General features: G+C 40.7%; 1 long non-coding RNA gene across 1 annotated transcript; it reads left to right on the forward strand.

Annotated features, from left to right (window-relative positions):
* Positions 1–22777: 22777 nt before the first annotated feature.
* LOC137258036 (uncharacterized) lies at positions 22778–99204 on the forward strand. The gene is made up of 3 exons (XR_010954611.1): positions 22778–23050; positions 76405–76515; positions 99117–99204. It is a non-coding gene; the product is annotated as an uncharacterized lncRNA (long non-coding RNA).
* Positions 99205–122761: the final 23557 nt, after the last annotated feature.

Here is a 122761-nt window from a genome sequence, read left to right on the forward strand (position 1 = left end):
TCTGGTCTATTTTAATACACGATTACACTGAAATACAAAACAAGATGCGTCCACCCATTGTATTTAGTTTCAGGCGTGTTTAGCCTGGAACCAGGTATGTCTGGTCTATTTTAATACACGATTACACTGAAATACAAAACAAGATGCGTCCACCCATTGTATTTAGTTTCAGGCGTGTTTAGCCTGGAACCAGGTATGTCTGGTCTATTTTAATACACGATTACACTGAAATACAAAACAAGATGCGTCCACCCATTGTATTTAGTTTCAGGCGTGTTTAGCCTGGAACCAGGTATGTCTGGTCTATTTTAATACACGATTACACTGAAATACAAAACAAGATGCGTCCACCCATTGTATTTAGTTTCAGGCGTGTTTAGCCTGGAACCAGGTATGTCTGGTCTATTTTAATACACGATTACACTGAAATACAAAACAAGATGCGTCCACCCATTGTATTTAGTTTCAGGCGTGTTTAGCCTGGAACCAGGTATGTCTGGTCTATTTTAATACACGATTACACTGAAATACAAAACAAGATGCGTCCACCCATTGTATTTAGTTTCAGGCGTGTTTAGCCTGGAACCAGGTATGTCTGGTCTATTTTAATACACGATTACAATGAAATACAAAACAAGATGCGTCCACCCATTGTATTTAGTTTCAGGCGTGTTTAGCCTGGAACCAGGTATGTCTGGTCTATTTTAATACACGATTACACTGAAATACAAAACAAGATGCGTCCACCCATTGTATTTAGTTTCAGGCGTGTTTAGCCTGGAACCAGGTATGTCTGGTCTATTTTAATACACGATTACAATGAAATACAAAACAAGATGCGTCCACCTATTGTATTTAGTTTCAGGCGTGTTTAGCCTGGAACCAGGTATGTCTGGTCTATTTTAATACACGATTACAATGAAATACAAAACAAGATGCGTCCACCCATTGTATTTAGTTTCAGGCGTGTTTAGCCTGGAACCAGGTATGTCTGGTCTATTTTAATACACGATTACACTGAAATACAAAACAAGATGCGTCCACCCATTGTATTTAGTTTCAGGCGTGTTTAGCCTGGAACCAGGTATGTCTGGTCTATTTTAATACACGATTACACTGAAATACAAAACAAGATGCGTCCACCCATTGTATTTAGTTTCAGGCGTGTTTAGCCTGGAACCAGGTATGTCTGGTCTATTTTAATACACGATTACACTGAAATACAAAACAAGATGCGTCCACCTATTGTATTTAGTTTCAGGCGTGTTTAGCCTGGAACCAGGTATGTCTGGTCTATTTTAATACACGATTACACTGAAATACAAAACAAGATGCGTCCACCCATTGTATTTAGTTTCAGGCGTGTTTAGCCTGGAACCAGGTATGTCTGGTCTATTTTAATACACGATTACAATGAAATACAAAACAAGATGCGTCCACCCATTGTATTTAGTTTCAGGCGTGTTTAGACCACAATGCGTGTTATTGTTCAAACGAAGAATCTTCCTCAGACACACTTGATATCAAAGATCAGTTCCAGCCTAAAGAAATCATTATTATTCAAACATATTTTCGTCCACAAGAAACTGTATTATTCCATTACGACACTTCAGTGCCCACAACTATTTCTGTGTAAGAAAACACTCCATCAAACCTGCTTTCCTCATTTTCTTCAATATCTAGGAACTATTTTGCTGAATTTATTTCTCATTAGACGTAAGCCCACAAAGTGTGAGGTCGTGATAAGACAAGGTTGATGGATGTAGTCCAGGTTGATATCGGTCCGCAGCTAAGACATGATCGAGAAAAAAGACGTGTTTTGGGAGAAGGAGAAAAATGTTCACATGTTAGATGTACAGTACATATGGAATGTTAGCCATGAGAGATAATCACGTGTTTATTCTGCAGATGTTTTTGTGAACCTAATGCTGTGTTATCAGAGTTGTGTCCCATGTTCTGTGTATCACGTGATAATCTCCATGGCCTGACGTGGCCCTGCTGTTGGTTTAATTCACTGAAAGTGAATTCACACCCCTTTTCCGCTGGGAGTGGTGTTTCAGTGATGTGGTTCTTTTGAAAGGAACACTAGGGAAATGAACGTCTTCTTTTATGCATTATTCTTGGATTTTTAAATTTTTTGTCAGATGTGAATAAAGAGAAAATGAGATGAAATTTAATTGTAGGTAGCCGTGTAATAAAGTACAATAATGTGCATTAATGCAGACTGAGGATCAGACATTACAAAGAGACACAGACACAGGAACAGACACACATTCAAACTTACGTACTGGCTAGAGACCAGTTATCAGCGCGTACCACATGTCGCCAACACCTGCCTGTAGCGTTTGCACAGTCACCCTGATTTTACCTGATTTTAGGCAGTGAGGAACATAGTGTGGTTCGGGGAATGTGAGACAGACTACATTGCAGGGAGGGATAGGCGGCAGGGAAAATAATGAGGGACTGTGAGACAGACTAAGACAGTGACAGATGGAGACAGTGTATATGGATACGGACACAGACACAGACATGACACAGTGACACAAACACAGACATGACACAATCAGAGGAACAGACACAAACATGATACAGTCACGAACAGACACAGACATGACACTGTCAAACAAATATACACAAACACGATACAGTCACACGAACAGACACAGACATGATACAGTCACACGAACAGACACAGACATAAAACAGTTACACAAACAGACACAGACATGATACAGTCACACAAGCCGACCCAGACATGTCACAGTCACACAAACAGACACAGATATGATACAGTCACACAAGCCGACCCAGACATGTCACAGTCACACAAACAGACACAGATATGATACAGTCACACAAGCCGACCCAGACATGTCACAGTCACACAAACAGACACAGACATGATACAGTCACACAAGCCGACCCAGACATGTCACAGTCACACAAACAGATATGATACAGTCACACAAGCCGACCCAGACATGTCACAGTCACACAAACAGACACAGATATGATACAGTCACACAAGCCGACCCAGACATAAAACAGACACACAAACAGACACAGGCATGCAGAGACAATCATGTATACATACCCTTCATCCACGAATTTTCAAATAAGCGCATTTCGCCTGGCAAAGGCAGATAAATACAATTATAGAGCACAGGCGCAAACTAATCATATTACGATACACATCATCACTTATGATAGCATCGCCAATTCCTTATTTGCACTAATGAGTCTGGACATGTAAAAAAAATCAAATAGGTCAGGTTCGCAATTCTTCCTATTACATTACGACGCATATTTATCTGCACGTGTTGTCGCACATTATCACCATCAACATTACACCATTGCTGAATGCCCGCCAACGTCACACGAGTTCCTCGTTAAGGGGAGGTTACTGTTCTGTCTTAATGAATCTTGATGTGGACGAAATGGCCCCCTAGCGGCGAGAACTGTCAACATTGACGTTACTGACATACTTCTTCACAGTTGGTTGTCTGTGAAACTTTGGCATGAAGATTCATTTCGAGGGTATGTGTTCGTTTGGTGTGTAAGCATCGTGTGTATGAATTAGCCTGAACATTCTTATCCCCGGGCGTCTTGGTGGGGGTGGGGTGGGGTTGGGGGGGTTGAAAACTGGATACCGTCTACATGTACTAAGTAGTGATGCGCCGTCAACCGCAACACCGGTCTAGCGAGTTACATGGTAATTCATTAGTCTCAAAACTCGCAATAATATTAAGGGAGTGACTAAATTTCATTTTACGCCCTCTTAGCAATATTCTATCACGGCGGGGAAATAGAAATATATCCAGAAATAGGCTTCATAAATTGTACCCATGTGGGGAATCGCACCCGGATCTTCGGCGTAACGAGCGAACACTTTAGTCACGCAAAGAGTCCGATCTACTAAGCGTAGCAAGTACCTTTAGACAACAACAACAACAACACACACACTCATACACACACACACACACACACACACACACACACACACACACACACACACACACACACACACATATATACACATGAAATGATTGGGGTTTGTGACCATTTCACGCTCAAACGGTTTCGACCATATATTCAGGACTTTATTTCTGTACTCGTACAAAACCTACCGCGAACATTTATAATCGGTTCCCGATTGCGCACATTAGTGCTCACGCTGTTGATCACTGGATTGCATGTTCCACACTCGACAATTTACAGACCGCCGCCATATAGCTGGAATCCTTGTTAACCGCAACCACATTCTGGTTCACCGAAAGAACCTGAAAAGAATTATTAAAATGAAAAACTCAAAATGATGTATGGATTCCCGAAGCTAGATATGATCCAAGATTCATTTCAACATCATTTGGCGTCCTACAGTGAAACGAGCCCGTTTGATACTGGCTCATATAACACCACCACGCTATAATAACCACTGACACCTTAATTAAGAAAACAGAGAGTGTTATGTCCAAGATCTGACTTGCTACAGTCTCAAGACAGTCAGGAACTCTGTAAAACTGACTGACATCTAAGGAAATAGCATATAGTTACACAACTAGCTATCTCCGTTGGGTTTGTTTCCCATGATTAATGTTGGTCATATTCAATCACAAATTCAACTCGGTCTTTGAAACATAAGCGGATGTATAATTGTAATCTATTTATAGGCCTTCCTCTAGTCCCAGGGACATGAACACAATCTGTATGTGCTATGTTACACAGGAATAAGAGAGGGTTTATAAGGAAACTTAAACCACCCAACTGGGAATAATACACCTTTGTCATTATAAAGTTATAAATCGTCACGACGAAGATATGTGCAGTCTAAGTAAACTTAGTCTCAGTACTTTTCGTTCCACGCCAAAACTGAGTCGAGGAAAACTAGTAGGAGGTCACGTCAGGTAACCTTTGAGATTGACCAATCAGAACACAGCTTACCAAATCGCGAAATGGGACATTCGCACATACCTTTTGAACACTTTTACACCGGACTGAACGATTTCGAATGCTATTTTCCATACGATCGCCATCGGGTGATAAACATGGAGCACGCTACAATACTGTCAGCAGTGAGTAAACAGTCGCTGAAAATAGCGTTTTTGTCAATATTCAAGGATGTCATCTTGTAGAATTGTTCCCTACTGGTAACCATGCCATCAGAAAGCCATAAGCATATATGTATTATATAAATACTATTGGTCAGATACCTGTGTTTTATGCGGATTTTCGTTTATTGAGGGATCAGTGTCAGTGACTGGCGATTTTCAAGTCCCGTCGAACCCTAAACAGTAGCCGTTGTCTGATTGGTTAAATCCGTTCGGCCTTCTCGCGTTTGATATGAGGGTTACAGGTCGCACTAAGATTTACCTGACGCGACCTCCTACTCGGTTTTGTTAGTAGTGGAGAGTAACGAAAAGTACTGAGACTAAGTTTACTTAGACTGACGATATGTGAAACTGTTTTCTGGTGTCCCCCGTCGTGATATTACTGGAATGTTGCTAAAAGCGGCGTAAAACTAACTTACTCATTGTGTCAGGTGCCTGTGTTCTGATTTCCATAAAGTAATACATATTTCACAGTTTAACCCCAGCTATTTGTTTTCAAACATAATATGGGTTATTATTACTGGTTTTTATGGGATATTCAAATATCCACACAGCTAGTACATGCTCAAGGCGCTGTTTTTGTCCCTCGGTCATTGGACGTCAATCTCACCGGCACATCGTATCATCAATCTCCACTCCCTGGGGACGATACAACTCTTGCCGCCAGTGAACACACCATTCTGTTTTATTTACTCACAGTTTTATTTCAAATTAATATTTAAAGTTGTATAAATTTTGAATTATGAATTACTGCGATATATACGTGCATGTATTGTCATAAAATTCTTGTGAGTAATGTTCGTGCACTACTTTAAGTTTTGTTATCGGCGATACCCATATTATCGCAAACGTTCACAAAAATATTGTCACCAGTTCCATTTATTTATTTATTTATTTATTTATTTATTTATTTATTTATTTATTTATTATAGCTTTTTTGTTTATATATATGGGGAAGGGGAGGTGGTTCTGTCGTGATAAAAGTATTTAATAATTATTTTACGTAATTTATAATACATGCAGCTCATTGACAGTGTAGCCCTGTCCGCATATCCGATAGTTTTGAAGCCACATGAAACAGATGTGCACCAGAGAAATAAACATAAAAATAACCATAATGCGTCATTACAAAGTACATGAACATTAAAATAACCTGTCTCCATCACTAATCTCGATGGTGTTTATTTTTTGTTTGATCGACCTTCAACCACAATCTCTCGGTCCTACATCCTATCATTCAATAGATTATCAAATAATCCAATACTTCATTCTGTATTTAAACTTTTACGTACTGACTATTCAGGCTATAAGTCCATTTGTTCAATAGGTACACCTATTGGACAAATTTCCCATCAAACATTCAAATGTCTCTTAACGATTCGTCATAATCTCGGAGATCGTGGCTCCTTCACGAACTCTCGAGCGCGTCCGGTTAAGATGTTGGAGACGTATGGTCCGGTTTTTTAACTCTTCTACATTATGAGAAGCATAAATAATGTGTCTTTGAAGACACAAGGAGCCAAATGGAGGAGTATTTGCCGCAAATACGACACACGCTATGTCAATTAGATTTGTTCTAATAGAGATTCGTATTTATTGCTTCAGGTATGTTACATCAATCACATAATCGCAACAGACATAATTCTTTGTTGATCTTCATCTTTTACTGCCTTTGAAATAATTGTATTGAATCTTAGTGTCGAGAGGAATATATTTTCTCTATGACACATAAAGTGGGAATATGCATTAGTTGTACATCATGAATACTCCAGGGTATTACGATTGCTGAGTGCCGCCTGGAATAGCGTCCAGTTCTGAAGATACAGAAACAAGTAAATTGAAAAGGAGCACGTGTGAGCTCAGAGAACCAGCGGAAATCTAGACTTGCCTCTAACATTGAATAAAAAATGTTATTTTTATATCGGAGGAAGTGGTTCAAGGATCACGAGACAGACTAGGTGCCCTTCTCAGATTCAAATGTACACTTACAGTCAGTTATTTCCACAGTTTAGCCAGTCAACGATCACGTGTTTGGTTTATTCCGACTAATCCATTATTCACTGGCTTCACTGGTCATATTTTGCTTCCAGCGTAGCGGATGTGCCGTTACACGTTACCTTTACACGTTACCTTTAGAATGCAGAGTTGTGGTTTGACTTTCCAGCCGGAAAGTCGCAGTCAAAGGTTCGAATCCCTGTTTGTTTGTCAGCATGGTAGGTTTCACCATCGCTTTGGGCTTTCACCAGTGAAGATCCGGTCTTTTGGTAACCGGGTCTTTTTGACAATTGGTCTTCAGTAACCCATTATTGTCTTGAGAGGTTGGGGTTCGGCTGGTCAGGCTCGCTGACGTGGATGACACGTCATCGCGTACCATATACGTAGATCGATGTTTTTGTTCACTGGAGTGTCTGGCACAGACTCGCTTATTTACAGACCGCCTCAAAATAGCTGGAATAGTTGTTCCCAGGGAAGCTGACATGCCTTGACACGACAACAGAAATACCATTAAAAAGCACCTGTCTGTCTTTTTTTTTTTTTTTTGGTTATTTAGGTTTATGGCGAACATACTGGATGCAATATAAATCCAGCGCCTTAGGGTCTGTCATCTGTGACAGGCAAACTCATCTGGGTGTATAAACTGTACTGTAACAGTAAACGTCCGCTTTTCGCAACCTCGTCAATCCAGAAACCTTATAATCAGGACAATGATGTTATACCAATGCCTGTCCAATTTTGCGTCTGATGGTGACACACTTGCAAAAGTTAAATAACTCATGTGCACAATTCAGTAATCGGGAGACTACATAATCAGGACATTGCTATATGGATCGTCCGGTATAATGAGGTTTCACTGTATGTAGTTGTTTTTCATTAGAACGTAAACCTGTTTTATTTACTTCGTCAAATTCAGTCATCGTCTCTAGAATGGGAGGTTACCAAATCTCACCATGGCAGACATAACAAGACAACTATTTGCCAATAGTTTTTAATTAACCCAAGTCATAAATCATGGGTGATCGGAGGAACAAGTTACATCGAAATTGAAGGCCATATAAATTCAAAAATCTTTCGATATTACTGAAATGTACAAATATGTTTTTGATTGATGACCGGAAAATTGGACTCACCCAATCCTGAGAACCTCCGGAAAAAGTTTAATACGTCAAAAATTGAGGCAATTGCCAAACTGGTTTCAAAGGTTTATCCGTTGTATTCAGCAAGCAAATAAAAACTATTAACCCGGCACAAGAACTCTGACGTTTTGTCCATCACTCATATCGAAGTTCTGAACACTTTCTAAACTAGGACTATTCTCTGATAGATATGACTGCCCAACAACGATGAATTTCGGCGTTCCTTTTCGTCGGCTTTGACACGTACAGATTAGGTAGATCCCGCATCTTTACTGGGGCGTTTATGTAATATCGTACTTGATAGATTGGCCTGCCAAAGACCCAATAATTGACTTGCTTGATACACCATTCTGAGGACTATAATACCAGGTTTGTCTATCAGTTTTTCTTTGCCCAAACTTCGCCATCGATCTACAGTAACAGCGGTCGGAGTCAAGACAGGAAGACGCGATTGTTGAAGACGGGACGGGAAGCGATTTGAGCGTTCCGTATTAGACATTTACCATTATTGGAGTAGAAAGGGGTTTCAATGGATGGCTGTGTCGCGCGATAAGTGAGCTCAGGCGGTGCTTATATATCGGGAAGTTGGGCACTAAAGTCGGCCATTATCTTACTAAGGGGACATAACCTCTTTTCCCAATCTTCATAGCTCTTTAAATGTGTCTCGAGTTTAGGCCAAAGATTTTAAGATCGACAAAAATATGTCTAGTGCAGTGAATGGGCACAATGAAGTGCTGTAACATTTGTCCGAAGATTTATAAAAGTGGTTCTTGACTGTACCAACACGTTACCTCTCATTGAGCTTACGTTCATGATGCTTGCATTGTTTATTGTTATGTCTTCACAAACATACTCTGAAGAGAAATTTGTCTGACATCGCAGGTTTTCGGTTGAAGTATAATTCATTTTGTTGAATGTGTATTCGGCGTCGCTAATATTTCGTCGTTCAGGGCTCTGATTATGTAGTACAAAAGATCACCTTTCTGTAAAACCGGCATAACCAAGGACAGCAACTTCAAGAGTTAAACGATCAACCAGTATGATTATTTATGGAAAAAGGTTTGTTTCAATTAATAAGACTGGTTAAAAGATTGTGTGACAGTTCAGTGTTTTTTATCATTCGTTTAAGATCTTGAAGGACCAGGTTACATTCCGTGAGGTGTGGGGTCAAATGTTGGATGTAGGAACACACACACACACACACACACACACACACACACACACACACACACACACACACACACACACACACACACACACACACACACACACACACACACACACACACACACACACACACACACACACACACACACACACACACTCACACACACTCACACACACACACACACACACACACACACACACACACACACACACACACACACACACACACACACACTCCTCTCGCAACACATCTCCTAACTTTCACAATCCTTGAAACAGTGAGTGAGTTAAGATCTGACTCACATCGGCAATATTTCAGGCATATCTAATTAACACAAGTTATAGATTTATCATGATTACAGAATAATTATAAAAACACGTCAACAAAAGGACATCTATCAACAAAACAACTAGACTACCACAGATATATATTTAAAACCAGTAATTAAATCCAAAACACCTTGAAACAACACATGTAATGGTATTTAAACATTCAAATACCTCCGTAAAATTGCAACCTGTGTTGTAATTATGTACTTGTAAGTGCTTTCAAACAAGGATCTGGACGTTTTCGCCAGTCTTTAATACTGAACAAAAAAAACCCGATATTATGAGCTGTTAGCGATTTGAATTGCCACTTAAATGTCAAAACAAAGTTTACTTTTCACAGAAACGCACGCACGCACGCACGCACGCACACAGACACACGCACGTTTACATGATTACCTGGCAAATTTCTTCCATCCTGACTTTCTGCTTGGACCTCATTTTAAACTTTAAAAGACCGAAACCCCCCGCCGTGAGACTGTCTGCACGTGAGTGTACATTTCCACATGCTTAAATAATTCCGGTTAAAAATATATTTATGAGAGTAAAGTTAAATGAGCGTAATTCAGTTAAAAGACATTTTCACTGAAAATACCAGCTGAGTTTAGTAAACACTTACTCATATACTCCATGTTAAATACTTCTTCATTATGACTGTGTATGTTATAGATATCGCTCCCGATGCTGATGGTGTAATCACAGTGATGGAGGCGGGAGGAGTGTTCGCCATCCACGTTCTCTATCAGTATGGATGTAGTCCATACCAGTCAACTGTATATAATTGCTATCCGATTCATATTAACCAACGTGAACTTCTGCATGAGAAATCCACAAGATCATTTTTTGTAGTTACGCCCCTTACCTGCGTTTGGATCCGCTGACTGTGAGTTCGAATTCGTACCCATTATAATTACACTGCTGGCGTAGCGGGGTTGATCTAGTGATGTTCATGTGTGAAATTATCAGGTGATGATCTGGTGATGATCTGGTGATGACAACCGCGGAAGCTGCTTCGGGACTGAAAGAGGATGATGGATGGTTAGGAAGAGCGAGGTGGCATGTTAATGACCAGAAAAAAATTCTTTTCAGGGGAAACGTTTCAAAGTTAATTGTTAATCTTTTTTTCTCAATTGAAACAAATACAGAGACGCACCTGTCTAATATACGCCAGGTGTTTACTGTTCCTTCGCAAAGACTCGATTGGACTTTTTGTATTTTTTTTTAAATTACATTATTTTCGTTTGTTTAGACTCCCGAAAAATGAAGGAATAAAGCTGTTGAGGCTGTTTTAATTAGCTTCAGTCGTTACAGTGATGGGGCTCTGGTAACCTGCTTGGCACGCTTCACCATCTATTTCTCTCTGAATGACGACACGAATACTAGCAGATCAGGGACTTGACAAAAAATGAAGAAATACACATGAGTTTCATTTTGCAGAGAAACATCTCAGTCAGCCCATATGTTTGGACATCTAAGAAATACATGCAGATTCGAAATCAATGTAATGGTATTGAAGATTGGACCTTTTCAGTTACCTGGAAAACAAAAACGACTACGAGTTATACAACCAGGATCGTGAAAAAAAGCGTTCACCTGCCCTTACACAAAATGTCGGTACCGAACAGCAAAAGAAACGAAACGCAGCAAGTTTGAAATAAAAGACATAAACATTTACTTTCATGAGATTTCGAAACTTGCGTTGAACGTCTTTTGCTATTCGGTATACCAACAACTATTTTATACAAGGAACTATAAAAATGAAACGTTTCGTAGGTTGGGGTTTCGGTTTCGTGTTGGGAATACTTCAAATGTGCGCGAATTGTGTAAATTACATCTGAATTCGAATCTGGAAAGGGCGGTGGGATAGCCTAGTGGTTAAAGCGTTCGCCCGTCACGCCGAAGACCCGGGTTCGATTCCCCACATGGGTACCATGTGTAAAGCCCATTTTCTGGTGTCCCCGGCCGTGATATTGCTGGAATATTGCTAAAAAGCGGCGTAGAACTACACTCACTCACTCGAATCTGGAAAACGCATATGAACATGGACGTCCCATTACCAGAACCCGCGGTAGTTATTGTTAGGAATTTGTTAGGAATTCCTGTATGGACGTCCATGAGCGTTATGACTTCTATTCCTTTATAAATGATGATGTGAAATGGGACTTCACGTCGCACTTAGGATATTTCGCTCAAATGACGACGCGCATGCGTGTGGCTGCTTGTACTAGCCCGGACCTAAGCTTGCACATTACCAGTATTAATAACTCAGACACATTATACTGACTCCGAGCTGACCAGTGCTTGTCGTACCCATTACTGTCACGAACCAGGCAGGGAGTAGGAAGTGCCATATTTTAACGTCTTTTGGTATAACGAGGTCGGGAATCGAACCCGCCATCTTCCGCTCTCCGGGCCAGAGGATGTTTCTTAGGGGTCTCTTTGGGTGGGATTTCACCTCAGTAGAGGTGGTACAGAAATTATGCCGATTTGTTGTAAAACGTAGACACCTGATTCGCTCAAGAACCCATCCTTCATGCTTCTCTCGCGGCCCTGAATCAAATGTGAGTGAAAGTGAGTGAGTGAGTGAGTATGGTTTTACGCCGCTCTTAGCAATACTCCAGCAATATCACGGGTGGTGTGTGTGTGTGTGTGTGTGTGTGTGTGTGTGTGTGTGTGTGTGTGTGTGTGTGTGTGTGTGTGTGTGTGTGTGTGTGTGTGTGTGTGTGTGTGTGTGTGTGTGTGTCAGTACACAATGCAACCACGTAGGGAATCGCCCCTCGTATTGTTTGTGGCGAGCAAACACTTAAACCACTAGGCTACCTCACCACTCCTGGACCTAGATTTTCGAAGCTCTCTTAGTCGTAAGTTGATGTTAATGTATGGCACTTACGACTATCTTTGCGCTAAAAGATCTTCGAAAATCTAGGCCCTGGTGTGAAGGACGTAAGAAACGCTCTCTAAACAATAGTCCGCGTTTCGGGGGTCCGCACTTAATTTATGCGGATTAATAAAGTTCCCTGTGCATCGTGCCAATTTGCGTTTTTCATCAAACATTAACTCTTGAATATTCAACTTTTCTCTGATATATATAAGAGATTAATATTTTCACATTACCGAAACGTCCGATTACTTCATTGATATCACTTTCAAAAATCACAATGCACAGTTGAAATGTTCAAATATTACTAAAACCATACTATAATGTAAGTAACAACATTCTGAAATGTTAATTGTATTTGAAGTTTTAGTCGGCATTGCCGTCTTACTTGCAGGGACCAGTGCTTATTAGGTTTCGCGTTTTTGGTGTGATTGGAGATTATTTCCAGGCATATTACCAAGTTTTTCCGCTCTCGTCGTCATCTACATAATAGAAACTCGCTTTTATCAGTTGAATTGGGGTATGATTAAAAAGAATGCCCCTTGCAAATTGTATATCCGTTAAATTCAGTTTCTCTTATAAGTTTGTAATAGATTTATTTGAATGTTCAATGTTTTTGTTATGAGAACCAAGCAATGTCCTTTTTTCATTCACTGGCATTATTTAACAGTTGTGAAAACAGCCTTTAAATCAATTCTCTGCGAACACAATCGTAAAAGCCATGTTTGTTGGACCTCAACGATAATGCCTCGTTCTCCTTACCAGAGAATCTCACAATGGCGAACATCCAGCAAACTCCCTCGTCATTCAGCCAGTCTTCACTGCGAACTCGCCTCGAGCTAACCATTATGATATGAATGCTTCTTCACGAACGATTCCCACTTTTATCTAAATCCAATGTTATCTGGAACGCAAACCGTCCGCAATTGCTATTCATATTCAAAAGAATCCGCATAAGTGTATTTGCTATCTTTCCAAATCATTCTATCGTAATTCCTCCCTCAATTCACAATGCTACGATTTACCCCACGAGGAACATGCATGTGTCGTTACGGAAATAGCATGTGCATGTCCGAGCGACACCTACTTCCGGTTTGGGGCGTTGATCCACCCAAAAGAAAATGACGGTATAAATTAGCATTTTACCAGCGCTCGTGTGCCATCACTTAGCAAACGCAAGAGTCCACTTAAACCCCCAGTTGTCAGCTGTAATTATAGAATGAAGAAGTTCAGAAACTTGAGAGCTCTAACAGCCTGAGCGGGGAGAATAGGACGATACATTCAAATCAATATCGCTGCTAAACGACAGTCGAAATTCGGTGTTTTTACGACATCATCGCTTGTAGAAAACCCTTGTGAATGACAATAACTAGAAGCGGTTTATTAAAATGGAAAATCCATTGGTGTTTTCAACACTGAAGAGCAAAGAAAATATTCCCTGTTTCAATTCATGAAAATAACTGTTGTCGAAAGGATCTTGAAATATTCCGTTTCAGGCTTCGAAGGTTTTGAGACAAAACGCAGGTCGTTTTTTTCTTTGAAATCGAGCGAGAAATGCAGAAATCCATTTTACAGTGATCCTCAAGTTGCGGTATGCTTTATTTCACCGTCAGTGAATATTCTTTACTAATGTCAGATTTACGAGAAACTCTAAGATTTTCTTAAACATAACTGTTATCGAATTTTCGGCCATATTTAATAAAGGAACGATTTACTGTCAAATGTAATTATTCCTTATACTCGTTACATTGTCCATTTTCATATTTCCCCCTTAAATACCATGTAAGATGGATTTAACATTAAGTACTTTTCGTATCTGACATGTGAGTAGCGGTATGAAATAATCGTCTTATTTACAAGCCTCGTTATCAGTTTAATACCCTCAGTGAACAAGCAACATTTTATGAGTCCATGCCTTATTTAGCAACAGTAATTTCATCTTGTGAAGGATAATTCATTATGTGAACGTACTAACTGGGTGTTTTTTATTGTTCGGAGATTTTTTAGGTTTTGTGGGAATTGAATGCGAGTGAAATTGTGCACTGGCGTGGTGAGTAATCTTTCGATAAGGCATCAGTCTTAAAGGGACATAACTCAGTATCAACACTTGTGATAGTTCTCGGGGCCGGTTCAATATTGATTTTATCAACTGCTTTGTTGCACGAGGCGTGTGAAATCGCTGATTTGATTTCCTGAAATCAAATAATGCATCAATGTATGTACATATAGACAGGGACATGCATGTAGATGGACCATTACATGCATATTTGGATGAATGCACTTTATGTTTCTCATATTGCACGCAATATATTATATGGGACTCTCTTAATCAATCCTCCACGTTTTAATCAGTCGAATTTGCAAAGTCGTGTGACCTGAAATCTGCGGAAAATATATAAAGATTTAAAGTACTGTTTGTCTTTTTAATATGTGTCCAGATGACTCATCTCTTTCTCTGCGTGCATGTGCCTGTGTGCTTGTGCGTGCGTGCGCGTGCGTGTCTGTGTGTGAGTGTGGGATCGTCGAAGGCAGAATCCGTGAATATTTAGAAACACCAACAGGATGGTTGAAACTAAAGACTAAATATTCTTTTTAAAATAATAATGAATAATGGTAACCCATCTATCATGTGCATGTCTCCATTCATGCCCGAAGCCCCCAAACAATCTGATTATTATTACTCCGGGTAACTCAAGCTGTGGGTCGCTAGAAGTTTAGTGATTACACAACTTATCTTACCACGTACCCATTTTCTGATAGATAAACAGAGGCAATTTTGAACACAATTTGGACCATACGTCTCATGAGCTTCGTTGTGGGGCATGATTAAAGTCATAGGATTTCTCGGAAGTTAAGCTACAAGACACGGTCGCCCATCCAAGAACTATCCGAGCCTAACAAAGTTGCCTAACTTGACCTGACTGTGACATGAGTTCTATGCACAGGACCACACCGCCACCATACTTCATGTTCTTCCACAAATTACAAAGAATGCCAGAAATCAACCCAGGAATATCGGATGATCGACCCGTTTACAGAGACCGGTGGTTTACAGACACCGGTGGTTTACAGAGGCCTGTGGTTTACAGAGACCGGTGGTTTACAGACACCGGTGGTTTACAGAGGCCTGTGGTTTACAGAGACCGGTGGTTTACAGAGACCGGTGGTTTACAGACACCGGTGGTTTACAGACACCGGTGGTTTACAGAGGCCTGTGGTTTACAGAGACCGGTGGTTTACAGAGGCCGGTGGTTTACAGAGACCGGTGGTTTACAGACACCGGTGGTTTACAGAGGCCGGTGGTTTACAGAGACCGGTGGTTTACAGACACCGGTGGTTTACAGAGGCCGGTGGTTTACAGAGACCGGTGGTTTACAGAGGCCGGTGGTTTACAGAGACCGGTGGTTTACAGAGACCGGTGGTTTACAGAGACCGGTGGTTTACAGACACCGGTGGTTTACAGACACCGGTGGTTTACAGAGGCCTGTGGTTTACAGAGACCGGTGGTTTACAGAGACCGGTGGTTTACAGACACCGGTGGTTTACAGACACCGGTGGTTTACAGAGGCCTGTGGTTTACAGAGACCGGTGGTTTACAGAGGCCGGTGGTTTACAGAGACCGGTGGTTTACAGACACCGGTGGTTTACAGAGGCCGGTGGTTTACAGAGACCGGTGGTTTACAGACACCGGTGGTTTACAGAGGCCGGTGGTTTACAGAGGCCGGTGGTTTACAGAGACCGGTGGTTTACAGACACCGGTGGTTTACAGAGGCCGGTGGTTTACAGAGACCGGTGGTTTACAGACACCGGTGGTTTACAGAGGCCGGTGGTTTACAGAGGCCGGTGGTTTACAGAGGCCGGTGGTTTACAGAGGCCGGTGGTTTACAGAGACCGGTGGTTTACAGACACCGGTGGTTTACAGAGGCCGGTGGTTTACAGAGACCGGTGGTTTACAGACACCGGTGGTTTACAGAGGCCGGTGGTTTACAGAGGCCGGTGGTTTACAGAGACCGGTGGTTTACAGACACCGGTGGTTTACAGAGGCCGGTGGTTTACAGAGACCGGTGGTTTACAGACACCGGTGGTTTACAGAGGCCGGTGGTTTACAGAGGCCGGTGGTTTACAGAGACCGGTGGTTTACAGACACCGGTGGTTTACAGAGGCCGGTGGTTTACAGAGGCCGGTGGTTTACAGAGACCGGTGGTTTACAGAGGCCGGTGGTTTACAGACACCGGTGGTTTACAGAGGCCGGTGGTTTACAGAGACCGGTGGTTTACAGAGACCGGTGGTTTACAGACACCGGTGGTTTACAGAGACCGGTGGTTTACAGAGACCGGTGGTTTACAGAGACCGGTGGTTTACAGAGACCGGTGGTTTACAGAGACCGGTGGTTTACAGAGACCGGTGGTTTACAGAGGCCTGTGGTTTACAGAGACCGGTGGTTTACAGAGGCCGGTGGTTTACAGAGGCCGGTGGTTTACAGAGACCGGTGGTTTACAGAGACCGGTGGTTTACAGAGGCCGGTGGTTTACAGAGACCGGTGGTTTACAGACACCGGTGGTTTACAGAGGCCGGTGGTTTACAGAGGCCGGTGGTTTACAGAGACCGGTGGTTTACAGAGACCGGTGGTTTACAGAGACCGGTGGTTTACAGACACCGGTGGTTTACAGACACCGGTGGTTTACAGAGACCGGTGGTTTACAGACACCGGTGGTTTACAGACACCGGTGGTTTACAGAGGCCTGTGGTTTACAGAGACCGGTGGTTTACAGAGGCCGGTGGTTTACAGAGACCGGTGGTTTACAGAGACCGGTGGTTTACAGAGGCCGGTGGTTTACAGAGGCCGGTGCGTATGGCAGACTACAACAGTACAAGTCTCATCATTCAGAACATGGATATACAAGTGTACATGCTTCATCAGTAAGCATAAGATATAAGCTGTATAATTTTATGAATTGTACTATCCACGATATTCTTTCTCAGAACTGAATGTTTTGCATACATTTGATGAAAACTGACCATATCTTCAATTTTATGCCATATATATATACAATGTTAAATTTCAATTACGCATTACTAGGGGCTGAATAAACTACTTCCCTTAAGAATTTTTAGGTAGATATAATATTTTCAAGGTGCCGGCCATTTGTAAATGGATGACCACGGGAGCGCTATAGACGTTCACAGAGTAACGTTGACAGAAAGGATTGACCAGCTCGCTACTCCACCCTTAATCCAATCGAACACGCATAAGGACTGAAAACAGGTTAATCCTGCGAGTCAGCCTTACGCCTTTTGACCCAAATAACGTAGGTTACCCATGGTGCCATGAATGGTTTATACGTTTCACGATATATACGTGTATTACCCTATTTTGTGTCTTGATGCATGGATGACTTGACCAAAGTAATGACAAACGTTACCAAAATGGCACCAGGTTGTAATCCATCGCTGAAACACTGAAAACGTAGAACAACTGAAACACGTAACAAAAACATTTCCATGAGATATAACGTTTCCCAGGTATAATCTGATTCATTATTTTTGGATAATGATAAAAAACTGTGACACGTGTATGACACATATTACCATGAGATAGCTTTTCCCGGGAATCATCTGATTCTTTACTTGGTGATGATAATAAACATGAGTTCATGATATAGACAGAATTGTACACTCTACACTGCTTTTAGCAGGATGTCTGGTAGTTATGGAAATAGATTCTTGTTTTTGGTATCTCACCACTGGAACCTATCTTTTGTCAGGCAGTACATGTTTTGAGAGTTTGAAAACCGTTCGATCAGCTGTTTTTCAGTTCATTATGTATGTATCTTACCGACTTTCACTGCCTTATTTAAACTATTTCATGCATTGTATTGTTGGCACACTCAACTTAAACATACTTAACCGTTTTATAGCAGATTTGGGATTGTCAGAATAAGTTTCACTGATTTTAAAAATCCAGTCGGGAGACAGACGCAATTTAGTTTAATTGCCATATAGTCAGTAGTGAGCTTATGGATCTTCAAAACAAAGTCAATCGATACTTTGTACATTTAACGTAGCGGTAAGATGGATACGTTGTGAACTTGAACCTCGGCTAATACGGCCTGACGTACGCCTCTCTCTAGCAGTGTACAAAGACGCGTACGTCACACCCTATAATCCCTGAGAGAAGCATGCAGCGCGTACATCAGACCGTGCAACCACTAAGAGAAGCATGCAACTTATATAGTATGGCCAAAATATTATTTAGTGTGGCACTAGAGTCTGGATCAGACAAACCAGTGATCAACAGCACGAGCATCGATCTACATAATTGAGATACGATGACATGTGTCAACTAAGTCAGCGAGCCTCTTTCGACAAGCATGGGTTACTGAAGATCAATTGTAACCCGGATCTGAACGCTTTACCCACGAAATTAACAAAGGAATCTAGATGTATAACACAAAAAGGTAAACAATAACTATTGTCTGCTTTAAAACAATAGTTTTTGCTAATCGTTATTACACTTATGAATAAAACCAAATCACAAATTGTTCCCTGCACGACTGAGAATCATGGCGCGTGCTCAGCGACACGCAAATACGGCTCACTTGCTATTCATAGTTTCATGTGTCTTTGCTGCTATGCAAACACGTCAAACAATGTCTGTAGTTTAAAGTTTAAAATATTTTATATTGCCCTCCGAGATAACAGAATATTTCAAAGACTGTATGTTTCAGGGTGCTGCTCATCGACATCTCCAGGGTAAACGTTCCGATCAGTCTCCAATATTCCCTGGATGTAGCAAGTCCACACCATTTTTAGATCAACGGTTCAGATTTTTAAAACTATTTTTCCAAGGTTTGTTGATACATCAGCATTGCAACAAACTTTACCTGATTAAATTCTGTCCATCCGTTCTTGATCAACAAGGTGATCAAGTCAACTACTGTCAACTCTGCGAAATGTCCACATTTCCATTTTTGTGAAAAAAACGTCACACCTATTTATTTCAAGTACCAAACTATTTTAAGTAAATGTTGTTGAACCACAAATATATTAATAGTCTTTTCTATCAGCACAGTGCTTTACAGAGGAAAAATGTTTCATCTGGAATTATACGTCTTCTTTGAACATCCTAGAACTTCGAATCAACATATGTTTCAGGTCTGCAGAATAAGAAAGAAACGGTTCATTAAACATCATGACTGATGTACAATGTCAATGTTGGCACAATCAGTATCTTAACACTAAATTATTGAAACAGATTCAAGTTAGAGAGTCAAGATTATGAAGTGCTACCTTTGTTTTGCATCAATTAAGATGAACTTAAGATTGTAACATGTTTTCATATATTCTAATCTTAAACCTGTATCACCAGTGTTGAAGATTCAATTTAGACAGTGCTTTTAAAGACAGTGCTGAAGATACCATGTTTCAAACCTGAAGCAAATCTGATCCTGAATTGTATCAGTGTATGTTGCGCTTATGTTGTGATGCTGTAATGTGCAAAAAATACTTACTCTCTACCCAAATCTACATCATGTGTTTATGTAAGTGCTATGACATCCACAAATGAATAATGCTGAATTCTGCTTAAATTAAAAGATCAGTAAAATATTGTCAGTTTTCAAATATTACTATTATTAGCCACAATTTTGTGTTCTATGGCTGTCACTTCTGGATACAGACAGAAAATACATGTAAATCTGAAAATAACATACATATTGCACAAGGTATTTGAAACATAAATAATGCTTTCCTACCTGTGTAATAATCAAAGTACACACATTTGAACACTTTAAAACATATTAAGCATGTTAAATAAAATTACTCAATGAATGAGTTAATGACACGATCATTGTTAGCTGGATTCACACATGGAGTTGTCTGCCCCTGGCAATACACCCCTCCCTCACACAAATCTATCTGAAATGTGCATCCCTGGTTACATTAAGTTAAAATTTGTTTTATAATGGAGAGGATTGATGTGTGCTTATGATAGAAATAATCTAAAGTGTGCCATCGATTGATAAAACAAATTTCAATGTTCAGCAATATTTTAAAGGGTTGGAAAACTATGAAAGAACAGAGCAGACCAACCTTTTTCGCCAATGGCGCCAACTCGGGAATATCTTCTGAAGGGACCAGTCGTTGTTTTTCACCCAAATACATCTTGGAAAAAGCCAGAACGCGTAAAACAAGGACCCCCAAAATTGGACCAGGTTTTCATGAGTACTACAGAGTTACGTCCCTTGGCAACTCACTTAGTGTGGACTTGCTACTGGATGCATCGTCATATAATTTTATTACCTCCCTTTGCTGGCTCCGCATTCTCACACTAGCTATAGCCAATCAGCTTGCCACTTTCAACAAAGAAAGCGGTCGAAACTACGAAGGTTTGTTCACAGTGCGACTCAGATTTTGGGGAAATACGCTGCCTTCCTGCTTTAAAAGAAAACTGTGTTTAAGTTAAATAGTATGTTATGAAATTATAACCTGCACATAGTAAATCCTGGTTACAGTCTCGGTGGTTTTGTGAATTGTGTGTCACTCCCGGGGCGTTCAGTGTTCCTCGCTGTTAGCCCACAATATCAAATCTGGCGGGGGACACCATAAACAGGCTTGTGGGGAATCGAACCCGGGTCTTCAGCATAACGAGCGATCGCATTAAACTAGATGTTACCCCACCGCCCCCAATATTGTTTAGACCAGGGACGAACCCTCACATGAGTGGGTATGATTTTACGCCGCTTTCAGCAATAGTCAATCAGTATCACTCCGTTGATCGCCCGAAATGGGGTTCATGTACCCATATGAGGAATCGAACCCGTTATGTTTAGCGTGACCACTAAGCTACCCAACCCATTAACCCCAGAATAACCCAGAATGTTTGTGTGATGTCAATACTCGGTAAGCATGATGTCAACAAAGGTTTTGGTTTTCTACACACCGCTGAAAAATAACGATGACTGAATATTGTTTTACGTAGCTTTTGTCACATCTCTGCAGATAACACTGTGACTGCATCCATGCTGGAATCTCACGCGTAACGTACTGAACCACGAAGCTACGCAAACAATAATAGTAACGCTGAACTCTCATTCACTCAATTTTATTGTAATCCGTTTCGTTATATTTACTCCCAGGAAGACTCATGCTTTATTAAAATGTATTAAAACAAAATTAAGTCTTTGAATGTCATTTAGAAGTGTAAATACATAAGAATGAAGATTTTATGGATATCAACTTCTTTATGAGAGAACACAACGTTTCGGAGTTAATGCTTACTCCTTCATCAGGTGATATCCATAAAATCTTCATTCTTAAAACAAAATTGTTCAATATTTTATCAAATGTGATTCAAAAACATACGTAAATCCACTGACTGTGGTAATTCAAACAAACTTGATGACATTCCAAAAATGCGATTTAGACACAGCAAAGTAATCAAATTCATTTAAGGGAAATAACGGCTTAAACGAACTGCCACGGGTCATGGCCCTTGCAGATAGCTGCCAATCGTCTTCCTCTATCAGAGTGATAGGCTGAGACAGCGATGGCGCGAGGTGAAGCAATTATTTGGCGGCAAACACTACATCAAGCCTGCCTTTCAACTTCCACAACTTGTGGGACCCTTTGCCGCCAAATATTCACTGCATCAGTTTGAATCGATTAAATGGGTCCGACTAGCCATCGGGACATCTTGGCGAAAATCTGGCACTGGAGCAGAAAGTCCCCTCTTGAAAAGACTAGATTACGGCACTTGAGTCGGGGTCCCCCTCCTTCGCCCCATAACACTTTCTATGGATAGGAAATTGAAAACTAATGCAAATGCCAATCGCTCGCTTCCCTAGCTAATTACTTTATAAGAGGATCAATCGAGAACTTGTGGTTGTATGAAAATAACGGTAATGAAATGTCAGCTGTTTGTGCGGGTCCCTTCATTGTCTTGCGACCTAAACAACGAAGATTCCCGAATTCTTCCGATTCAGATCGAAACTTCCCGGGTTTTCCCGAACCCTCTCTTGACTGAGTGTTTGTTGAACTTGAATAACGTATTGATAATTCATTATCACCCCTGACGCGCGTGTTGCGTAATGGCTGTGGGTGATGGAAGGGAGGTAACTAGTGCGAGGCCAAGCGCTGTATTACCCACACTGCATGTCGTCTGCATAATGGTCTTGGGCTCTGTACAATGGAATTGCATTACCTTAAACGTTTGGACATGAGCGAGGAGGAAAATCAATAGCCAGTTGCCGGACTCGCCAGTGTGCTAAACAGGCAGTAGTAGATGAGAATCAAATTTTCTTAATTTGATATAAACAGCGAGAGGTTCGAGTGAGCACTGTTTCGGCCAGCTCTTTAACAAGGCTGAACAAGCCCCGAGTCGCGGGATTCTAGCTTCAGAAGCGTGCCTCCCGCTATCATCTCGCTGTATACCGAAGGTAAGTTCGTATTTTCTCTCTGCTTATGTTTTGTGAGCGGCTGTAACACGAGCGTGGCGCGTGTGGGCTGTGATTACTGGTATCCTGCGTGCTCCGGACAAGTCGCCCATATGGGGTTCTTGTCGTTGTCTGATAATGATACATTGAACCGCTTCATCCAAGCCAGTATCATTTGCCTCTATTTGTTTTCGCCCCAGTGCTGCGCCATACCAACAAACAACCAGTCTAAATATTATAGAATCACGTTATGGCTATCATTGTTTATGTTACAAGATCTTTCCCAAGATACTGTTCTGGTTACCTTGCTAACAACCTGTCCAACCATCATCTTCCTAATTGGAAGAATGTTATGAAATTCTCATTGGCAGGTCGTTCTCATACGCGCCATTCCTCGTTAAGTCCTAACAATGCAAACATGCAGTGTTTGATTTGATAATACAGGCTCTCTGTCCTCGATGGCACCGCGATTCTATCAACAATATCCAAGACTGGATGCTTTGACTCCAAATCCTTGCCGACTGACAATGGTCAGCCGTGTCTCTACTGACCAACTGGCCACTCTCGTTCAAAAGCATCAGCAGTAGCAAAGAGATGGGATTTTTTCTTTTTATCTCCGGACTCAAATGTCGGAGCATAATGCTCTGTAGCAGATGTTGAAATAACGATTTTTGAAACACAGGAACTGGGTCGCAGAATGGCCTCTGCCCTGGTATTCAGGTCGCTGGTGGTAAACGTAATTCCACGCCATTCCGTGTAATTGTAGCCCCTTCCAGGGAGGTTCTTCATTTTAGGGAATTACATCAATTTAGTCGTACATGATCACCAAGAGACAGAGCCTTGTTTATACAGCATGCGAGTGTAAAGGGCAAAATATCAATTATTCAATGAAAGACTGAGTCGAGAGGGAGCTAATGTCACGCAAAGACTTTTGTTCAGATTTGTAGTTTAGCTTTTCGTGTTCCAAGGGTGGGATGCAATACGCGTTAAAATCCTGACTCGTCTTCAAAAAACGGTTTCCGTTTGTAAGACCTGGATGCGTTCTCTGTTTCATCCATCTAACTCATGGTTGTTGTATTGTCTCAACTGAAAACAAAGATGCTATTTTCAGCAGAATTGATAACATCGTACTTAATGGCTGAGCGAGCTCGCATCATGTGTTGTGTACGCTGAGTTTAACCTGCACGTTAACGGTATATTCTGTGCGGGTAGTCGTTGACCAGATGACCCGTTGTGTCTTTAGTTAACCCAGTGCATCTTTGTGGGTTCCCTGTTTGCAGACATGATGACTTACATTGGAAGTTTGTTCTTTGGATGATTGTCATGGTAACTAAAAGTTTGTTTAAAACGATCCTTTACCAAGGTGATTTTATGTTGCTCGCGTTATCTATCACTGGTTTGCAAGAGCTAAGCCACGAAGGTAATCGTGTAATGAACAGATGGCATAGTGTAACGCGTCATTAAACACTCACTCACCCACGCACTCACGCACCCACGCACTCACGCACTCACGCACTCACGCACTTACGCACAGGTGGTAAGTGTGTTGTTCCATTGTGGTACCTAGGGCTTACTTTGGTCGAAACTTCTGTGTTTCACATGGAAAGATGTCATAAATATTGCTGCATCCTCATCCACCCGGGATACTGCTTCGCGACTAATGTAGCCAAAGATTCAAACATACGCGTCAGCCTAATGCAGTTGAAAAAACCCAGAATATGTCGGTCCTAGACGTACACCACAGTGGAGAGACCACGACCGCATACATGGTGCATACAAACTTGGAAATATAGACTGGATCTGGATTCGAATTTGGATTCGACCATTGGTTTCTGGCATTTCCAATGCCCACAGCAACACAGCGATCCGCGGCGTTTTAGACGACAGGTCCACTACTAGTCTGTCGTACAGACCCTGAAGTATAAATATTCAGAGACTAGCTGTTAGTCCAGGCCACTACTGTCCCCCACAAATGTAGTTGCTGATACCCACAACAAATACATTATTGTAAGACCTGAGTTCGATTCCTCACATGGGTACAGTACGTGAAGCCCATTTGTGGTGTCCCCCTCCGTGGTGTTGTTGAAATATTGCTGAGCATAGTGAACATGTATCATTTTCATACCTCATGTTTTCACTACACATATACCTGACACGTCGTTATGAGTCATCTAATCCCGTGGACATCCGGGTTGGAATTAGTCTTCAGTAATCCATGTTTCTTCTAAGAGGAGATGCTCATGCTGTTGATCACTGGATTGACTCGTCCATATTCGATTACAAACAAATTATGATTCAACACAGACCCCACTCACTCACTCACTCAGTTATCATAAACGGCCCCTTCATTCCTTAAATCGATATATAATCCATATGTATTTTTTTAAACTTGAATAATTTGCATAAAGAGTTAAGTATCGTACAGCATGTTCAGGTTGACCTGAGCTTGTCTACATATGCATGACCCGGTAGTTAAGTTGGCACAGACGGCAGGTTGAGTTAACGTCATTAAATAGGGGAGCAGAGAATGTTAACCGGCGACCTTGTCTCAGCTGTTCGGACATGCTGACAATCAACTGACAGATGTGCATCCCTTCACGATAATATATATAAGTAGTTGCGACATGATCACACAATGCACTAGTATTCACTTGATCAGGTTAAGCCGAAAACCTGTAAGTCTACATATCTCATGGGAGGGTTGGGTAGCCAAGTGGGTAAAGTTATGATTATAACGAGTCATCTTTAGAATTCGTTACAACAGTTGTTTATTGAAGTCCATTAGACATTCAGCTGTAGTTCTCGGATAATGGTTATACATTCCAGCACCCTTCTTCTCTTTACATTTTAAATTGTGTAGAGAAAGGTTACATTCAAATGTCACCGCCGACTCTTTTCATCGATTTCATCTTAAATCATACACCGCACTGCTGGCGTCACGTTTGTCTAAAATCTGCTACTCATCCATAGCCTGGGCTTGTCAGATTTCAACCAAGGCCCCTACTGAGAGTAATCATCGCAAGATCTTTGCCGTGTCTCCGGTTTCTCAGTGCAACATATAAGAAAATAAAACAAATCTTTTATTCATAGGGCGCTTTGAAAGTGAAATATAAAATACTATCGGTAAACAAAAACGATACTGACGATACCAATGGCAGTTGTTGTTTTGGGACACAAGGTATACAAGCGGAACATGACGCAATCAGAGCTCTATCAGCTCCCCGATGCTACGGATGATTGGTGTCATCATCGGATACTTGAGACTTGTTATTTCTGGCTTTGACGTTTTAAGTTACTTATATATCTGCATTTACACCACCAATAATCATACTTTATATCGCAAACAATTACTTGACGAAGTTGCCTGTTTGATTTGTTGTTGCTTAACGCCGTACTCATCAATATGTTGTCTATATTCCAGCGGTCTGTAAATATTCGAGTCTGGATTAGTCAATCCAGTGATCAACAGGGTGAGCATCGATCAACGGAATTTATCATACGATATCATGTCTCACCCAAGTCAGTAAGCCTGGCCATATCATGATATCCATATTGCGTAGATCGATGCTCATACTGTTGATCACGGGATTGTCTGGTGCTGAGAGCGGCGTTAAACAGCAAACCAACATACAAACGATTACCATTTTCTTTGTATTATATTATCAACCATGAAATATAAGTGGGTACTTTAGTTTGTCCGGTAGTTAAGTTCATATTGATAAAAACTACGCTTTGAAATCAACAGTATCGATCTCCTAATGTACCATATTGACATTACTGATGCTGCGGCGAAACCAACACTTACGTCAATGTGTACACAACCTCTACATCAGCGGCACGGCAGAATGCATTATGATGTAAGTGTTTACTGGTTAGGGGTGGGGCCTGGGGTGGAGGGGTGAATATATAGTGGTCGCACTCCCATAACGATCAAAACCAGCATTTGCATGCCTATAGACTATAACCAGTCGGCAGAGGAGCTGACTTCAAGAGATTGGTTTAAATGAATGCAGTTTGTTTGGTGCCACGTTGGATATAGATTTAATCACTGGGAATATATATTACAGCATTTTTATTTATCCGAACTGGGTTGTGTTTTGTAGTGAACAGACATATCGAAAATGGAATATTAACCTGATACAGTTGAAGTGTCGAGATTCGAGATTGACAGATTCGTTATATGCGAGACAGAAGGCTTTTCAAATTCCAAGCATTCTGCAGTGTAGGCCTGGGATGCCAGATATATGGATACTGTGACACTTTCATAGCGGGATGTAGATGTACGGCTCTTTGAAAGAGAAAGATAAGTGTGACTCAATATTAAATTCAAAACAAACTAAACGTCTTGAAGGTAGCCTGATCTGTCTCAACAAGATGTCTGTTGTTGATCGGTTTAAAAAGCAATGAAGGCCTATGGAGCTGCATTCTGTATACTGTTTTAGTTATCAATAAATCTATGTGTTGACTGAAGCACAAAAGTTTTCTTCATTGTGCACACTAAAGTTTGTCCATCTTCTGCAAATAATATTTTCGGATAGATCGGTCTCAGTTCTCCTGAATCCTTATGAGAGGTGAACAGCCTCTCTGGTCACCAGACTCGGTAATTTGTTAGGGTTGCGTGTCATGGTGACCCGACGGAGGAGGCACTGCTCATTACTTCAATCACTGGTTTGTCCAAAACCAGGTTATATACATTCCGTCGCCGTACAGCAAAAATGGTGTATAGTGACTTTATACAAAAATCTTTTGAAGGTTACCAACACTCTATAAACTCTGGTTAAAAGGCATTAGCAGATTGCGAACAACAAATATTAGCAGATTCAAAGGAACAAATAAAAAATGTTGTAGGACACCAGGTGCTCCTAACCGAGCATCGGGTAAAAGGATTAGCCGATTATAAAGACCAAATCCTAAACGATTTGGTGCACCAGGTGTACAGAGTTGAGAATAGAGCTGGAAAGGATCAACAGATTCTAAAGACAATGTGCTAAATGTACGGAACGTCATATTTTAATAGCTGACACGACACCCGGTGTTCAGCGATCTATCATCTTCAGTAGTGGCACATGTCAATGTAATTGAAGACAAATCAGTGCTTCTGTATTGATGGCACGGAGCCATGTTGATGTTGATTCGGGATACTCCACCACTTCCGGGACTCTTTTCCAGCGTGTATCTATCTAAGTTACCGTAAGCTGTGGGGCTTTACAGGGAGTAGGAGTAACATTCGCCGAGATCCATGCAACACAGCTATATCCGGATCGACTTCAACCAATATTCTCCTTCATTGAGGAGAGCAACGTTCTCGTAACTATACACGTCCGCGGTCAGGGCGTGTAAGCTTAAAGGTTGAGCCCCAGTTTGGTTAAACACCATCGACGATAAAAGTGTATGTTTTTGTAGTCGACCTTCCTAGAATATACATGAGACATTGCAAATTAGTTCCAATTTGTATTTTGACAACCTTTATGAGCATCCCAGTTTTGTATTATCAATCATGTGCATGAAATATAAAACATCAATACCAGAGGATCATACTTCTCGATAACAGTTATGATTTCAAAAGCAGAATAAATGAATATATATAATAATAATTATTATACAATATTATATTTGTACCGCCCATATATCCATGCCTAAGCATGCTTTAAACGCTCAGTCACAGTTTCAATATTATTACCCTGCATTACCCAAGATGTCTGTGAAGCTCTGGAAGGTTAGTAGTGATATGGCTGATCCCACCGGGTACCCAGTTTCGGTTTTGACAAACCAATTGGCCTAAGGCGAGACCGCAATTCACTTGTGTTTCGTTGTGGGACAGCACTGAAGTCTTAGAAACTAGAAACCAATCGGAGTCACAATGCCAAACACAGTTACCCATCCAAGGACTCTCCGTGCCCATCGCTGCTTAACTTCAACTTATTTGTGACCTGTGCTCTATGCACAGGACCACACACCACACATACGTCTGTGGTTTACTACAAATTACTGATAACAACGAATGCCCTCATAAACGCTGGCATCAATAATAACTCAACAAACATATATCTTGTAGTCAAACGTCAACAACGGTCCTTGTAGTCTAAGGGCAACAAAGTTTCCAGTTTCCAAAGAGTACACCTATATATTCGGTATGTCGTTTCTACTGTATAGGTTCGGCATACTGCATTGACGCGCAATGTCAGCATTGGTACTACGTTTGTCACGAAATGTGGATTCTGTAGTTCATGTCACCAAGATTTTCCTTCCTGCGCACACAGACAGTAGGGTAGCCTAGTAGTAGCGATAGCTCTTCACGCCGAAATCCGGGTTCGATTCTCCACATGGGTAGAATTTGTGAAGCCCATTTCTATTGTCCCCCTCCATGATATTACTGGAATGTTGCTAAAACGTCGTAAAACCATGCTCACTCACTCACTCACTCCTGCGCACACAAACTATTTTATCATGTGTATAAGTGTTTCACATCAAACACTCAAATAACCTTCCACCATTACGTTTTGTCTGTGTGGGGTGCGGACTTAATGGACGAGATGACGTAATGGACCCAGGCCATAACTTCCCTGTTGAGTATAAATGAGCATAAACGAGAAACGTCGTTAAGAAATTGAACATCTAAAATCACTCATCGTTTGATTAACTGATAAACCATGGAGCATCTCCTTCCCGCATCACCCAAACCGCATCAGCAAACATATTGAAAACACCCAGTGAAGCAACTCATCAGCCAGAGATGCCCACGCCTAAAAACTACCCAAAGACTAGAAGCACAATATGCATTACGCCACAGAGAAATCCGAAGCGAAAACCATCTATGGTCGTTTTGCGATAATGTTAGTTAATGTAGCTAATTAACTAAAGTCGGTCCTGCGTTGTGGAAAGGAAATTAAACCAACGAGGGCAAGACCCCCTTCACAGAATTCCTCGATCCAGAATTACGGGGCATGGCGGATTAGGAAAACAAACTGCTGCATCTCAAAAATCGCCATTCAATGCATTCATGGATGACATTAAAGGATGACATTAAATGATGACCTGTCAGGTACTACTGGCTTGTGAGATTAATTAAACCCGGCCACCACCGTACTGCTAGTGTGTTCTTGGCCTGGGCAATGGCGTGATGTATATCGATGTGTTCGAGGTTTTTTCTTTACAAATCAATATAGCTTTATCCTAGTGTAATACTACCAACTGCAAAGCCACCTGAGCAAGTGCACATGGGTGCGTGTTCCACTGCACAGGAGTGTGCAAATTAAGGCCATTTGCAATAACGGTTTTGCATTTCAATGGTGTCCCAGCTGATTAGAACCTTTGTGGGTCTAGCTGGATGTTGTTTGTGCCAATATTGCATGTGCTCTGTACGCTGGCTTAGTTTGTATAGGGTCATTATGTACACTTTATATTACAATTCTGATATGTTTTGTTATCTCGTTGCTGTTGCCAGGATTTCTCTTTGTAGTATCATAGTAAACCAATGTCGGGTATGCATGTGTGTATGTATGTATGTATGTGTGTGTGTGTGTGTGTGTGTGTGTGTGTGTGTGTGTGTGTGTGTGTGTGTGTGTATGTAAGCATGCACGCATGGGTGGATGTGTGTGTGTGTGTGTGTGTGTGTGTGTGTGTGTGTATGTATGTATGTATGTGTGTGCGTGGGTGAGTGCGTGCGTCCGTGCTCGTACGTGCAGAGGTTTCCTTTTCATTATGTAAGGTTTTTAATAATTTGCCCTGTGGTGGTACCCAAAACAGTTAATATTTATGATAATATCCAGCTGGGTAACCGGATAGGTTAGCTCCTCATGACACCCATGGACTATGTTCAATATCCTCATAGTCAATATCCTAGGTGCCAGACCCATCCACTCACTAAGTTCTGCATAAACCACCATTGGCAGTCGAAGACGCAGTCAGCCGGAGGGTGTATCTCACCATTGTTCGTATCCTGCATGTGTTCCTTCAGCATCCGTAATTGCGCCATTCATTTACTTGCTGTTATAAGTGAGTCGTGTTTTACGCCGCTTCGAACTGTATTCCAGTTATATCACTGAATCCGTTATCATAAGATCCCGGACGACTGGGTGACAAATGTCTCCCTTTCTGAGTGAGTGAGCGACTTTAGTGTCACGCCGCACTCTCCACCATTCCAGCTATATGGCGGCGGTCTGTAAATAATCCAGACGGGACCAGACCATTCCGTGATCAACATCATGAGCATCGATCTACGCAGTTGGGCTACGATGACATGTATCAACCAAGTCAACGAGTCTGACAACCCGGGTCCGTTAGTCTCTCCTGCTCTGACCATTCCGGAGCGCTATGACGTCATAATGTGTACCGGCTGAGAGGCAAACTGGTTGTATCACAAACGAAAAGATTACTTAAGTGATATTTTAACTCTTCACTGAAACCGGAAAAGAATTGGTTTTCATGGTTTTCACATGCCAGGCATTTTCTCAGATGCGAAGTGTGTAATATTTCAGCAATATTTCAGCAATATTTCAGCAATATTTCACAATATCACAGAAATGGACTTCACACATTGTACCCATGTGCAGAATTGAACCCGGGTATACGGTTTGACGAGCCAGCGCTATAATCACTAGGCTACCCCACCGCCCCACGTGACTGAAGGAAACTGGTTGATGCAAATACGCACTCCACCTCTTGTTCTGAAATGTTGTTCAATGACCATCGAGACTCGTCTAAAAACGAAATGTGCTGGTCCCCCTCCCCTTTTTCTCAATAGTGTGCACCCCCAACACACACCCTTTCGCAAAAAACTGTATCCGCCCCTGCTGATGCATGTCACGGTATACCAGTTTCGATGATCCATAATGAAGCTGTCAGTCACTAGATTTTCTGGTCCAGAATGGATTCTACATATGGCCGTTATATAATGGGATGTTTGCTGAATGTGTAGTTAAATACCCAACAAACGCACCTCATTGACTATCCTGTAAAGTGTCTTAAAGATTTTCGATTTTTATGGAGCCCAAATGTCTGGAATGAAGTGATAAACCATAACCATTATAAACTTGAGTCAACATACTAAAGACGTAACAGTCTCAGCATCTTTGCAGGGTACCTTGCATTGAAACCCTCCCAACCTACTTTAAGAGGATTTCCCAACATATTCAATAAAATAATTGTGTAACCTTTGATCCTGATTACCCCTGACGAGGAGGTGTTGAGGTTGTCAATAGTCAGATATTACACAATCTAGCGCTGCCGGCGTATATTGTCGCCCAGTTTCAATCTCGATAATCATGTTCCACGATTTGATATCTTCTGTGAAGTCACCCATCAACTCTGCTGCAGCGTGTCTCTGAATAATGTAATAGAGGCGTAGGTTTTCTGTGAGTGGAGATTACCATTTTCCTGGCAGCGTTCTATGGCCTGGGTGTAAACGTGGTCATGCTATTGCTGGCGCAGTCGGGAGTCTGTACGATGCATTATTAACAACCATGCTGGCTTACTGCAAGCATATATGCAATTTTCCTTCTTACCTGATGCCGTTTTTATCCATATTTTGAATTAATGGTACTTTGTCAGAGTAGAAAAATTGCAATCCAGCACAATGAACCGCCTGTGAACCAACACCCAACTGACCTAAAAATGTTGGTGCACCTGCTAGTCTGCATGCCATTTCATAAACAGACCATTTTGTATGCCAAAATGTTTAAGTAGCGTTTTAGATAGGTTTTCATACTTTTCAGTTTAACATAGACATTTAACATTAAGACAGATGGACATATGTTGAAGTGTATCAATTACGACAGGAGAAGATTTAGCCACTTTTTGGTACGGTGCCAAGATGTTTGAGAATAGATCACCAGCTGACCATTGCGATTGTCTGGGAAGCGTTGATGGTTTATGTCAAATTCTGAAATTGTTCTGTGAAGTAGCATAAATGATATTAACTACGTATATCGCTAACAATCAATAGCAACCATACTATTTTGACCATTTCGTATCTCCTATAACAACGATTCAGGCTTTATTTTCAAAACATTATGAGAAACGATAATACACATATGCAGCCTAGCATCATTTTGAGGCTTTGCAAGAACCTTAAATCTGTCTTCCTACAATGCTTTACTTTTTGTCGGACAGTGGCGGATAGTGATGTATGGCCTCATTTATAGAGATATGAACGTATATCGCGTCCGTGGCATTTCAGCCAGAAGTATACTCAATCAGAATTGTACAGTCGTAAATCTGTTTCTTTCTGCCCGCAATGTTAGATTGGCTCTGTCCAAACCAGACACTCCCGTCCCTAGGGAGCTCGTGCTTGTGGCTCGCGTCTGTTAATACTGAAGTGGCCAGCACCGGAAGTGGCCAATATAATGGCCGTGTTTCCCCTATAGGCGATAACCAGGGCACGGTTGGGGCAAGGAAGAGTCAATCTCTCCCATATCACCGACGTTTCTTTCGTTACCCTGTCAATGGCGCAGACGTGACAATAGGACGATGTTCCGCCATTTGCCGACAACCGCCAACTTCCGCTATTGAGACGAACGTGATTTTCCTTGAGCGGAGCAGACGACCAAACTGACACAGGCCTCCGATGCTATCTAAGAGAATAACTGTACCTATCTGGATGTAATTGGCTCCGCTGAGGGCGATCTCCTTCTGTTCTGAAAGAGTCGGTAAAGTCGACTTCTTAAAGTGGATTCCGCAAAGAGAGTCCAGTCTACGTGATGAGTTCGTGTATTTTACCACATACCGCCTATTCGGATTGTTTGAGTATCACTCAATACATTAATATTTACAAGCAGACGTGAATTGTAACGTGTTGAGATTTGTTATGCAATTCCTGGAATTAACACGTTGTGGAAGGGTTTCAAACTGATTGTATCGGGTCATATTGATCGTATTGCGTGTACTTTTTGTAGTCATCCAGATGAAGTGGATAGAATGGTGTTACGGGAGACTTAGGGGGCAGAATTCACAATACAGAGTTGCGTCCCATGTCATAATATGTCGTCATGGTAACGAAAGCCATATTGTCATGTTCGTTTTGTCTCAATTAACAATGGTGTTTGTGCGTTTCCTTTTTTCACGAAACTGTGGTGTCATCACCGGATTTATTCATTGTCATTCTTTCATATAGCTTTCATCATTATTTGGCTTTTCGTCCTTGACATTTGTTGCAACGAAGGAACCGTTGGGACAATCTAGTGGTTAAAACGTTCACTCGGCCTGGGTTTGATTTCACACATGGTTATAAAGTGTGAAGCCCATTTCTGGTATTCCCCGAAGTGATATTGCTGAAATATTGCTTAAAGCGGGGTAAAACGTAACTCACTCACTGTTGCAGCAGCTAGCAGAGATTGGTTGTTATCTGATGTCTTTTTGCATTTAAAACAGTTGTTCAGTTTCACTTTTGTACCAAGTTTCAAGCTTGTACCTGAAATCCTTCTCAAACAAGTATTAACTCTACTAATTTACCCAACCTCTCAATAATAAGGGTTATTAACATTTTCAGTTTTCTAAGAAATGTGACGAAACACAAGACAGACATTTTTTTCTCCGAAAGGGAGTCAACCTTTTTTCACCTATACAATAAATGAAAACGTTAACAGAATTGACCAAGATCTTTCATAGATAAACCTTCTTTTAATCTTTTTCACACAACATTTCCAGTCTTGTCAGATCCCTTCATCGGGTGAACTGCCTTCAACAGGGTTTTGAAATGACCGCGAAACGTTGTGTGTAAAAGATTGAAAGAAGATTTATCCATACAAGATCGTGGTCATCTATAACAACTTATAAATTTCGCTATAAGACATCGTTAATAGAATTATCGGTCTTCTGTATGTGAGTGATAATGTGAGTGAGTTGATAATGTGTAAGGCACACATTTTTTAGATGCACTCACACAATGCTGTAAAATATTCTCAAGGATGACAATATCTTAATGGGGTACCAGTTTTGGCTTACCTTTTGCAAACCGGAAGCATTTTATAGATACTCGAAGACCTTCTTTAAGAAGTCGATGCAGAGATTCAAGTCGTGGAAGTGTTCACCGATGACTCCGATAACCCTATCAGTAAAAGAGGTTGTGTTGATATTTGAATAAACAGATCACTTGCACTTCGTGAACGCTGTCTATCCCCATACCCCTATTTAATATAATCACGGCAAGCAATTAACTATAATTGAGTCATCAATGTCATTTTCAAATCTTTGAGGAGGCAGAGCATCACGTAATTTCTCATTCACAGATTCCATGGTGTAACACAGGAAATCTACAAAGCCTATTCCGGCTTCCCGGAAATATGATCTGTCTGAATGAAATCGGTTTGTATTGAGTGTTATATCATACACACCCTCGTATAATGGGTTATTCCATGGTGCACGGGAGTCACTATAGTTTATCTCGTGTAGGATACGGACAACGATCAACATTTCTGTTAAAACATAGTTGATGCCAGAGTGTTTAGGTAGAAAGATAGATATATTTGTTTCCTGTTTCCGTTTTCTCGTTTTTAACGAGTGGCAAGCATCCTATTTTTCACCTTCCTAGTATTTTGAAATTGTGGCGCCTCATTATGGAGAGACCAGTCAATATTATTATTATGAAAGGAAAACATCGCATAAACCTGCGTGGCCTTGAGTTGGATACGTTGGATATATCTGTTTATTTTTGTTGTATGTTTGTTTGTTTTATTTTGTAAACATCACAACTATTAATGATCAAACTGATTAATGCGCTTATCACCAATGATTTGTTAATCATATTTTGTGCAGAAAATTCAAACGGTTTTCGTAATGATAAGGATCGATACAGAACGCAGCATGTCAAATCATTTACATAATCGCTTACTTTTTTAAGCATTGCTGAATCGTTTAAGCCGTTTGATATCACCTAACCTTGCTATAAGATAAGTTATGTCCCTTGGCCTTTGCAGGATTCACTGGTCATGTGAATGAATTCAAAACTGGTTCTTGTCTGGAATGCTGACTTGGTTCATGTATGTCTTCGTATCCCAATTGCAGTCACTGAACTGTCTGATCAGGACAGGGTTGTTAGCGTACAGCTTCATATAGGTGGACAACTACTGAGTGCGGCGTAAAACAACGATGACAAACACTATATAAGCTCAAACCAAATTGGAACGAGACGTTATATCCCTATCCTCACGAATGTACTTAAAATCGGGTGATGGAGTAGGTCGAGGCGTCACGCTGAAGACCCGGGTTCGATTCCCCACATAGGTGCAATGTGTGGATCCCATTTCAGGTGTCCCCTGCAATGATATTGCTGGCTTATTGCTAAAAGTGGCATAAAACTAAACTCACTCAATTAGTCAAAACCAGCCTCAGGTATAATTCCGGGAACTAAACCAGACACTGTAGATAATATATGCGTCGAAGTTTAAAGGCTCCCAGGCAACAAGGACGAGCAGCCGGGTGCTGTCGGTATGTGCATAAACTCCTAAAGAAATTCTTCATCTTTTACTACCGCGTTCTAGTGTCATCGAGTGTGTTCGTCTCATGTGACGGTAAACTCCTCTAAACATCACACTAGCTTATTACGTGTACCGTTTTCTAACATAATGTTGCGTATGGGCATCCGCTTGGCATAGGGCACTCATATGTGCTATTTCTATATATCGGGAGCAATTTATCATCAGCATAAATGACACATGAAAGTTTTGTGGCGATCTCCTGTTCTCATCCATATAAATCATTCTTTAGATTTCCTGGTCTGTCGTTCACTGTTCCATTCTGTTTTGGCAGTGGTTTTAGTGTAAGGGCGATTTTATTTTGAAACTAAGGTATGCCAGTGCCATTATTTTCATTGTTAAATATCTTCAACGGTGTTTATCATCAGGACAAGGTAACGCAGGGGGTGACATCATGAGCAACGATCCACATCAACGGCATAAAATACGATACATTCATCAAGATCCCCAAGTGTAACCAACGATCCTCTTTGAAGTCCGCTACATAGGCACAGATCTGGTAATACTGTCTGTCCCAGAATCCAGGAATGAATCCTGAGTCTAAAGAAGTAGCATTTCAGAATTTAGCAAGATTTCAACGAAAATGGTTCAATTTATGGATGCCGTGCTAATCTGGGAGCCTGGGCGTATGCCCTGTACTCTAATATAGACTTACGACAGTCGTAGAGCTGCGATTGCTTTTTATAACGGGGCCTAGATATTCGATAGGATTCGGAAAATTGGTAATCTGATACGGACGGCTATGACCTTCGTCAGTTCATGCTTTTATCATGCAAAAAGTTTACACTCACTCACTCACTCACTCACTCACTCACTCACTCACTCACTCACTCACTCACTCACTCACTCACTCACTCACTCACTCACTCACTCACTCACTCACTCACTCACTCACTCACTCACTCACTCACTCACTCACTCACTCACTCACTCACTCACTGTTGCCGAAATGCCTACGACAGTACATCCCAAGCCAACCAGATCTCGACGATCAATCAGCTTCCTGAAGCTCTTAAAATGTGAAATTACGTTTAATCAGAACTTGGTACATGACACTATCCATTCGCCTAGACATAACTCATCCCCCGTGAACCATCGCAGCGACTTAAGCATTCATTCCACCATCGTTGCAGCTTCAATGGAGCGACTACACCGACTGCACTTAATTGAGTTTTACCGCACGTCATGATTAGATTACCCTTGTCAGGAGTATGCCAAAACATGGAGGCTCATCAGTCTCCCCATAGCCTCCCCATACTAGCATCCTGTCCGACCTCCCCACTAGACTTAATAGCCTCCTGTCTGACCTCCCCAATCTCCAGACGTACTAGCCTGCTGTCAGACCCCCCGACCTCTAGACTTACTAGCCTCCTGTCAGACCTCCCCTCCACCTCTAGACTTACTAGCCTCCTGTCAGACCTGCCCCACCTCTGGACTTACTAGCCTCCTGTCTGGCCTCCTCCCACCTCTGGACTTACTAGCCTCCTGTCAGACACTCTCGTGTGCACGACGGTGCTTTAAGTCGTGTAAAGCACGACTGCACATGGGTTAAATGTAATCAATTTCAGTGGTATTAATTCACTTGATCATGCGGCTGAAACAGGCGTGAATGTAGACGATCTTCATTGTAGTGAACCCGGAAGTGATTACAGATGACTTTGGGAGCATGTACGGTTATGAATAATTATGGGTAATATGGTGCATTTTCAATAATATTTATGATAAATTTTGATACATCTCACGAAGAGATGTCTTGATATGTACAATGTGCTCCCGTGTTTTGTTAGCAAATTTACATAGTGTATTTAGTGGCTTATGGTTTGAATTTAAAACATTTAGATGAATTTGTTGTCGTTTTGAATCCAAGTATAAAAGTTGACATTTTTGCAATAGGGAGACATGCACGAACCATGGTTCGTTAATTCATGGTATTTCTGAGTTCCACGTAAAGGTAAACTGGCCACGGTAAAACGTTATTTCCGGATAAAAAAGGGCTCCATATTGTGTGTCATAGAGGGCTGGTGTGTTCTGTTATAAGACCAGCTTTGTGTGTGTAGTAGCGTTCACTGGTGTTTAGAATCAGACAAAACTCACCTCACCTCCGACCACTCCGACAGATGGCGACACTATTCAATTTAAACTTCACACTGGATACACCACACGCCGTCAATAGAGCCTCGCTCTTCAGTAACCGACGTCAGTCAGGACGTCAGCGTGGACCAGGACGATCGCCGTGTTCCACGATGTGTCTGGTATTTGTGTTAATATTGCAGATGACACCGAGAGACATCCACGTCTCAATTGCAGCCGTGACGAAGCCAGATTGAGCTGACAACGAGGAACGTCAACCTCGGCGACATTTCAGAATTTATAATACAGTATGAAACATTTCCGTGTTTAAAGGTCTCAGACTGGATTTAGAGATAACCCCCAGACGTAAAATGACACGAGATTGAAATTACACTTACAGTGTCATATCTTAAAACCAGAAGGTTGTTGACAGAAAGATATAACGTCAACAGTGCAGCGTGTCATTTTTGTTGAGGTGAGCTCATGTTTGTACGATTATAGAATCTGTTCGTAACCGAATAACATCATAAGAAAGTACAAACAAACAAGCATAAGAAAGTACATTTCCATGTTTGGTGGTGGCTAAAATTAAAACAAAGAAAAAAATCATTGCGAGGGGATGTATTGGATACAGAAATGATATATTTCTACTGGATTTTCACGCCACAGATCCAGGTTCGATTTCCCGAGTGGGCACAATGTGTGCTGCCCATTTCTGGTGTCCTCAGCTGTGACACTGGTGGAATATTGCTAAAAATTACTCACTCACTTTGCAGAGTGTCGGTAACTGTTTCCAGCCTGGTAACTGTTTGATAACGTTTGTAATATATTGATCAAATCCAGATGTACTATGTTCTCTCTCTACCCGGTACGTATGTCTCAAGTCATTAGTTGCATCATAAATATTTCAGATGTAAAAAAAAAAGTCAATGTATTTAAAGCTGAATTGAAACATATTTATGGTCCTTAGGGCAGATTGTGTTTGGGTTTGGGTAGGATACCCTACACTTTACCAATAGTTTTGGAACGTTGAATGAAAAAAGCGACTTTAATTATGCATACCGTTTATTTACCGATGGATATTTATAGACAGGATGATCCTCTTTTTACGAACTACGGTTTGCTCGATGTGTGTATTTGTCTTAGTTGAAAAGGACTTCGAGCTAAGGGATATCTTTGTAAATGAGATAGTGAATGAGTATAGTTTTAAGCCGCCTTTAGTAATATTCCAGTAATATCACAGCGGTGAATATCAGAAATGGGCTGCACTCATTTGTATCCATGTGGGGAATCGAAGCCGGGTGTTCGGTGTGACAGGCGAACGCTTCAACCACTACTCTGACCCACCGCCCCGGTAAATCAAATACACAACGCAGAGAAACGAATATAATGTGATACAACGTGAAAAGTAGCCTGTATATTCACATCTAACGACACACAGACACCTCTTGGGACAAAAAACGAAAATTGCTTTATCCCACATGACATCCCATATATAAATGCAACGAGATCAGCAATGAACGCAGAGACGAGACCGTGATTATGGCCCTCGCAGTATGCCATGCCGAAATTAAACACCTGTCAAATCAAGCTTCTAGAAAGACGTATCCCTGATATAGCCATTACCTAAAAGCGCGGCTTGTCTAGCTGGGTATGTGAATACATGCGGGTCAAGAAGATGAATCTTACTGCTTGGCGCTATGAGGCATTAATACTTGGCTCTTGATGCTTCAACTCGTCAGTGGATACGTAAAAGTACGTATAGAAACGCAACGGAAAAGTATACTCAGATGCAAAAGAAACTGATCATATTTTTTTAAGAATTGAAAGTAATACTTAGTGATAGTGACCATGGTGATAAATGGAATAATGTATTGATACTGAGCCCAATCCTCTAAGGAGCCGCAGAGCTGTGTAACTTGAGCAAGACAGGACCCTGTGATAATGTTTCAGGGTAGATTAGCACAATACTCGTTCTCGTAGGTTTCAGAGGTAAATGTCTGGCAAGTGTATCACCTCTATTCTTCCCCCACACTTCACGGTGGCACCCGTACATAACAGAATACTGTAAAAGGTGCGGTTCAACACAAGTCACTCACTAACAGACTATGTACTACAGAACTGTATGCATACAAAAAATTGTCCCTCGCCGCAACGCGGAGCTTGGGACGTACGTCCCGATTCTTGTTAACGCGATATCTCATGAACCATTGTACCCAATATTTTCAAATTTGGTGCCAGCCTACATTAGGGGATTATGCAGACACCTGTAATGAATATATGTTATAAATATTTCATTGTTCTCTAGCGGCGGGGGACATCACCATGATAGTGGCTAACACTTGTTTTAAGGTAAATTTGTCATCATTTTACATAGCTCATTTTCCCTGCGTATCTCCATAATTTTGAAAACTTTTCCCAAAATATGTTCATATCATGTCAAAGCTGACGCAATAGTTCCTTTCCAGATAGGTGTCCCTTGAATACATATACTGTTGCGTAACGTCCAACAGAGAACACTGTCTTTAAATATGTTTACACTGCCCCTACTTTATTTCAGAATCAATCATGGAAAGAAATATTTTCATGACTCACAGATTTACGAAATAACTCAAAAAACACATACATGTATTCCCATTTTTCAACGTAAAACATTGCGTTGTGAAGCAAGTTGACCTTTAAAGCTTGTGTTCAGCATAAAAAGTCATAGAACTAATGATGCAGACAAATAAAAGCACATTATTTATAGAAATAGATTTTTGATGTTATCAAACGTGTAACTGAGCTGACAGTAGCAGCAGGAACTCCGGGGGGTTGCAGGTACAGCGGGAATGTTTTACATGGGTTTTGTTCAGGATAGAGACAAGTGAGGCAGCTGGGTTATCTGAATCGAGGTACACGTCACTTACTTCATGCCGTTCTGCATTTTGATTTATTGTACACGCTTGGGAATTCCTAACATTAGTGGCGCGGTGGGGTAGCCTAGTGGTTAAAGCGTTCGCTCGTCATATTGAACACTCGGGGTCGATTCCGTCATGGGTGCAATGTATGAAGCCTATTTTTGTGCCTCCCGCCGTGATATAGCTAAAAGCGGCGTAAACCTAAACTCACTCACCTTACATAGGGGGACGGTAGGGTAACTGATGTTTATCGCGTTCGCTCGCCACTTTGAACACTCGGGTTCGATTCCGTCATGGGTGCAATGTGTGAAACCTATTTCTGGCGTCTCCAAATATCCGAACCTTCCCAAACAAGTGTGCAATCCTTTGGCTAGTCTAGATTACAACTTTCAACGATGAGATTCTTTGGAAACATTTGAGATGTGTTAAAATAGACTAAATGTGAAGCGTTGTTGCAAAACACAGTGAGTATGTGATGACTGTTTATCGCCTAATGGATAATGTTATCAAATTGTTAAACCTATCCGATAAACTTGGCACCACGATGTGATAAATATGTAAATGAGGTCACGAGGGAACGATTACATTGAAAAGGCTGTAATACATTCTATTACGTTGTGGAATGAGCTGATGAACCTTCTGTAACTTCCGTCTGTAATCCTACCCCTACTGTCCCTACAGTGAAACACTGTGTAACTCTTCTTAGAAATCGGTCGAATTATGGAACTCGGAATACGAAATGGAGAATCTATATTTTCAAAATTCTGATTAAACGAATTATGGACAAATACGAGTGGACATATAATTATTGCCCCTTACAAATACACCCCACAACTTCGTAGAGCAATGCTCATGATGTTGATCACTGGATCGTCTGGTCCAGACTCGATTATTTACAAGCCTCCGTCACTCACCTGGAATACTGCTTAAGCAACAAAATATGCAAACACATGTAGAACGTCAGTCGTCCGGTAAGATAAGTTTCTTTACTAAAGAGGTTTAACTTTCGCAGTGTGTGGACATTGACAAGTATTTTTCCCTATCTTTATATGTCGCTTTACTGGCAAATGATACAGTAAGTGTCACTCTGGTATTCATTTTGAGCAGTCATACGCTATCAACCCACCACTTCATCTGCTTAAATCGCAATTCAGACAATTGACTGAACACACGTATGGTGCTCAGCAGCCTAGCTTTATACCTCACGTCGACAGCCTTGCCGTAGAGGACGTACATTCATGACTACACCATTAAATAATCTGGTAGAGAGCTCAATCTCAAGCCGTGTCGCCTACTTAAGCGCATTATCGCCGACGACGACACGTCGCTTTTAACGACGACACTATTACGACAATGTTTACGACATCCAAGCCAGGTTTAGTTAATTCAACAAGTAACGACAGGCCCCTGGAGCGTCCAGCCCGCGTCAAACCACTGGCTTCTCTTGCTTCCCGAACGATCAATGAACACCCCGACTCGGGCAAGCACATTGCTATGCTTCGGTCATACAAATTGTCATCAATAAGTGAGCGGTGTTTCTGGAGCTGGCGTTGTTTCCACACGGTGGACCTCTGTAGAAATCGAAGTCCGTTTTTATATAGATCTTGATTTTTACATTTCTCGGCCATCTTGAACGAAGCGTTGAGTGGCTGGGTGAAAAAAGGCATTATTCAGCTTTGGTTGATTTGTTGATGGAATAGTATAGGAGAGCCGGGGAAAATAACGATAAAATGTCGGAAAACAAAGCTTGAATAATTGTTTGTTATGACAACAACGTAGAAAAACAGATGGGATCAATGGATTCAGAGTTATCTCCCTTTTCGAGATGTATTCCTGCTAGTCACGTTACCGAACGTAAACAGAAACCAAACAGAACGAGTCTTCCGTCCGGGGAACATTTGAGATCATGTTCTGCTTGAATGTGTATTGAAAAACACTCAATCAGATTATGTTACAGTTTGACTTTGTGGTGTTGGCAGTATCAGATCTAACAGAGCAATCACGGTAAAAGCCGGGAAATCTCGTGCAGCGGACGAATCCATTGCCAATTAAAAAGGGGCTAAGGTGGACTGTTACGCGATCCGCCGTTCTGCAGCAAAACATGAGAACTGATGATCGTTGGATAGTGGCTATTTATCAGGACACCTGTCCAATACCGCATTTCTTTTATAGCAAATCTTCGATATAATCTCTGTTAGGGGCAAGTTTAGGGGCTGTCCAGAATAATCTGCATATGTTTAACCTTTGAGTTCACACATTCCTAGATCAAGAACGATGTTCATCTACACTAAAGAACGATGGCTGTTAGGTAGTCTCGACTGTATCAATAACTGAATAAACCTTCCAAACTGTAGAGGTCGGTGTTTGTGAATGAGAGAGTTTAGTTTTACGATATTCCAGCGGGGTACTCGAACCCGGGTTTTCGTGCGAAAACTTTGACCACTAGACCATCCCACCGCCTCCGGTGTTTGTAAGAACCATTTAAGAGTTTCATTATGCCAGTTATTTTTCTTAACACACGAAATAAGTATGAAGCTGGTCGTAAAAAATTACCGAATCTACTGGCCCTAGCCGCCATGTTACATAACATCGATATTCGTTTGATGGAACACAGTTGGGCTAATGTGTCTATCCTAAAATGTTGTTTATCCCGAATATAAAACATGGCGTAGCATTATCATATATTTTCCATTTCGTCAACTCAAAGTGTTTCCACCACATTGTTAGCTCAGCTGAAAGTTGTGATTGATGTCCTCATTCCATTGGAAGGTGGCACGACGTCCATTTTCCATGTTTGATCCGATTCCGGAATTCTATTTCTATATAAACCCATTTGCGAACAGCTAGTCTACTTGATGTATGATACCCCTCCGCTCCTATAAAAGACCCTAAATTATCCTATTTCCAAAACCAATAAGAGAAATTGCCACAAGACGTGAATTCCCGTCACAGCCCCACCATGTCCTTAACACCACGTCACTCAACAATTCCCAGTCCGTTTCTTCAGGGTTCCGGAAAAATTTACGATGAGCCGCTCAACCTCTGACTGCCCGGCTTATTCGGTCAAGTTTTCATCAAGCCTTGTTTCAGTTGTGATTAATTCTGAAGATGTAGATTAAGAAACTCATTAGCGACCGGGCCGAACCACATTACGGCTCGATCCAGGCAAGCTTTATGAAGCTGTGCTATTCGCTGGCGTGAGACGCACATAATGTATTTGAAGAATTTAGCGATTATTTCGCAACGCGAAAGCTAAACAGTCACTGATCACGAGAAAACACGATTGTTGGAAAGCTTAGCTGCGTTTGTGTTAAGTCCTACATGAACCTGTTCCAGAGGCGTTATAACTGTTTTGTTCTCTTGCGGGGGCGGTGGGGCATTGTGGTGGTTACAGTGTTCCCTCGTCACGTCGGAGATCTGGGTTCGATTCCCAACACACAGGTACAATAGGGCGAAGCCCATTTCTGGTGCTCCCAACAGATTTTGCTTGAATATTGCTGAAAGTGACGTAAAACCCATACCCACTCACTCTTGGGGTGGTGGGATAGTGTAGTGGTTAAGAAGTTCGCTCGTAACGCCGAAGATGTGGTTTTGATTCCCAACATTGGTACAGTGTGAAAAGTCCATTCCTTTTGTGCCCAATTAGTGTCATATTAGTGGAATATTGCTGAAATATTGCTATCCCTCGTGATGTACTAGCACTGAATCGGCATGAATCATAATTGTTGTACGCTTGTGTACAACTGTGCAAACATTATTATTCGTCTATTCACATGAACAGGGGATTCAGATATGATTAGGACATATCCTTGTCAAAACAATGGTTGAAATGTATCTGAATTTTATTCAATTAGAAATCATTAACTTGCAAGAAGAGAATTAGAATAACTCTAAGTGGCAGTCTGAGAGTAACCGTAACTTCGTCTTGTAGAGAACACCCATGGTTTTACCGTTACTTGGTGTAGGGAAGGTCCAGGGAAACCCAGTAATTCATTTTAAGAGTCCTTGCTTGCAATATGACGGCCCTGTAGAGAAATGTAATGGTGTACTGTACGTTCAGATAATTACTTTGGGGACCCAAATGAATCAATGGCCGTGTGAACAGTAGCTATGATTGATGGCAGACATAACAGACTCCCATGGCCGTTCGTGAAGCCCTCAGGTACAGTGAATATTATAGTTGGTCACACACAACCCGATCCCGTTAGTCTCCTCTTTCGACAGTCATGGGTTCCTGGAGACCAATGGTCTTACACAGAACCCAAACAGGGGATACCTATTCAGCGGGTCAGAATAAATTAGACGATGAAGACGTTTACCAGAAATGTGCTTACAAACCAATGGTCACAACTGGCGTTGAACTCGGATTCGAACTCAGCAACGGTCGGAACATGATATTTCAGTTTGAAACAAACACACGATGAGTCAGGGTCTCCGAGTGCACGATTGTTCGTGCACACACTCGCGTGCAGACTTGTCCAGTGCTGATTGCAATAACTGAACAATCAACACGTACGACAGAATGTCTGACAAGACCGATTATTGACCAGCAGGCGTGAACTACTTGTCAGAACAAATATGTAGTTTTCAAGTGGGAACACGTCTCCAGCATTCAAACAATATAAGCACCGTTATTACATCACGCGCCATGTCTCGATATGAAAGACATTCATTTTTTAGTACAGAATCTTACTTTTTTTCAACGAGAATTCTAAACTCTGCTTACTTTCATCCACACAATTGTATAATAGTTGTTGTATGCTCGCTTTCGAACTTTCTAACAGCTTCCTGCAAATACTATTAAAACCGATCCTTCGGGGGATGTTCAGTGCAGGCGCTCTGGCTCGAACGTTTAAAGCATCTGAGTGCTTGTGTCACTGTCAGTGACTTGTGTCGGGTGAATAACACTGAGTCACACACCAACTGAAACTGTACTTCAACCATACACATTACAAATACAAAGATACTTGCTGTGTCTAATCCATTCAAATTGCGGGTAAAAGATTAATATTTTTAGAGACAAAAAAGGTTAAATTGGCTAAATATTTCGTGTTATCCGTATATGAAGACAACCAACAATCGGGAGTGAAGAAGAAATACACAGGAACCTTTGAGACAGGCATATGTTCGACACAATGTTGGTTGACTTCACAGAAGATACATATGTAGCATCACGTATGCAGAGAGAAAGGCCCGAGGCTCACAGGAATTAAGGGTGAGTGAGTTGGATTTACGTCGCTTTTATCAATATTCCAGCAATATCATGGCGGGGGACACCTGAAATGGGCTTGACACATTGTACCCATGTGGGGAATGGAACCCGAACCTTCGGTGTGACGAGCGAACGCTTTAAGCACTAAGCTACCTCACCTCTTCACAGGAATTAAAACCCAATTATAGCGATATATTATACTCGATAAATGGGGTAACTATATTGCTTCCGGGGTCATGAATAATGTAAATGACAAATATACATACTATTTACATATTTTTAATTCAATATCCCAAACGCCGGATGAATACATACATGCACTTTCATCTATGTCGTTTATGCTTGCTTGCTCTGGGGGATCCTGTGTCATGGTTTAACATAACAATATATTTCCAGATAATTTTATATCAACATAATATTGTTCGGGTTTTTCAATTCAAAAGGTGTTTTGCCTTCTGTGGCAAAAGTCGCTGTGGTTTTAGGAGCCAGGCGGTTCAATTTGAAAGTCTACTGGCTCCAAGTCGACATGGATACGTGTAGTTCATAAATATCAACGTGCACTGAATACTATTACTGGTTTTAATAGTACCACGAGGAGATTTGTTGAAGAGGAAAATTTGTACATGAAATTCCTATGAAAATGTAAAACTGCCGAGGGAGAGTTACGTGCACTTGAAATTTGATATGAACAAAAACGTACGAGACATGGCTGTACGCACAAGAAACTTAAAGTCCAAACACAGTTGCGACATCCTTAGCAGTGCAGGAGCGGCGGGGTAGCCAAGTGGTTATGGCGTTGATTCGTCACGCTGAAGACCCGGGTTCGATTCCTTACACAGGTAGAATGTGTGAAGCCCATGTCTGGTCTCCCCCGCCATGATATTGCTGGGATATTGCTGAAAGCGATACCATAATCTATCACGTTTTGTGAATACAACCATCGAATAATCATTTCTGTTACATTTTTGTTTCTCACGTATATATCTTTTTTTCTTTTGTGCCCGGTAAAATATTTATATGACTGAAAATACACTTCCCCTTTCACACATATAACTCCTTACCTCCCCTTCCTCCTTTTTAAACTCAGCTGATTCCTGCAAATAAAACGTGGTCTGTCCATATCCAATATTCAGAAGTCTGTTTTTCCTGTTCCGTCAGCTGACGTGTGTCTGGCATAAAATAATGTCACTTTGCAAAATCAAAAATCAATTAAAATATTACTTCCAGTTCATTTCAATCACATTGTCATTTCTCTCAAAGAGAAAACACCATTATTCAATTTGACCTTGAAAAAAAAACATTTTAAAGCATGCATTTGACAATCATGTCTTCATGAAACGCGTTAAAACGTTTAGCTGGTCTATTTAGGTAATTGAATTCTATTGATTTTTTCAGTCTTCTTGGTAACGGCTACCTTGAAAAAGAAATTGAATTTTTCCTTTATTTGACTTCTTTTTTCCGATTTCGGAATAAAATGGTTCGCCTGCTTCCCCTGGTTGATGTAATGCCTAAGTCAAGGCAGACACCGTTGTTGATGGAGTTATTCGGGGATGGCTGTGATGAAGTCACGCCGTTGCAATGAGATTACACAGACTTGATTTAATAGTGATACGCAAGATAAACATTCAGATAAAAAATCGATGTTACCTTTTAATACGGTTCATTGTCCGATAACAATACCAAAATACGTCTACATCTTGAAAGCCGTCAGTTCAGGAGATAGACATGCTAAGGCCCTGTAAAACAGATGACGTTCGTATTGGCCAAGTTTGGTTCCCGGACCTGGAATTTACATAGTTGAGCACATTTAGGGACACGTGGCCCGTAGACTGCGTGTGAGGTGAGCACATGCTGTCATAGTCAATGATTTCATTTGTTTGATGTCTCACGCCGCACTTCCGTCTTCCTGTGATCCTACCATTACGGAATGGTCTGCCGAATACGACTCCATATGCATTCCCGTCTATGTTGGGCCTTACGTACTGCTTCGTTTAAAGGGCAATTAAACGATGAACTGGAGCCGGGATAATGTATTGAGACTTGGATGATGGTGTGGATTTGCACTCATGCTATCCATCACCTATTTATCTGATTCATGATCCTTTTAACGGATTGTCGTAACACAGCGTGATGTGACTGCTCTCAAACAACATTCATCGCCCTGAATCACTCTAATTCGCATATTCACCACACCGTAACGCTACGTCTGTCGGGCTATAATCAGAAATATATCTCACAAAGGTTTACATATATCCGATACCGAAACCGGAAGTTACACGTGTTCTCGCCTACCGTTGTTTAGGGTCATCCATTCTGAACGAACGTTGTAAATGAGTTATATATTTCAAACGCCTCAGACATAAATCAAAATATAACGAGTTATATATATCAAACGCCTCAGACATAAATCAAAATATTAATCTAGATCTCGCGATGATAACGCTTTATTACACCCACAAATCCCAACAAGCAAAATGTGACTGGCGTAAACAAAATTATCAATCAACCTGTCTCCATGCCTGAACTTGTTCAAATTGGGTTTAAAATTTATTATTTTACTTGCGTTTTTACATGTTGATGAGAAACGCAGATGTTGACACAAGTCAGATGGGAGCTTAGCACAATAAACAAAACATCCGAGCATGTCATAGGATGTGGGTAGCTTCAGACAACTGCATTCTCGGAGTAGTGGAAGAACAAACGTTGCAAAGAGTTTACGAAAGGTTCCCAACGTGTTTCAACGCCAGGAGATACCATTAATACAATACAACATTGCCTATATTTCATTATTCGTGCTTGTCACGAGTGGTAGATTGTATGAACGACAGGTTGACTGGGGTATAAAAATATTTTACTTGAGTGAACAAAGTTAAAAAAGACCACATGCACTCCATCCAAAACTGTGCCCGTTGACTTTGTCGATTCACTGAATGGCGTTGAACGTCGTTATACGGTCTAACGTCACCTCTTAGGACTTGTGTACGCCTCCATCAGAGTACGGCCTCTTAATACGCCATGTCACCTTAACAATGATGTTGAGTTACAGGTTGATGCATGATCTGTTCTTTATAAAGCCATTTATTTGACAAAAAATGTCAGGTCACGATCACCTTATCCAAAACGTACTCGTTTGCTTTTAATTGTCACCTACGCTATGAGTCACCTAAGATCGGTGACCTAGTTATGAAAGATTTGGCCACAAGCTACACGCCGGGCAAAACAACGTATACATCCATATTGTGGCTATAAATGAATGCAATCCAAGAATGGTACATTCAGTCGCGATGCATTTGGTACCGGTATGACAATTTTGTGAATGTTTTAATGTTGCTTCAACTGTTTTCAGCCAAGATACGTTATAGTAAAACGATGTAAGCTGGAGTCTTAAGTAGACGTAAAACTGTAAATGATGCTATGGTGATGCATGTAAATGCTGCTCTAATCCAGTTTTCAGGTATCTTTGGCCTTGCATTTTATGTGTCTTTGATTTCTATCCGGACATTTGGTAATTCTGAAAACAGTCAAGAACACAGAGGTCCAAATGTGTCCTGAAGTTACGGGAATGGGGTAGACATGTGGTCAAACTGCTGTCTTGTCACGCAGAAGTGTCCGGGTTCGATTCTTAGCTACAGTGTAATGTGTGAAACGCCATGATTTGCTTACCTGTCCGGGATATTGATGGAATATTACTAAATCTATTCTCACCCTCTTTGGTGATGTCAGTCAAAGGTAGAGGAATGTAAAGACGTTATTCTTGGAATGTCCGCCACAACGGAACTTGAGTATAATACCACAACACGTCTTGAAACTTATACTAGTAACCTGTCTACCGATTTCTGTCCAAACTGGATGCGCACGGCAACTGCTGAACCATTTATGTGAAATAAGGGCCAACATGATTACACGTGACCTCATTTAAAACGGCCGAGGGTTTCTTGTTCAGACGCTGCATTCGTGACCACTCTTATTACTCCGGAAAAAGCTGAAAAGCTTCGTTCCCTCCTTAGATGATTCTATACCGGCAGATTAACGTACTGGAAAGTTCCGTAAAGTTGAAAGTGGTATCGAATGACGGAGCGTGATGGTTTGTAAGGTACAGATGTCGAGATAACCAGAAAGGAACGTTACGTACGTCTGTTGTACACGTCAATTAGAGGACCTTGTAGCAGTCATCATCATGTCGTCGCTTTAGCATTTCAGTGTTTTGTTCTTTTCACATGTTTGTAGATTATTCAAATGTGAACTGTTGCTAAGTAACACGTTTATATGCTTCCGCGACCTTTGTTGTATTGGTTTTTCTTTGTTTTGTTGCTGTTTTTGTTGTTGTTTTTGTTTTATTTGGGGAGGGGGGGGGGGGGGGGGGCGAAAGGGTTTGGGGTGGTGATGGTGGTGGTGGGGTGTATCACGAATATAGTGGTGGTGTAACTTATTGCTTAAAGTTTTCTCTCGTCAGGCCAAAGACCCGGTTTCGATTCCCCACATGGCTACAATGTGTGAAGCCAATTTATGGTGGAACACTCACCTATACTGTCGGGGTTTATTATTATGATGTGAATATTTTTTTTCTATAGTCATGTTAAGATTGTATGTAATTTTATTTGGAAATTAGACGAGTGACCCATGTGAAAAATGTCATCATCATCATCATCATCATCATCATCATCATCATCATTTTATAACAATTACATTACCCAGCAAAAATAACGTCATAGCAAATGAAAACTGGGTAGCTATTAATGAAACTTCGGTCGTCCCTACGAAGTTGTTACGCCCATTCTTAACATACTAGCTACGACCAGAGTAAAGAATACTTAGGGCAACGAACGTTTCAAGAATAAGGGCCCCAGGTTCTATCCCGTGAAAGTAACTCGTCTTACAAACAAATGTAACACAGTGCAAATGTAACGGTCGAATATGTTTAGATTATATTCTGCACGTTCTGAGACTTTATTTCATTGTGTTCAGCTCGTGCTCAATCTCAATTGGTTTGGGTCAGTAAACAGGCTTGATGATCACGACACCCAGCGAGACTTGAAGTAGACAAAAACGTCAGCGTTAACTAAACACCTGTGCAGGTCCAAACTTCTAGATCGTAAACAGCCTCGTTTGGAACCAAGTCCCAGCATGCATGTTTACGTAATCTCAATTTCAGCTTGAAAATGTATACAATCCCAGTGATAGTCATCTTGATTATCATAAACAGAACCTTGAGCAGAAATATCAAGTTGGTGGTTCTTATAATCGGATTAGTGATTTGGAAACAGTGGAAGAGCAAACCATTATACATGCTCCTCATATGTCATTGTTTTGTTTATATTGGGGATTGCATGCCATATGCCGAACTGTTATCTGATCAACAGACCTCGTGTGGAGATTGTGAGGAGAGGTGATATGTGATCATAATGTCGTGTTCAAGGTTACCGCACGTGTAGTAACGTGCATTCACACGTGCGTGTGAGCCAGGGACTAAAGTTAACTTTACGTCACATTCAGCAATATTCCAGCTATATGGCGGTGGTTTGTAGATAATCGCGTGTGGAACAAACAATCCAATGATCAACAGCATGCCAACAGTAATTAGGAACCGATGACACGTATCAACCACGTCAGCGAGCCTCTTGCGACAAGCATAGTCGCCTTTTGTGGCAAGCATGGGTTGCTCAAGACCGAGGCTGCCCCGGATCTTCACGGGTCCTTGTGTGTGTATGTTTGTGACAGTGTTTCTATATGTTCCTGCATCTGTTTGTCTGTGTTTGTGTGTGGGAGACTTACTCTGTGTGTCTGTCTGTGTCTCATCTCTCACTTTATTCTAAGCTAAAACACGCGTCAAAGGGAAATTATGAGAAAAAACATGAGGAAATGTGATGCGAGACGCAATAAAATGTTAATTGTTTGATCGGCATTCTAGGAGTTAGTGAGGTAAAAATGATGCGTACGATGCTATGGATAACAACTTTTTGTATATTGCACAGAGCAACGTTTCAGTGCAGCACTCAAACGTTATTACAAGAAGTCACATTACATGTTTCTCCGCAAAGTTGTTCTCTTTGAACATAGACTCAGTCAGGGGATTGCATGGTGAAACTGGCAGACTGAAATAACAGATACAAAATGTTTTTTTGGCAGCAAGAAACGAACATTTTCCCTTACAAGCTTTGCACTGGTTCTCTGATGGGGGAAACTGAGCCTGTTTACAATACATATTCTCCAAATGTGGTCTTACAATAGTTTTATCATACACTGGAGGACACCCTTGTTCCAAGAACCCCATAGCATAACCCATTCGTTTATTTTCCCTTAAACACGTATATGTAGAGATGGACTTCACGCGGGTATTGGGACTGTATGGTAGCGCAGTGGTTAAAGTGTCGCGCTAGTCACGCCGAAGACTAGGGTTCGATTCCCTACATGGGTACACAGTGTGAAACGCACGGCTGGTGTCCCCAGCCGTGATATTGCTGGAATACTGCTAAAAGCGGCGTAAAACTATACTCACCCACTGACTCACTTGGGTAAACGATATATTTCATAAGCTTCATACTGGTATAATATCGACAAAATGCAAAAATTGTGGAGGCATAAGTATGTAAGCGACATAACGGTAATATATTGCTTGAATAATGAATGTACTACCTGCGTTGTCATAACGACCAATCGAATATTCATAAAATAGGTGTTTCGGCATCAAATTACCTTAAACGTTGGATAGACTTCTTTATATCCTCAGGAAGGCCGATGTGGAGACGAAGTATGTTTGGAAACGTGTGTCGTTTTTCTTAATATCCAGATTAACACTCAAGTCAAAACCCTCATTGATGTGCAACCAGTGAGTAAAACTATAACGATCTCAATAATATCTCTGAAAAACTTCAGAAAATTAAACTTCAGTCATATAAAATGTATATGGGTAGAACCTTTTATTCAGTGTCCCATCAGTCAGCCTATACCCAACCCTATGCCCAGCTATTTTGGTTTATAGTTTATCTTAAATTCGTGGAAAGTAACTGATCAACGAAAAATACCCATAAAATTATATTTTTACATACTTTGAAATGGATACGAATTAATTTCTTTGGTGGTTTTGATTAATTATATTGATACCGTTTCATGTCAATTGACGTCATTTATGTAATGTTGTATGTTGCAAAGAATTTTGGTCGCAAATTACGTTAGGACCTGGTTCGGATGTAGGGCAATGAAGGACATATTCGTAGACTGTACCAATTCCTATTTGAAATTATTGGCAATGAATCATACGAGCAGAATAGCCCAATTGTCATTTTGACATGATCACATACGGACCGTTGAAAGCTGATAATTGAGGTGACGGGGCTTCAGTCAAACCTTTATAGAGTCTGTAGGGAGTGGAGGACGTCTAGGACAGGCCCAGAAGTCATTCTGTCAAGGCTGCTCTGTCATGCATGTGTTCCAGACAGCCGGGAACATCTCAAGAGAATCCTTCATTTTCCGCGTTCATTAAAGCCTGCAACCGACTTGGCTTCAGTAAGGTCCCAGTGCTCCCAAATATATTAACATCGCGTTTTCAGCTTCTCCATCCTTTCAACTCAGCTGATAAAAATGATATGAAAAAATGTCATACTTTTTAAAACGGAAACGGAAGTTACCACAAATCCCCACCTGCTCAGCCAATCAGCAGTCATAAATCAACGTCAGCCATTACAAGATGGCGACGCGAGAAGGTCTACCACGGGATGACGGTAGTATGGTCATCGATTCCCACTCATGAAAAGGGTCATAGTGGTTTGGACGTACTGTAGAGTTGTGGATCATTCTGAGCAGAGTTGGGATATATTCCTGACGACGCTCTCGATGTGCATGGGCCATTAGTTTCACGCAGAGAACACATGTGTTCCTATTACATGTTTATCTCAAGTGCACAGGATCTAACAATTCAGACCGATGGCTCGGTCTAGCCTGTATGTGACCAACATAAACGCTCCGTGAGAACCAAGTAGCTGGAACAGCCCGCTTTGGGTTCTGCGGATGTTGTGTTCACAGGTTCAGACACAATTCTGAATACGGTTAACTTCATAACGAGAATGTGTGATGAAGGGGACCGTTATGAATAAAATGATGCACGATATTGCTTGGTTGTATCTGAAATACAATATATAGTTTTGTACGGTTCTGGTGATGGTTCCTTCTTCCATGAATGCCTTCATCACATAAAAAGGAATGAGGATGTCTGATGAAGGGGACAACTATGAATAGAACGATGTAAAATATTTCATAACTGTATCTGAAATACAACTTACAGTTTCAATCATTCAGATGACCGTTCCTCCTTCCTTTAATGTCTTCATCGATATCTTGGGATCACTTGACTTCTAGACAAAGTGTACCCATGAAAATCCTGGTTAGACTTCTGGCCTTCAGTAACCCATGTTTGTCGCAAGATGTGTCTAACGGAATCGTGTGGTCAGGCCCCCTGACTTAGTTGATACGTCATCTTTTCCCAGTTGCGCAGATCAATGTTCATGCTGTTGATCACTTGATTGTCTGGTCCAGACTCTATTATTTACAGATCGGTGCCATACGGCTGGAACATTGTGACGTAAAACAAAACTAATCACTCACTAGACTGTTTGACCCGCTTACAGTGTCAGAGATGCTTGGATCAGGTCATTTTGATGTAGCCCGTTTAACGACGTTGCCAACATGTTTGTCATGTCTCATGTCGTAGAGAACCGTTTGTAGAAACTCGTTATAGTTAGAAAATGACAGACAATACGTTTGCTTCTTTGGTGATAGTCTGAGGTGCGAGAGTGGGGGCGTGAGGGAGTTGGGATGTTCATCTCCGTTAGTTTCATACAGTTAACAATGTGTAGTGGCGTTATGTACTATCACCTTTACAGGGAGTTTCCAAACACCCAAACTCATTGTCATGCATTTTGTTTTAACGGAATGGACAGCACCTATGTTTGTAAAACTACATCTGTGACCTGCGCAAATTGACGCTGTTCCTCCAGCTGATGATTATTCGTGTTTACTTGTTGGATAACGTTGCTCTCAGCGACTTCGAGCAATATTAAGGGGGCCTAGAAATAATCGAGATCGGGCCAGACAATCCAGTGATGGACTTCATGAGCATCAATCAACGCAATTTGGACACGACATCCATCAACCAAGTCAGGGAGCTGATGACCTGACCCCGGCGCCTCTTAAGACAGCATTGGTTCTAACGCGGATGTGACCTTAGTTCAGGGATTCTAGTGCAGGTCGGAAGTTCAAGGCCATATGGTAGCCCAGAAGTAAAGGCGCTAGCCTCTCACGCAGAAGATTTGGGTTCACATCGACATAACGTGCTGCTTATTTTCTCTCCAAAATGCGTCTGAAACATTGTTAACATCGGTGTAGAGCCTCATTTAGAATGAATGGACGTGTTAGCTACCAACTGATCGGTGAATAAACGTTAAGGATTGGAACTCGGGAATCTTCAACCCAGAGATGATTCCTCAATTACAAAAGGAACCAACTGGAACTGGTTACTTGGCAACTTGGTTGATTGTGAGTCACCATTGATTTGGCCAAACCTATGGCGAATTCATTATTAAAAACGGCGCAGAGACAGTATACCCTTGAAAACTGGATATGACGAGAAATTACAAGCTTCAACAAAACGTCACACGGCAGAAAATACAAAACAGTTGCCGAAACAACCGAAAACGTAAATAACAGCTACCAAACTCGTACCAAATATAGTTTACGCCACCATCAATGTCTAACGTCCTTTGCCCGGTCGTCTATATTACTGTCGAAAATATTATATCTGCTTATCAGAACACCCACCTTTTCGAGGGGATGTAATGGAAACACCCGTCGCACAATTTCCTTTTTGTTATTACGTCATACTTATTCATTGTGACGTCATTGCTCATGACGGTGGTAAAGGTTCAGGTAGAAAGCGAACGCTACTGACAAATAACTGATATTGTTTAGCATGATAAATAACAATAACACCATCTGTGTAATTATATTTCAGGCATCAAATACTCAATACAACCCGCACATTTGAATGAGTGACGTTAAGAGCAATGTAGCATCTGAAGACAGAGTTATTCCACAGACAGTTATTTCCTGGAATCCAGGAACTTATTCACAGACAGATTTACCATTTATAGGATTATATCAATTACTTGCCCTCATAAATAATTACATGTACTCCTCTCAATAATGTTTTACGTATTTTTGACGAATGATGGCCATTAGCGTCTTGTCAATGTTTAATGAAATATTTAATGCGACATGACTGATCCAGGTTATATAGAGCATTATTAATGCCTTGATATTGAGAGTTTAATAGTTATCAGTGATGACAATGTCATTTGGTCCCCATCATGAACTGTCACAAATCGATATTGTATGTCTAGATTATATCCATTCTCGTAAACTTTTCCATATCATTATTTTGCTGATGGGCTTTGCAGCATCAATCATTTGGTAAAGCAGGTAACAACTGAATCAGTGAATGAGTGAGTGAGTGAGTGAACAGGTGGGTGAGTGTGTCAGTATTGTGTAATGGCACATAACCTAAAGTGAAGATTTGAATCTCCGAAGAGTCATAATTCTGATCGAACCATTTTCGAGGACAACGGACCAAATGTCCTAAAGATGTTTGTTTCTGCAAATGCTGTAAACAAATATCAGCCAGTGTTGGATGGAATCATGAAAATGTGCGGGTGTCATTTTTCTCGGGGATCAATAAAGAATTTATTGAAATTTGAATGAACGTGTGTTGAGAAAGTATATTTGGCTCGTCTTTACGTTTTACTGCGTTTACTGGTTTTATTGTACCACCGAGATGCCATGCCGTAACCATGGTAAGGCTACCCCACTGAGATACAATATACCTACTCCGAACTGTCCAGTCCTTGTTCTATCCTCATAAGGCCCAACGCCAGGCAGGGTAATAACAAGCACCAGCTCTTAATGGCGGTTAAATATAACGGGAATAGAACATAGAGAAAGTAACCACCTGCACTGACTGTCCACCTATATGGCATACACTGAACAAGTCTCGCAACTCAATGCATACCCCATTTTGTTCAACTCGTTGCTCTTGGAGGCGCAACTCTTTTATCTTTCACACATGGCCTGACAATTGTGAGATCAGCTTTGAAGGCGGGAGCAGGACCTCATTCAAGGTAGTACAATATTTAATCTTGGAGGGGAAACACTGAATCTCTCTAGCTCACTGGGCCATTTCCGGCTTCAGTAAACGTTCCGGGTAATTAATTGGAAAGCCAAATATCGTCTGCTGGTAAGCTGCATAGGGCTTCCTATCTTCCATTGTTTAGCGCCGTTCAATAATATTTGCCCAGGAATTATCCGGAACTTCTAGACGGGATGCTCCGAATTATCTGTTGCGAGTTCCACGAGAGACTTATGGGCATTTTTCTTAGCGTCATTTGCCGGAGTTGTGCTTCTTGGGATTCATGGTGCTGCCATGGAGTCGGGAAGGTGTGCACGGAGCTGGCGCGATCGCAGATATTCATATCTGTAGATAATACCACAAGCACTACCAGGAAACAATTGACTTGTCTGGGAGTATTCTAAGAACGAACTACACTGTGAGAAATGTAACTCCACGTTAGTTCCAAATGCTGTATTTTCCTGGGGTGGCCACGTGACTTTATTGATGTTTGGTTATTTGTTTTTCAGTCCGCGCACACACAGGAAACGTTGTTCACGATGTCGTAACGAGGATATTAACTGACATCATGCTGACAATTTTAAGTAGATATCGGATTTTTTTGTTGTAAGAAAATACGGCAAAGCTAAGTGTACATGTCTGTCTATAGTGGAAGGTATTTGGCATTTGTTAGACAGCGTTCGAGTATCTATAAGGGTATACTCACCTCCATAATAAACACAACACCATCGTTATGCTTACAGTTCTTGTACATTGCGTACTGTATAGTTTTGTATAGTGAAATCTCGTTTGTCCGGATACCCCATTTTCCGGACGAATATCTTATGACACTTCTTCAGATGTACACTTCTTCAAATGCCTGTCCATATGTGGAAAAGACCACGTTCGATTCCATGGGTACAGTGTGTTGATCCCAGTTCAAGAGTCCCCTACATGATATGGCAGGGACATTGTAACACTGGTTTCAAGCCACACTTACTCACTCACTCACCCACTCACTGTATCGTTCTCCGTGTGACATCATCATCCAACCGAACGCATTTAAAAGGACAGCGTGGCCAGAGAAAGAGGTTGTTCTCAAGATGAACATGATTAAGTTCACCCTTGAGTGAGTGAGTGAGAATGGTTTTACACTACTTTTTACAATATTATCAACACTATCACGGCGGAGGGCACCGGAAATGGGCTTCACGCAGTATCCCCATGTCGGAAATTGATTTCGAGCCTTCAGTCTAACGAGCTTTAGCTATCCCGGAGTATGTGTACTGAACAGAAAAAGCTAAAGTTTCGAAAAAATGAAAAGTAATGAAAGTAAGCGTTCATGTTTATGTCTTCTGTAAGTAAGAAAAAGGCAGAATTGAGTTTCTTTTGCTGTTCAGTATACATACTGATTTCGATTTCCCACATGGGTACAAGGTGTGAAGCCCAGTTTTGATGTCCACCGTCGTGACATTGCTGAAATATTGCTAAAGATGGCGTAAAACTAAACTCTCTTACTCACTAATGTGTTAAGGCCAAAATGGCAAACCTCTAAATGTTCCGTTCATTGGAACAGTAAAGTTAATGATAGATGTAAGAAGTTGAATTATTAACCACAATGTTTCGAAACATCCATCATCGTTACCTTCAGAGATGAAATATATATATGTGAGACCGCATATCTTCAAGCCAAGGGGAGTGCCTGCAAAGCGCACCTTCTGACAAACCAACTTCAGAGCATCAAATATACACAAAACCTGTGTGCGTGACTTCTTGGCAGACGTTTAGGACTGAAAGCCATAAATATTCATGAACATATTGTGTGAGGAGGCGATTCCTCTCAGCCGACTTCAGCTGCAGATGTATCTTGCATAACTACGTCAACGACAAGAAAGAATTTTATTGCAGTGTAACCTGACAACAATTGACTGCAATGCCGATGTCCTCCTGGACCTTCTCCTCAGGCTAGTCGCAAACACTCTCCTTGGACCAGCCAGTCCTAAAGATCAAACACTACCAGGATTATGAGCTTTAGCTTTCAACAGGCACCAGTCACGCACGCGTTGGAACACGGCCACGCTTACCGTGTTTTCTACAGATCCCGGTGGTGAAGTCATTTCTGGTTGTAGTCAAAGTGTTACGCGGTTGAAGGGAGTGTCATCATATGTTCACAAGCAGACGACTTTTGATGGGGCGCGTGCACCACGTGGCAAACGCTCTTACAGCAGGCTGTGCTTCTCACAGGGTTATTGGTGATTGAGTACCAGGTCCGCTTTGTGTACACTTTTCGGTATCAGTGTAGCTTACTGGTTTTGATGGATTCATAGAAAAATCAATGGTGATGGCAGGCAAGATGGATGAGGGAACGAGAGAGAACAGGCGTCGGCAGAAGTCACTCGAAGCTGACAGAGCTAGTCTCGAGAGGCGTTGGTTCCTAGACATCCAGATAGCTGTCACATAAAAGCCAGGAAAGTGTCACCTTGCCGAGATTGACCTGTCAGCGGATATATCCGCCACCTTGCCTCCACAATGCAGTTGTCGACTCTGTTGATGGATGCTGCGGTTGCTGCTGCAGCTCTCCCAATCAGCAGATCGATGCTGGGCGTATCAATAACACATCAAACCAGCATCAATTGATGCACCACTGGCAGCGTTTGAACAAGGCTCCTGCGCAGTTTGCTGTTTCTCCATCGACGAATTTCGAGGAGTTTTTTATCAATTATGTCATTCTCAACAAATCGGACGAGTTTGTCCAATTGATTCCGCACATTCTGTAGCCGCTATTAACGATAAGGGCTTTATCGTGTACTACTGATAGCTGGTATAGTGGGAGAGCTGACATGCGCACACCGTCACGCCTCCGGATATGATTTCTCGCCATCTGCAGTTTTCCCGCGCTCCGAGTGGTACCAAACTCTCAAACTGTCGTTTGCTGACACGAGGGTTTGTAACCGAGAGGTTTTATATTAACTTATAGCATCTCGTATGTGACACTCGATGTGTTGGAGATATCACCACTTGCTGTAAATGTTAGATCTCGCGGCAACGTGAACATGCGAGACTGGGACCATTATGATTGAACACTGAATTGGGCACGTTAAGTACGTGGCCTTTCAATGCTTGAATATAGATTATATTGAACTTTTCCCGAGTTCGGTGACACCGTAACAATGATAATCACTGTCTGGTGAAGGAAATACCCCATCACCATTCTTGTTGAACCTTACAATGTCTCCGATAACTGTCTAATTTAGCTAATTATGATCCATGTGGTATTTGCCAAGTGTCTGTTGAATCATCAATAATGAAAATTAACAGTATCTCTTTCTTTCAAGTACTAAGGAAAGTGTATCTAATGACCATTAAGTGCTGATAAGTGTATTTGGTTAAGGATGCATATTTTCTTCATAGATTTGAAACAAACGAAATGAATGGAAATTCTTGGGGAAAACTTTGAATTGATATTGTAATGTGATTAGTGATTAGTAGGCCTGAAGAAGGACGTGCATCGATTCATGCACTGTAACTTACCGAAATTAAAATACTGAGATGAGAATATATAAAAAAATATTCTCTATTTCCGATTTAAGATAAATTACCTATTGTAGTTTCAGACGTGAAGATTAACAAATCGTGAAGTCCTCGAAAACCTTAATTCTCATCATGAGATCTGTTGTAACAAATAATGTTTGGAGATCCAGTGTGAGTGCGTGCTTGCGTGTTTGCGTGTGCGCTTGATCTTGTCTTTCAAACAGGCATATTCGATTAACAAAGAACGCGTGAAGATCCGGGGTAGAATTGGTCTTCAGCAACCCATGCTTGTCGTAAGTCCCAGTTGCGCAGATCGATGCTCATACTGTTTATAATGGCACTGTCTGGTTCCGACATGATTATTTACAGACTGTCACCATATAGCAAGAATATCGCTGAGTACGGCTTTAAAGAACCATCAAGCGACCGCTTAGTATTCATGAAGGAAAGGGATGAGAACAAGTTTTCACAACTCTTGACCTCTTCCTTGATCTTCTCTGTGACCTTAACATCATAGCACGTGTGTTCAGAGTGATCCAGAGCGATGCATGTTGTTTTCGAGCAGCCACATCACGCTGTCTTACGACAATCCGTTAGACGGATCCTGAATCAGATAAACAGGTGATGGGTGGCATGAGCGCAAATCCACACCAGTATTCAAGTCTCAAGTCGTTATCCAGCCGTCATTTCATCGTTTAATCGCCCTTTAAACGAAGCAGCACTTAAGGCCCAACGTATACCGGAATCCATATGGAGTCGTATTCGCCAGACGATTCGGTCATGGTACGATCACAGGAAGAAGAAATTAAATTAGTCTTTCTATCAAATCCAGCCACCAACTATCTTCCGCCTTTTATGCTTCTTTAAAGCAGGAGTTACATTTCTCTTTACTCAAATAAACGTCTTGATATCAAAAGCCAATCTACTACGATGAGGGTACCGGGGCGTTTCCTTTGATGCCAAGGGAGATAATTTCATGAAAGCGCTCTTCAGAGCATGAAGATCGTAAAGTAACCTTCCGGCTCCGATTTCGACAGAGAAGATTTGAAAATGTCAGGAATTGCGGAAACGTCGGTATTTAAGGAGAGTAGATTGAGAAGTCTTACTTAGAACTCTCAGTATCCTCGACTGGGGCTCAATGTCTTCGAGTGCCAAGCAGTAATGGATATTGCTGACGAGTTGAGTAAATTTGGCCCTTGCAGTGAAAGTGGTATATCTATGTCGTCATCTTTGCTTCACTGATTTGCTGACTCTTTGAAGCATGGTTAGTGAGTGACACTTACAGAAATTGATTATCGCGCGTGTCGATCAAAACAGCTGGGAATGACACTCGTGAAATGTACACGTAATTATAAGTACATATAATTCGCATAATAATAATTATTATTTATGTATAATTTGATTTAGTCACGATGTGGCTGTGAATTTCAACTCACGTTTCATTTTCACATATCAGAGTTACATCCCTTCATCATGCCAGGATCCTTGGTTAAGAGCCATAATATGGTCGTTCATTTCTCAAAATAAAAACATTTCAGACATGGCATTGCATCACTTTGACTTCTCTCTAACATCACTCATAACATTTGGCACGTGAGTTAATGCAAATGTCGACCCCATATTACTTTTAAATAGATGCCTATCTTCATATCTCCTCGTCAAGCGTATGCAACATTTGCTCATTTAACTCAATCAGCTCACAAAATGTTGATTGTTGATCATAACAACTCCAAGAATTTCTTTCACAAAAAACGTTTCACAAATGAGTTGTATTTTCCGGAAGATTGAAATACACAGATTCCAGGCGAAACCCGTTGTTTCAATAATTTGCAATAAATATTCACAATTTCCATCTTCAAAAGATGCCCCGGAGAGGGGTTTCCACAAAAACAAACATGCGTGCTGATATGTAATAGATTCAGTAAACAAGATTGTTTCAGCTTGGTAGATTTATTACTTTCCCAATGTCAGAGAAGTGTTTTAACCCTGCGATCTGTTAACACAACAGGATGGCATGTTAATATACTGGCTGACGAAAACACAAGGACGTCTGTTTGGAGCACAGGGCAAAACCTTCCCCATCCATCAGTGTGACTTTTTTTACTTCCACTGTCGGCTTTCTTCTTCACTGATAAACCAACAGACATACGGAATCTTTTTTACAGTTAAATTACTTAAATAGCTACTTCCTTTGGTTTTCATTCCATAATCTAAGTTCCCCGGAAGTATGACAGATGTTTAATAAAATGAAGCCATGGCTTATTCGCTGAACATTCGATAAAATTTGATATTCTCCGAAACTTGAAATAATGTATTTATGTGTGTTGGGTATATTTCACTGTCTCTTATTCCGTCATATTTTGGGTAAATAGCATAGGCTTGCATTTTATAGCCGGTTTCAGCAGTGACGTTGGTGTTGTTGGAACCTACGGCACAGGTATGTTGACAGTATTTGTAAGTATGTGACCCTCAAGTCAAACCCGATCCGTTGACAAATTTGAAGTCAACGGTTTTGTTTATATCAGTTGTTCTCATTCGGAAATAGACCGGGAAGCGTCAGGTCGGGGTTTAATCCATTAGACGCGTCACATCGGAAGACAACGGTGCTTGTTGTTGCCCTGCCTGGCACTCGACATTACGGGGATAGAACAAAGACTGGTTGGCAGGGGTATATTTCACAGCTTGATTGGCGTGTGATCAGTACTGTTCTGTGTGTTACCGTAAGAACGAACAGTAAGACACGCCATACCCTGGAACATTTGTTTGTTTGTTTGTTATTTAACAGTTCAAGTTCAGTTAAAACGCGGCGGTTGGTAAATAATCGAGTCTTGACCAGACAACCAAGTGATCTATATCATGAGCATAGTTATGCGCAATTTGGTTACGATGACGTCACCCAGGTCAGCGAGCCTGACCTCCCGACCCCCGTTAGTCACCTCTTATGCCAAGCATAGGTTACTGAAGATCTATTCTAATCCGGATCTCACGGGTGAAGGGAATTTGAAATAATGGATAAGAAAGTTATTGTACTCCGTGAAAAGGATTACAATATTTACCGGCAGTAGTGTTTCTAGTGTCTCTTTGTTCGTTTGATATGTGACTCATGAAACGGACCACTGCATGAAGCCTCCATTGCGACCGATACCACCGCTCTCAAGCAATTAGAAATATCATTATTTGTGTTTTTACACATTAGTACGTGATTTATTTAATTTTTTGAGGATTTTCGGTTTAGAAAATAGAATATGTATTCTGAAACCTTACAGAGTGTTCGGTCTCCTCATGTGACAGCGCGCTCTGTTGAATAGTGTAATCCTGTCCTCTCGCTTCCACACTGTCTGTGAGATTTACAAACGAGAGTTGAACGTCGGAGCGTCCCGGGTTTCTTGACGTAGCTATCAATTAATGTCCACTCGCATTTTTTATTCTGCCAAGTCGAAAATCTAGTCGCATCTGAAAGATCCTTTGGGTATATCCTTCTTGGAAACCGAGCGAAAATGCCATCAAAGAAACACTTGGGATGACGTCACGTCATTGTGGTCGAGAACAAATACACTGCAAATAAACTTTCTGGAGCGTAGGTAAAGACCGACAGAAAGCAGAAACTATAACAAATGGTTTGTGGACTCGTTTGGCGTTGTCCGGCATGAGTGATTGGAATTCAGTGAAATGTACTCGCCACAATGTTTGTCTTTAATTCCAAGTCTGTGTCCCTGGGGATCTCCAGTGCTTCCAGTCAAGATGATTTGACCCTGACTGGCGACGAGTAGGTGCTAGTGGATGCGAACTCTTTCACTTCTGTAATCAGAACCTGACTGTTCCCAGTGAAGTCATTCAGATTTACAAATGTCCCCGAATTATGGGTGAATATCTGATAGTTTCCATCATCTGTGAATTTTGTTCGTAATATCTTTTTGTAAACTGTAAATATCCCTTAAATAACCCCGTCTTGTGATGATATTCCAATGACCGACATCATGAGCACCAATGTTCGTGTCTCAGATATGATGCATTTATATTCAACAACCAAGTCAGCGAGCCTTGCCAACTGCTCCCTAAAAGGTTGCTGAAGGGCAATTCTAACCGGAATTTGGAGGAGGTACTGCTGTGTAAGCTTTTAGAATAAAAAAAACCCTCCACAACCTGTATACGTCAATAGCAGTGATGACGACGACAATGGGGAAACTACCGCCGTTGGTTTACGGGGCTTCAGTTCACTAATTAAATCAATAAGTTCAGTCTGAAATAGGCTATTTCAGCGCAAATTACTGCACTTTAGCTGAACCTGTAATTCACGGTGGGTCACAATGATTATATACATAAGCTTTCCTACAGTACTCGTTCCTCAAGGTTTCCTGAATTTCGAGGGTTCAATGCATTAAGCATTAAATTAACGTAGTGTATAACACTATTACAAAGTGATGAATCTTTGAAAACCAGACACGGTCTAAACCGGAATACTGTTAATACAGCATCGCATTTATTGTACCAGACGTACAGTGATAGGGAACATTCTTTTAGTCTCACCTCGAGCTCACTCTGGATCAGTGAGTGAGTTTTGTTTTACTCTGATTTTAGCAATATTCCAGCAATTACGGCGTGGGATACCGGACACCGGTCTGGGAAATGGAACCCGGGTCTTTAACCACAAGGCTAGTCCGCCGCCCTTACTCTTGATCAGACTTTCGGTTCTATCTGATTTCCAATGCATGTTCATTAAAAAAAAATATTGCGACTCGAGATTCAAGTCTGCAGTGAATTGTTGAATCAGTAGCAAGATCTTCCATTGGTTGTTGCAATGACATGCCTACAAGAACAGTGGGATTATATTTTGTGTAGTTAATACAGCTGTGCATTAAATTGCTACCGATGCCAGTGTAAGCAAGGGATAAGTATATATGCCCACAGGAATTCATCAGATGACTTAATTGTTGACGTCATATAAATAAAAGGATATTACGTCATTCAAAAGTACGACACGAGGCAGGGAAATGTGATAACTGAGACATGATGTAACATACTGCATCGTGTCGGCAGTCGTGAAAGGTAAAAGTATTTTATTGATTATTTTATTAAAAACGTCCTGGTACGGTAAGGAAAGAACAATGTGTGTTGTGCAGGTACCACGCCATATGTGAACTGCAGTAGTTTCTAGGTGATCCAGTGTATATGGCCAGGGAGATGCATGTGCCAGATGCTGTTTATCAGTAACTCGGGCGGTGGGTGAGCCTAGTGGTTCAAGCCGTCCCTTCAATCCCGGGCTCGATTTCCCAAACGGTTTCAATGTGTGAAACCCTCTTCTGGTGTCCCCGACGTGATTTCGCTGGAATGTTGCTAAATGCATCCTCGATATCTCCAGGCTATACGTTCCGATAACTCTCCACCACAGTGGAACATATACCCTGGAAATGTAAAGTTTGTGCTAAAAGCGGCGTAAAGCTACACTCACTCTGTGGTTTTGGTCTCTTTGTTTATTAGTTTTTCCAATGGCCCCCGCCAGAGAAGGGTCTGCGTGTTAGTTTGGAATAGTGGTTCTCTAAAAACGGTCTTGCTCCTGTCAAATCTGCGCATTTAATTAAATACCACCTCGCATGCCTTAAGTTAGTACTACATACTAGTATCAGGGCGTGTGGTTGCCAGGGCCTACGCCTTTACCATGATTGGCTCAGCTCCACTCCACAGCACACCGCTACCAGTTTGACCTTGACGTTTGAATTCGATCAACGTTCAACGTCTTAGTGAGACCTTTTCCTCCATGACGGTCGTTGCCGGAAGGACAACATAGTCTCGTTGTTCGTGTAATACCCGGTGTTATATCTGCACTTAATTTACTCCTGCATTTTGACGATTTTTTCTCTTTTTGTGAGAGAGATATTGATGCGAATACCCTGAAGACACCGACGTTCCCAAATTAGTCTGTGTCTCATTGACCTAGTGCGCACAATGTCGCCTCATTGACCCGCAGTATGTATCTGCGTAATGATCTCACGGCTGGTTTCAGCGCGCGGTGTTCCTGTTTGACAGTCATGCCGCAGTACACCCTGGAGATGGGTGTACCACAACTTCTTGCTTGTTTGTAACTTGGCAATGTTCCACCTATAAATATTATTGGGATCTGACCTGACAATCTAGTGAGTGACATCATGAGTATCGGTCGGCGCGAATGGGAATGATCAACCTGGTACTCTTGTGGGTTTCTAAAGACGAATTGTAAGCGCTACCTCAAGAAGATTATTCACCACCCAAATATACGTAACAGGCTTGCTGAACCAGTGAGTGGCCAGTCATTATCAAGTCAATGAAAGATCAGTGACTCTCTAATATCTAGACAATGTGTGGTCACTATCAAGTCAACGAGTGGTCAGTCACTATCTAGCCTAGAGGTGGACAGTCTCTATCAAGTCCTGAAGTGGATAGTCTCTTTCTAGTGAAGACGTGGTCAGTCACTATCTAGTCAAGAAGTGGACAGTCACTCTGTGGTCAATGAATGGTCAGTCTCTGTCTAGTCAAGAAGTGGTCAGTGTCTCTCTAGTCAAGTGGTCAGTCTCTATCTGGTCAAGGAGAGGTCAGTCACAATCTAGTCAATGAATGGCCACGGGGAGGTACCAACAGCACATCGCCTTGGCTATATCCATGTCAGGCTCCTTCACCAAATCCCATTTCTTCCAATTCACCCCTTTCAGCATCTTAAGCAACCATTTCAAGAATGCATCAACCGTTGTCAATCACAAGGTGGAATTACTTCATTACCAGAAGCACCGGTTCCAGAAATCTCTGGCATAGTGTCACTGCGCCGTCTTCTTTGTTTCCTGCAAAGTCTCCAATTACAGAGGAACTAAAAGCCCGGTGTAGATCGCTCAATACCAAACTAGGTCCAAGCCCGATCCTCGTCCTGCGTCGCCCACTTAACAGCCCAGTTTAAGTTCGTCGGTCTGTCTCAAGGGGGACTCGTACTCTCCAAACTCATCCCAATCTAAGAGATGATTTGAATATTGCGTGATGTGTCTCCCTGCATGCAAACTAAATTGACGGCTGCGGTGGAGTCCGACCAACGGTGTTTTTTCTCACAGCTTCTAAGATTAATTAGATCAACGGATTCCGATAAAACAAACTTGGCGGGGCGAGGACGCGGTGTTTGCGCTGTTTAAAACGTAGGGAAATTGTATTATCATCTCCGAAACAATAGCTTGGAGGCATTTTGATGAGAATGCGAAATGTCCCTTACAGCATTCCATACAAAGGCCTCAGTTTTATTCGCCCAAAATGCCTGTTTGAATAAGCATGTAAATGCTATTTATATGTAAATCGGCCATACATATGTACCGTTAGCACTGAATGAGTCAATGATTGGTGAACGAGCTTTTTTCTTGATGGAATGTTGCGTTTCATTAAGGTTTGAGGGACAGTGGTGTAGCCAAGTGGTAAAGTGTTCGCTCGTCGCGCTGAAGACCCAAGTTTGATTCCCCCAATGGGCCCAATGTGTGAAAACCTTTTTCCGTGTCCTTCGACGTGATACCATAAAATATATTCACTCACTCACTCACTCACTCATTGTCATATGTCGTTGTTGAGTAAAACCACACTAACTCACTGTTAATGGTTGAGATTCCTAGCAAGTCTGTAAATATATTATTGTATTTTACTTTTACGCCGCTTTTAGCAATATTCCAGCAATATCACGACATGGAGACCAGGAATGGGCTTTACCCACTGTACCCATGTAGGGAATTAAATCTGGGTCTTCAGCGTGACGAGTGGACGGTTTCACCATAGGCTACCCCACCGCCACTAAAGACGCACGGTAACAAGAACAAACGCTTGTCTATTTTAACCGACATTTTTATGCTTGCCATAAAAGGTGACTCTGCTTGTCGTAAGAGGCGACTAACAGGATCGGGTGGTCAGGTTCACTGACTTGGTTGGCTCATGTCATCGGTTCCCAGTTGCGCAGATCGATGCTCATGCTGTTGATCACTGGATTGCCTGGTCCAGGCTCCATCAGTTACAGACCGCCGCCATATAGCTGGAATATTGCTGAGTGTGGCGTAAAACTAAACTCGCTCACGCACTCACTGACATTTTTAAGTTACATAAATGTCTGATGTCTCTCTTAGTCTTCCTACTAACGTGCCGCCATTTAGTCATACCGTGTTTTATCAGGGTATTTCTGATTCGGGTTTTCAATTTATTTGTGAAACCTGATGATTCTGGACAGAGAAAGTGTCCGCATTACCTAATCCTGATGCGGATGGAAACACATAAGTATCACATAAGTATCACTTAAGTATCACATAAGTATTGGTCAGGGTGAGAATATTTTAGTATCTCCCGATGGAGAATTGTAGTTCATAAATATTATCGTATCTCAAAAGCATAGATCAGTGCTCCTGAAGTCAGTTACTAGATCACCTGATGCAAATCCCATTACACAAAGTCCATGACCTAGATTTTTAAGCTCTCTTAGCGCTAAGATAGTCGTAAGTTATGTTAATATATAGCTGGGCCCAGGGCCTAGATTTTCGAAGCTCTCTTGGCGATAAGATAGTCGTAAGTGCCATATATTAACAATAACCCACGACTATCTACCTTCTGTAGTGTAATAGAGACTAGTCGTAGCGCTAGCTTTGTGAATTTTGTTGATTTCGCCTTTAAACAAACACACCAATTACAGTTAAACCGTCGGCTTAACGAGATTCCGGATAAACGAGGTTTCGCTGCTCTCTGCTTTACAACGTTCACCACGCACACCAGTTCTCATCTATCAGAAAATGTAACCTCTTTTACAATCTCCCCTTAATGAGCATCGTGATTACAATACGTATTTTCAGTTTCATTATGCCGAAGGTTAAGATATTTGATGTGCCATTTGCATTGATCGGTCAGATATTTCAAAAAATGTCTTTAATTACTTCGAGTTTAGTGTTACCGTTGCCTCTAAGTCAGCCCATACCAATGAGTAGCACTAGAAGGCGGGATTTTAATTGGTTTCTTTCGCGGGTTCCATCAAACCGAGTTAAGCTTATTTTGGAATATTCAATTATATTTTCTCATTTTCTAACCATTTCGATGGAATGAATTTATTTTTATTTTCAAGATTTTCGATTTTTCATTTATCTTTCTGTTAGAGTGAATTGTGTGATCTCGTTTATTATAGGGAACACTCGAATCCATAATGCAGATCAAGAAATAACATGGCATGTTGCCGCAGTGCAAATTAACGAGCGACATGGCAAATGAACGTGAAAAATCAAGGAGTTTTCCGTTTCAATTCCACATCTTTTCGTCACAAGATATTAATATCCATGAATAAACATGTTCATTCCAACAAGACATTTCTGGAAAGCCATCAGAAGAAGTGCGTGCTTTTCAAGATTCGTTATACCGCCATGCGTCTGTAACGCCATTACATATTGCTGTTATTTTTGTAATGAAAACCACTCCACTATAACGTCCTTAAAAATTCCTTACGAGAATTTAAGCATTTTGGTATGTGGTTTATAGTGATATGGCTGTAAGACGAATCGTCTTGATTTTGCCCGTTATAATGCCATGTCACAACCATGTCAAAGCATGGAAATGCGTAAATAACAATTTTCAGTGTTTGCCCACAAAAACATGATTTAATCATATTCCGCGCATAGGTCGCCGTATGTTTTACACGCGTAAATGACTGGAGACCTATTTTGACATATCTGATATTTGTTTGCTTGTTTATTTATTTGTTTAAAACCGCACTCTGCAATATTCCATCTGTATATCCAGACAAACATGTGAGTGATATCATGAGCATGTCTTTGAAGTCCGGGTATGCTGACATGCATTCAAGACAATCACCAGCCCTTAACCAGAAATTAAAAGCATTGTATTAATTTTTCTGCTGTTTGATCATGGAAATTAAAAACTACGATAGTATTTAGAAAGAAAATCAATTTAAATCAAGGTTAAAACGTTTAGAATTAAATCGCCAAATGACTACTTCAACTCCATATGTCAAAATTTTAAAAATATAATTCAGTAATATTTCAGAATCTTTTGACGTGGAACTAACACGCTATCGAAGAAACTAAAACAGTTGATATTTTTCGACGCTTTTCTGTCACCTTTCAACCTAATTCCATCGGGACGGTCGCGTCTCCATCTTCTATTCAAGGGCTGTTAAACAAATTTCCAGAATGTTAAAGTTTTTGTCCCCACTGAATGATTTCTGTCCCAAACTGTTTGCGTGGCTTCTTACTAGCACAGAGACTGAATATCAAACTCTTGGAAAAATCTATTACCGTGAAGTTAAATTGAACTCGGATTATTGACAAAATCTCGGAATAAGCGTTGCTACGTGTTAACTTGTCCGTGAGTTGAATGTCACGTGACCTGGATGACAACATGGCCGTCAGAGGGTGATGGCTGCCTGTCAATTAGTTAAATCCGCGTGGAAGTGGTCAGCAACTGTATTACATTTTCAGCTTGTTTCATACACATTCATTGTTATTTAAGAATTACGATCTTTTGGTCATGTTTCTTCCAGTTTCGTTAATTGATTGTTAGGCGTTCGTAGATCGGGTTCCAGTTTCCTGAAGTATTGGTTGTTGTATTGTGTCGATTGCGCCTGTAAAAGGTTAGTTGGGTTTTTTAATGCCGTACTCAGCAGTATTCCAGATACAAGGCGGCTATCTTTAGTCTAGACCAGACAATCCAGTGATCAACATCATGAGCACCACTTTGCATAATTGGGATATCATTCCATGTGTAGCCTAGTGCTTACAGTAACACCACGTCACGCAGAAAACCCGGGTTCGATTCCCCATATGTGTACAATGTGTGGGGCCCATGTCTGGTGTGCCCGTCGTAATATTCCTGGAATAATGCTAAAGGCCGTGTAAAATCATACACAATCACTCTAAAATAACAGAATTGGACAAATCAGTAAATAATATAATATTTCCTGTTTAACTGCATTAAGACGTAGAGATGTTCCTTTCTACGAAATAGACAAAACATGTCCGTAAAACCAAATTCATTCCCAGTCCTGCACCTCATATGTCCACTCACAAGACCTGATCTGTGTGTAAGCTAAGGAAGACACCTACCTCATAGTATTTTCTTATATTCCTTCTGTAATGACATCACGAATTCGTTTGACATACAGAAGCATCTTCCATGGTGAAATTCAATACGTTCCCTTTTTAATGACCATCAGTATATACAGATTCCAGCTCTAGTCGTTGTGTACACACAAGCCACTGGTTAGTGAATATAGTATTTTCACGCCGATGCAGAAACACTAATATGGTCTGGTATTTCAGTCGTTTAATGTAGCAACGCCATTGTTATCCACGTTAAGGGCTTGTCTTTCTAATTACTACGCCGTGATCATGAGTGCGTCTAACCTAATCAAAAGTTGAAACACGCAAGGTTACAACTAATTCCGAGTCTGCGGCTGATGGGGGCTGGGGTAATGTTTTCAACTTTTTTCCAGGTTGTGTCATTTGACTTAAGAGAGAAAATATTATGAATTATTTGACAAGAATTCATAACTCTGTATTTTTATTTAAGCCATCTGTGAAGCTGGTGGGAAAAGGGCCGTGAAATTATCCCGCATTTCGGCTGAAACAAATCAATTTCACTGCTCACTGTCTTCGAGTACGTCTTCTTATCGCAATATCAGCAAATTAGGTTTAGCCAGCTAATATAGAAATGCACTGTAGTCGCCCTTCAATTGGGAGTATTTTTAAACCAATTAACAAAGTAACTCCTAGCTATTATCAGTCTATGAAGCAATGTCACGGGCACACAACGGGATTACGGAACTGCGGCTGCGAAAACACAATTTACAATATCCGGTTTGGGGGATGTATGTGTCGCGCAACAGGAAGTGGTGTTGCCTGTGTTCATATGTTGAGTTATTTTGATTTAAATGCCGATTATGTGACCAATATGCGTGCAATCGTGCATTAATGTCTTGCTCCTATTCCGTTTATTGTCCCGACATGGCGAGTCGTGTTTTATGCCCCTATAACTCTGCGGGCCTTCCATACATTATGCTAAAGTAGACTCGTCACCCAGTTTCCAAGATGGCGTCAATGACGTCTGCTAATGGACGTATAGGTTGCATTTACTGCTCTCCTTGGCTCCCCGCTGTCTTCGATTGCATAATTTTTATAATAGTTATATTTTTATACATCAGTTTGATATTAGTATTATTGATAGTCCGCTGTGGATTTAAATATTCCTACAATATGCTTTTGAATTTTATCTACAAAAGGACCTGGCAAAATGAAGGAATCGATCTCAGGCCTTTGCTTGAAGAATACAGTAGTTTTTGTAGCATCGATTCATAATCGATTTCATGGACCATTATCCAAAACAATTCGACTACGTTGATGTTTTGCTGTTCTAAACGTACTGCGAGAAGAAGTCATTCAACTTTGAGTTTATTCAAAGACAAAAGAGTGAACTGTATACCTAAATAGCGAACAAATACGATCATGAGGCGTTGTTTCAGATGCACGGTCTGGTGACTATATTGATTAACATAGCATCCTATACTGACTGGTCCGGCCAACAAATCATCCGTCGCTATGAAGTATTACTCTCGTGGTAATACTGTTGGTGATATTAATATCCGGGAGTTTTCAAATACACAGAATTATCACTTAGGTAGACATTAGGTGACACGCCAGCTCCTCACTTGAGTGTGTGTCCATGACGTGTAGTTTAGTCTCATTTTAACGACACATATTACGACAGTTAAGAACAGCTTGTATATGTTAAGAAATCTCGTTATCGAATTTCATGTCGATACAATTTACCTTTCCGACAGAACATTTAATTTATAGGTTTGGCTCGTGACAGCTCTAAATCGATGTATAGCCGGTGTTGATTTACTGTTCGAGTGTGTGAGTCAGTCAATTTTATATTATTAACGCCAGTACGAACATTGTGGACAGACCCAACCATTCTAGGGTTCCTATGCTCACGCATGCTCAAACGAAGGAGTATTGCTTAAATGGTATATAACTCATTTTTTTACTTTAAAAGAATCTCCGGCTTTCGTGGTATAAGATGTAAGTGATTGTATCGGATTCTCTTAATTAATCACGTTTACACAGTCGTAGAATAATTCTGATTAATTTGCTAAACCGTCCACCCATGTATCGCATTGCTGACGGACAATTACACAGCGGCTTCAACGACACATGCTCTTGTCAGTTCCATGCCAAGACTAAGCCTTTGACTAAAGGTCCGACATCATGCCTGGGAGCAATATCCTATCTTCCTTAACTTGGCTTAAGACTAATCTGAATGTATTGCATGCAAGCAGTCAATTCATCATTGGAACATATACTCCGAGACTTATACGTGCTGTCGCCAGACTCATGATCAAGACCCAACTTACCTCTAAGCTGATTAGGTCAGAAATAAAATAACCATTTGTTCCGGTAGGAAAACATCACTAAACAGTCGTTTCAACGACAGAGTCAATATGTCGCGGAGCTTTCGGAAACGTATCCGACTTGACTTCATGTTAGAGGACATATACACGTATTAAGTATTTTGTATGTGCATCTTGTTATTTATTTATCATATCCATCAAAAGGTTCTTCACAGATAAGCACGTAAAGGTGCCATAGGAATTAGGAACTGGTTGGAAACGGGAAGGCACTGCAATGTGCTACGCAGTTGCGTCCCTTGGGAAAGCTATGAACTGTGGATTCGAATTAATGCGAGCCCCGGTTATATTTCAAGGTATCTCAAAACTATCAACTCTCAAAATCTGCGATTAAGCAGATACTCAGGGGCATTACTGGAACACTGCGTAAAGCGGGGTTAAAGAGCACATTCCAAAGAATACCAACCAACACTGATAGTACTCCTTTTCACTAGCTGACCTGATTACCCAAACAACAAAACACAACAGTAAAAAAACCTAACGGCGGAACCCTTGCTCGACCCTGTGATAATGTCCAATATCTATCAAAGCTACCTGCATATTTTTTGCCTCTCGTTACTGACTCGTCACTAAAGCTTTTGTTCCTTAGTTTTTCATCAGTCGCCTAATTGGGGACACAATTCATCTTTGGAAGTTATAGTTCCAAAAACCAATGAACCCTCCCTGCTTCTAAGATGCAAAAGCTGGTTCCACAGATTCCAGTTATCACAAAGAAAGTTTTCATTGAGAAAAGATACTCTCATCATTAAATATTAAGACGCTGTCAATCTGTATTATATAAACCCCCCTGCAGTAACTGTATGCACAGTAATTACTTCTTAAAGGTGTATGTCATGAATTATTAACCAATATCCGTTGGCATCAAAGACAACAACGACGTTCTATGTTGGAACAGTGAATGAGTAAGTGAATTCAGTTTTACGCCGTTTTGGCAATATTCCAGCAATATCACGGCGGGGCACACTAGAAATAGGCTTCACATATTGTACCCTTGTGGGAATCGAACCCGGGTCTTCGGCATGACGAACCAACTCTCTACTCACTAGATACACCGCCCTCCCTGTTGTGCTGTTGGAACAGATATGATATAATATCGATATTAACCACAAAACCGCCCCCATTTTCAGTCTCACCTTTCAACTCAGACTTTGATTCATTTTAGATGACATTCATTGCAAAAATATTCGTCGAAACGAGATCATTATGATTCTTGCTCTTTTATCTCAAATCTAAAAGTGTAGAAAACTACAGATATTTCATTTCAGTAGAAACATTAATAGATAAAGTAAGGGTGATTCATCTTCTCAATGTCACCCAAATCGTATAATCTATTTCAATGAGCAGCCATGTCACTTCGCTTTGTAGCTATCCCTGGTGCTGTCGATATCACTTTAGCTGTCATCGGGCCACCAAAACACGTTCGTCTCACAGCGGAAGACACTGCCCGTAGATCACGTGATCAATAAGAGGTAAATGAATAAATTATAGGGTATTGAGCGGTTTGGGGGAAACCCTGTTGTACGACACTTAAGATAATCTGGGAAAATTTCATTGCTCTACGTCCGTTATCTTGCAGCACTGTGAGATTGTCAATCTCGTCTACGCCGTGGACGACCGTAGTGGATACAAAGGCGTGTGACCAGACATGAGGACGTTCATGACGGTGGATTAACTGCATAAAAACAAGGTAGGAAATCTAACCTTATTACAACCACGATTGTTATATAATTCATTACATATAAACAAAGATAGAACTGTCTTCCTAACCAGAAATAACCTCTTGTAAAATGATCTATAGTGTAACCCAAAATGTAGTGATATATTGGTACATCACGGCCGTAGTCAACTTTCCTTAATAAAACCTTGAAATGTGTTGAAGGAGTATGGTGTATGTGTAAGATTAACAATGTCTATCATATAATAAAATTTATGAGTAAAAAATATATAAAGAGCGTGAGAACATACTCTATGCAAGTAGATGCAGTATTAATATTGCATGTGGTTTTACGTATGAAAGTTTGTCTTGTTTATCTTCTCAGAGTGAATTTATCTGAAAAGTATCTTGAGCCCGAAAATAGTATACGAAAATCCGAACACTAGAATCAAGAGCTGAGTAGATAGTAAACATGCTCAAAATAGACTCCGCAAATTATTGAAGGCAAGCCAGGCTTTTCAGTGATGAATGAAGAATACCCAAACACGGGTCATACAGTTGAATATAATCTATTTATCCGGGCACTCGAAAACAAGGTTGAAGAGACGAAAGAGGAGTGAACACCGGAAGTCCATATTCTTTGTTTGATTATTTCTTTGATCTCGCGTCAGAAGCCATGATGAAAACATGGCGATGTTGTCGTTGTTGTCATGTCGTCAATTAAGGCGATGATAATAATGGTGTCTCTTAGTTTATCGTGTTTGTCTCCAGACAGTTTTCCTACTCATCATTGTGTCGCCCAAACTTGTAAATTGATATAGTCCGTATTGTCTAGACTGAAGTGGTCGTCGGGAACCGTTGTCCACGCTGCTTTGAAGTCTCGTGAATGATAATTTGTGTCGTGGAAAATAGGCGCGTGGTATTTGATTTTGTTCGTGTCAAGAAAGGCGAGGATCGATTCGTTTTGTCTAATATACTGTTTACCTTACGATTAGTCTTTATTATATTATTAACAATCCTTTCGTAGTATTTATTTATTTCTCATTTCGTCGGATGTGTAGTAGTAGTAGTAGTAGCAGCAGCAGTAGTAGTAGTAGCAGTAGCAGCAGCAGTAGCAGCAGCAGCAGTAGCAGTAGCAGCAGTAGCAGCAGTAGTAGTAGCAGCAGTAGCCCGTAGTATTATCGATCCTCTGCCTCTGTATGTGTAGTGGGAAACGCTGCCAGTATAGGGGAAAGAATCTGTCTATTTCGGTATTAAATCGTTTTAATGATTTGTCCATAGGTGGTTCCCAGAACAATAAATATTTATAAATATTTTGCTGGAAGTGTTCGGTGACTGAGAAGTATAGATCTTCTTGAACCCCATGTCTTGTGTGTGTGCGTGCTTGCGTGCGTGCTTGCGTGCGTGCTTGCGTGCGTGCGTGCGTGTGTGTGAGAGAAATAAACTTATTTAAATTAGAAAGGAGCCACACGGAGATCAGAGATTGAGAACTTGAGGATCAGGAAATTTAGCCTTGCTTCATTTAAGGTTTCAGCTTGGCAGAAGGGAAATCATGTGGTTCAGGGACTGTGAGACAGACTAGTATGCGTACTGTCCTCCGAGTTTTGCATCACTGACAGTGCTTTCCACTCACTAACACCAGAATTAGAAGATTTGGCTGTCCAAGTTGCTGTCGGTGTATGTAGTCTTCCATAGTTACACCTGAGTTTATTCTTTTTTTCCTCATTATGGAATTATCGTTAGTCATTTTTGTATATGGGGCGATCACACAGAAAATGACAATCTACTTTACTCAGCACAGATTTAGAATCCACTCCAATGCACATCTGCCATGAAACTCTGGCGAAAATATGATTCATATAGCGTTAAGAATAGTGATTCATGCAGAAACGGATCATTTACAGAATGTGGAGACTCACTCTGTTAGCAAAGCTGTAGATCAAGTCGATGCGTGTTATCACTGAGTCCCACATGGGATTTCATTGTGATGTTATAATGTGTATACAACATCGCCCCCCTCCAAACAGTCGCATAAGAAGGGTTGTCAGTCGGTGATCAAAAGCTAACATCGCTTGAATGCATTGTAGCTCATGTCGTGAAGTCCTCTGTAAGTATGATGTGTATTCGAGGAGATTGATCAATATTTACATACTTCACCCTTCATGTATACAGAGACGTATAATCATTGTCGTAAAAGTCTTCTAATCTGTATCATCATTTGGTGGATAATCACAAGTTCATCCTGAAATTTCACGACATCAATTCCCATTTACGGCTCCCCATCCGGTTCTGCCATTACAAGCGTGAAGAGAACAAAGCGCTGCAGTCTCTCTGAACCCGGAAACATGTCAAATTTCTAATAAAACCGAATAAATATTTTCCCTATGTTTCCCCGACAATGGTACAAGGTCGTTAGAAGCTCCGATGTGATTAAACGCGGGGACCATATAACGATATTTGTTTGCCGCGACCCATCTTTAACCTAATATTGATATGACCCTTCTTTTGACACGCGCCCGCCAAACGATGGTGCCATTGATTCCTGGAAGCCAAGGATTACCATTATGGTTTCTCCAAGACTTCTAGAACCATATCGCGCCCCGATTCTCTCAATTGATTCAGAAAGGATGAAGAATGGGATTTTAGATTGAGAATTCCATCGGATAAATATCACGGATTTTTGGTCATATTCTCGATGTTATCACCGCCTATTTGTCAAGAGTTAGTGCCATGTTGGGCTTCAGACAATGTGGCTGATGCCAAGCGCCCCTGGCATGTAATTTTCGATTCTTGGTTTAGTCACCCCTCTGGGGACTGGGAAAATTTTCGATGTGAAGCGAGCATATTTCAATAGCTAGGAGGCCTACAACCTTTATGAAAGATTGCCATTTTTTCACGGTGAGGAAACTTCGTCGATGAAAGAACCCATGAGGCTCAGCATAGGTTTCTGTTTCACGCAAAGTTGAAACGGTCGGACGTCCATAGCCAGTTATCGATCTGGACGTAACAGTAAAACATTCACCTCACAGGTTCATTTTTACCATGTTTGTATGGACCCCAGCAACGTCTGTAATGCCAATCAAAGTCAAAAAAGAAAAGAAAAAAAGAAGAAGAAAAAAGAAACCTTCATATTACCCCCTTTTCGGACACTTACGACTTACCTTGCACTAAGATAGTGCATTTGGTGAAAAATGTCTAGTTTTCATTCATATGAACAATGAACACAGCTGGTACAATTCACATTTTCTAAAAATGTGGGTTAATTTTTGTCTATGAAGTATGTCATGTGGTCCAAAAGGACCTTTATCCTTGATTTGACACCAACTGGCATGAACAATCCACGCTTTAAAGGACACCATGGAACCATAATTAAAGACGGCATGATCTAAAGTATCTCGTGACAACGTGTATGCGTTTAATGAACTTTTTGCACCGCCTGTGTTGAGGATTAGAGGGCATTGATCTCTTCCAAGATTATGTCGCAGCAAGTTAGATTATGATGAAGAGCGATATCAGCAAATCAGGTTATAATGAAGAGAGATATCAGCAAATCAGATTATGATGACGAGAGATATCATGTCAAGCTGCAGGTGATGAAACATCTTTTTGATCTGAAATATATATTGAATTTCAATAAGAAAGGTATACATTTTCGGGTAAGTGATCACAAGAGCGAGTGCGTGAGCTTCACGCTGCACTCGGCAATATTCAAACCATATGACAGCGATGTCGTGCCTGATAGTGTCTCGACCAGACTTGATGTGATACATGTGGAGTAGTCGAATGATCATGCCAGATTCGACCCACCATACGGGTACAGTGGCTGGAGCCTTTTCTGGTTTCCCCACCGTGACAATGCTGGAATATTGGATACAGTGGCGTAAAACCTTACTCGCTCACTCACTTATTCTTGATTGTGTTTCATTGCCGTGAGGATTCCGAGGTAACGAAAACTTGAATTAGTTGTTTATTATACTAATTATCAGTGTTAGTATGATACCCATAACATCAACATAATAATTATAAATAATACCTCAGTTAACTACACAAAAAGAAAAGAAAACACGAAGGTTTCACAATGACGGAGGGATACAGTATGTTGCAGTTTCAGTATCTATATAACGTCCAAACTGACACAGGACCTGTTCTAGGATGGCTCGGTCTAGCCTGTATGTGACCAACATAAGCGCTCCGTATGAGAACCAAGTAGCTGGAGCAGCCCTCTTTGGGTTCTGCAGATGGTGTGTTCACAGCTTCAGACACAATTCTCTTCATAACATTAGAGGACTGAGGGTGTTTCATGAAAGGGACAATTGTGAATAGGATGATGTAAAATATTGCATTTTATATGTTTGTGATGACGGATCCCTCTTCCTAGGATATTCCTTAATCGATATCTTGAGATCCTTTGACTACAAGACTGAGAGTACCAGTGAAGGTCCGGGTTAGAATTGGTCTCCTGCAATTCTCGTATTGACTACACGATGCCATTTAGAAAGTGGTCAAATGCAACATATGTCATATTTGGGATGTCACTTTCTTAGTAAAGTACAAATTCTAGTACTTTTTAGGTTGAGTCCCATCCGGAATTCGAACCCGCACCCTCAAGAGTCAGGCACCTAATCGCCAGCACACAAAGTCAGCAGCCTAACCCGCTCAGCCACCGCGACTGCTGGCGATTAGGTGCCTGACTCTGAGGGTGCGGGTTCGAATCCCGGATAGGACTCAACGTAAAAAGTACTAGATTTGTACTTTACTAAGAAAGTGAAATCCCAAATATGACATATGTTGAATTCTCGTATTGTCGTGACAGATAAGTAACGATAACAGGTGGTCAGGCTCGCTGACATGGTTGATGCGTCATCGTTCCTATATGCGAAGATCATGTGACACATGTCGTCTCACCTTAGGCAAGTGACTTTCTTCCAGATTGTTTCTGTTCACCCAGCAGAAAATGGGTACCCGGCGGGATAGATAAGTCATGTGACTATAACCTCCTAGCGCCTAACGGGCAGGTTGGGTTATCCGAGGGTAATATCCCTGGTTTGACTGTTAGCGCTATGAGCATTCACCTCGTGAGTTTGGAGCAATAAAATTGCACATATTATTCTCATGATGTTAATCACTTGATGGCTTGGTCCAGACTAGGTGATTTAAAAGTCATCTCTCTCTGTAGCCGGAATAATGCTGGGTGCGGCGTTAATCAACAAACATATGTTCCAGGCTAGGGCGTGTCTTACTGTACGTATTTACGGTAACACGCTGAACTGTATTGATCACGAATCGTCCAAACTGTGGAATACATAGATAATAAGCACTATGTTGCCTGCAATTTATACGTTGAGTATTGGAGTATTTTACATAGACACGTGTTGCCAGATGTTTATGTTTTCATGCCCAGGTAATGACGGCAATATGTAACATCTGCACACGCATTAAAAAATTCCAGGTAAATTTATAAATATTAATCAATACGTATAACAGTCAACATTATCGATCTTTGCAGCAAACTAGCGAACTTGCTAAAACGCCAATGCCATCATATCGTGGGCGTGGAATGTTCACGCTGAAGACACGGGCTCTAAACCAGCTTTGGTACAGTACAGTGTAGCTTGTCTCACAGTCCCTGAACGGCATTGCTGTCTCTTTTGTCTAGACCTTTCTGCAATGTTAAAACCCGACATAAACCGAGTCCAGAATCCCTCTGGTTCAGGTTCTGAATCTTCCATGTTTTCTTGTTTTAATTTTGAAAGAATTGTTTTTTTCTATCAAACTTATGTATATTAAGTCCAAATGTAGCGTTCGCCCAAACGGCCATGATGGAACACTTCTCAAAGCGGCTCAACAACCATACTTACTCACTGCCTCGTGTCAACGTAACAACGAGCTCACAAGTCTATCGATCTATCTAGTCGAAGCAAATCGACAGCAGCAGCAATGATGGCACGTCGTCTTGGATTGCCTGTATTGTCGCTGCTTGTTTCAAAATCAGTGATTTTCTTGAATCGATCTCGATATTAAGAATAACACTACACATAGCTATTAAGCCAATCCATCCGTCAGCACAGACATCCCACGAAAGGGCTCTAGATGCTGAAGAACCGAGGGTTGAAACAAAGTAATCGAAACTATCTCTTTTCTCCAACCCTCACAGGGCCTCATCACTTCCAGGCAAAATCGACGGGCTTACAATGACAGCTCAATATTTGTATTCAGACGTTCATAAACTCCACTTCTAAGTGAAAAATGTGTTTTTAGTCGGACAAAAGGCTTCATCGTTCGTTATATTTCGATCGAAACGTGATCTCAATGCTGTCCCCTCCCAACCCCTTCACCATACTTTATTTTATTTTTAAATAAATCAACAGCTTCCATGGTTGTTTTCCGTTTGGATTGTGCCGTGTCGGAATGGGATTATTATCTCATTAACCAAATTATTCATCTATAACAGTCGTGATCAAATAAACTCGAAAAGTCTCAGCATTATGTAATCGATTTCGCAAGCTCCGCGAGAACATTATTTTTGCGACATCTAATGGTTGAATTAACGCCCTAGAGCCAGTTTCCGGCAATTTTACTTTTTCATGTACGACCTTTGACCTACTAGTCGACACACATGGTAAATGTTTGCCGTTCTAACGCCATTATTTCATTCGTTTCAAGGTTCAGTGGAGCCAGAAATATCCGTAAACAGATTAAAGCCAAGAAACAGGCATTTGAGCAATCATATAAATTCATTATTTCCAGCCGACTTAGATGTGAAAACGCAGTTTAATACTGGCAGATGCAAATACTGTTTAGTGAAATACATTAGTTTTGTTGTTATAGTCTGATGTTAACGTGCTAAGCCGAGTTTGACATCGACTCTTAAAAGAAAATTATGAAAAATACAAAGCTTTCAGAAAAAAACTTACTGACCTCGTCTAGATTACGAAAGCTTACAGATTGTTTCTGTTAATTAGCGTCTATTTCTATTCTTGACTTCACTCACCAAAACATATTTAACCCATTTGTGTTGATTTAATTACGAAACATTTTAATATTTAATCCCGACCCCGTATGTTCGACACAGAGAGCGCCATTGAGGCGTGAAGGTAAATCTTAATCTCCGCGGATATAGGAATGTGGCGCAATCAGGAAAAAAAAGGACTGAGTCAAGACTGAATTATTTAACGCCAGACAGTGAATCACAATACTAACAATTTTCATCACACGCAGTGCCACATTTGTGAGGAGTATGGTTTCCCGGGACAATTAACAAAATTGGAGATTCTTGGATTCTGTTTGCAGCAACATAATCCTCATCCTACGTCAACAATAAGACGATGTTAATTTCCGTGTCTGCCGATGAGTCTACAAAACTCATTTCCCTTCAAATACACAAAATGGCCGTTGTTGGACTTCCGGTAGACTATTGACACGTGATATATACAAGTGTACGGTGTGTTTGAAAAATAGGATTGGCACGATTTTCCGGACTGTGATGACAGGAAGTTGTAACTTGTCTGATAATGTCATAACGTTGTCAACACATTATTTATTGATTTTAATCCCTGTCGAACTGGCTCATATCGTCCCGTTTGCTACTATTCATTTCCGGGTTGTCTTCAGAAATACGAGTCTTAATCACTCGGAGGGAAAATGGTGTTAAGAATTCTTTGCTGGCATATCATTAATTATGTTTTTATCTATAATGTAAATGTGATCTATAAATATTTGGTTAATTCGGAACACTTTTTTATCCTCCGCAACGCGTTTTGCGAAGGGCATTTAAATGCACATTTATCCGTGCACATTTATCTTTTCCGGAGCAGAACTATAAAACCGTGTAATATTTCTTCACCAAACTTGGCATTTAGATAGATCAAGTGGTATACTGGTGCCTTTATGGTAGTTTGGGTATTCTGAATACATTATTTTTGGCGTTTCCGTGGCAACAAGTTTGACTTCGACTGAAATTGTGGTAGTGCTCTATTTCGGAGCAGAACTCTAAAACCGTTCACTATTTCTTCACCAAACTTGGTACATAGCTTGCTCTACTGGTGTACTGGTGGTAGTTCCGGAATTCTGAATAAAATATGTGTTTTGACTTTTCCATGGCAATAGATTGTTACAGATTGTGGTGCATCTCTTTTACGCATTGCCATTTTTGGGCGCGTAGGCAAGGGAACCCGTGAAGATCCGGGTAAGATCTTCAGTAAGCCATACTTAACGTAAGAGGCAGCTAACGGGGTCGGGTGGTCAGGAAGATCTCACTTGGTTGACACGTCATCGTATTCCAGTTGCGTAAATCGATGCTCATTCTCTTGATCCCTTGATTGTCTGGTCCAAACTCCATTATTTACAGACCGCCACTATATAGCTCGAATATTGTTGAGTGCGGCATTAAACAAAACAACAAACCAACTGTAGGCAAGGACATGACTGTACTAGATCTCTTTTCTACAGTTGCACAAAGACGGTCGGCGATAAAGACAGTTACCGGACTTTGAATTACCAAATCACGAACCAAACATTACTCATTCCTGAAAAAAAAAACATTTCTAATATCCGCCTAAATGGAAACACATTTCCTTAATCTTTTCGTGGGCATTAATAGTATTGTTTACGACCCTCCTCCTCGTAATTAGTTCATGAGTAATGTTTCGTGCTCCACGAGACCATGGCTCGCCAAACGGGTATGTCTTCATCAACTGATCACCTCCAAGCCTATAACACTCCGCCAAACAGTCATGTTCAGTTTCAGTGTAACCATTATACAAAGTGAATGGCATTACACCAAGTTGGCAGTGTGTCGTTGTGTATGGTAATGTTTGCTAACGGCGATGCTACTGGTTCCGCTGCTGCTGCTGCTGCTGCCGCCGCTGCTGCTATGAAGACAATAGGAGGGGTAATTATTATGTCTTGGGGGTGAATTTGTGGTTGGTTGGTTGGTTGGTTGGTTGGTTGGTTGATTGGTTGGTTGTTTAACGCATAGACTAACCTGAATATATATTTGTGATTATAACTAATAAACCCATTTAAATTGAATACGAGCCCATGGGAGACCAGACCCTGAGTAAATCTAGACTTGCTTTATGTAGGGCTGTAGCACTACAGAGAGGGCTAGGCAGTGGGGAAAGTAATGTGGTTCTCACACACTGGGAAACAGACTACTTAACTCTAAGCAATATTAAAGCTGTATGTCTTGACCAGACAATCCAGTGATCAATAGAATGATTACCGATCTATGCAACTGGTATACACTGACACGTGTCAACCAAGTCAGTGAGCCTGATCTCGTTTGTCGCCACTTGCGACAAGCATGACTTACTGAAGATCAATTCTAACCCGGATCTTCACGGGTCTGGGAGGGACAGCTATTTGGTATGGGTGGGGGTAGGTGTGTCGGAGGCGCAGTGTTTAGAGGTGGGGGAATTATATGTAGTTGAAGGAGACGGAAAATGGATTCAGTGATACGGTGGCAAGTGGGTGAGGCTTACAAAAAGTTCTGGTAGGTGTTTAGAGGAAGGAATGGATGAAGTCTTATTGTCTGCTTGATATTTGTAACAACCTACATCTTCAAATGCTCATAATGTTGATCACTGGATCACCATGTCCAGGCTCGATCTTTTACCGACCGTCGCCATAAGGCTGGGATATTTTCAGTAAAAACTACATCTAAACAAAATTAGAAATGGAAACTATGTTTGTTCCACATCCGAAAAACAACGGTTCCAAATTGTGATATAATCACGATGACAAAAGTAAGACGATTTCTGGCTCGGCTTTAATCTATACGCAGAAAAAGAGCTAATTCGTCATGAGACTGAGCCCGTCAGTAGGTATATACCTCTTTTCTTCTACGCCATGGAGAGTTTCTCACTGTCAGTGCCACTAACCTACATGTTCAGATTTTAATCACATTCTCAGACAGTTTCGCCACCCTCCCTATTACATGTCTCCGGGGTGTCAGATCATCGGACACGTCCTGGGGTAGGGGATTGTCTTGTCACAAGCTCTTTACCCATATATCTTGTCGCAAACATTGTTACAAACCACAATGCTTTGTTTAAGTTAATTTTGACCTCCGCGTCACTCGATTTTCTTTACGTGTTGCAGACAAAATATCGCATTACCAAAACGAAATTGATATCGGCAAGATCTAATCACTGGCGAGGGTTTCTACGGTAGCTTCCCCCAAATGACCGTAAAAGGGGTCTGGACAATTTCACGGACGTTAGCTTGCCAGCCATTGAGGCCTCCTAGGACTCTTGATTTCAAATTTAATAGAAGATCGAATCCTTTTCCGTTAATCAAATCTGACGGCTTTTCGACTTACCCATCCCGCTGAGTATCGAATTGCGTGATGTCGGTAACAACCAAAAGTCTAACCCATCTCTGAAATTGGAATATGGACCGGAGAATTGGCCTTTATATATGGAATGGTTTCGTGTATCAATTTTGTTCCGCGAAATAATGACTTCCCGGCTGATTAATCATAATTCAAATGAACGAAACGAGCATTCCGTGTCCTTTTCAGCTTTCCCTGTCCCCCGGGTCGAATTTTGATAAACCCAAGCGGGAGTGAGATCAAAATATCACCAAGAGATTATTCAACAGTATGAGATTTCTGTTCAACCATTGTAAGATCAGTGATGTTTATCACAAGGAAAGTAAAAGTTGGGACAGACACACCGAATGACACGCATGTTTTGATGGTACTCATTTTTCGGTTAGTAAGGTGGGCAAAAGACTTCAATATCGTTTAAACTGAATGTTTAACGTTTATAACATTGGATTTTTTTTCTTGAATTGTGTAACTTGAATCATTGCCATCTGTCGTATCACGTGATGCAGATTATAGATCAGAGATGGGCGGTGGAATAAGCTAATGTGTCCATTCATCAGGCTGGTCCGATACCTCACATTGCTCTTTAAAGGATACGACCCGTGAAGGTACAGGGAAGAATGGGCCTTCAGCAACCCATGCTTGCCATAATAAATTGCCGTAAGAGTCGAATAACGTGATCGGGTGGTCAGGCTCGCTGACTTGGTTGACACATGTCATCCGTTCCCAGCTGCGCAGATGAATGCTCATGCTGCTGATCACTGGATTGTCCAGACTCGATTACTTACAGACCAACGCCATATAGCTGGACATTGCTGGAATATTGTAAAACTAGACTCACTCATTCACACTTTCAAGGATACACTTAATATGTATCCGTGGGTTTAACTCCATGGAGTAGTGGTCGACCTGCTGTTTAATGGATAGAATCACTTTACATCCATGAGTTAGCATTCAGTACAGTCTTGGGCAAGGCTACCATATCCCATAAACACCACAGTGTCAACAATTTGTGCATAGAATCCCCAATTCACCCAATAAAGACACATAGTACTACTGAACTATACCGTGGTCATTTGGTCCCCATAGGTGCCCTCGGCGTCAAGGGTGCAGAGAGTCGATACCTTTTTAGGCGACCGTAGGTTCTTTAAACGTGGGTTCGAATCTCATATTCACGTTGACCGTGACTCCTTCTGTGTCAGTTCTATTCCCGTGTAATGATCTAGATCTGCCCCACCCACTCAATGACCACCCAGTATACACGGCGAATTTAACCTTATATCCCTGACGATTTCACATTCCACCTCTCCACCTGGGGTACAGTCTACATCTAATTCCCAACACAATCGACTAGATTCCTTTTCTCTAGTTTCTTCTAAAGATTAAATAACATTCGCTCTTTCAAGTACCGTTCAAGAACGCATGACCACTTGTGAAAAAATATTTTCCGACACGCAAATGTCATTGCCGAGTCCTTTATAATACCTTCTGACTGAATGTCTCACATTACATGTGTGGTTGCCATGACATCTGAAGGTTCAGAAGTAGGGGTAATGTTACCCATCTGGCGTACAGTTACACTTTCTCACATCAAGGCTCGAGAAATTCAACCAAGTTCATTACGAATTTCCTAGGAGCCTGCATAAAGACAAACGGTACATCCTGTGGTATATTCCTAGCGCCAATCAATTATTCATGAAATCGAGATTCCAATTATATGTTTTGTCTGTTGTGTCTCAGTCAACGACGAAGCGAGTAATCTGAGACTGAATTGTAAGTATTGAACTGATTTGGTATGATGGCGGCCGAAGGTGTTTACTAGTGCTGTGACGATATATCGTGGTAACGATAATCGTGATACTTTATCGGACGATACATATATCGATAAAATTGTTAATTTTTTTTTTAAATTGACGGTTATGTCAAAATTTGCACTGTTACTTGATATCAAAACGTACGTTTTTAAAGCAAATAACTAAAGATAGCATATCGTGATGTAAGTGAGTGAATGAATGAGTTTATTTTTATGCCGCACTCAGCAATATTCCAGCTATATGGCGGCGGTCGGTAAATAATCGAGTCTGGACCAGACAATGCAGTGATCAACAACATGAGCATCGATCTGCGCAAGTGGGAACCGATGACATGTGTCAACCAAGTCAGCGAGCCTTACCACCCGATCCCGTTAGTCGCCTCTTACGACAAGCATAGTCGCCCTTTATGGCAAGCATGGGTTGCTGAAGGCGTATTCTACCCCGGGACCTTCACGGGTATCGTGATGTGAATCGAATCGTATGGTATCGTTTCAAGATCGATATACCCAATTGGGATACGATGACAAGTGTTACCTAAATCATCGAGTCTAACCACCCGATTCCGATAGTTGCCTCTTGCGACTGCTGAAGACCATTTGTAATCTGGGTGTTCATGAGTCATCTATCACCGTGTTGTTCCTTACCAGGAACATGTATAATTAGGCCTATGAACTTACTGGCACAATAACAATACTTATATAAACATGGTCAACATGACACGTATCACACTAGGGATTGGGCACTCATGGAGGATCGTCATTATTGGTAAATACTGCAGAAAATGCATGTCCCTGTACCCATACTGTTTGGGAAAGGCAGTTTGAAAATTTTGGCGAGTTAAATAAATTTCATTCGTCGTACGGTGTCGGTCAAGGGGTATGTACTCTACGCTGTTTCTTAGCTTGGCATCAGTGAAGCTGTTCATCACCAGATGGTTGGGTATATTCAATTCATCATGCAGTGATTGAGACAGAAGACATAATCGTATCTATGCAGATTTAACGTAGCTTTGATGAAGAAGTTACAAGGTGACAGGGTATTCTCACTTCATCCTGCAGTGATGGGAGGAGAGGATATACTCATATCTGGGCTGTTTAACGGGACTTTATTGAAGGTTCCCTCTACGACAGTATTTAGTTTATCAGTGTCGAAGAAAGAGACTTATCAGCTAGACAGCTTGAGAACTGTTAAGCATTATATTTTGCGAAGTTCAGTCTGTCCTACAGCCAATACGAGCTGGTTAATATTGCAGCAAAAATATGCATGACTTATATAGACAAATCATGGATACTGTCCTACAGCCAATACGAGCTGGTTAATATTACAGCAAAAATATGCATGACTTGTATAGACAAATGATGGATACTAAACTGTATCTCTGGCTCAGGTGCTACACTCGCCATTGTGTAGCTTCCAGCACAGGGTCGATTTATTAGTCTCCAGCCCTTCCTCTGACCATGATGGTGGTACGTTTAATGACAGCATTGTTGAAATGGGTCAGCACGTCTGCAGTTATCTCTAATTGAAAAGCTGGACTGATTTTATTATTTTCAAAAAGATCACGCAGCCTTGTTTGAATATGTGGTTGTTTCAACCACCGATGACACAGTGGTCAATCGTCCTGAAATGTGTATTACGTTCCTTGGTCGCACCAGGATCTGCTTGCCCCGGGTTTGCATCACTGACTTTGACGTTTGTATCAAATCCATTGGTTTCAGCAAAGCGGAAACTCTGATACTACTTGTGGACATTTTTCACAGTAAAGCGCGACGATGTCACTCATATAACGTTATAAGTGAGTGAGTTTTGTTTCGCTTTTTTGCAACATTACAGCAACACTGACATTGTTCAAAGCGACCGTTAACCCAACCAACATCACTCACATATCATCCTCTGTCGTAGGAATTTGGTGTTTACTGCCGCAGTCAGATAATAAACAACTCTAGTTTGTACTAGCACTAGCAGTCACGCAAGCTCGCACTTACGTTGTTACGTATGTCCAGTAATCATAGACTCGGAAGTTAAACGCTTTGTCACCATTGGATCAGGTGTCAATGTGATGATAACCAACGCGGATTCATTCTTGTTTTACACAACTTGTCTGTTCTGCTGTGTGTCCATGACTGATAGCATGCATGTTTCTATCAGAAAACAAACACTGAGAACACCATGTCTGCCATGGTTACATGCCTCTATAGATGCTGAGTCTTGCGGTGTTTTCTCTAGCAACAAAGTTAAACGTTTCCAGCCTTAGCCTTCGTTTGCTTAAGCTACAAAACGTTAGGAATAACGGCATTTTCAATAGTAGACGGCCAAGAATTCATAGATCAGAAACTGATTGCCAAATCTGTTTGCACAAGGAATGATAGGTAGATGATGGTTGCTTGAGTGGTGCCCTAGAAAGTGAGTGAGTGGGTGAGTGTGGTTTGCGTGTCCTTATTGTATTTGTATTTAACGCCACTCAATAATCCGACTATCAGTAGACATTCGGAATGTACGGGCTAACGACAAGTAACCAGTAGACATTCGGAATGTACGGAGCAACCACCGCTATTCATTGGTCATTCGGAATGTACGGGCAAACCTGTTATTTTGTGGTCATTCGGAATGTACGACCCAACCAAAAATAATCGGCAGCCATTCGGAATGTACGTGCCGACCCCAGTTATTCCGTAGTCATTCATAAATTGGGACAAACCGTTTAATATCGGTTTCTTCCTGCGTAACAAGTGGGACACTTTCGCACTTCAACTACGTGGAAATTACCTTAGTATCCAACCTTCATCCCACACTTGATAATGGAATAATCGCTCCTCACATTCAGCGAGACCCACACCTTAGTCCGAGAAACAACATCAGCCGCTTGACTGAACAGCCCCATGTCCGCCGTGAAACAGTCATCAAGTATGGCGATCAAACGGCTCAGTTATGGCGCAGATACATAATTAACAACAGTTCAGTATAATCGCCAGACAAGCCGCCCCAATCAGCCCCAATTATCACCTCAAACTGAATAACAGTTGTTACCGAGTTAACTGCCCTTGGTGTATTACTACGCGACCACTAGGGACGATTAACAACCTGTTATGTATCATGGCGCCATCATATGGAATGGTCCAAATTATGTAACTCTGGGCGGTGCAGGTAGAATAATAGGATCGTAAATTGCCTTTAACTAATTATATGCTTCCTTGTTGGATAATATAATACGTAACTATGGCAGTTTCATTGTGACATATGACATTTGATGGCTGAGCATTGGGCAGATGGGAGCGCTCAAGGAAGAAAACATGTTAAGCGTGAAACATGTCAGAAAATCTAGTCCGTGAAGCTGAATCATTATCTTAATTAAGAAATATGAAATATGAAATATCGAACAGAATCGTTTCATCTGACAACAAAGCATGTTTCCAGTCGACCCGTTCCGTTCATGTGTCACAATTTTTATTTGCGGATCTGACGCTTGACAATCCAGAGATGTATTTAGAGTGATTGAGCCGATTTTCATAAGTGTCAGTCATATCACGGGGGTGGTGTCGGGTGAAGGGTCTGTAGGGGTGGGAAGTGGGGGTGTTAGCGTTGTAATCGAAGTCAAACGTCAGTATATCACGCTACAGATGAAGGTTCTGTTAACGCATGGGGTGGTGGGTTAGTCTGGTGGTTAAGGCGTTCTCTCGTCACGCCGAAGACCCGGGGTTGATTCCCCACATGGGTGAAATGTGTGAACCCTATTTCTGGTATCCCCCATCGTGATGGTTCTGGAATCGGTGTGGAATGAATTTTCAGGCTTTTGCTGCGTTCAAATCACATCTGTTTTCACTGCAGAATTATCTATAACATTATTCTGTATGACTTTGAGCACCCACTTACTGTTGGATTTATCGCACTATTACTAAAAGCGGCGTGAAACTTCACTCACTCATTAAGGCATGAATTCAGTCGTAAGGCTAAAACCGCGCGCAACGACATGCTCTCCCATTCTGATGTTTTCGTCTTTGAAATCAGATGAAACCAGACCACGGTTTGGGTACGAGATCCTAGCATCACTAAGGGACGGAACTCTGCAAAGCCACATGGACGACCACTAGATCACCGCATCCCATATGAGTGAGTGAGTGAGTGAGTGAGTGAGTTTAGTTTTACGCCACACTCAGCAATATTCTAGCTATATGGCGGCGGTCTGTAAATAGTCGAGTCTGGACCAGACAATCCAGTGATCAACAACATGAGCATCGATATGCGCAATTGGGAACGGATGACATGTGTCAACCAAGTCAGCGAGCCTGGCCACCCGATCCCGTTAGTCGCCTCTTACGACAAGCACAGTCGCCTTTTATGGCAAGCATGGGTTGCTGAAGGTGTATTCTACCCCGGAACCTTCACGGGTCCCATATGACGTTTAACATCCAGACTATAAATACTCGCGTGGACGAAATTAAGAATAAATCTGTTATAATTAATTCATTTTCCACATTTCATTCCGTACACGTACGTATGACTAATTTACTGCATTTCAAATGTGACTTTTGTCCTCGTTGTCTTGTGATTTATTTTCATACACTCATTATATGGAAATAACAAGCGGTATCATGTCATCAAATTTAGTATCAAACATTCATTCTGACTACCCATGACTCATGAGAATATAAACCACCAGGGAAAAGAAATAATGCACAAATATCTGACGGTTGCCAACAATTAATGGTTATTCAATGGTGATGTATCTGATACGAGTATCGCAGTGCAATGTTTCTGCCACTGCTATCGTATCGTTAACAGTTGTACTTTTGTCAAATCCAATTTTCAAGTGTACACTTTTTTGGGGGCTGGTAGCTTACCTTCAAATATCTATAGACATATATGTATACATTATCCTTTTCGTTTTAAATGGAAGGTTGTCTTTAAAGATATATCAGTTTATATTTATCATTTTTCTATTTATATTAATAGTTGTGGCTTTCAAAAACGATGTTAAGAATATGTGTATGCGTTCTACATCATTGTTAAGAAAATATATATATCTTAAGATAAATATTGTTGTCTGTAAGAAATATTTACAATGTATTTTTGATAAAGATAATTACATGACCTTTTTCTCCCCATGAGAAGCTTACTGCGCCTCAGAGGATGGGCTGTGTTTCCCCTAAAAACAAAGTCCGTGTTGGCGATAGCTTCCGCATGTAATGTCGGACAAAGCGGTTTACCCTGAACAAACTGTCATTGTTTACAAAGCCTAAAAATGTTTACGTTACTATGTATCGCAAGCATATGCGTCCCTTGTGTTTTCGGGCTTTCTTGATGCATATCTTCAACCTTAAGTGTATGTATGACAGCAGGCCTCCTACGTTAGCAGGGGCGGTGGAGGTAGCCCTGTGGTTAAAGCGTTCGCTCATCAGTTGGGTTTAGTTTAGATGGGCTTTACGTCACATGGGCACTATTCCAGCCATATAGTGACGTGATTAAATTTGCATTTATTACCATTTTTGAAGTTCATGGTCCAAAGGAGTCTTGTTTTAAAAGCATATATTTTCATTTCACTGCCGTTTAAATAAAATAAAATGTCATAGCGCAAACTACAAAAGCAAACAATTCGTTATTCTCTTTACAAAACTACAATTTATGATACAGGTCAACTTCTCTCAGGTAATTTACGGCCAGATCCCCACACGCATGGGAAAACAGATGTTTCGCATTTCTCGCAACATAGAGGGAGCTCCTTGCAGTCGAAAAGTCCACACAGTTAAGCTAAATATGCTTGATGGTGAACACTTCATCGCAAGACACACACACACATCGGAGGTTCATCCCCATCCGTTTCCACTGTCACTCTGAAAGCCAGGCTTCGATTCCCCACATGGGTAAATTGTGTGACCTTACTTCCTGGTGTACCCCGCCGTGATATTTACAGGGATATTGTAAAGGCGGCGTAAAACTGAACTCACTCACTCTTCCGTTAACAGAAAGTCGAAGTATACCCTTGTTACATTTTCAACTTGGCAAATATCTGTATATTTTGTATTTAAAGCGTAATCCGCCTATCATGACTTGGTCTGTATTCATAGTAGGGATTCATAAAAATGTTAAAGGTCTACGGCTGTACTCATCCTCGGTAGTCAAGGGAATTATCCAATCTGTACTTATACATTCAATGGAGTTACAACAGGTTCGTTTCAAAGATGGAGGATGTATCATTGTAGACTGAATAAGCGCTGAATTTCTATCGCCCGTGATTGTATGGGGTTTTTTTACGATTAACTATGTATTTAAACTGGTTCGGCGAGGCAATTGAACTGAACGGGTACTGAATATTCAGTCAAAAATAATGAAGGCATAATATCACAGTGGGTTATCGAGGATGGGTCTTTTGCTGCCTTAGTGAGTAAGTGAGAGAGTTTTGTTTTACGCCGCTTTTAGTAATATTCCACCAATACCATTGCAGTGGACACCGGTAATGGGCTTTACACACTGTACACTTGCGGGAAATCGAACCCGAGTCTTCGAGCGAACGCTTTAACCGCTAGGCTACTCTACCACCGCCTTAAGTTGACACTCCACACAACCAAAACACTGTTCAAAGCGGCATGTGAGCAAGACCATGGAGCCACTTGGAGAAATGTCTCCGATCAATTAAGTTTCGTTTTCTGCCATTATATGAAGCCCCTGAACGGTGCTAAAAGAGCGGAAGACCTAAAGAAACATATGACCGAATTACTCGACCTTTTTCGTAGTAATCACAAGTTGTACAGTACAAGTGACAAATGTCTTTTAGATACAGAATCATTTGTACGAACCGACTATACGACAAGCATGTGTTTACGAATCACTATCATACGTTAATCATACCAGGTGTTCCTAAACCGAACCTACCCCCGCCCCACACACAAACACCCGATAGCAACGACACAAACACACGCAAAGGCGAGTCAACTACCTGACCGAATACGGCAACACGTGGGACAAATTAAAGATCACTTCCAAAATAGCACAATAACGTAAGCCCCATATTTAGATTGAGCAGCGTTTAGAATGTGCTCTCGATAGTTACCTCTATTTTATCCTTATAGTATATACTACTGCAAGAACCATTCTGTTTTCAAATACAGCAATGTCTTCCAGACATTATGTCTCTGGTTTCCACATTTGTTTCAATCTCATTAAATTGCGATCTGTGATATTCCTCAGTGAGAGGTATACTTTCGAAAAGGAAGATGAAATTTTAATGAGACGGCTTCACATTCAAGATATAGACAGACCACGAACAAGATGAGATGCTGATGCAGATAATTCGTGAAACGCTTCGAACAGATTGTGTGTGTAGCCTCAAACTGAGTGCAAGCATATTGTAGCTATCTCTCTGACATTTTACATAATAGCTTGTGCCTGCGTGGCCCTCAATCTGGTCACTATCACAATGTTCGCTATCTACCTGTGAGGGTTCTCGCCGTAGGGGTGTGGCTTCTCGCTTGTGCACGCGGGAGTATCTGGCGTTCAGGATACGCCTTGGTCTAGCTGAACATCCTCATCTGGCTAGCGAGGCGTAGCTCTGTATATAGGTCTGTAGGCTGATTACCCCAGAATGTCCATTTAGACTTGCTCCTAGTGCTTGTTTGTTATCTTGATCAGTACATGTACCACGGTAACTAGATGTAATGCCAGCTATCTACAATTATACCCCTGCTCAGTGCCGGTTTTCGAACAGATATGGCGACGGCGTATAAACATCAGTAATTAGGCGGACAACAATATAATACGTTTCCTACCTTAGCTGACACATTCCAGCAGTCAATAAACACAATTTCCAACGACAGAAACACCCTCGTTAAAAGGCGCGGGTGCCATTTGTGAGAAACCACGAACAAAATGGCCATTCGAAACTAGGAGTGGTTCGAAAACAGGATACGTGACTATATTTTTTTTCACAAATTTCAGATTTCAGATTGTATGATACTACGACGCCATGTATCGTGTTTCTGTATATCACTTGTGAGATCACTTTCATTGGCTTGTTTGTTAATCGTGCTTTCGTAGTAACATGGTGTTGAGTTATTACATATTGAGTATAACGGATATTGTTGACCTTTTGTTCCAACTATTACATACTGAGTTGAATGGGTATTGTTGATCCTTATTCCAACTATATATACTCACTCGCAAAAGTAACGCAAGTCAAGTATAACGCAGATATGTATTTAATTTTCAATATTAAAGACAAGAAATGCAAACAGGGCCAGCTAGATAAAAAAAAATAAGTGACGATATTTCATTGGCTACCAAGAATGATGACATCAGTAGGTTTTTGAAAGGTAAAGGAGTTGACAAGAACGGATGTGACTGGTGTTGAAGGGTAATGTGCCGATCTTGTTCACGGGTTGTGACCCTTAGACGACCGCTCCGATGAAGGTCATCTGTCGTCTTTGTAGCGTTGCATCGATGATGGAGACAGGAGATTGTGGCTGAAATGACGGGCACCATTTTGGGCAGACACTTCAGCTTCCGAACGTCTGATAGCCTGGTTTCCTTCAGTTGGAGTTAAGCGTGGCATTGTTGAGCAAGGAGTAATAGACCAAATGTTTGTGCAGTCTTATACCCACTAATGGTGGTGACAATTCGTGCACGTTGGATTTCACAAGAAACGTGTGCATGATACCCACCTGTTCATTGGCGCGTTTTGTTGATTCCTTCTATTGTGTTTTTGCTCGAGTCTTTCTATTGTGTTTTTGCTCGGGCCTTCCAAAACGCAACAAAAAGTATCGATAACACCAACAGGTTTTGCTAAATGCCCAAAACCCATATCCATTTAGATCCGAGTTTGTTTCCTATTTGGATAAAAAAATTATGCGTGAGAATCTACATCACGCCAGAAATGGACTTCAACGTTGTTTACCCGTTACGGATCGTACCCGTACCTTCGACTATGTGTCCCAGCTGTGAATGGGTACCTCGTAAGGATGGGGAAGCCACATTAACTCGGTGCGCTTAGTGGCTGCAAGGCTTGTATGATCCCCGGGGAGTTGAGATTGAAATTACAATCTGCCGTTGAGACTGACAACCAGTGATCGAGGTAAAATACCAGCGGTTTGATCAAATATTCGTTGCATGGATATGTGCGCCACATAAATAGTCTAAATTATATTATTTTCAGTGACATGGGAAAATTAATATCATCGAGTACCCAACTTAATTTCCGATGTTGGCATCCATATCTAGTGTGAACAGATACTGGTTAGTGTATTTTACACGTTGTCACTGGCAGTCCACAACAGCTGGGTCGGGGATAATATAAGTTGTTCACTGGGCTCATGTACCCTCGAGGTTTGTTTATGTTCAAACACGCCTCGAGGGTACATGAGCCCATGGACCCCGATGGACAAGTGAACAACGTATTTTTCTTACCGACGACCTGAATTTTAATTTTGAACTGTTTGAAGCACTTCTGTTGAGTGCGAGGCGAATCGCCATTTTGAAGACGACACAAGGTAAACAGATTTAGAATTATCTCCCTTCCATCGATTTTCAATCGCAAAATATCGGCAATTTCCGTGCTAGAAGCGTGATTCAATGTTATTCGAGATATAAAAAAGTACTACCATGAAGCACCAGAAGAGTTCGGAATTTCCAGCGGTGTACATTGAAAATAATACATCGCCTGTAAACGGGGTACATTGAAAAATAATGGAATAACGCTTAGCCAATCAGAAAGCGACATTCATGTGCGAGGTAAGATGAAGAATGTTATCCAACACACGTTGTTTCACTTACGCTTATAGTTCCAGTGTATAACCATGAATGGTATTGTCAGTGGACACACATATATATAAACTTCATATCGTGGTATTGTTAATATATGAAACGGTTTCTGTAAAAAAATCTAGAAAAAATTATATTTCCTGCCGTATTCATTAAATGGATAAACAGCACACGACAAAACCGTCAAAGTAACAATATCCTACATCACAAACAATTCTGCATTAGGCATAGAAGTATCTGTTTATATTCACAACCAGGGCCACCCGATTCTTTCACATTTCTCTTTCGTATTACTAATGTTAGTCTACCCTGAAGATCCGGGGTATAACTGGTCTTCAGTAACCCAAGCTTGCCGCAATAAGCGACTAACAGGTTTGAGTGGTCAGGCTCCCTCACTTGGTCGACACATGTCATAGTATCACAGTTGCGCAGATCGATGCCCATGCTGTTGATCACTGGACTTTCTGGTCCAGACTCTATTATTTACCTTCAGCATAGACCCTCAATATTGCTGAGTGCGGCTTTAAACAACAAACCAGCAAATGATGTTAGTCTGTCATGCCTTCATTGATTACCTACCTTTGATACATGGGCCTATAATTCTTAAGTTTCTACTTTAGTGTTCTGCTTCCAAGCTTCTTTTCAGAATCAGTGAATCAGAGAACCTCAGTAAGTCTAGAAATCCCGTGGGAAGAGCGTCTACAGAGTCATGTATAAAACACTCACGTTACCTCTATCTTCAGATCGTGCTCTAAACACACGGCCCCTTCATCCTGCCTGCCCGACACCCCGGAGAGAACATAGGATAGTACTCCTCCACGGAATCTCCAGGTAAGACTTCAACACCTGTAATTAAGCGGGAGTATGTTTTACCGCTTCTCGTAGCTGGGGGATGCACCAGTGTAGACACAGAGCAAGTTGTAGGATAAACAGCACGGCTACCAGTTCCTCCAATATAAATGTGTATACAACGCTAGTAATCCCATACCTTAATGCATGCTGAAGGCGAAATACGTTGTAATGTGTTTTAACTGAGCTTCTCCCTCAAACTGCTAGTCGACGATCTGCACTGAGAACTTACATGAGAATAAGATCCACAAGATGTTCTGGTTTTAACTGTTACATTCCCCTTTTAATCTCACTTGCTGCAGAAAGATTAGGATGTAGTAAGGAAAATGCCATAAAACGTGAAGATATAAATGAATGATGTCTTGGTTACAAGAAACAAAGAAACAAGAGTATTGTATCAGACACGTAACGTGGGATATTTTCATTAACTCTTACATTTGCATAAAAACATATAACAACGCATGGTACGGATAACTTTATTATTTGCAACACAAGGTTTCTTGGCTACTTCTTTCCTCATTCACCTGATGGAGGGTTAAAGACACAGCCCAGAAACGTCGTGCTGAAAATAATAAAGAAGTTGTAAATCCATACCATTTGTTGTTATGTTACCATCCAACTTCTAACCCATCAAGTAAAAATATGCATTTATACGGCTATATGAATGAAGCAAGTTCCTTGCTTATTTCGAGACTGAGGATCGTTTGCATGTACATGGACATTCCAGATGAATCGTAGAGATAGCTTCTTAAGTGGCTCTTAGTTCTCTCTGTAGTACTATGAGCGCAACGTGGTAAGAGGGTTACCCTGTATGCATCTCTCGTCAGCTAGACTGTGAGAGGGAATGAATACAACCCACGTGGTATTTGACAGACTAACCCAAGTCTCTCTTTAATATGAAAAAAACGTCATCATACGAAATTCATAGTGAAACTTCGTTTATTGGGATTGCGGTACATACAAATGAAGCCATATTTGGTAAGGTAGATAAGCACAAGCTTTATGGATGGACAACTTCTTTATTCAGGTGATACGACGTTTCCATGTAGATTCTTGCATCGTTGCCAAGCAAAATCTTCCAGACACTTGTATCATTTGAAGTTGTCATCCATAAAGACTGTCCACACCTCTCTTTCCAACTTCTAAAATGTCACTCTAAGAAGTTATAGTTAGGTAATTTATAAAAAGGGGTTCATTTCAGTTTCCGAATTATTGGACTGTTTTGCTTTTAATTAATACGTTCTGTTGCGTTTTTAACAACGAGGTTATAGTTTTTACGTTCAAACATCAATTATCCGGACCTTTCTCGCTTATGGGACCGAAAATGGTTTCCTCTCATTTAAAATGGCCATGCTGGCACTGCAGTGCTTGTGCCTTGTTGGACCTAACTAGCTCATCTCCACCACAGTTTATCGACTTGTTACAACGACAGCAAGTAGGTTAGGCATGGTTTTCACTGGCTTTATCTACCCGGGAACAGGCCGGAGAAGGGCTCTAGGTGCCTCCGTCTCCGTCCTTTAGTGAATGGGGCGATCCAATTTCTTCAATTATATCAGTAATGACCGGGTAATCAATTTCTGGAGCGGTAGCTGAGCAGCGAAGCTTGGAGACGGTACGCGAAGGAGGAGGGGATGCTCAGAAACCTATACATCCGTTGCGCTGGAACAACAATTCGTTTTGCTTCAATGGTTTGCGATAGCATGGGCGTAGTCGTTTGCGGTTTACATTGGGCGTATTTGGTTGGTGTCAAGGCATAAAAAGCACTAAGTAGATTAATCGTGAAATAATTATGTGATAGCGCAGCAGTGAGTGTATCGGTATACTATGTTTACATGGATAGGCTTCAACCCTAATTGACATGGTGAGAAAATTGTTGGGTACTTCAGTTAGAGAGATAATTATTTAAGATGTGTGAGGTACGACCCCAAAGATAATGAATAGTATTGCCATACATCTAAATATAGTATATATTTTAACCTGGTTAGTCGAGAAAATTAAATGATACTCAAACAATACAATCTGCTTTTGAAATGATACTAAGCATTCTATTTTAAAAGGTCAGCAACACATGCTTATGTACCTGAATCTGTTTTCCTCATGCTTCTTCATATTATTCATATTATTATCGGTCGTGGTAGCCCAGTGTTAGATTAGTCGCTCATTACCCCGGGGTTCGGTTCCCCCATGGGTACAGTGTATGCAGTCCATTTCTGGTGTTGCTGAGATATTGCTAGGAGTGTCGTAAAACTAAACTCACTCACTCATATTAATATTTTCCATGTGAAGGACCGTGATTGTGTTGTGTTATATTGCAAATGTCTTGTTGCGTATATTTAGTTGTTAGATAATTTATGACTATGAAGTATGAATCCAGTGGAAAGTGATTATCATCTAGTTCTGTTTGGTTACTTGTGGCACAATGTACATGCTGATACTGTATAATCTGGCAATAGTATTCTGGCCTCAGAAGCTTAATACAATGCATTATATGATGAAATTGATTACCCAGCTGCCCCACTCAAGTTTCATTAGTTGAAATTGACAGTAATTCTTGTCCCATCTAAAATTTCCTGAGAAGAGAAACTGACCACGGTACTTATCCCACCTCAAGATTCATATATTAAAATTGACCACTGTCGTTCCACTGAATCAAGTTTCCTAAAGTTGCTGAAGACTACTCTCTGCTGGACTGCACCTTTCATCTTATGGAGAACGAAAAGAGAACGTAACTGAAAATTGCTTCAAATCCCAGTCCTACCATCCACTTGCTTCACTCAAGCCACTTGAGAGTTTAGTAGTTTAATGTATCCCTTCACCCCAGTAATGCTTTGTAAACATGTTAACTACTGGCGTTTATATTGCAAGGATAACCAGTTGACCTGGGCAGACACGGTAATATAGAATGTCGGAATTACCCAGAGAACACTTCTCAAATCGACGCTGATCAGTCCTTTGAGTTTGCCCGTGTCATTAAATGCATGGCTAGTGAAGACAAGCAAATTGTGTCTGAAAAGTTTCCAGAAAACTCATCATTCCCACACATAACATTTTAGGCAAATGACGTTTTTCGCTGAATCATCATAACTATATAATGCTCAAGAAATAGGGATTTCTAGTTCAGCCAATCATTACTCATCATAAATCAAGTATATTATTCACGACGTAGGCGGTTGTCTCCCTTTACATAAAAACATCACTTCGCTTAACTGACTAGAAAGTATGTATTTACTTTAATAACAACAATATGGATTTATTGAGAAAACAGTTAAGGAAATCAATACCCTTCCAACATGAATGATTCTCTGGCGGAAGACGGGCGAACCCTTCTTAAGGGCACAGGCGACCCCGTTTATTGAAGAATTAGTTTGTTTGCTCATAAATTGGTGGTTTATTAGTATAGCTTGTTAGCCAAACGACGCTCTAGTTGATAAATATAGGCGAGCTTGGTGCAGTTTTAAATTGGATATTTTCCGACTTTGGCTCCCGGGAGTTAATGATGATTTTCACGTTCCATCGATACAGTGCTGTGATTGGATCGATTCTCACACCCATGGTTATCTATATGGGAATGTCAGACGCTATGCCTCTTTTAAACCGGACCTGAGAGTGTTAGGGAGTTTGTGAACTTTGTTCAACTATAACGCTTTGATTGAACTGTTTTTCCAATTTGTTTGCACACCGAATTTCATTTTTTACATACGTTTACAAATAGGATTTTTTAAATGGTGTACTGATGGTTAAAGGGTGAGGGATTTATCGAAGTTGTAAATCTATCTGTCTGACTTTCTTAGCCAGAAAAAAACGGCAATGAAACCAGTTGTAGTCGACTTGAGATAAGTCTGCTACAAACACAAGCCATTTTGTCTTTGCAAAGAGCAATTACAGTTCTTTGAGGATATCATCTTTTTGAACAAATGTAAACTTTGCATTGTTATATAAAATAAAACCCATATTTGCATGTTTCAAGTCTCGTACGCATTTATATAGATTGTTACAAAGAATAGTTCTGGAGGCACTGATACGATGACATCGCAGAACGTAGGGGTATGAGGTTTTATATTTGAAGGGATGAAGGGGAAAATTAATATTTATGCAATTGAAGATTTAATATATATGTTTGACTTTATTGTAAAGCCTACCAACATATAAGAAATAAGTTTCTTGGTAAATGTTTGAAACGCCGTATTTCTCAACTCAGCTTTAAAAACATAATGACTTCAACAAATGTAAGTGTAGTAAATAATTTATGCCTATTTTTTATAATGTTGGGAAAATAAGAGATTCTGATGCATTTATGTAAAACGCATGTAGCCTCTTATCATATCGATGGGTGCTTTTTGGGCCAGTAGCCTATTACTACTGTCTGTCTGTCTGTCTGTCTGTGAGGGAAAACGAGCAAAGTCCCATGACTTTTTTTCCGAAAGCCAAGTCAGCAGAACAGTTCCTACCATATGATATGTTTTGTTCAAGGATCACTTTTATTTTGAGATGATACCAGGCGTCGACTCAAGGAGTGCGTATCAGTGGCATTCGTCACAAACACTTGCAGTGCCAGGTCAATTGTTTGTCAGAAACACAAGAAAACACATAGTGCAAGTCAATACATGGATCGCATTGGCCGTCGGGATTTGTCACCACCTATGTCTTCAGTTTGGAAACGTCATAACCATGTCTTCCTTTACTAAAACGTTCTGAAAACTAATCGGAGGCCTTGAATGTTGCAACCCCAAACGAAACTAGAAATACGCAAACCGAAACGGAACATTGTCAATGGCCGCGGCCTGTTGTTATTGTGTTGCACTTCATAATATCGTCCCAGCTACATTTCATGTCCCGGGTGCTGTGCTTCTACAAGAAAGACGATATGAGTATGCATACCGGTGATAAATATGTGAATATCTTGAAACAGTAAGTTATATATTTGGGTACTTTTTCAATTGGATATAACGAAACAACAGGCTGTTGTTCACGTGTTGTTCACTTGTTCAGGTGTTGTTTACTTGTTCCTGTGGATAAAGCTATGTCTGGAAGTGTTAAATAAAACTAAAATGTGTCAAATATACATGGTTTCATGGATGTACATTTCCTACTGAAAACAGTTTACATTATGTTAATTTGCTTACACTGTGTATGCAAATATATGTAAAACTAACCATATTATTTACATTTTACGAGCATGAAAACTACGCTTGAGTGCCAGAGAGGAAATTGTATGTATGATCTGACGCGCCCAGGAGCTAATGGTGTGCACTCGAATGGGTTAGGAATAAATTTTACGCTTGACCATGCGCTTTGTTCGCATGTGCAAATATGCCAACATACCACCATGTTGTAGTAAACGTTTCGTAGGTTTTTCCTATAAAGATTTTATGACTGTAACTAGAACTATTACTGTTTTAAAGCTGTCAAATTCCATACCAACGCAAATCGTGTCTCCAAATGGAAACACTTGTTTATCAACAAGTTTCTACCAGCGATAAAAAGTATATGTAAATTAAACCCTATGAGTGTATAGTTGTCAGGGTAGATAATCACCACAATGAAATCAATACCAATTTAATGAAACAGTCATTGTGTGTTTATGGTTTGAGATCATATTGCCATCTCCGAAAGCTCCTGTAAAACTAGTTGTGTACCAGATGCTGTGTTATTATATCCTTGTAAGACAATTAATGGTTTGACGTGTATAGATGATGGCGTGCAATGGGTTTACGGGCTTTTTACAATCGATTGGTCATATCTCATTTTACTTTAGAGATCAAAATACTTAGTGGCATATTTTATAAAACAAAATGTCTGCTTGAAGGTCATTTGTGTGCCCCATGTGCGCCTCAATAAATCTACCGTTAGCTTATTAGAAGTACGAGAATTTTAATTTTCATGAAAATGTTTGATTAATGAGAGAAGGTTTAGAGAGAGTTTTAATAATCCATTAGCATTGTCCACTATGTCACTTGTCGTTTTCTCGAGCCAGCGGCAATCAGGAGGAGCAGGTGTTACTGAGAAGATATCATCTTCATAAAATGAGGTTATCTTATGAAAGTAATTGGATTACCTTCTTGATGAGAGACTCGGTGATGTAACTGATGAAGAAAAGCATCTGAATATTCAGTTCAAGGAAATTAACGTTTTGATCCATTTTAACGAACTCTTTTAACCACTGAAGAAAAGCATGTAGTCTTGAGTTACACGAAATAAAGCAATACTTCTTCTTTCTGTTCATTTGCAATCTGTAATTGTTGAAAGGTTGTTCGAATACATATTCATGAATAATGTAAAGTGACGAGATTCTCAAATACCTTGACTGAAATGTGTATCGTAACATTAAACAAATCTTCGTAAAAAAATATCAAGAAACGTGGACTTTAGTTAAAGGTTTTACATGTGTTTCTTATTGCAACAAAACAAACCGCAATGTTACGGAAATTAAATCTCGACTTCAAAGAACATTTATTTAATATATAAAGCCAGTTCTTGGCTTCATATGACAGCACATGCTTATTACCAGGACGACCTGATCTTGTCAGTCATTATTCAAATCCATTGCACTCATGATAAATGTAAAGCGTATAAAAACATGTTGGTAAAAAGAGACCTACATATCATCGTAATTGAACATCTTTAGAAGTATTTAGTTGTCGTGATTGGGAACGTTTCCAAAAAACGGCATGTCGCAGGTGGCTCAAGCCCATTTACCTGGAGTAATTGCTGTGTGTATGTCAATTTATCGTCATCCGAAGTCATACGGGTCGCCATTTTATGAACGGTAAAATGCAAGACCACCATTTAGAGTTTTGAACAAACGAAAAATATTGATTTGGAGTGTTTGGGTCGATTTCAGGATGTATGTGTTTGTTTGAATTGAAATGAAAGACGACATTTATATTGACTCTGTGATAGTTTTAGAGTTAATGTAACGTAAACCAGAAAGGGGAAAAACGGGGAAAGTTTTCTGGTGTTTAATCTGAAAACAGCCGTACGTTAAGGCTGCTCCATGAAATAACTGAGACTGGTTATTTTCCACCGTTGGCGGTATATATCCCCATAACAAAAAGTACTGTGTTAATGTGTTGTTGTTTAAAGGCATTATCTTGTTATGAATATAACAGAATTGCCAGGAGTGACGTTTTAAAATCAGTACGCCTTAAATGGTAAATAGATACAGATAGTTTTGTTATTATATTCATACGCACGTAGAAGAAATTAGGTGTGAAATTATATCTGTGTAATCACCTGATGTTTTCACGTTCCTATATAAACTTGCTTCAAAATGTATCCGCGAAGTACATTAGGCTAAATAAAAAGTGAAATGTTTCTTGGGCATCGGCGCGTCGCTTTTATTTGTGCGCGTAACACTTTTTTATTGTCATTTGATAAAAATAATTTTGACTTGGCCGCGTCCCGATCATCTATTTGTCCACAATAAGAATGAGTGTCTGTAAGAACGAGCGTGACTGAATCTACATCCCGTAAACAATGCTAAACTTCCAAAGCTGTATTCCTGAGAGAGATACATAAAAAAATGTGTTTCTCCCTCGTCACTTTTTGTTCTATCAAACATTAAAAAGAAAAAATCCTACCACCTTCGTCACTTTTGAAAAAAATGTGCCCGAGAACATTTGATTTTATTCATGCAACCTTACATAACTGACTTGAACTATATTGAAATCCAAATGCTTCTCAGTAAGAACCATTAGTTTCGTCTATAAAACTCGAGAGAACATTTCCTGGCATTCAAAATTTCTAATCAAACCATCATATGATCGCGTGATGTCAGTACACTGTATTCCACAGCTGTATAGTAGGAAAGTCGTTCTAAATATGATTTGATACCATTACTCGAGTATGGTGTACCTTATTAACTGTACGACAACGATCTGTCTATGCCAAGGTATCCCCTTCACCTTTTAATGAAGTCTCACTATAGAGAAATAGTGGAGATGAAGAATGGGTTCGTTTCGAAATGAACAAACACTTCAGAAAGTTAGGCGTGTTAGGACACTTGTGGAGAGAATGCCTGATCCCCCGGACATCAGAATAAACACCAGACTCAATAAAGAATATCGATCAGCTGGTGAAGAAGATCCAAATCGAGTCTGAAGTATGCATATAGAGACGTTAGGGCTAAATTATTTTAATTTTAATGGAATTTGAATCAAAAGTTTCTTACATTTAATATTGAAAAACCTAATCGAATTTATAATGGTTACGTATTCGGACTATTTTCAAAATCGATATTGATTATTAAATGATTTATAAACAAATAATAATAAATAATAAATAAATAAATAAAAATAAATCCTCAATAAAAAAACCCGTCAAATATCCAGTCTTGACTATCCTCAGGAATAATCTTTTTATGTGACAGGAAAATAGCTGTCTTCGAAAGTGCCTGAGATTTCAGATGGCGTACATTTATTTCAACATAATTTATCGCTAATTAAAAAATCAAACAGTACATTAATTTACAGTTTCGGTATTTCAAGAAAACAGGCTATTCATGTTTGATAAATTTCTGTAAACATTTTCTTCCCTTTGCACATTTGTTTAACAGACTATTCATTTATAAAATATCACACCCCACAAGAATCAAACTGGTGTTTCATGTTCACCTGTTCAGAGGAAACTATTACCAGGAATTGATGTCAAGGCGGGTCAATCGTGGGATCGTTTTGAGCACCCAGCTAAACCTTCGTCCATTTATTTTGATGGTCTTTTGTAGAAGAACCTTCCGCATAGGCGACTACCGTGTCGTTTACATCTCGGTATTTGTTTGTTATCACCGGCCTTCGTTACACTTTCCAATTTTCACCGTCATAAATAGAAACTTGGTTTCACTCTTACCTTATTAATGTTCTATTGAAATGACTTCCTATTGTATGCGCCGTCTGGGAGGGTAGCGTTTACGCCAAACCTTTCTCATGACATGTCCTGCAAGATTTCTAGGGCTTCAAAAGTCGATAATGGGGTCTAGCTGATAGAGTTTCCGAGGTTGGTCATTACAACGACAAATGACGGGTAATTTTACATTCTCCTATCAAAGTCTCAATGTGTACAGCTGCATGGACGGACTTGTGTAGAACTCCGCACAGCGTGGTTTCAATCACGGCTCTGTGATGAAACACCTTATCGGACGAGACAATGAAGCATAGCTTATGATAGGGTGGCTGGTGAAAGTCTGTTATGACGATAGATTGAGTGGTACGAGGTTTAATGTCACCTTCACAATTATAACAGTTGTGCGTGCGCGTATGCGTACGTGTATGCGTACGTGTATGCGTGCGTGTCTATGCGCATTTTATTTGTCCCGATGAATTCGGTTTTATAGCGCTAAGTCACTGAGACACCATTCTGCAGTTTTAACATGGACATACAACCTAGGCACAGTATTACTCACAGTGACTTTGTAAGGACACCTATTTCACAAGGAAGAACAAGATCAGTACTACAGGAATGACCACATGCTATGGATGAGATTCATGTACAAAACCATTAGGAAGCAGGGGCGGAAATAACCCATTGCCCGACGTCTCAGTCAGATTTTTCTGTCGGGCAAGAATAAGTTTTATATCACGCTGTACCGTCGTTGAATGTCAATTATGTTGTTTTAGTATATACAGGAATCAAAGAGAACATCGACCAGTATAGTGGGAAAGTTATCAGAGCAAGTGATTTTACGAGTACATTAACAATTTTAAAGTTATTTACATCCCTGGGAATCGTTTACATCGGTACGTAGACTAGGGTTTGGTTAGAACGGAATCAAGCAACCTGTCATGTACATTGGCCAGTTGTCATTCCTAACATGTTTCTTAAATGTTCTTGGTGAAGTTTCAACAAAACGCCGCTTCTGTTTGTAATAAAGTAGATCTTTAATATATAACATCCTGATGAGGTAAGCAAACTCCTGAATGATTGAGAAAATAGAAACGTTATCAGAAACGTCGAATTCGTCAGAGTTTGAAAAGGGATATTCATGTTATCTTTTTTCTACATGTGATATTTGATCAAGTTTGTGTTTGATCAAGTTTGCATTTAATCAAATCTTTGATCCAGTTTGCATTAATGTATATGCAGACAAATGTTCCCGGCATTGATTATGCAGTCAGTCATCTGATATTTTTCAACACAACAATATATACAGGTCTACAGGTGTGAAAATATCGATTCAAAATGAAAGCAGGATGGTTACTGGACTGGATATTCCGAAACAATGAAACTCAAAATGAAATATATCCTACAAAGGTCAGTGGTCCTATTTATCACATTGCCCCTTATGAGACTAGATGTTATGTCAACAGATGGTTGCTAGTTTCAGTTACAGCGTGTAACCTATATCTTTTCTATGATATAAGGTGTTAAATTCATGTTGTCATTATCTGGCAAAATAGTGACACATCAATCAACCCTAAAATGACAGCTGTTGCCTTAAACAAACACGTGTCTTACCAAATGAAAAATACAGGACAATACCATGTTCATTGCTATTAAAATATTTTCGGTATTTTATTATGATAATGTCAACATTTACAGACCGATGTTAAATTCTGGACGATTATAAATGGCTTGAAACGAAAATTTACACTTACACAAAAGTGGATTTGACCAATTCCTTAGAAAAACATCTGAGAGCGTTAAGGAACGTCGCCGAAGCGTGGAGAGTCCAAACCACATACACCACTCTCAATCCTGTCTTGCTTGTTAATTCTAGAAACAAGCTTGGTTTTCTCTCAGTATATATTTCACCATGAAGCATTAAAGCCTACTCTATTCGGGATATCCGTAAAGTGACTTTCTTCCAATTACTAAGCGACAAATGATCGACTAAAACGAATTTGGTTTCTTTAATTGTTTGGATTAAACGCTGTGCTCCAGTTTCAGGTCGAGGACGTGAATAGTTCATTACGATTTTTTTGCAAAGGAAAATGAATTTTTAGCTTTTGAATGCAAATTGAATTATATTTTTTTAAAGCAAATTGAATTTTACATTTTTCAATGCAAACTGGATTTTAAAATTTGCATTGGACACCCGGTGTCCATCCATTATATAATTTTCATCTGTATTGGGGAGAAAAGCTGGTTATCTTTGCCTTTCCCCCTCAGTTTAATCTGGTTTTTTTTGCAGTTTATTCTGTGGCATTGACCATTTGGTGCGTTTCGTTAAATACATTTTATGAAGTAAATTCAGTTTAATAGCATTGTTCCTTTACTTCGATAACAAATTTATCCATGGTGTCATATGTGTCTTGAATATCATTGTGGAAAGAGTTGAGATATCATACACAGGATTGTCTTCGTGAAACGTTCTAATGATGTTTTGTTATATTCCATTTTCAACAACATTCACCCAGATATTGTGAAACATTAGAAAGTCTGATGCTATTCTGATTGCTTGTAAGGTAAAATTACCCTATAAGACTTTAGTGTAAAGTATGTCAGAGCTAAAAGCCAATAACAGTAAACAGGATATAGAAACATTCCAGCTCTCACCACTGCTTAGTTTAAAGACACCAGAAATCATTGTTTTACAGAACAGATATCACCTATACTTCTCGTTTCCATGGAAACAGATACAAGATTAAGTACTGTCTTATGAAAGCTACATTATACATTAGTTTGATTGTAAACAGGACCCTCACTAAGGCTGGATGTACAAGTGAACATTATACATGATGCATAGCTTGCAGACAAATCGAGGTTTATTGCATTTTGTTTCAGTAATGAGTTTATGTTCACATTGAAGGATCTGACATTTCATTGATGTGTCGCATTTCACTCTTAATGATGTCTGCGTGTGGATATCGTGATAGATGAAGCACCTCTGCCATGGATAGTCTTGCTTCAGCAGCAGTAGTAGCAGCAGCAGCAGCAGCAGCACTGGCGACATCGTGAACAATGACAGACCTGAGAGAGGGAGGTACAGGGTTAACACTGAATGTAATACAGCTGTATCTGAATGTGTCAGTGTCATATGGGTGGGAAGTGTTAGGTGGCGCAGGTCTAGTCCCTACTCCCGGCAATTTGTAAAGCAGTATGAGATCTCAAAAACTGTGTGCCGATCTCAAATCTGAGTGGCAGTACCAGAAACAGACCATCTCAAGTCTGTAGTATAAATATGATCATCTCAAATCTGTATGACTATATGGGAAACAGACCATCTCAAATCTCTAGTATAAATATGAGCATCTCAAATTTGTATGACAATATGAGAAACAGACCATCTCAAATCTATGTGACAGTGTCTGAAACAAACCATACCAAATCTATGTGACAGTGTCTGAAACAGTATAGGAATCAGAGCATCCCAAAACTGTATGACAATTTGCAACCATCTCAAACCTCTCGATGCTGTATACAGAATGCATGACAAACCGATACTGTGGTCATCAACCAGTGCTGGCATATACATAAGATAAATACTAACAGATGTAATGTTCCTGTAAGGAGAGCATGTAGAGGATGGTATGTGAACTTCATATATGTAGGTACTGACATGTAAGATATAAAGCCTGTGCACGTCCATGTCCACGAGGAGTTGGTTCTGACGAGGCCATTCACTCACGTCTCCCGCAGCCCAGAACAACGACAGAGAGCGGAAGGAATCCTTATGTGATACCAAAATCCTTCAATACTGACTGGTTCCTGAGTAAATAATTATGCTTTTAACATGCATGACAAGGTAGTCTCTTGTCATTCACTCGGATTGGCTATACGTAGCCACATCTCTATACTATATACTATCTAATGTATTCTATATTTGATGCATCAATGAAAATGCAAGTTGCACTCTAACAAGTTGCTAAAGAGTTCATCAGGTCTCACAATCAACACATAACATTTCACAGTGACTACGTTCAATTAAACTCGCGATTTAAAAGAACATTCTATGGTTCACCGATCTGTCCTGTAGCCGTGTACTGAACGTTTCACGGATTAGAGCGCCGGGTATTTGTGTGGCAGCTTGTCTTGTATTCAGTTGCTAGAATATCACAAAGTGTGGATGCATTATCTATCCATATCTCCATCTTGTGTATTCATATCTGATTTAGTTAAGCTAACATGCAGTACAACTTGGGGATAAACATGAGTTCGATTAGTTCATGAAATTGAAATGAATCATTATCCTCTTCGACCGATTACGTCTGGATACGTTCAAATTTTCGTTAATTAAATCTACCTAATCTTAATCAGCTCCCTATTTGCGGAACAGTTGGAGAAATGTGATTACACTTCGATAACCCCCAAGACCGTCAAATTCTGGGATACATTTGAATGGAGACACGGGTTGTTTATTGAGTTGGTCAGGTCAACCGTTAAGAATAACAAGACGAAAGATGTTGACCACGTTATCAAATTGACGATGAACACACCTGTGAATAGCTAAACTGGCAGACAAACGAAGTCCCCGAAAATGTCCGCTAGTTCATTTATACATGACGAGTCCCAGGACCAGTGTTTGGGTCTTACAAACGAGTCAATGCCTTTAATTAAGCCTCCTATCGTGTCAGCTGCCCAATCAATGGTAAGGGTCTTCTCGATGGCGTGAAGTGAATGGGGGCAAGCAAATTTGTTCCGTTAGCCGGCTGTTACATTTGATTACCTGTCGGTATATCTAGCCAGGCTTAAAGACCCCTTGGTATGAGGGGCCAGTGCAGTTAATCAAACGCTTCGTTCCGTTTTAGCGTAAGATTCTAGATTTTACAAAAACTCCTGTCAGTTGCAGTTTGTTTGGCGTCGATTACACTTGCACACCGCTCGTTTCACATCTGTTAGCACAGTCGGAACTCTGGTCCAGAGACGCACATTTCAATTTGAAGATGCTTATTTCAGACCCATCTTTGCGGGAGACTTCCATATCTCTAACCCAGCTCTCTTAGGTTTAGAGCAAGCTTCTCTGAAAGGCGATGTGTCATGAATAGAGGTGATCTGGTGTTGTATAAGCATCAGATCTTGTGGCAGGTGTTTCATTTGTTGGGAGGGTGAGGGGGACTCAGAAATATAAATAAAATTTCTTAAAGTTGCGATTACACATGTTATCTACAAGAAATAGCCAAACATAACGAAGTATTATTGCTAAAGTTGTAGATACATTGCGAGACTTGGGTTTCACTTGGGCAATTCGTAATTCCAAGTGGGAAGAAGGAATACACGTACTCCGACAAAATGTTTAAACCATTATAAAATTTAAGTGTTATCATGGTAGCCAGATCAAAACACCATCAGAGATGATGAAAAGGTTGGTTTTAAAAAGCCCGAAGGCTGAGACTTTCTTTGCATCGTATCAGTGAGGCTCTTCAGTTACCCACCTAATATGGACGAACATACGACATTATTGGTCAAATGTTGATATGTTGATTACAGGTCATTTTAAAACCGAACCCTTTAGACTACATGTATACCTGTGACTCCACTTTTATTTATCTTAACCTCGGTTGCAAATTTATCTTGTGGTTTTACCTCATCCATTTGGGGAATCGAACCCAGGAAATCGATGTCGCCAGTAAACACCATAACCACTACTACAGTACTAAGCAATCACCACCCACAACCATCCTGCAATATATCTCTTTTACAGTCGCTACGAGGGTACGTTTTCATTTACGTTTTAGCCAGTCTGTGAAACGTGCACTCGCCACGCCGAAAGCAAGCTTTCGTTTCCCTTTATGGCTAGTGCGTGTCTTGTTATCTGCCAATACAAAGACAGATAACTTGCTATGAAGGCAACCACCACCATATTCATTTTCAGCATATGCTATCGTAATTTCTTGTAAAACACATTACGGTGGTACTAGGTAGAATCTTGAATTTTTTGCTTTTCGTGGGTCGAGCCTTACATGATATTTATAACTGACATTAATTATCTAACCATATGGTTAATCATGCACACAGACATGTGTTAATTATGAAATATCTGTTGATCATTTTGACATTAATCTGATAATTGTTCTCAGAATTTCTGTCGTATTCATTTCAGTGCCGGAAAACCGGAAGTCATGAAAATTGCGCGATGCACACTTACACTTTTGTAGTAACTTCAGTCGTCTACATATGATTGACCGGATAGGTCATGTCTTGAAACATGATTGCACAAGCAACCCTTGAGCAGACGAAAAACAAGTTAGCAAGATATCACAAACACTCATTTAAAATCAAAGAGTCATTCAATTGACCCTGGCTTCTCCGTCTACCCTCCTTTATAGGGACATGTGTGTACCATGACCAAACAACAGAAACAAGAAATGCAAATTGGTAGAATTGTCTAAACTTGAATTTAGACTCTTGAGACATAATTCCCAAAGACAATTCAACATGAAAAGCTGACCCAAATGAGAATAATATTTCTTAAGCTTGGAGGTTTCGCAATTCATATATGCTTTTCTCTTGTGTCCATCAGTCCCTTGGACATCTAGCGTTACATTGGTACAAGACGTTCATTTGCCGTCTCTTCGACCTCCTACAATTGCATTGTGTAAATACACACTAAAATAGAGAGATTATAGCAATCGCTCCTCCAAATGTCCACTCGCGGAACCCTGATCTTAACGCTCTGTGTTCCTCTATCGATCATATTTCCATGAGCGCGTGCAATTTCCCGCCATTTTGATGAAGAGGACAAATACTCTCGTTTACCTAGGCCAGAATCCTGTCGCTCCACCATTTAACAGGTTTCAGTTGATAAGTGAAGACAGGTCTAGAAAGTTGTATATGGTCGCGAAGGGATAACGAAACAGTTGGTGAGGAAATGAAGAATTTTAAACCTTGGACTTGGTGACAGTCGAAGTCTTTCAGGATATTTTTTCGCGTTTGATTTGCGAGAGTGCTGAGATCGGACCGGAGTCGAGAGTACTCAAGTCGCGCATGCTCTGACAGCCCATGGAATACTCTCCAAGCGGCTGTTTTTCGTCTTGAAATTGCTGTAGGGTTACCTTAAATCTCGCAACAGCGAGATGAGATTTTCGTGTTTTTTATATGATTTAAAAGAGATGTGATGATCTGAAAATGTCGAGTTTTCTCAAGAGTCTCGCCCCGAGTCACTTCAGAAAGCAACACATTTCATCCATGTCATTTTAAACTTCAAACGTGTACCTCAGCTGGGATCGAATTTAAATTCTCCTCAACAGTTTTTAGCTGAAACTCACTTCATCTTTTGTTCGGTGTAACCTGATTTTGACACAAGGCGGAAATCGATGGTTTAAGCCCTACTGCGTCTTTTTAAGTGTCCGGACAATTTCGTCCAGATATTCTATAGTTGAGCCAACGTTCCAGCATCTTGCAGCGTCTGTTTGTCATGTTAACACACCTAACTCGATGCTTCAGTCACGTACTATATATATTATCTCTGATCCCGTTTGACAATTGTGTCAGACACTGAAATCATTTATCAGAATAACATTTTGGCATAAAAAGGAATTTAATCACTTCAAAACGTTATCATAACTTCTTGACGTCTTCTTTAAAGCACACAACCGCTTAGTCCATTATGGCTTGAACAGTAAATTAGAAAGCTATGAAAAATTAAAGTGCTATTACCCTACTTTAATAGTTTTTATTCTCCAATCAATTTCAAAAGGTTCTAAAATTCAAAACGTCATTTATCAGAATTCAAAAAGGCAGTCGCATAAAGCGTTTGAAAGGCATTTCATCAGCTGAGTGGTCTATTGCAAGAGCGGCTTTAGCCTTTATCGGAGAAATATGAGTTTCAATGTAATTAATAGACGTCAATTCAATGTGGATGTCGATGGTGTACGGCTGATCAGAAGAACACGGCGTGGTTCAGATTACATGGGAACTGACACTATAAATATTGACTCGTGTTAGTTTTGCTTGGAATTTACATCACAAAGTTGGCGTACTGAGCACTGGCCCTGTGATGCGATTTCACGGCAAGGCACCTCTAGATGGAACTCGACGTGGATGATGGGCAAAGAGGCTTTGAACGTCGTTGTCGTCCCCGCTGATCATAGCTTAAGTCTCTACACTGCGTTTTTTTCACATCTTCAATTTTTCGATTCACTGCCCTTCAGATGAATACAACAGTGCCCCGGGTTATTTAGACAATGAAATTCTGAAAAGTTATGAAACTAACTTTTCGGGGGACCTGTTGCCATTCAGAATACATTCTGACACCAGCACCCTTCGCCAGCGCTGCAGATTGGCAGACATGCGTACAAACGTTTTAACATTGACGTCCCGGGATGTGAATGGGTAGTTAGTCATTGCCTCGCATCAGTTTATTCTTTATTCAATTACTCTGTGAAAGAAAGACTGTAGAAAGGGGATCTGTTACAGTGTTGCTATTCATCAACTCAAACTTCGCTGCAGCGATGAAAATGAGTGTGTAAACATTGATATTTGCTTGCATCAAATTCTCTTGTCAATTATGTTTCCTTGAAATCACATATAATATACATACATTCATCACGTTTTTCACCATTGCATCACATTCTTGAGTGCGTTTGCTTCAGGATGGCATTACAAAATGACATCTAAATAAGATGCTTATATAAATTGAACTGGTAATGATAACGCTTGACAATAAAATGAAATGATTTAAGATTCACATGTTAAAGCGAGATGTTTTGCATTCGATAATCTAACATTATGGATGGCCGTTGACCCAACTTTAGGTAATAAATGATCGCTTGTTATTTTGAAACATCAATTTTGAAAAAAATAAAGACAGTGAGAAAGTTATCCGCAGACGATCAATCCAATATGGCGCCACAATAAGTCATGTAGATCTAACAAATTCATCATTTTTTCGAAACGTTTATACAGTTAACCGTCCATGGGTTGGCCAGCGATCCTTAATAAGGTTTCACGTGCACGATATGAGGACTGAAGGGTGAAACCCTTATAACGCTACGGGCGATTTTATTTGCCTTTAGTCTGAGTCACGGCATTACGATGGGTCTGGTTAAGTTTAGCACTAGAACTTTGAGTTAAGATTGTGTGAAGACAGGACTTTGAAGTTTAACAAGAAGTAGAAATAGCCTAGCTGAGACCCCTAGAGATAGTTCAGATAAGATGTCATCAAAGGAAGCGAGGTTTTGTTCGATACCAATCACGTGACTAAAGATAGGAACTGATTCCGTACAATATGGACAATATGGATTTGTTGCCGAATGCAATAAGAAATCATATTGCAGAAAAGACGCTGATTCCGAACAAAATCCAGTCCAGAATTTCGGTTTACCAAAGTCAGAGGCTGTGCAAACTTACTGTCTCCCAGAATGGTCCGAATTTAAGCTGAATATTTCCTTTTTCTCGCTGAAAGATGTTTGTTTAAGATGCCCTTGAGGTATTCTGTAAACAATTGTTGTCTAATTGACAATAAACATTTCAATCAGAACCAGTTGACTAATCTGGGTAAATTTCATTTTTTGAGAAATAAACTATTGATAGATCATCCACTGTTTTCAGCATTCTTTTCGAAAACCCAAAATCGTGACTGTGCGGTTATGAATGTGTTTAAATTAAGAAGATCTGGGATGGGGGTGGGGGATGGAGGTGTGAGTGCTTTGATCACATGACTTCAAAACAGCATAATGACTTCACAGCTACTTAATGTCGACGTTTAAATCTTTTGCTGTCGGCTCTAAAAAATATCGCTGAAATTAAGAAAGAATTCAATTTCGCCCAAGCCGAATCATGCTTTGAATAGGGACTGTTTGCAGAGTTTGAGAGTTCCCTAACTCAATGCGTCGTAAAATTCAAAACTGTCTAAAGGTCTTAGTAACGTGTCTGTCTCGAATAGCAGGCATTCAAGAACCCCACATTCAGAATCTATGTGGACCTATCTTCATTTACAACTCAGGATGTCTTGCAATGAAGACAGCTCTTCGTGAAATCAATGTTCTTTACTCTTCAATTTCATTAGTTCCATTCTCTGGAACAACTTCTCAAGTAGACGGGTCCAATTTTTCAAAATGGCGTCACGTGTAACTATTTTTTGGTCTCCACTGATTGAAGAGCACCGAATGTAAGCGATATTATCGACTCGGAACGATTTTTCATCTAAAGCGTCCGGCATGTTGAATTCGTCTGTTTGTAAATCTCGATCTTTACATACAGAATTAGTTTCAGGTAGGCAAAGAGGCAATTGTTCCAATTTATCAAAGCATTGTGATTGCCTTTTACTTTCAGACAGATAGGACGGCAGATATTTGCTCCCGCAATTCCGATCATCAGTGTTTATCTCCCTTTGACTCCAAATCGCAAACAATAGCGCCGTTCCGTTATACGAAATCCAGTTTAAACTACAAAGTGGGTTAAACTTATGGCTGGATGAATCACAGTAGGTAGTGTGTCTTGCCTGGATTAATCCTCCACGACAGGCCATGCGCGTATCCATGTCGAGAGACATTAAACTCAATTCCAGGCCATGAGAAGTGCACGCAGACCATCGTGGTCATTTGTCTCGTTGTCAATTGAAACTAAATGAAAAATTGTTTGCTGAAAAACAAGCACATGTAATTGATTAGAAATTATTGGGAGCCATTTGGAACATATCCGCACCTCGCTGGACGTTTCTTCCTGAATGGCAAGTTAGATTTAACATCCATTTACCTTGATTGTCTCACCATGTGGTATATAGTTTGTACTACACTCTTACATCTGTTTTAAATATTGATATGGGCAATAATATCGATGATAAAAACCATAACTGGATTTCATCAAACATCCATACAAAAATATACTGAGAGAGAGAATTGTAAGGTTGTAATCTACAGTTTTTAAATCATGCACTTGACATGAAGCTTGTGAAGCGGTTATTTAACCCCATGGGTAAAGTGTTCGCTTACAGAAATAGGGGGTTCCATGTTGTGATGAGGGGGAAATATTCTTGCAAGGAGATCATTCCACAGCCCAATACTGGTCTAGGGCACTGAGTTTTGAGCTGCAAGAGACTTAAAGTATGTACGTAGTATCGTTAAGAAAATATCTCTTAAATAAACTATGGAATAAATTTGAATAAAATACAGAATTGTATTTGTACATAAGCCTAAAAATATGAATACGTTGCTTGACTAACACGTTCAAAAGACTTCAGAAACTTTCAAGATGATCGTAACTTCCATACTCTCTGATAGACCTAAGATTGTCAACTATTACTGAGGGTTCGAATCCTGGAGTCGCTTTCATTATTTTTGTCTCCTCACATTGCCATTGTTCGTGAATTTCGTAAAACTCCTGCATCAACTGAGGCTTTCATCTTACACTGAACTAACACGCCATGCTATAACTGAACCCAACTCACTCACTCACTCACTAACCCAACCTCTCACTCACCTACTCACATTCACTCACTCACCCTTTGCCAAACTATACGTCTTAGTGTGAATATCATACACTTTGTTACCTCTTGGCTGTTGACAATCTCCTTCGTTACTTACGTAAAGAGAATAGAAAGTATCCGCGCTTCGAGGCTTCTATTTTCGTAGTCTCGTTAAACACAAGATCTCGCGTTGTCTTGCCGCGGCCATGCCGACATTGTTGTAATAACAGAGTAATGTAGGTAGCATGTGTTTGGAGATTCCAAAGCAGTGCTCGTCGGGCACACGTGATCTGAGGTAACAGCTGAAGCCACGTTGTCATCTCGACCCAGGTGTGCTCGCCTGCGTGTTGAACTTTGCAGTCAATAAGCGCTCATTTGTTTAAAAGGTTGAAAGTGTGAAACAGGTTCCTGTCGGGATCAAGTGATTGTCGGAATTTAGGTTTGTGGCTCTGACGGTTCCCCCTCTGTTACAAATGGTTCGGTGCCAAGTCCGTTATGCAATGGCTCCACGCGTGTTCCACGGAATTCGCATAAACACTTGTGGTAAATATTGACTTACGGTAATCGCAGGGATCCACTGATTTGTAATCATTTTAAAACTATTCCCCTTGGATGTTTATGTCAATCAAAAGCTTCATCACTGACAGAGACCAGGTAAAAACGACATCCAACGAAAAATATCGAATGATTATATGGGTATTGATCGGGATGTTTAAAAACTACAGGACACGCTTTTAAAATCTGGAGTATTGTTAAAACGTTTGCTTTTTGCAAATATGAGATATTTTGGATTGAGTATGACAGCTTCCAAAACATGTTAAATTCTCTGCAAACTATTTCAAATTTTAATCTCAAACGTTCACAGATGAAGATTAGACGCAGCGCCTTCCCATTTCATCACTTTAAGTTATTACATCAAGATGGCCGACAGTGAATGTGCGTATGTGTGTATTTACTGTACACATTCGACTTCGTAATTATAATTATCTCCATAACCAAACAGTCTGTTAAACACAAAAACAGCCAGGCACGTGCCAGTTTTTCCTCAACGCGGTCCTCGCACCTGCGTGGGATTATTACAATAAGAAGGATGGGTTTGAAGCACCCCACATGTTACGAGGCAGAAGGGAACCATGTATTATATAACTGTTTATTCAGGGGCACGTGTACTGAGGGTGAGGTATACAATAATCAGACGCTTCCTCCCCTCTTCACCTCCTCACTACCTTTTTCAAACGCTTCTTCCCCTTCCCTCAAACTCTTTCAAACGCTGATAGCAGGGAAACAGGCATCCACTTGGACACCACCAAGACTGCGGGACGACCTACCTTGCGACAAATCAATTCAGGTGCTGCCTTTAAAAGACAGTTTAAAACACATGTATTCAAACAAACATAATCCAAATCCTCAAGGTATCAGATTCTGTATAGTGCATTCTTCCCACGAAACTTTCAAGTTTATCCAATGAACAACTAGCTTAGGGATAAATGCAATGAAATGATGCTTCTATCGTATCATCAGCCACAGTAGTAGTAGTAGTAGTAGTAGTAGTAGTAGTAGTGGTAGTGGTAGTGGTAGTGGTAGTAGTAGTAGTAGTAGTAGTAGTAGTAGTAGTAGTAGTAGTAGTAGTAGTAGTAGTAGTAGTAGTGGAAGAAGAAGAAGAAAGATGGGTGTGTACTAAGAACGAGGTGTCCTGTTCCCTAACGTAAATATGCATTGACTTTCTCAGTTAAAGGAGGCTGGTGGTTAACGTGTTTGCTTGTCATGGCAGACCAGGTTTGATTCCCACATCGTGTGAAGGTTATTCGTGCCCCCGACTTTGGGATGTTGCTGACAACGTCCAGAAACCGCGCTGACTCATCTCGTCAGCATTATGCGGGTTAAGTTTACGTGGTTGTACGTATCGATCGTAACACGCAGTTAGGTTCAGGTAGACAAGTTTGCGAATTTATTGAAGCTGTGTGACTCACAATATTAAATTTTTTAGCAGAGAAAAAGCTTATTTGGGAACAGCTGGTGTTAAATTTATAGTCGATGTGTTAAATTGTGAGATGTTGAAATTCTGATAAACCGGACTGTTTAGGGTGGTTGTTGATGTTGTCGTTGTTGTTGTTATTAACTTTATTTCTATATTTGCTCTTTGAGGGGTGCTCTTTGGTGGTTGGGGTGTGGGGTGGTGTTATTGCGTTTGCGTTAATTTGGGGATGCTTTATAGGATGGCGGTGGTGTGTGTGTGTGTGTGTGTGTGTGTGTGTGTGTGTGTGTGTGTGTGTGTGTGTGTGTGTGTGTGTGTGTGTGTGTGTGTGTGTGTGTGTGTGTGTGTGTGTGTGTGTGTGTGTGTGTGTCTGTGTGTGTGTCTGTGTGTTTGGGGGTGGGTGGGGGGAAGGGGGTGGAGGTTCTTTTGGGGATTTTTGTTTGGGATTTTTTGTATCATAAAGTTACCCAAAATACAGTTTGGTTTAACGTCGCTCTGTGCAGTCTTTTCGTTTCTTTGCGAAACGTTACCGCAACTTAGACCATCTCGAACGGAGGCGACTACACAAGAGGAGATGGTGTTTAGAATATTATACACATCCTAACTGATCATGTAAAACTCTCAAACGAACGATGTCCTTATCTGTTCATCTATAATGAAAACTAGAAAATGTGAACAATATTAGTTCAGAGGTTTCACAGAGTACACAACCCATGTCATATGTGGTAAGTTACGTTACTCAAGCTGATGCACAATATGTAAATGTGAATAACCTCGGACTGTGTTTAAATCCTTGTCGATTATTTGCGAGGTGGGATATTTTTTGTAAAGGTTTAATAAATAATATTTTAAAAATATATGTTGTAGTTTTTCAAAATTAAGAATATTTTTATTATCATCCTACCTCTTTTGACTTGCAACCGACTTCAAATGTAGAACGTTGTTTAGCACATTCAGCGGTGCGCGTTATCAGCAGAAAAGCAGTTTACCATTACAGTGAACTAGAAGTGTGTTCCCATAATACCACGTCATAAATTCAAACGTTCAAATTAAGTTCTTGGAAATAAAGCAAGGGTTCCCCCTTAAAAGCCACAAAGGGGGGATTGATTACAGGGTTATAGTAGATACCTTCGTCTCGTATTTGTTGTGCCGAGTAATTAACGTCCAGCGCGAGTCGTCCAGAGCACCGTTCAGTCAAGGGAAGTAATTTTATCAACAGTTACATGAAACATTACCGGCCTTTGCTACAATAGGAAGTGGTCCCAGTTTGGGGTTTATTGCTGTTA

This window comes from Haliotis asinina, chromosome 12 (genome assembly GCF_037392515.1).
Source record: "Haliotis asinina isolate JCU_RB_2024 chromosome 12, JCU_Hal_asi_v2, whole genome shotgun sequence".
Lineage (NCBI taxonomy): Eukaryota > Metazoa > Mollusca > Gastropoda > Lepetellida > Haliotidae > Haliotis > Haliotis asinina.